The 122,450-nt window shown below is 40.8% G+C and overlaps 18 protein-coding genes across 23 annotated transcripts; 7 read left to right on the forward strand and 11 right to left on the reverse strand.

Annotated features, from left to right (window-relative positions):
* Positions 1-8,128: 8,128 nt before the first annotated feature.
* Positions 8,129-13,789, reverse strand: chek1 (checkpoint kinase 1). Its single transcript, XM_012821980.3, has 13 exons — positions 12,980-13,789; positions 11,962-12,029; positions 11,638-11,861; positions 11,285-11,349; positions 11,079-11,148; positions 10,799-10,987; positions 10,594-10,698; positions 10,003-10,098; positions 9,584-9,644; positions 9,279-9,447; positions 8,953-9,084; positions 8,690-8,791; positions 8,129-8,587 (listed from the first exon to the last, which is right to left on the reverse strand). The coding sequence occupies exons 2-13, from the start codon at positions 12,024-12,026 to the stop codon at positions 8,501-8,503; spliced, it is 1,365 nt and encodes a 454-aa protein (XP_012677434.1). The 5' UTR covers positions 12,027-12,029; positions 12,980-13,789; the 3' UTR covers positions 8,129-8,500.
* Positions 13,790-14,842: 1,053 nt separating this feature from the next.
* Positions 14,843-22,492, reverse strand: LOC105895356 (dihydrolipoyllysine-residue acetyltransferase component of pyruvate dehydrogenase complex, mitochondrial-like). Its single transcript, XM_012821978.3, has 14 exons — positions 21,899-22,492; positions 21,256-21,357; positions 20,962-21,086; positions 20,569-20,719; positions 19,955-20,081; positions 19,680-19,852; positions 19,237-19,393; positions 19,002-19,069; positions 18,790-18,909; positions 18,573-18,680; positions 18,278-18,396; positions 16,302-16,464; positions 16,061-16,197; positions 14,843-15,759 (listed from the first exon to the last, which is right to left on the reverse strand). Exons 1-14 carry the CDS (start codon positions 22,166-22,168, stop codon positions 15,630-15,632), a joined length of 1,950 nt encoding a protein of 649 aa, XP_012677432.2. The 5' UTR covers positions 22,169-22,492; the 3' UTR covers positions 14,843-15,629.
* Positions 22,493-23,648: 1,156 nt separating this feature from the next.
* Positions 23,649-42,843, reverse strand: LOC105895293 (dixin-like). Of its 2 annotated transcripts, none has more exons than XM_031571492.1 (17): positions 42,756-42,843; positions 37,772-37,901; positions 37,545-37,670; positions 37,186-37,438; positions 36,233-36,352; positions 29,300-29,391; positions 29,030-29,184; positions 28,535-28,624; positions 27,899-27,952; positions 27,504-27,554; positions 27,293-27,397; positions 27,132-27,185; positions 26,874-26,966; positions 26,709-26,783; positions 26,517-26,576; positions 26,067-26,228; positions 23,649-25,862 (listed from the first exon to the last, which is right to left on the reverse strand). In XM_031571492.1, exons 1-17 carry the CDS (start codon positions 42,795-42,797, stop codon positions 25,749-25,751), a joined length of 1,776 nt encoding a protein of 591 aa, XP_031427352.1. In that variant the 5' UTR covers positions 42,798-42,843; the 3' UTR covers positions 23,649-25,748. The 2 variants fall into 2 exon arrangements, with proteins under 2 accessions (XP_031427352.1, XP_031427351.1); XM_031571491.2 differs by lacking the exon at positions 42,756-42,843 and adding an exon at positions 40,325-41,037.
* Positions 42,593-45,526, reverse strand: zgc:193711 (uncharacterized protein LOC569781 homolog). The gene is made up of 4 exons (XM_042708417.1): positions 45,383-45,526; positions 44,671-44,720; positions 44,214-44,236; positions 42,593-44,108 (listed from the first exon to the last, which is right to left on the reverse strand). Exons 1-4 carry the CDS (start codon positions 45,412-45,414, stop codon positions 43,779-43,781), a joined length of 435 nt encoding a protein of 144 aa, XP_042564351.1. The 5' UTR covers positions 45,415-45,526; the 3' UTR covers positions 42,593-43,778.
* A 513-nt stretch (positions 45,527-46,039) lies between these two features.
* On the reverse strand, positions 46,040-47,869 carry hspb2 (heat shock protein, alpha-crystallin-related, b2). Its single transcript, XM_012821982.2, has 2 exons — positions 47,653-47,869; positions 46,040-46,825 (listed from the first exon to the last, which is right to left on the reverse strand). The coding sequence occupies exons 1-2, from the start codon at positions 47,744-47,746 to the stop codon at positions 46,410-46,412; spliced, it is 510 nt and encodes a 169-aa protein (XP_012677436.2). The 5' UTR covers positions 47,747-47,869; the 3' UTR covers positions 46,040-46,409.
* A 734-nt stretch (positions 47,870-48,603) lies between these two features.
* cryabb (crystallin, alpha B, b) lies at positions 48,604-51,723 on the forward strand. Its single transcript, XM_012821983.3, has 3 exons — positions 48,604-49,065; positions 49,850-49,972; positions 50,087-51,723. Exons 1-3 carry the CDS (start codon positions 48,877-48,879, stop codon positions 50,279-50,281), a joined length of 507 nt encoding a protein of 168 aa, XP_012677437.1. The 5' UTR covers positions 48,604-48,876; the 3' UTR covers positions 50,282-51,723.
* Positions 51,724-51,800: 77 nt separating this feature from the next.
* On the reverse strand, positions 51,801-53,711 carry c8h11orf1 (chromosome 8 C11orf1 homolog). Its single transcript, XM_031571501.2, has 4 exons — positions 53,466-53,711; positions 53,071-53,314; positions 52,852-52,921; positions 51,801-52,695 (listed from the first exon to the last, which is right to left on the reverse strand). Exons 2-4 carry the CDS (start codon positions 53,302-53,304, stop codon positions 52,532-52,534), a joined length of 468 nt encoding a protein of 155 aa, XP_031427361.1. The 5' UTR covers positions 53,305-53,314; positions 53,466-53,711; the 3' UTR covers positions 51,801-52,531.
* A 145-nt stretch (positions 53,712-53,856) lies between these two features.
* mia (MIA SH3 domain containing) lies at positions 53,857-55,593 on the reverse strand. The gene is made up of 5 exons (XM_012821985.3): positions 55,486-55,593; positions 54,977-55,188; positions 54,551-54,684; positions 54,265-54,375; positions 53,857-54,172 (listed from the first exon to the last, which is right to left on the reverse strand). Exons 2-5 carry the CDS (start codon positions 55,104-55,106, stop codon positions 54,149-54,151), a joined length of 399 nt encoding a protein of 132 aa, XP_012677439.1. The 5' UTR covers positions 55,107-55,188; positions 55,486-55,593; the 3' UTR covers positions 53,857-54,148.
* Positions 55,594-56,785: 1,192 nt separating this feature from the next.
* Positions 56,786-61,693, forward strand: bicdl2 (BICD family like cargo adaptor 2). The gene is made up of 10 exons (XM_031571494.2): positions 56,786-57,146; positions 57,977-58,634; positions 58,865-59,080; positions 59,335-59,451; positions 59,919-60,065; positions 60,375-60,521; positions 60,814-60,888; positions 60,991-61,073; positions 61,197-61,311; positions 61,418-61,693. The coding sequence occupies exons 2-10, from the start codon at positions 58,371-58,373 to the stop codon at positions 61,586-61,588; spliced, it is 1,335 nt and encodes a 444-aa protein (XP_031427354.1). The 5' UTR covers positions 56,786-57,146; positions 57,977-58,370; the 3' UTR covers positions 61,589-61,693.
* Positions 61,694-65,808: 4,115 nt separating this feature from the next.
* Positions 65,809-69,780, reverse strand: si:dkey-71l1.1 (uncharacterized protein LOC569883 homolog). The gene is made up of 10 exons (XM_031571496.1): positions 69,616-69,780; positions 69,044-69,235; positions 68,848-68,915; positions 68,549-68,641; positions 68,353-68,454; positions 68,136-68,241; positions 67,693-67,815; positions 67,516-67,592; positions 67,332-67,434; positions 65,809-67,044 (listed from the first exon to the last, which is right to left on the reverse strand). Exons 2-10 carry the CDS (start codon positions 69,186-69,188, stop codon positions 66,905-66,907), a joined length of 957 nt encoding a protein of 318 aa, XP_031427356.1. The 5' UTR covers positions 69,189-69,235; positions 69,616-69,780; the 3' UTR covers positions 65,809-66,904.
* Positions 69,781-69,877: 97 nt separating this feature from the next.
* On the forward strand, positions 69,878-72,323 carry ufc1 (ubiquitin-fold modifier conjugating enzyme 1). The gene is made up of 6 exons (XM_012821984.3): positions 69,878-70,169; positions 70,572-70,639; positions 70,744-70,807; positions 70,893-70,969; positions 71,305-71,395; positions 71,565-72,323. Exons 1-6 carry the CDS (start codon positions 70,047-70,049, stop codon positions 71,643-71,645), a joined length of 504 nt encoding a protein of 167 aa, XP_012677438.1. The 5' UTR covers positions 69,878-70,046; the 3' UTR covers positions 71,646-72,323.
* Positions 72,324-73,279: 956 nt separating this feature from the next.
* Positions 73,280-74,956, reverse strand: LOC105895295 (grass carp reovirus (GCRV)-induced gene 2p). Its single transcript, XM_012821916.3, has 3 exons — positions 74,870-74,956; positions 74,656-74,717; positions 73,280-74,164 (listed from the first exon to the last, which is right to left on the reverse strand). The coding sequence occupies exon 3, from the start codon at positions 74,139-74,141 to the stop codon at positions 73,491-73,493; it is 651 nt and encodes a 216-aa protein (XP_012677370.1). The 5' UTR covers positions 74,142-74,164; positions 74,656-74,717; positions 74,870-74,956; the 3' UTR covers positions 73,280-73,490.
* A 2,320-nt stretch (positions 74,957-77,276) lies between these two features.
* On the forward strand, positions 77,277-82,483 carry fdxacb1 (ferredoxin-fold anticodon binding domain containing 1). 2 transcript variants are annotated; one of them, XM_012821956.3, is made up of 6 exons: positions 77,277-78,887; positions 79,101-79,277; positions 79,354-79,510; positions 79,708-79,911; positions 80,110-80,268; positions 80,535-82,483. In XM_012821956.3, exons 1-6 carry the CDS (start codon positions 78,749-78,751, stop codon positions 81,565-81,567), a joined length of 1,869 nt encoding a protein of 622 aa, XP_012677410.2. In that variant the 5' UTR covers positions 77,277-78,748; the 3' UTR covers positions 81,568-82,483. The 2 variants fall into 2 exon arrangements, with proteins under 2 accessions (XP_012677410.2, XP_031427363.1); XM_031571503.2 differs by having other exon boundaries at positions 77,277-78,331.
* On the forward strand, positions 82,483-90,114 carry alg9 (ALG9 alpha-1,2-mannosyltransferase). 2 transcript variants are annotated; one of them, XM_031571502.2, is made up of 15 exons: positions 82,483-82,730; positions 83,471-83,657; positions 83,973-84,107; positions 84,221-84,291; positions 84,489-84,577; positions 84,874-85,009; positions 85,222-85,309; positions 85,434-85,539; positions 85,780-85,902; positions 86,264-86,418; positions 86,780-86,909; positions 87,391-87,538; positions 87,904-88,033; positions 88,155-88,285; positions 88,605-90,114. In XM_031571502.2, the coding sequence occupies exons 1-15, from the start codon at positions 82,570-82,572 to the stop codon at positions 88,726-88,728; spliced, it is 1,914 nt and encodes a 637-aa protein (XP_031427362.1). In that variant the 5' UTR covers positions 82,483-82,569; the 3' UTR covers positions 88,729-90,114. The 2 variants fall into 2 exon arrangements, with proteins under 2 accessions (XP_031427362.1, XP_012677447.2); XM_012821993.3 differs by having other exon boundaries at positions 83,522-83,657.
* Positions 90,115-91,159: 1,045 nt separating this feature from the next.
* On the forward strand, positions 91,160-98,464 carry ppp2r1ba (protein phosphatase 2, regulatory subunit A, beta a). Its single transcript, XM_012821990.3, has 15 exons — positions 91,160-91,314; positions 92,454-92,544; positions 93,069-93,169; positions 93,270-93,502; positions 93,685-93,832; positions 94,613-94,768; positions 94,932-95,046; positions 95,179-95,249; positions 95,420-95,554; positions 95,952-96,125; positions 96,277-96,337; positions 96,442-96,596; positions 96,759-96,901; positions 97,045-97,136; positions 97,350-98,464. Exons 1-15 carry the CDS (start codon positions 91,237-91,239, stop codon positions 97,364-97,366), a joined length of 1,770 nt encoding a protein of 589 aa, XP_012677444.1. The 5' UTR covers positions 91,160-91,236; the 3' UTR covers positions 97,367-98,464.
* Positions 98,465-100,645: 2,181 nt separating this feature from the next.
* layna (layilin a) lies at positions 100,646-104,882 on the reverse strand. Of its 2 annotated transcripts, none has more exons than XM_012821917.3 (8): positions 104,616-104,882; positions 104,321-104,338; positions 103,761-104,058; positions 103,323-103,480; positions 103,087-103,128; positions 102,597-102,683; positions 102,145-102,247; positions 100,646-102,037 (listed from the first exon to the last, which is right to left on the reverse strand). In XM_012821917.3, the coding sequence occupies exons 1-8, from the start codon at positions 104,698-104,700 to the stop codon at positions 101,686-101,688; spliced, it is 1,143 nt and encodes a 380-aa protein (XP_012677371.2). In that variant the 5' UTR covers positions 104,701-104,882; the 3' UTR covers positions 100,646-101,685. The 2 variants fall into 2 exon arrangements, with proteins under 2 accessions (XP_012677371.2, XP_031428651.1); XM_031572791.2 differs by having other exon boundaries at positions 102,597-102,686.
* A 133-nt stretch (positions 104,883-105,015) lies between these two features.
* On the reverse strand, positions 105,016-112,160 carry hoatz (HOATZ cilia and flagella associated protein). Of its 2 annotated transcripts, none has more exons than XM_031572793.2 (6): positions 111,900-112,160; positions 110,635-110,667; positions 110,457-110,524; positions 107,716-107,775; positions 106,922-106,977; positions 105,016-105,403 (listed from the first exon to the last, which is right to left on the reverse strand). In XM_031572793.2, the coding sequence occupies exons 1-6, from the start codon at positions 111,916-111,918 to the stop codon at positions 105,337-105,339; spliced, it is 303 nt and encodes a 100-aa protein (XP_031428653.1). In that variant the 5' UTR covers positions 111,919-112,160; the 3' UTR covers positions 105,016-105,336. The 2 variants fall into 2 exon arrangements, with proteins under 2 accessions (XP_031428653.1, XP_031428652.1); XM_031572792.1 differs by lacking the exon at positions 111,900-112,160 and adding an exon at positions 110,781-111,038.
* Positions 112,161-116,641: 4,481 nt separating this feature from the next.
* LOC105895298 (zona pellucida-like domain-containing protein 1) lies at positions 116,642-119,940 on the forward strand. Its single transcript, XM_031571279.1, has 8 exons — positions 116,642-116,991; positions 117,416-117,607; positions 117,703-117,775; positions 117,896-117,993; positions 118,439-118,610; positions 119,413-119,521; positions 119,655-119,687; positions 119,786-119,940. The coding sequence occupies exons 1-8, from the start codon at positions 116,642-116,644 to the stop codon at positions 119,938-119,940; spliced, it is 1,182 nt and encodes a 393-aa protein (XP_031427139.1).
* Positions 119,941-122,450: the final 2,510 nt, after the last annotated feature.

Consider the following 122,450-nt stretch of genomic DNA (forward strand, 5'->3'; position numbering starts at 1 on the left):
CCAGAATTTACTAGAATCATGCCTTTCTGCTAGCCAGGGTGACAGCTGACACAGACCAGTCTATGCAAGCAAGCAAGTTAGCTTAAATAAATTGGTGCTAATGATAGTCAACAAGTAACGATTTAGTTAACTTAAGCTCTACGTTATAAGTTACACTTTAAGTCTGATCAGTGAAATATTTCAGACATTATTATTATTAATAATCCGTTTCCCTCACTCTCAAATGCTTGCTATGATCATGCTTACAAGTTGCTAACATGCTGTCTCTCGTGCTTCTCGCCAACAACTTTCCACAGGCAGAATGAAATAGGTTTATGTAGGACAGGACAGGCTAATTGTCAATGTGTCAATATTCCAACTATACCTCGCATTACAAAGGTTGTCCTATTAAGAGATATCACATTTAGGCCCCTAAACCCGAAAACAATTATTCATAAAAATCACATAGAGGTGTTGAATTCCCACAGATCCACCTGATGGAACTCCATCATGTACCATCCTTCCTACCAACAACTACACGGATCTGACTCTCTGGTGTTCATGGGAAGGGGGATACCCTCATGCCTCTCTGCACTGGACCCCATTCCTTTCAGGGGCAAATGGGCAGGGTTACGCCAACGCCACCCTCATACAGCGAGGGCCTGGCACCGCAAACAACTCTGTGTTTGTGTGTCATGGGTCGCATGTTGTCCTGAATGCATCAACAAGATGCAGCACCAGGACATGTAAGTTATCACTTTACTTTTTAGACAATACTCCTAAATGACTTCTAAACATCAAGTGATGTCACTGAACATGAGATGTTGATCTTAAAATATCATGAGTACATTGAAAATATAATAGTAATACTTGACTTCCCATTTGTTCTTAGGGCGTCCTCCAGGAGAACCCCACTGTTATGCAAATGCTACTCTCAACAATGAGCACCTGATCTTGTCTTGTTCCTGGGAAGGGGGCTTTCCCAGAGCGTTGCTATGGTGGTCCTCCAGTGCTGGAGAGAAACTGGGAAAACCAGAGGAGAGCACCAATACTCTGGGGCTTCCTTCCAATGTCACTTACAGCAGCAACTCATTTGTGTGTCTTGCTCAACACCCATTATTTGCAGAGAGAAGCGAGTGTGTTTTGAAGATAGGTAAGAATTGCAGTCCAGACAAACCTATTGAAAAGAACAAAGTGTACCTAAATAGTGATGACACTTACTGTAGGTAGTAGATAAAGGGCTACAAATGCTGAGGATATATTTCATAGTTGGTCTAGAACCGTTTTTACTGATTTACTGATAAAGAAAATGAAAAGTCTGATGCTGGCTTTGACATGTTCTGACTACACAATGAAACAGATCCTCTTAATCCTGAAAATCCCTTACAAATCATCGTAATTATGTGTCATATGAATTTTAAGGTAGCACAATCACAGCATTATTAAAGTGACATTTAAAAGCATTATGTAAAGTACTTCGGTGTCACAACAACTACAATGTAAGAATGCAATGTCACCTGGTCTACAAAAGTAAATCAAGAGAAAGCAAAAGGTTATAAGGTAATTCCACCACCATGTGAATTACTCAATATGTTAAATCTCCTATTCAGTACTGTGGGATTTTGCATTTTCTTTAAAGACCCCCCTACCAAAGTTGTACCACTTATATCATTGGTGAATTACTCTATTAACACTCGGGAAAACATACCACATTGACTGGCTCAGTATTACGGTAATCTATTAGATGTTCCATTCCTACAGATCCACCTGATGGAACTCCATCATGTACCATTCGTCCTACCAACAACTACACAGATCTGACTCTCTGGTGTTCATGGGAAGGGGGATACCCTCACGCCTCTCTGCACTGGAGCCCATTCCTGCCAGGGGCAAATGGGCAGGGTTACGCCAACGCCACCCTCATCCAGCGAGGGCCTGGCACCGCAAACAACTCTGTGTTTGTGTGTCATGGGTCCCATGTTGCCCTGAAAGTATCAACAAGCTGCAGCACCAGGACATGTGAGTTATCCCTTTACTTTTTAGACAATAGTCCTAAATGACTTCTAAACATCAAGTGATGTCACTAATGTTGACCATAAAATATCAAGAGTATAGGAAGTATCCAGAAAACTCAGGTCACTGAAAGAATATTTGACTGTGATATTATACTTATGATTCTTAGGGTATCCACCAGGAGAACCCCAGTGTAATGCAAATGCTACTCTCAACAATGAGCACCTGATGTTGTCATGTTCCTGGGAAGGGGGCTTTCCCAGAGCGTTGCTATGGTGGTCCTCCACCACGGCAGACACACTGGGGAAATATGAAGAGAGCACCAACACTCTAGTGCTGCCCTCCAATATTACCTACAACAACAAGTCTTTTGTGTGTCATGCTCAGCACCCATTATTTGCAGAGCAGAAAAGGTGTGTTCTAAACCTAGGTAAGAACGGCCGCAATGAGGTGCTGTAACAATAACCAGGATATATGTGTGTGTACATACACATTATGGGACACATGTATAAAATATCTGGAACAAAAGTATTGATGATATTTGACATTTGTCTTTGTACATTATCAGTAGATAATGCTTGACATTTTAATTAAGTGTTTCCTCTCATCGAGCCTATTGTCATTTTCAATTAAGAAAAGTGTCAGAAGTTAATTTCTTGTGGTTGAACTTGATAGATCAACAAGAGTGGTAAAATAAGCTAAATTGCTGAAGTCTGACCATATTATTGTATATAGCTTTATCTCAGCTGTGTGAAAATCTGCAGTCATGAAAAAAATAATGAATGAATGAGTTATTTAATAAACAGGAAATTAATTTGAAAGAGCACTGTCCATCATATTGCTTATATGACCTCTTTGGACACAATATGTTGCCATTTCTAAAATCTCCTCCTCTTCCCTAGAGGCTCCAGTTCTTGAGACACAGAGTGGCATAGTCTCTGTCTATGAGGGAGGTGACGTAGAGATCACTTGCACAGCGAGGGATAACTATTTCACCTCAAAAATCACCTGGTACAACCATTTGAAACAACATGCAACAGAATTGCCTTTAAAGTATGTTCTAAAACATGCAGGAACCTGGAGCAGTCTTACCGTGAAGGCAACAGGTCTCACTGACAGCGGCCAGTACTGGTGCTCAGGCACCAATGCAGTGGGGAGAACAGAGATTCCTATACTACTGCTGGTCAACAGTAAGGATGTTAAGACTTACATACACATCATTACTTGCAGTAAAATGCTTTTAGTGTGAAGGTTTTACTGTATTAAAACTGTCAAAAACTATTATTTGATTAGCCTCTGTCACAAAGAAAACACTTCTCTCATGTCAATCAATCAGGATACTACGTAACATATATTTTAAAAAGAGCTGTTACCAGCAGGCTAGCATGGATTCCTCAGTCTGGATTGACACTGAGTCGATTCAGTCGATGATCAGGAAGATCCAAAACCAACACCTCCTGTTTTTTGTATTTTAGGACATCCAGCGCCACCCAATGTGACCATTAGCAAGATCATCTTCAGTGGCCATCTGCGGACAGAAGCTGATCTGAAGTGGGATGCATTGACTCATGGTGAAATCACTGAGTTTATCATTGAGCGCCGCCAGCTCCCTTCATCCAATGGGAAGACAAAGACTGAGCCTCCCTGGCAAGAAGTGGCATCAAAACTGGCACCTGGCACTCGAAGCTACAAGATGAGAGGTCTTGATCCAACAAGGCTCTATGCAGTCCGAATCATAGCTGTCAATCATCGAACCCCAGGAAATCCTTCTGACGAAAAAGTTCCTGAAGCAGTGCCAGTGACGAGGCCAGCCCTCGCCCTGAGTGATTCCTCTCCAGTAGAAGGCTCATCCATATGGATGCGCTGTGACCTTGAAAATGGCACTGAACCCATTAACTACAGGTGGGAGCAGGAAAATAAGGAAGGCACCACAAGTATCCTGGCACAGGGGAACAACAACCTGGTCAATGTTACCTGGGTGACGCGTAGCCATGCTGGTTGGCACAGGTGCATCGTGAGTAATGAGGTCAACCAAGAACAAAGTAAACGCATTTCGCTCAATGTCATCTGTAAGTGGGCTCTGTATACTCCAACCAACTATGGCATTCCTTTACCATTTGCAGGTTTTGTGCATTTGTCGATGAACTTGTGCTTTTTGTACCTTCTAATGGGCACAGTTGTATATATTTGTGTTTTTGTCTGTGTGAAAATCAGAGAGTTTAAGTGTTTTATTCTCTGCAGTTGGGCCAGATGTGCCTACCATTGAGGTCACCCCATACTCTGTCATGGAACGAGGCTACTCTGCCTTGGAGAGGGAAATGGTCTCCCTCATGTGTCAAGCGTCCTCCAATCCTCCTAGTCAGTATGTCTGGTTCTACAACAATTCCCAGGTTCACGTGGGACAAACACTGACCATCACCAAGATCCCGAGGACCCGCTCAGGTCACTACACCTGCATGGCTCAGAATACAAACCTCAACACTCGCTCTACGACAAGCATCAGCCTCTCAGTTTACTGTGAGTCAATCAAACTCTATGTCTCACCAGTCTCTCTGTTCTTCATTTGTCTCGTGGTTATGTACATCTGTTCAATTATGTATTCTTCCTTAAAACTATATATTCTTAACGCCAGAAACCAGGGCTGACCATAGTGGAAAGGGGCCAGGGTATGTTGTCAGGGTCTACGATGATTTCACACCCCATAGGGCCAGTGTGCAGGTTGCGACTAACTTGTTCTTTATAAAATGGTAACAAAAACACCCCAAACACCCATTTGCCTAACCGGTACAAAATGATACCACTCCTACAGATCCACCAGATGGATCTCCATCATGTACAATCCTTCCTACCAACAACTACACGGACCTGATGCTCTGGTGTTCATGGGAAGGAGGATACCCCCAAGCCCTTCTGCGCTGGAGTCCATTCCTGCAAGGCGTAAATGGGCAGGGTTACGCCAATGTCAGCTTCATCCAGCGAGGGCCTGGCACCGCAAACAACTCTGTGTTTGTGTGTCATGGGTCCCATGTTGCCCTCAACGTATCAACAAGCTGCAGCGCCAGGACATGTGAGTGAAGAATCGGATGCATTTTATTTACAGATTAGAGATTGGATTAGGTTACAGACTAATTGTGACTAGTAGATGATATGCTGCTTTTCATTGGACAGGCACTTCTTTATGAAACATAATAATGCGAATATAGGCCTTTTCTGACATTACCAGATACTTTGTTTCTCAGTGGACACCTGAATAAAGTAAGATTATAACACCCAGGGCTCTGCATTTTAAATGAGAAACATAGTTAAGCAAACCCCAAGTCTTCTGTTAAGGTTAGCTCTGAAAAGTATCTAGAAAAATAAACTTACCAACAAAAGTATTTCACATTTACACAGCAATTCATCAATCAATCAATAATCATCAAGGATGAAAGGTTCTTGAGAAAAAGCATCGAAACTGTTTATTTACTATAACATCTCACAACCCATGTGGTTCTTAGGGCATCCTCCAGGAGAGCCCCAATGTTACGCCTACACCACTCGCAACAATGAGTACCTGATGTTGTCATGTTCCTGGGAAGGGGGTTTTCCCAGAGCGTTGCTATGGTGGTCCTCCACCACTGGAGACACACATGGAAAGTCTGAGGAGAACTCTAACATTCTGATACTGCGCTCTAGTGCTACCTACAGTGGCAAGTCCTTTGTGTGTCACGCTCAGCATCCACTGTTTTCAGAGGGGAAGCAGTGTGTTCTCAAACTTGGTGAGACTCAAAGCACCAAAATATCTTTATCAATACATAATATATGGCATACTACTAAGCAGCAGCACTTACATGGCATTTATTCAATATACGACACATGCTGTGTGTAGATTAGAGCATTATGACAGTGTTAAAAGCTTATATCCATTCACTTCATCAGGAGTAGATCATTCTGTTAAATATAATGTATTAAACTAACTTCTAAAATGTTTCAAATAATATTTTCAGAGGCTCCAGTCCTAGTGACACAGCGCAGCATGGTCTCTGTTTATGAAGGAAGTGATGTGCAGCTTACCTGCATACTGAAGGCTAATTATCCTGCCACAGAGATCACGTGGTACAACAACTTGAAGCAGCACGTCATAGAATCCCCCACAAAGTATGTCCTGCAGCACGCAGCAGCCTGGTCCAACCTCACAGTGAAGGAGACAGACGGCCTGACTGACAGCGGCCAGTACTGGTGCTCAGCAACCAATGCAGTGGGGGGAACAGAGATTCCCATTCATCTGCTGGTGAAGAGTAAGGATGCTAAGCTTGATTTCCCTACACTTAGCATTAGACTAAAATGAAAGTTAAATGAAGGACAATAATGTGTTTATTTTGTCTTCCTCATACTCATATAAATACTGTGTGTTGCACTGTCTATCCCGTGTTTCACTTAGGATATCCTATGCCACCCAACGTGACCATCAGTAAGATTGTTTATAGTAGCCGTGAGCGCACAGAGGTTGACATGGAGTGGTTTATAAAGACTGAAGAAGACATCACCGGGTTAATTATTGAGCGCCGCCGGGTACCACAGCCCGAGGGAAAGAGGGATGTTGATCCCCAATGGCAAAAGGTGGCAGTAAACCTGGATCCTAGCACCCGCAGCTACAGGATGAGTGGTTTTGATCCAACTGGCCTCTATGCAGTCCGAATCATGGCTGTCAATCATCGCACCATAGGACATCCATCACAAGTAAAGAGCCCAGGTGAGCCTTGCTATGCTAGGAAAATAAAATGTTGTCTAAAAAAAGAAGAGTAATTATTTTGTGAAGTAATCCGCCCGACAGGGAGACTGAGGATTTTACAAAAATGTCGATATGTGATTGTTTGCAGCTGACCCACCCTTCACTTCTTACTCTGCTGTGATTGGTGCAGCCATCGGGGGCATGATCATAGCAGTAGTAGCCACAGTGCTGCTCTTCATGTACTTCGTGAGGCATTGTAACAACAGCCCACGTGAGTGTGTGTTCCTCATAATAGAAAGAAGCTGAAAGCCCATGAGCTACCTGCATGGGGAGAAGCCATTTTACTGTCCTTTCTAGTAGACACATTGATGCTTGCCGTGTTTAGTTTATGTTGATTAAATAAGGAAGGTTAGGCATAGTTCTGACCAAATCCATTTCTGTCTAATTCTCTAGGACTGCATGAGTTGATATTCGGCAGGTAAGTACAGTTAAAAGTCCAATATTGTACCTTACAGTTCATGCATATTATGTATTATAAAGTATACCACTTCCTGAATCAAGGTAAAGAAAGGTCCTTATTTAGTTTCAGATTTGATTATGGTTACGTCTTGTACACACAATGTGTATGTGTGCTTTAAACCAAAGTAGGAACAGCCTGTCCAGGGAGAACATAAACTTCCCTGAGGATGAGGTCACTGGTGGGGCAGAAGATGTGGACAGAAGAGAACACAGCCCAGGTACAGTCATCCCCAAGACACTGTACAGTCCCACATTCTTAAGCCTTCTTCATGACCTTTTAGTGCCACTCTAACGAGCATGGAGACTTGCTAAACATTGAGTGGACATTTTCTTTCAGGACCAATAGTGGCAACCACAAGACCGACACTACAAGGCCCTCCGACCGCATCATAACAGTTATGGCTACAAGTTCCAGATCTGTCAAATTGTGTGTTTAACGGTTTTAATCTAATGAAGAGCCAACTCATTTCACAATTTATAAATTAAAATAATTAGATCAACAGTTATTGGTTTGACTAATAATTCACAACACATTTTTTTTACTGTAACTCACCAAAAAGCATTTATGAGGTCACTCTATTGTACTTTAACATATCCATTTTGGATAGCCTACATTTGAACTGAGTTTGAGAGAATACATTTTCTACCACAATTTTTGTTTATGTATTTGTGTATTGTGTGACTAAGTGATAAGAATAACATTTTCATTAAAAACAAACATGCCCCCAACTAGATAATCTATTGTGGTCCAGGTCATGCTAACAGGTCAGTCAATTAACTCCAATCAATAGGATCCCCTCATTAGTGTGGCAGCAGCTACTAGGATTACTGTGACAGTGATAGAGCATCTCACATTACACAGTTGCTAACATGGAAATTCTTACATAATCCTGACTCATCATGCTATTTTGTTTGGATTAAGTTTATTAGCCTGCAACTCAACAACCAGAGGAACATCTAGAGACATACTTCTAGAGCCAGACAATAAGAGGACAGAAAAAACATAGAAAACAGAGAAAAGGTTTACACATTAAATACATTACCAAATGTCTTGATACAGTATAGGCAAAAACAGAGCTACACTTGAACACTTTCAACTCACCAATATTGTCTTCATTTTTTATTTTTCATGGTTTTATGGGTGCAACTAATAAACCTATTAACACAGAAATCTTGTTTGACATAATTGACAGAATGTGTGCTGGGTTTTGGTCAAGACATGATGCAATATGTTACAGTGTGGCACAAGTCTGAGGGCACCAACAGCCTGGTCCTTCATCAGGAAACGGAGACCTTCTGCTTCTGAATATGAGAAAACTTCTCTTTGATCTTCACAAAGTATCTCTTGAACTCCAATCCATCACCCTACAAAAAGGAATCAGTAGTTTAGGTAACATCTGGAAGAGGAAAACACACCTTTACAACAGATTATCTTAATAGTCATTTTGTTTATGCTTTCAACGTTACCCTTGAAAGTCTGAAATCCACCAGGGTTCCTTCATCCACATCCAGGAAATAAACTTTGTAGATTAGCTTGTTATTACGGCGATCATTTGTGGTGACTGTCACCTACAAAGCAAGTGACAAAAAGGGTAATCAGAGTATGATACATTACACACACCCCTATAGCACTAGTGCCCTTAGCACTGCCCACATTACATAAACTGCTAGCACAAATGTCTACCCTTTTATATCACAATGTGTACTGGTAGTTTGAAAAGCCTTTGTACCTGATTGGTGCATGTCTGTTTCCATGTGTGGCCCAGCGATATACAGACAGTTTTGAGATCCTTGCTTGCCTCCTCAGCAGATAGTGCAGTAGTAATCCTGGTCATTCTCCTTATCAGCCGCTGCCAGGGACTCTGAAACAGGCACAGCAGTGTCTTATTATCATTTCACATCTTATTATGATGATATAAAATAACAAGTACAGATTTATTTCTTATTATCTGAACATTTCTTTTTGAAGTGTTATATTTAGATAAGATAAGATAATAAGGCCTAAAAAGGACATTACACATTGTGTAATGATGGTGGTGTAAACTGTATGGTTTACCTGGCTGGCTCCTGGTGTGCCAAGCAGTTGGCTTCCAAGCAACATGTGGTCTGGGCAGACTGGCTGGGAAAAGCTGACCATGGTCCCATCAGTGTAGCTGACAGGACCGGTCAGCTCCCAGAGATCCTGCGGCTCTGGCTGAGAGCTAGAGATCTGTGTTCGGTCATCACTGAGGCAGGAAAAAGTGAAGGAGACCGCACATACACCATGGAGAGAGAGAGAGAGAGAGAGAGATGGATTTATGCAATCATATTATGTTTTCAATAATGTATAATACTTTTTGGAGACAAGGTTGGCAGTCTGACCTGTTGGTCCGTCCGAGACGGCAGCCAGAATTCAGTATTTTGTTGGGTGACTGATTGATTCCTAAAAAGAAATTAAAATATAATAAAACATAACAAAAAAGAACGGCTTTATTTGGGCCTTGGAGGTGGGACTGACATCTTAAGACAAACAAATTAAGGTACAATATGTTGTTTTTTTACTGTCGAAAAATAAAACTGCTTCTAATCTAATAATAAATAAAGCAAAATAATTTTAAAATGGATAGAAAGCAGAAACAAGACATTGGGAAATGTTGACATAGTTCTTTCTGAGTAACATTATTATGGTGGGTCTTAAAAACTTTTATTCACATAACAAAATATACATATTGCAACTTTGAAGCCTGATAGAAAAACAAAGTGGGAAAATATGAAAGTAACATGATGTTGTAATCTAGCACCTGCTCGGAACTTCTTACAGATCCAGGGGTGTTTATTAACTTCAGGGACGGCGATTCTCTTCTTAGGGTCGTGTAACAGGATTTTAGTGAGGAGGCCTAACCAAGGAGTCCGTGGGATAAAAAGAGTACACTCAATAAACAATGTATAGAGCAATCTCAGTGATAAGACACCCATCTGTAATAGCAATTCTTAATTAAAGATTCAAAGAGTAATTGTAGTTATGCTGAGAAATATTCAATTCTGTTTGACGTTTGACTGTATGGTGGTGTTTGTTTTTTTAATAGCAATAGCAGTGCTAGCTATGGAGTTATAAGGAACAACAGCAAAAGCTAGTGAGGTGATCCATTATAATATCCGTTCCATTCACTTGTGAGTGAAATAGTTCATTAATTTGTTAGGAATCCACATCGTAAGTGCAATAACAAACAGCCAGACAGTTATTACTACTAAATAACCTCCCCCCAGGACGATGCAACCAGTATTATTTATCTAGGCAATGCAAGAACGTCAAATACTATTTTGCAATACTATCCTACTGCCTGCATGTCATCACACACACTACACAGATTAATACTTAAAAGCCACATTACAAAGAGGCATTGCATCTATCTTCTTCCACGGGTTCAGATAGGTCTTCGTCTGAAGCCAGTCTGCGTACTCCTGACAGTTATCACTTGGCTGATCCCATGGCAACTCTGAAACAAGATGGCCAGTGGTACAGAGTTGGTACAGAGTTTAATTAACTGCAATTCTGAAAGTGCAAGATCCCTTCACTGATAAAGTCAGTCACCTCACCTCCTGTTAACATAGTAGTGAGTACGATGCCACAAGACCAGATGTCGGCAGGCTGGGCTCTAAACTGTGACCTTGACATGACCTCTGGGGCTATGTAGGGCAGACTGCCACAGGCCCGTCCGAGCGCCCTCTCTCGTCCTCGATGACGAAAAACTGTAGCCAGCCCAAAATCTGCAATCTTTAAAGTATCTGAAAAGCAAAAAGGCATTTAAAAATTGCTTTTTATGTTGTCTTGAGTAACTTTAACCAAAACATAGACATATACATTAGCGTGGTTCACCTTTGTCGTCCAGCAATAGGTTTTCTGGTTTTATATCACGATGTGTGATTCCCAGTCCATGGAGGTATTCCTTCAACAGATAAATAAACAATGAATGATATATGTCGATAAACTGAAAGCAAACGCTTTCCTAATGCAAGTAACCATGTTTTAACACTGGAACACCGAGTGGCTGTAAAATTACACTACTCTGTAATTGCACTCACCACTCCTGCAATCAACTCGGTGAAAAATCGGTGGGCATCTCTCTCTGGCATACCAATGTCTGGCTCTATCAGTAACAGGCAATAAGATCAGACAGATGAGATACATGTCTGGCTCTATCAGTAACAGGCAATAAGATCACACAGGTGAGATACATGTCTGGCTCTATCAGTAACAGGCAATAAGATTACACAGATGAGATACATGTCTGGCTCTATCAGTAACAGGCAATAAGATCACACAGATGAGATACATGTTTGGGTGATTAAAAAAAATAAAAATAATAATAATAATATATATATATATATATTATAGAGGATTTGCATTTACAAGCAGTACAACAATATGTACTTACCAATGCGATCAAAGAGTGCTCCTCCACTGCAATACTCTAGGAATATATACTGTAAATTAGACTCATTTCGGTGTCCAAAAAAACGCACTATGTTGGTATGCGTCAACATCTTGTGGATGCAAACTTCCTTTTTCACAACCTCAAGGCAATCTGTGTTAGTTTGAGTGTCAAGGACCTTCACGGCCACTGCCTCGTCAGTTTTTCTGTTCATCAGTAAACGCACCCTGAAGACATTTGATGAGATGAGATCAACTGGTTATACTGTCTATAAACTGGTTATATGTAGACGTGAAAATGGAAGAAAACAGGTTTAATGATACATACACTCCATATGCTCCCTCTCCAAGATCCTGCACCACATCCCAGTCTTGGACGAAGGGCACTGCCATGATCTACAAGTAGTAACATAAGAGACATGTTGCTCTCAAACTGAAATGGACATTTTTTTAACAAAGAACTGACACTGATTGGACAGACGCGTTGAATCGACAGATGTGTGCAACTTCACCTCTGTGATCAATGCAGTGAGCACCTTTTATGGGGTCTACATTCAATGGTGTTTCATATAGTATTTCATAGCATAACACAGGACACTTTCCTCAAGGAAGAGTATTTGAATTATGGACATATACTGGAATGGTACACAAGGACTTTTTTGTCATAATAATTTACCAGGACTGATAAAGTATCAACAACTTATTAACCTTGTCGGGCAAGGGTAAAGGAACATTAATCTCAAAAATGACATTTTGGCAGATTAGGTTACAAAATAATCATTAATAGGTAACGTTAGCTTTACGATTGAAACATCAATCCCAAGAAATGCAAATCTTTGCTGGATTTACAAATTGAGGCCAAAGGAGCACCCCATGATTTATCTGAAAACGATGCAATAGTTGACTAACTTCACTAATGCATAACTGTCATTTGAGTAGCTATAACTCAAATAGCAAAATGGTAAAACAATGAGAGGTAAAAAAGTAAATCAATTTATCTAAAAAGGCTGAAATAAGTTAATCTTAGCTTGCTACTTGAAGGCTTATCGTTAATGTCATAAATCGTTGAGGAGAACAGAAAATCATATACACATATAAACTGGGTAAATAGTTCCATGAGTTAAAGAAAGATGTGACTACGCTGAAATGAGTTTGAAAAGTCCCTTCCCTGAGGCTACTCCTGCTGTCATTGTTTAAAACAGTAACTAGTTAGCTGTGATGAATAACAGACCAGCAACTACTTAGCTAGACAGCCAGCTTAGCTAGTGTTATCGAAAAGTTACCGAAAACTGTCTGCCACCAAAATGCACAGTTTAAGCTTCGTAACAGTATTTTGAGGTTCTTACCTCCTTGAATTTGTTCCTGAAATCGTGTATTAAAAAAGGGACAATCCACCTTCCCTTCCGTTACCAAAATATGTGACAACAACCCACTTCACTCTTATAATATTTAAATAGCCAGGAGTTTTGCCGCGTTGTTTGTGTCGCACTTTCCGTTCTTCGTCACTTCCGGCGGAAAATGCGCCTTCAGACTTCTTTGTACTGTCCAGGCGTGACAGCGTGTATGAAAAGTATCACCTCCGCGACTGCATTTTGTTTCCATTTTGACCATGGTTTAATATAACTGGTGGCTTAGAGGTCTATTGTGCAATTGTAATACGTGTATGCGTCTTCTACTATTCTTAATATGACTAGATTGAATATGGATTTGAACAGAATTGCGAGGAAATGGTTAAATAAATTCTAGCGCATTCATTTTCACCAGTCTTCCACCATTTCTGAGTAGGTAACTCTGATATAAAAAAATATTGACATTAGCTATTCAGAACACACTAGACTAGATAGGGAAGAACGGACTAGGTTGATGTTGATATGCCTCTGCTTCTCATATAAATACACTCTAATGTAGACATAAGGTTACTCAACCATCTTTTCCCAAATGTCTTAAAGAATGGTTTGCAAGACACATATTAAAAGCATAGATACAGACAATAAAATATTTACTTGTACATGAAAACATCACATCAGTAAAAATCAAGTTACTGCAGTTGACCATTCACACTTTTATTATTACTCACATCCCTTTTGAGGTACAGACGTGGACAAATTTGTTGGTACCCTTCCGTTAAAGAAAGAAAACCCCACAATGGTCACTGAAATAACTTGAAACTGACAAGCTCCAGTATTGTCTCATCTTTCCAAAGGACATTCTCCCAGAAGCCCTGTGGCTTGTCAATATGCATTTTGGCAAATTCCAGTCTCGCTTTTATATGATTTGCTTTCAACCAACAGTGGTGTCCTCCTCGGTCGACTTTGGCTCAAACAGCAACGTATGGTGCGATCTGACACTGATGTACCTTGACCTTGGAGTTCACCTCTAATCTCGTTGGAAGTTGTTCTGGGCTCTTTGGTTACCATTCGTATTATCCGTCTCTTCAATTTGTCATCAATTTTCCTCTTGCGGCCACATCCAGGGAGGTTGGCTACAGTCCCCTGGACCTTAAACTTCTGAATAATATGTGCAACTGTAGTCACAGTAATATCAAGCTGCTTGGAGATGGTCTTATAGCCTTTACCTTTAACATGCTTGTCTATAATTTTCTTTCTAATCTCCTGAAACAACTCTGTCCTTAGCTTTCTGTGGTCTATGTTCAGTGTGGTACACATCCTTATACCAAACACCACAGTGACTACTTTTCACCCTTTAAAAAGGCAGACTGACTGATTACAAGTTTGAAGACACCTGTAATGCTAATTAAAGGACACACCTTAGTTTAACATGTCCCTATGGTCAAATTATTTTTAATCTTTTCTAGGGGTACCATCATTTTTGTCCAGGCCAGTTAGATTCATTTTTTTTTTTAATTATTCTGTTGAACCACAATTCAAAAGCAAAGTCTGATTTTCATTAGTTAATTTTCAGTACATTTGTATTTATTATTACTTTTGTCAGTTTCAAGTTATTTCAGTGACCATTGTGGCTTTTTCTTCCTTTAGCGGAAGGGTACCAACAATTTTGTCCACGTCTGTATGTTTTGGAACCATTATACATTTTCTCCCCCACACAATTTCTCCCCCACATCAGTTCCTCCTGAAAGACTCTCAGCTGGAATATTACAGTTTTTCCCTTAAGTAAATCTTGCAACCTTTTGTGTTTAATAAACCAACTTTTACCCTATATTTCATATTCAAAAATATGTACACTATACGTTTTCACCATACTGTATCTTGTAACTATCAAGTTTATTCGACAGCACTTCACCCTATGTTGCTTGTTGTGCGTTTCAACATTAAGATCAAATATAATAACATAAAAAGCACCAAATTTGACAGAGAAAGGAGCAAGGCACCCAGTGCTCTGACTGGAGCAGAACATGTTCTATGAAATGAATGAACTGACACTTCACATTTACAATGTGAAGTCTGGGTGTGGTTGCCCTACCAAGCCAAGAGCTTAGAGCTGCAGTAAATTCAAACTGTACTCAATTCCCCTAAATGTGTATTGATGTAACTGGACCATGATATCCATGAGGGGACTGCAGGACAAATTCTTGCTATGCATCATCTTGTTAAAAAGTTAAATATTAATTTGTGTCAAAATGTTGTGTCTATGGTACGTGCAAAGTAACATAAACTTGATAAATATTTCCTATAGTAAATATTACAATAGTAGCTGTTGAGCAAATGTACAGACTGGAGGTGCTTGTAACAATTATCCTTTTAAAAAAGACAAAAAAGTATCTATACCAGTTTTATATGCTGAACCTTATCATCCATTAAACAGAACTCCACTGTAACATGTCGTTCTGATGTTGATGTTTCTGGCTCTTGAGAAATAAATGTTAAATAAACACATAATATATGAATGTATGAATGTTTGTTTGAGGGAATAAACAGAGGTGAAGAGAGGTCATTATAGTAATTCTCTAAAAAAATAAGTGAGAACCAATGTGTAAGGTCCCTTCAAGTCTCAACGTTCTTGTTGCTTTTCTACTGTTCACAGGAGCATGGTGACTGGCTTCTCAAGGAACTTGCGGAACTCTGCCAGCCACTGGGCACCCACTGCTCCGTCCACCACCCGGTGGTCACAGCTCAGCGTCACAGACATCATGTTGGCCACATCAAACCTGCGTAAACAACCAAGTGTGAGTCCACATGGCATAAAGACAGGAGCAATGACAAAGCGTTTCAGACCGAGGGTGAATAGAGAGGTTCAGTGTGAGAAAAATAATGTGTTTTTGGATCACAGAAGCATGTAAATCTATTTTAGCCTAACCCCAAATAAAATTATTAACACTAAAAATGAGCATAAGAGGTCTCCTTCAAGATACTATCACAGAGTCAGGAGAGAAGTGAGGGGAAGACATTTGGTAAACTGCAGGTTTACACACTTAGATTTACAGTGCTTGTTTAGATACTCCAATTTACCCTTTCTCGTTGTCTGCTGGCAAAAGTCTCTTCTCCGACCCGCCCACAGCAAGAATACAGGCCTGGGGAGGGTTGATGATGGCTGAGAAGTTCTTGACTCCAAACATGCCCAGATTTGAGATGGTAAAGGTGCCACCCTGAAAAAGAAAGAATCTCATTTAGCTGAAAACATTGAACAAATGCCTTTGCTAATAAAACAGACACCCATCTATCCAAAAATCATAAAGAAATCTTTACTCACCTGAAATTCATGAGGTTGCAGTTTACCTTCACGCGCTTTAGCTGCCAATGAGGATACATCTTTGCAGATGGATGCCAGGCCTTTAGTATGGGCGTTGAAAACAATGGGAGTGATCAGGCCATTAGGAGTGCTTACTGCAACACTGACATCCACAACATGGTTTCTGTGAAGGACACATGGAAACCCAAAGATCAGTGATCAACAGTAGGGTTTCAATTACCACTGCTAAAATGTTCACATACGGTTGTGTACCAAAGCAATGGCTATCTTATAATGAAGTTATGACAGTAAAGCCACAAATAGATTTTGTAACAATATGACCTTCCAATCGGTCACATCGCTCTAAAAATGCGCCAAAAAACTACTGTTGTCTTCTCACACCATACAGTATACAACAGAAGTCAGTTTACTTAAATGTGAAATGATTCAAAATAGTATCACCTCTCAATAGCTGCATTATTGCATGAACTTGGTTATAAAATGACATGTGAACATCAGCACTTTCTCAGTTGTGGACCTATGGGCTGTGTCCATCCACATGTCTGCCTCATGGCTTCACATGAAAAAGAACTAGAGGAATTTAAAAAATCTGATTGTGAAACTTCACAAGGATGGAGAAGGATATAAGAAAGGGAGTGACCAACTGAAATCAGTCGAAACAAAGTTGCAGCAGTAAACCGGAGGTATAGAACTAGCCATAGTACCACTAATCAGTGCCATAGCACCACTAATCAGTGCCATAGTACCACAGTGGCAGTCAGTGGCCGTCCTCCAAAAAGGACGCTACAGACAATGAGCTACTTGCACAATCTAGCTCTGACAAACAGACAGGCAAGTGCTTCACTTGTCACAGGGCTTGGAAATCTGAGTTTCTGTGACCGCTCAAACAGTGCAAAGGACCTTGCATAATGTCAACCTCTATGGATGGCATCCAAGAAAAAAAAACTGCAAGATTAAACTGCTAAAGAACATGAAAAGAAGCCTGATGAATTGGAAGCACATTCTTTGGTCAGATGAGACCTAGATAAATCTGTTCGGCTCAGATGGGGTCTAGCATGTTTGGCATGAAGCTGGCCACGAGTACCACAGTGAATGCATCATCCCGATAGTAAAAAATAACACAAACGTTTCTAAAGATGAAAACTATGACCTGGCCACAATTCAACCAGTTTTTTTTATAATTGTTTTTCTTGGTGGAAGGTTACTGTACAGTTTCAAGGCCAGAGGTGATTTAATCTGGCAGAAACTGGCCTGTAAAGATGGCTCAAGAATACAAAATAAAATATAAAATGTGGGACACACATGTAAAAGACCATAACTTCATAAATAATTCCCCCATGGTTCTAATATTTGGGATTTCCCCATCACATTGATTCATCTTTCACCAGAAGAAAGAAAACCCTTTGAGGTGTGAACCCATGTGATTTGACATGGAATGTCCCTCCTGACTTGAATCCATTAGAACACCATTGGGGTATTTTACAGAGAAAGGTAGAGCAACACTACCCCTCCAGCAAAAGGCAGTATAAAAATAAATTGTCTTTGAAGAATGGCAGAATATCTCTCCAGAAATGTGTGCAATATTAATCCGAGGAGGATTGAGTCTGTCATCAAAAATATAGGTGGACATACGAAATAAAAATAGATTTGAATCTCAGTAAAAAAAGGAGTACTGACTTTTGTTGCATTGAGTTACTACTGTGGGGCCTGCCTTTTTAATCTAAACTGTTAGTTTAACATTTTTACATAAGAATAAATACCCTACAGTTCAACTTAAAAGTAGTGCAATTAGTGTAAATGGATCTAATTTTGATTTATTAAGCGTTGTCCTCATTCTGTTGTGTGTTCAAGGTAGATTTTCTTAAAATACATGAATGTTCCGCATTTCCTGAACAAGCCTGATGATTTCTTGTGAATGTGAAACATCAAAACTCATCTGGGTTAACACACAATCAGCACTGATGACAGGAACTCACTGGCGAATGACTGTGTCCATCCATGAGGAGTTTGCCTCAGGTACCTTCAGGCAGGCCAGAGCCGAAGCCTTGATTATAAAATCATTCACCGACAGCTTGATGTTCTCAGGTTTAAGCTCCTGAAAAAGGATGGATTGAAATAAGTACACACACACACACACACACACACACACACACACACACACACACACACACACACACACACACACACACACTTTAAGTATAATCACATACTCCCCCCCCCCATTCTCTTGACAAGTGACTTGTGCTCCACTTGCCTAGACCATAGCCTCACCGTATTGAGCTCTTGCCTTAGTTCCAAAATGTGGTCCATATTAACATCCACTGACAGGTAGTAGTGTGGGATAGTCTGCTTAGACTGCATTAACCTCTGGGCAATAACCTTTACAACGACATCAGCACAGACAGAAATGCGTTAGAATAACAGGCTTAATAAAGGTATCCGGAAATATACAGATGGTGAAGACACAACCAGCAGTGGTCACACCGACCTTGCGTATGTTGCTGATGGGGATGTCGGTGAAGGTGCCGGCGGGTACGGCAGCCACGGCCCGGGCAGGAGGGGCCGCAGGGGCCGCAGGAGCCGCCATAGGGGTGGCAGCAGGTGGAGGCTGTTGGCAGGAAAACATATTCAGTGACGTGTTCCTGTCTTTTCCACTTTGTAAGGCGTCATATTTACAATGATGACAGTTGAGTGACTCACAGGGGCGGCTTTGGCTGGAACAAAGCTGTCGATGTCTTTCCTGGTTACTCTGCCGTCTGGGCCTGAACCTGTGGTGAAAGAGCTGTTCAAAGACCCAAACCCAACAAAAATGCTTTCACACGGTTCAAACCTATTGAACCTTGTGAGTGACACTCAATGCCAAGTTGTAGGCCATTAGAAGAGGTTCAAAACGTGCTTGTTTCACAGTTTCACAACTTTACAGCTGACGACTCACCAGAAACCTGGGCCAGGTCAATGCCCTTCTCTGCAGCCAACTTCTTGGCCAGTGGACTGGCAAAGGTCCTGCCTTTTCTGGGTGTCGCTGGTGTAGGAGCTGCGACAGCCACGGGTGCTACCACTGGAGCAGGTGGGGTGGCCTGTGGAGTGGGGGTCTGGTGGTATATTCAAGCAAAGCATCAAATCAGCCGTGTAGCCACAGTTTGGTTTAATGTAAAAACCTATTTTAGGTTGAAAACTGCATGTACAGTGACTCTTCACAGTCTAATCCACTACCTATCACAACAATACCCAAGGGGCATGTTAGAATCATCTAGAAGAACGAACTGCCCAGCAAATTATGCTCATCACCCTCTTTAATTTTAGTTGATGGTACTACTACATGAGGGAATGAATTGATTCAATCATAAAGACACATGATTAGCATTTTAAACACAGTACCGGTGGTGCAGGAGGGACAGCTGAAGTCATTCCTGTCTCTACGTAGTCAGCAAATGCCTGGATGTCACTCTCTTTCTCCACAATGATGCAAAGAGGAGTTCCCAGGGGAACGTCCCTGGAGCCTTCTGGGATCATAATCTTAGCCAAGTAGCCCTCCTCTTGTACTTCAAAGCCTAATCACAAGGAAAGAAACGTGCACTGGATACTGAGTACATTACATTACATTACATGAAAGAAACAGGAAATAGGATAAACACAAAGTTGATCAAACGTACCAATAGTTGCCTTGTCTGTCTCAATCTCTGCTAGCAAATCCCCCTCGCTCAGTTTTTCCCCAACCTTCTTCTCCCAGCGCTGGACTGTACCCATGGTCATGGTGGGAGACAGGGCTGGAAGTGTCACCTGCAGCAAGGAGGGAGTAAGGCTGAATGTAAGACCTTCTCCAGTCCCAAAAATACTTATTAACATATAAGTTGATTTGATTTTTTTTCACATTCATGTTTCCCTGAGAGTGAAATGTGTGCGTCAATCTCTAATGGGATTATTTCTAATCAGATTAATTCATCAATTGAGATCTCAAGGGTTACTTTATCATTAGATACCACCCACTGCAAACCTGGGTGTATTTTCTTCCTTCATTCTGTCACTAAACTGCTCCACACATCTGTGCTGCTGACCCAATGCAAATGCCTCCCAAACTTTCTCTGAAACAAAAATGCAGCAGTGCATTTCCAATTCCATTCACAGACCTCTCATGTCTGGACCAGAACACCACATTACTGCGTGCTTAAAGATATAAACACTTGAAAAATCTTCAGGGGGTTACTTTCTAAATCCAACAGGTTAGTTCAGGCAATCTGACATAGCCAAACAGTTCATCACCACACACCTTCATGTGGGTCGGGTAGGAGCTCCCGGGGGCCTGTGGAGGAGCCGCAGACGGAGGAGGTGGGGGAGGAGGTGCAGCTGCTGCTGAGGATGGAGCTGCGGCAGATGCCTTGTCCAGGGTGAAGTCTTTGAAGGCAGGGATGAGATCAGCACTGACGATGTAGCGAATGAAAAAACATCACAGATTAATGAACAATTTTCTGTACGGGTGTTGCTCGGCTTCGTGACCTTTGCCACTGCTGCAGCAATTTCTTCTGATTACAAAGATCCGTTATGGCAACTAACAAATAAAGTATTTCCTGACAATAAAAATATGTCTTCAGATAGAGATTAAAAGGGATTTATCATGTGTAATGGTGTGGGTGAGTGAGCCTGGGAGCTTTAATGGGCATACCTCTCCACAGTGATGCAGATGACAGCCCCGATGGGCACATCCCTTGTACCCTCTGGCACCAAGACTTTGGCCAAATAACACTCCTCCATTATATCTAACCCTACGGTGGCCTTGTCTGTTTCCACCTGTAGACAATTACATTTGTAAGGAAAAAGACGTCAGTGTGTTAATCACCTTAGGTCAAGCATAAAACCCATCTGAATAAATGTAATTCTTGGCTGATGGTGATGCTTAGATATTTATTTATGTTTTCTGAGACTTGTGATAGTAAAGGAGCGAGAAACAGGTCCTTACCTCAGCGATCAGGTCACCTTCATTGATTTTGTCACCCTCCTTTTTTTCCCATTTGGCAATAGTGCCCGTCTGCATAGTTGGGGACAAAGCTGGCAGCTCCACCTGTGCAAGAGCAAAATATGTTGATGCTCCTCAAGGTAACCAATATGATGCTACAAAGACATGATGATTGTGTCAAGTTGGACACAAGTCTTGTTTGGAAATACAAAGCAATATTTAGATCAAAGCAAATATGGACCACCCAAAGATACTTCTAAAGAGCAACAAATAATTATATCTAATTATAGCTGTAACCATTGCAGATTATCTTCATTTGACAATGGAGTACCACCTAAACCTTCAAAGAGGTAATTTTCATGAACAAACCAATAGCTGACGTTTTTAACTCCACAAGCACAAACCTTCTAATTGTCTGAGCAGCCTATGGAGGCATAGGATTCACTGCATGGTTTCAACAGTTTGGGAAAGCAGCTGTTCTTGTTTCACGTTAGTCTCTGATGCTTGTTACTAAATCTCACAGCGATAGCGTAAACAGGCTTTTTTTTGTTTTACTGTTGCATGATGTTGACCAGGGTAACATTACTGAAACCCCCCTATAATGTCGCCAGTTGACATTAGCCACCACGACTAACGTTAACGTTACCTTCTGATGTGGAGGTAAGCTGTAGAATCGTGGATTGAGTCGGAAACCTTTACTTTGATTCCACTGAGGCAGCAGTGATGGTTTGCTGGTGACCCCATAATAAAAACGATTACTATGACATAAAGTCCGAGCTCGAAACGATGCACTGGAGTGGAGCCCCTTCGGATGGCACGTCACCGGTGTAGTAGTCCGAGGGCGACCGGAGGCTGAGAGGACACTGGGCCGAGAGAGGCCAACAGATGGTCTTAACCGTACTACCAAACGCAACATTGTTGTTTCAGTCGCGCATGTATCACGCTGTCAGGATGGAATAATAACTACCCGGTATCAGAAATCCTGACACCCTCAGTAGTTGCCCCTCACGACGGACCGTGCAATCTCACTTTCCAATGACCTCCTCGTTCAAAACACACAGCACTTTACGACTGTCAATGGGTTGGTCTCTGGAACGGAATTAGAGGGTTGCCATGTCCGCGTAAAACCGCGTTTTCTTATCAAGAAATTACGTGTATTTCAGAAAAACGTAAAATAGTTTAAGTCAATAGATCAAAATGTTGTTTCTGTAAATATTAAAAAACACAGCGAGTTCATGGTTGTACATAGCGTAAGCGAAAAACGTCTGCAACTGCACGGCTGACAAATTGATGCAGTCTTGTAATGGCAACCAGTGAATACAACCAGAAGGTGGCTCTAAACTACTGTAGTAAAAACGTCGTAAAGCGGGTTGAGATTGCATCTTACTTTTTTATCTGTGTGAGGCTGTAGAGCTTCTTAAAAGATGTTAGGATTTCGTGAAATTTAGTCTTATTGGTGAGGTGGACCTGTTCAATGTACACTGTGACAGAATAATTACATTAGAGGAAAATGCCCTGCTGGATTTATTAATAGTTGATGGGGGGATCTTGTGTTTTGGATCTTGGGTAAGCTTTGCCTTTTTAGTGACGAGTCATGGTGCCTGTTCTGTGAGGGAAGTTATATTATGCAGAAAGCACAAACTCTTCTCCTTCTGTTCTCTATTCTACACCATATCTACTGAAACATCAGACACTGACTGGTGTTCGCTGGATTACTTGGTATCTCTATTTTGCTGGGTAATGTCAGTTTGGTCTGTTTTTAGAACCAATTATTGTAAATTACGTGTCATGTACATGTCAAAAGCAGCACAGATCAGAACATTCTGGTGCTTTCAATGTCTATGCTGACTAGAATCTCAAATATCCATGTGGCTCTTGGGACTGTCAACTTGCCTCAACAACGACAGTCTACCGAGATGAAAGATAAAGCAAGACATTATCCTGTGTGGGAGCTAGTTGATGGATACTTCAGGCCCTAATGTTCCACACACAACCAAGCCACCAGCAGGTGTCGCCAAACTGCAGTGTTACCACCAGGGAGAGGGACATCCCACCACCTGTAGCCTACTTTACATGTTATTAACTATGTTACATCTCGTAACTTAATATAATTGATTAGATGATATCACCAAAAGAGACCAGTTGGCATGTTAGCAAGGTGCAAGGTTTTAGCCTTTTGGATAGTAAGTGTCGCTAGTTTTACACCAGAATTTTGTAATGCTGCTTTAAATAAAAAATATTATTCTGGCATTAGGTTATAAATTAATTCGACTTCTGGCTTTCCACTTACACACAATCTATTGCTTGAAAGTATGTATAGATATAAGAACAAAGTACTATGTTTTAAAGAATAGAATGCAAAAAACAAACAACACACAAACACAATAAACAGAAAATCTGGGAAAGATGTAACTTTATTATATACAAATGTATTAAATGTCAATCAAGAGAATATACACACAAAAAAACACAAATTTAACAACCTCCATGAAAATCCTTATTTGCCCTGGAAAACATCCAACTGCAGTGTGATAAAGTGGAACTGCTAACAAAAGTCAGCTAATGTACAAAAGCTCAAGTAATCCTTTCCAAGTGTGTGCCTATAAACAAAACATAGGTCTCTGTGCAATAATATCAATATATTTACAAACAAACAAAAACGTCATCACAAACATTTTTATGAGTACATTCCTCAATAGTTGCTTTTCCAAAATCCCATATGCAGACAGAGAACTCTCTGTGTCTACGTATGGGCCATAACAGTGCATTACAAAAGTATCATACCAGACTCAGACAAGGTTCTTTCTTGGTTGGTGAAAGGCAGAGGGTTGTTTACAAAACCCATTAAACACAGAGAACAAAAAGATTCTTCATACTCCTAACAGTTGAAAACCACTAGAGAACCTGAGGACCTTTAATGCCCAATTCAGACCAATAGGAGCCAACAGCTGTCTGTATTTCCTGCTCTGATGAGTTGCAGTAGCAAGTGACTCTTTGGTCTGAACTGGGCCTGGGAAAACAGTACTTGGTACTTGGAACCATTCAAGGAACTGAAAAAAAACCGATTCTGAATTAGGACTACATTAAACTGGTTTGAGCAGTGGACATTACACTTGGATAAACATCATGCATCACTATAAGCACTAAATCATAATTCAATATGCAGTCTTTCTGATATTTTCCACAACATAACTTAGTTAATAATGTTAATTACTCCCTTTCCTCTACCAACAGAATCAGGAAAATAATATCATGATGTAATGTAGCAAGGGCATCACATGGGTTAGTGACAGTAATTACATGAAATGCCTGATGCAAATTGTAGGAACATAATAATACAAAAGTAAAATGAAATGTTAAAATATTGATTTTTTTTTAACAGAATGAAGGTAAAAGTTCCTTAAATAGTTCCAGAGTTCCCTAAACAATTCCTGCAGTGTACATAATGACAGAACCCTTTTGCTTCTGGTAGTACAAAGTGAACAGTAGACATGTACTTGAAATGACATCAGGACCCAAGAGCCCAACGTTTCAATATGCATTTTCAGACCTACACTTTTTATCCCGGTGTGACCCTAGCACTGCAGTGAGCATTAATATTATAACAGACGAGAAGTTATTTCATACTGCTCATTTTCAGTCCTGGGTGAGAGAGAGAGAGCGAGAGAGAGAGAGAGGAAGATTTGGATTCCTTTTAGTGATTTTCAAGTTCAATATCAAATGTCATGTGAATGATGTCTATAGAAACCCAGTTAGCGTAGCAGTGACTGCAAGATGACACACTTCGGTTAGCAACAGCGTATACGTACAAAATGAACACTGTGTTTCTCTTCTATGCATTTTATCTACCCTTACACAGTGAACACAAAACCATGTAAACATTACTTAAAGCGGCAATATGTAATATACTTTTAAAGTTTTTAGGCATGTGTTTGTAGGTAGCTAGTTGTTATAATTTTGTTATGGTACATGGTCATGTGAAGGGGAGCTAAAGACATCTGTTGATCTCACTAACCACACAGAATATTCACCATGTGGCTCTATGGTCTGGGCATGAAGCGGCGCCCATGTTCGTCCTCCCCTAAGACCGCCCTGGGATGAGGAGGTACTTGGCACTCAAAACGTAACCCATGAATGTGGTCAATACTTCAAGGGATGATAATTCAACAAGATGAAAATGATGCCGTTATGTACTCATCAACCTCATGCAAGGAGTCACAAGGTTGGCTTATCAGTGCAGCCTGAAGTGAGTCAGTCAGGAGAATGTCGTTGGCATGGAGACAAGTAAATTATGTCATAATTTAGATTTCTTGGAAGTTACTTCTTCCTCCATGTCCAGATTGCAGACGCTGATACACCATTGGCCAGCAGGGGCAAGGAAAAAAGAAATCCTGGACTCCCAGACGAACTTCTTCTTCACTGGTTTGTCACTGGCCGCCTGTTCAGCGCTGAGCCCCCTGAATCGGCTCCATCTCCACGTATCCTGTTGCTCTCTGTCAGCCTGTGTTTGTATGATGGAGCCCAAAGGCCAAGGAGTTCTTACTAGAGCCAGATGGCCAGGACTCAGGGTCTGTGGGGGTAGCTTTGCGTCCTGGTGATTTACCCCTGACCTGTGACAGAAAAAAACACTGGACTGAGATTTTTTATAAACATGATGTCTCCATGTTATAAGTGTGATTAGGTCTCTATTGCACACAGTAATTGATGGGTATTTTCTGTACTGGCACACGATTATTCACATTATCAATACAGATTGATATCAACTCTTTAACACATCCTTATACACAAGTATGTATCTATTCCACATGATGTACCTTGCGTTCCGGTCTGCGGCACGTCTCCATGGCGTGAAGGCGGTCCGCGAGGCTTGCCACGCCCTGCTCCAGCGTGTCCAGTGTGTGCTGCTGGGGGTCGTGGCCACTGAAGCTGTTCCTCAGGCTGCGTAGCGCATCATGTACCAACTGCAGCTCCTCTGCCTGGTGACATGAACACGTTTGGACATATGATCGAGAACAGGAATTAAAATACATAATATTTAGTGCTGTCAAAATTAACACAATTGAGGCAGCTGTCTGGGTTTTGTTCTTATTTCTGTTTGTGCATATGTGATAGTTAAAATATCTAAGGGAATCCAACGTACATGTGAAACGGAGCTTAGCTGAATTGAATTCTCAATCTGGCAAAGGTAAAGATTAAATCAAGGGAGCCCCATGAAAGAGCTTTACTAAGCACCTATATATGAAATAAGAATTTTTTTCCCCTACCCCTCTGTATGTCTGGGGCATGGATGACCCGGAGTAGCCATTGTTGTGAGCAACAGGGACCTGGACCCAGGAAGAAAATAATGTTAGACATTCGATCCCAATATCAGGAGAATATGTACATTCACTGGGGGGGGGGGGGGTTGCATTGAGAAGTGTGCACTGGATCAGCTAAGATAGCCCTGCACGCAGTACCTCCTCTGGAGTGTGATTGTTCATCAGCTCCTGCAGCATACGCTCCTTTCGCTCTAGCTCTCTCTGTAGGCTTGTCTGTGAATTGCACACAGTCATGAGCTGAATGTCTGAATGAGTGTGCATTGAAGCATCTGAATGTGGGTTAAAACGGGGCAGGGGCAGTACCTTCTGGTGACAGCTCTCAGCAAGCTTCCGCAGGGCCTCGTCCAGTTTGGTCTGCTGCTGCTGAAGCAGCCGATCCTTCTGACTCAGTTCTTTCTGTGTGGACAGGACACGTCAGCAGATTGTTAACTACAATAAACACGTCTCGCCAAAATGCATCAACTCATTGACGCATGTCAGAGGCCAAACCCTGGAGTTGATTTGTCAAGCATTACAATAGAGTAGTTTTGGCAGTGTAGTTTTAGACATCGCTGAACTAACCTTGTAATCACTGAGTAGTCTGTTGCGTTCCTCCACTTTTCGTTGCATCTCCACCTAGGAAAACAGTAACTATTAGATTCTGTGCCATGTCTATAAGGAACCCAGAAGTCAAAGTTATAAACAGATAACTGAATCAATGAAAAACACATCGTTAAACTCACATTCTGTCCAGTCAGTTCATCTCTGGCCATGTTGGCTCTTAAAAGTTCTTGTTTCAGTTGTAAAACAGACGTCTCTTGTACTGCCATTCTCTGCTGCAGGGCATCCTACCAAGAACAAAAAAACACCTGTTTACACAATTTAATCTAGTTACAAGTATTATTTGCTTGAGCTACAACCGAAAATGACCAACTGGTAATCTTAAAGGTTTACCTTGACGCCGAGCAGGTTTCGTGCCTCTTGTCTGAACTTCGAGAGCTCCCTCTGCAGGGCAGACAACAACAGAAGAACTTCATCGGTTTGGGAAATAGCTACCCACCAAATAACCACGGTGTTAAACAGGCATAGAACTCTGCAATCATTTATTGCAATCATAGCTTTTGTAAGTGTAATCAACGTCTTTCAGTTAAATGCATGTAGTTAGGTAACATTTGCAACCTGATCCATCACAAACGCAAATTCCTGGCAAGAGAAAGACAATGTTTTATTTGACTGAACATGACACTACGTACACATTTACACAAATATGAGTGAGTCTTGCTCAGGACCACATTTGCAGAGGAACTAAATGCCTTTAATCCTTTCAACAATGTAGAAGGGAAACTTACCTTCAGATCCTGAGTCTCTTCCATACTCTGATCCAGGCGACTGCGTATTACGACCTATACAGCACAACCGAACAGGAGAGAAGTTCTCTTAGCTGCTAAACAAACAACAGAAACAATGTGTGCAAAAAAGCCTCAAAGATCCATGTACGCGGACGAAGGGAAGTCTGTGTCCACACAGAGGTCTCTCACACAGGTGTTTCAGCTAGGGGGGAAAGAGGAGGGAGAGGAGACGGAGTGAAACCATGCCCCTGAAGTAGGGGCGAGCCAGTCAATGGTTAGGAGGGTAAATGGATATCTGGGGCCCCATGGAGACAAAGCAAAGTTCACCAGGGAGGGAAACTGATCTCCTGACATAATAGGTACTAGGGAGGGAGGGTGGAGACAAGATAAGGAACAGAAAGGGAGACCATGGCAGCTTGTATAAAGAGGGTACACTCATCTTTACTCCTTTCTTTTCTAACACACTTTTATCAACATTTTCAACAACAAAATATACAAAAAACAAACAACAACAAAAATGTGAATTGCATTGTAGATAAAAAAAAAAAGAATAGATGAAGGCAGTAAGAGACGAAGGGATTAAAGGAGTCCCACAGAGAATGAAGACAGAAAAAAAGCTGACGGACAGATCATTACCAGCTGCTGCTCTGCATTATCCACTCCCTCAGCAAAACCAAGTGACACGTCCTGCTCATCCTCTGGCAGCGAGCCATGGAGAAGCAAAGCCTATAAAACCACAGGTTCACAAATAACACACCAATCCCAAAACACTACACTTCACTCACTCCCAAAACGCCACACACTTTTTGACCACGGTCTCCAGCATTAAAAGGACATGCATGTATGCACTTGGTGATGGGGGATCATGATAAGGGATTATGTGACCTGCCGTCAGGCTAATCACATTCTCCTTGCTATTGCGTTGGCATTCATATTAAGCTGCCTGACAACTCCTTGAGGTGAGTTTAGTTCAGTTTAATTTAGTTATTTTTGCTTTACTCTAATTCAGTTGATATATCATTTAAGCAATACAAATTTTCTCATGGATAGTAATTGTTCACAACATTTTATTCAAATTCCAATTGGAAAAACAAGCCCATGAACTTGTAAATGTATAGTGCTTTTCCACACCTGTAGACTGGACACCATCCTTCTTGCGTCCTGCATCTCCTTCTCCAGTAGTTCCTGCTGCTCACACAGCTGGTCCTCCCATATGGAGACTCCCAATGATCCGTCAGGCCTAGAGCCAGCCCCCTCAACACACGGCGTCAACTTCACCATGTCATCTGGAAGAGTCAGTCAGAGGCAGGCCATGTATGAAGAGCATCCTTCCGACAACCGTCCAGACACAATGTTATAATACACAGTACTACAACAGCTGTCCTATGTGCATATAATTACCTGATTTAACTGCTTCCACAGCCTGGCTTTTAACACCCTCTTTCTTGTCCTCTGTGACACCAGGACTCTGTGTAGGGCTGGATGACCTGAGACTAGTGAACAGGCAGAAACAGAAAATACCGCAATAATAAGTCAAGGGGACTTGTTTATTTTGTGTAATCTTTATTTATGTACAGTGGAGAAAATGCATGGGAAATCTCTTTGCTGTTTAAAACTACGCTTATTATATAAACCTTAACTCAACCAATTACATTAAAAAGCATTATGACAGACCACATAGACATCACAGTCTGCATAAAATACAACTGGGAGTACAGATCATCAATAAAACAAAACCGCAAAACCAAAACAAACCACCCAAAAACAACACTCGCCAGAGTTGCCAGAGAGGGTTGCCACAGTAACGAGAGGGTTGCCACAGTAACATCAAGTCCTGACAGAAAAAAGGTGTTGGGTACAGTAATGCTGTTTGATCTGAGAACTCATCAATAATGCAAAACTGACCCAATTCAAAGTGTCTTGCTTGCAGGTCAGCTGTTATGAATTATTGAGGTTCTTCCAAAAGCATAAGGAGAGCATGCAAGTGTACTGCATGCATGTGAAGTGTCTGCTTACAATCTGGTCATTAATATCAGTATGCATTCTCTTTGAGCCCTAGGAATCACTGTCCTGATCTGACACAAGGACATTTGTGTAAAGGGGGTCTGGAAACAGTCTGGAAACAATAACTGTCCATTTATAGAGTCATTACCTCTGGTAAATGATGTCTGTTTGATCCACAAGTGGAGTGGACCACTATCAATGTTGATGCAGACTGGTTACCATGTGCATTCATTCAGCACACACACACACACACACACACACACACACACACACACACACACACACACACACACACACACACACACACACACACACACACACACACACACACACACACACACACACACACACACACACAAACACACACACACGTGTTGCGTATGCAGATTCTAATTAGGCTGTTGGATATGTCCAATGTAAGAAGTGTGAAGTTTTAATGAAATATGATTGATGCCATCCTCTTTCTCGAAAACAACATGGATTAAACCTCCATGGTTGGACTATGTAGATCAGGGGTACTCAATTAGAAACCCAAAAGGTCCACTCGCCAAATTTCCATTCAGTCCAGGGTCCGGAACAGTGACGGTCAAAACATAACTCCAACAAAAACGTTCGAACTACCGTACGCACAAAAGGTTATGTGGTCTGGCCTTATTTGTGTGAAAGGTGACACTTTTTTGTGGTTTAAACTTGGGCATAAAAGGTGTGAAGGCCAGGCGGAGGCACTGATGTAAGTGTTCATTGGGTGTGCTCCTGTATTTGTTTTTCACCATATTCATGGTTGAAAAGGCAGACTCACAACAGTATCTCTATCCTAAACTGTTGTGTTATACTGCATATTTTCAGTTTAAGTACATTGAGAGCAACTAAACCCAGAAAAAATTCCTTGTATATGAAAATGTACTTGGCCAATAAACATGATTCTGATTCTGATTCTGATGTATGTTGAGGTATGCACGCTCTTGTTGTGTGGCTGATCTAACTATTACACTGCATGTTGCTTGGTATGATTGCAGATGGTTTATTTTTCTGCCCCTTACCTCAGAGTTCTGCGGGTATTTTTGTTCTAAGTGTGCATGCTTTGTTTCATAGTGACGTTTCACGTTACAACTTTTGACAAGGGCAACCGTCTCGTTACAGATTAAACACATCGTTTTTGTGCTCCCCACAGGCAGCACAAATGCATACTTGTCAGTCCACTCTGTCTTAAATTGGCGATTTTTGGAATCAACTTTTCTCTTTTTGTCGGGTTTAAAGCACGATTTTCGTTTGCTGAGAAAAAAATACCTTTCACAAATCTATCTGCCGGCATTGTTGCCATTGACACACACAACCTGCGTGACCCACAGAGCTCGCGGCCAACATTGAGTGAGTGAGTGAGTTGTCATAGTGATGTTGTTATTACAGCTCCTGATTGGACCTCTGGATTGGACACGGAAGATAGAAACCACATCGAGTAGGAAAAAAATATATAGCGCGAAATCACGCACCAATGAAACCTTGCTTGATCATGATTAAATTAGAATGTTGATTTTGGCTTCGGTCCAAATTTGATTGCGTCTGGGTCCGGATCCGGACCGCGGTCCGCCTATTGAGTACCCCTGATGTAGATAGTTTCATAACAAATGTTGGCGTGCACTTAAAGTTTTCAAGAAAAAAAAAAGATCTTCAATGGTAAGACTTGTTTGTTGCCTCCTTTGGTGTAGCATATAACATGAGTTTTATTTAGGCATAGCGTGTGTAATGTGTAGGCTATTTCATTCCGTTTTTGGAATGTGAATCATTCTTGTGCGCGCTTGTGCATTTAACAGCGCTTGTTTGTGTGAGCGAGTGCATTTATCTGTTGATGCCCGAGTTTAATAAAGGCAGGCTATTCATAAAAAACGTATGGAAATGTGTCATTAGTATGAACAGTTGAGACATTGATTCCGTCGGGCTCGGGTCGGGCTCGGACAAAATATTTGAATGGTTGTCGGGCTCGGGCCGGGCTCGGGCACTACTCTGTCGGACGCGGGTTGGGCTCGGACCGAAAATTCGGCCCGATCCACACTCTAACGCATTAGCTAAGGGATTTGCTTTGTAGTCCGTTATTTTTCGCTGTTAGGAGATGGATAGCAACAGGCTTATTTTAGAGCTATAATGGGTCTAAGGTCTATACGGAGACAACATACACATGAATTTTATTGTACAAAATCGAATGCGGGGACTCTCACAAGTTTATTTTACGATCGTGGGTGTTATTTTGACGATTTTCAAAACCCCCTCAATTCTCTCAAGAGGGTCACCTGGCTGAAGTAGATTTGGTAAATGTCTTTTGTCACTGATCGCTGATTGGTCCGTCCTTCAGAATGGCTCAGCGATTCATCTGGCAAAAAGGGTTTCCAGACGAACGCCAGCGAAAACTGAGCTGGGAGCAATAGGCGGGCAGTGCCAGGCTAGCAAGAAATGACAACTGAACCTACGCACATAGATCCAAGGAAAAAGATGACGGTTCCCTAAGGTTTGTCATAGAGGGAAACAGGATTAAGTCTTCGTCGTGGCGTATTGTAAGGCTGACAGAGACGGTGAAAACACTTATGGTAACTGACTAACCAGGCTATAACATAAAAGATTGCAGGGTGCTCTGTATCTGGCAGGACTCATTATTCAACACAATCCAGCCTAAGGGAACACTGCATTATATAACGGTTTCAGCACTGCATTAGCTTGTGAAGCCTAAGGGGAGTGTGGCATAGAAAAGCGCTCCATGCTGTAATGCAGAGGACAGATATGGGCCTACACAAACCACTCAATACAAGATTTCTCTACAAATAATTGCAGGTGGTGCCTGAATTTTTTTGCACAGCATGGGACATTTGCTGAGCGACTGATCCCTGTTCATGATGACCTCAGTTTGACAGGACAAAACAACACTGAACTACTAACACAAGTTATGCTGCTGTGTTAAGCACAACCAGGATAACACAAGCCAATTAAACTGAAGGCAGTCTCCCATGACACTAGTGAGAACTCTGAAGAGAAAAACTTCCAGTGACCAAGTAATGTCTAAGATCAGTGATTGTTTTTTTGCTCCCCCCATAACTTATCAACACATCCCATGCCATGAGAGTACCTCAGTCCTGTTTCAGTAACTTTGAACAGCTCTGTTACAAGCAACTACAAAAAGACCCAACATGAAGACTGCTTATCTATGTGCTATTGCTAAATTACAGGAAACTCACTGGAACCCCTATTTACTCTCTTGACCCAAACTATAAACGATTCTCATGAGCAAACAAACTGCACAAGCAGATAAGCGCTCAAGAAGATTTCAAAATAAGAGAAATATTATAATATTTCGATGTCAACATACATTTTGTGACTTCACAATCATTCTCCTTGCAGACAGACAGATCACAGTATAATTTTTAAACAGCATATTCTCACAAGAATAAAACAGCTTGATGCAGAGCTAGTGTAATTATCATACATTCTGTGAAAACCATTAAGGGTTTGTATAACCAAATACTTAATGAAAAACAATAGATCTCATGACCTCATGTTTGAACAGTCTGCTAACTGCAGCCCATCACGTGTTGCATTCAACAGACACTTCCTGGTCTGCTATGCTGATCAGCAGATACTGCCTTGTCTCCTGTGCAATGAGTCATACCTAGCAAGGTAAAGTGTTCTACTTCTAACAGAGAGTTGCTGTAAATCAGCAGTTGATCCTTGCCGCTGAGGTTTGATATGAGATCTTAAAATAATAATAAAAACATAATTAGCAAGGCAAAAACGATTAGCGCAGATTTACATAACCTTACCATTTTATTTGTTTGGCTCCCATGTTGCTGTTGATGATCTATGCAGTTACCCTCTGCTGCCTCTGCTGCTCTTGTTAAGCCTAAGGGGAAGCAGCAGCGTGCCCAGCCACCATCATCTGTCTCCTGCACACCCACCTCCTGCGCAACCCTGCCAAGAGGCACCAGCCTGGGAGCAGGTGGGAGCACACCACAGGAGGAAGGAAGGGCTAAGTGGAAGTTCAGAGGGAGCTGCAAGAGCCCCCTTCCCCAGTCTATCCGGTCTGTATTTCCCTTCCTAACAAGTTGTCCAGAGGCTACACAACAGCCACAACTGGCTCTCAACAACCAGCGCTCGCTGAGCAGCTCTGAGCAGACAACACCACTCCACAGAGTCCACAGAAATGGTCCTTTCTTTCAGCCTGAAATAAGTCACATGTGCTAATGGTGTTTTCATCCTGTTCTGCCTCTAACCTGAGGAACATCAAAGCGGAGCACCACTCTGTCCTCAATGCAGCTGCATCCTCTCTTCCCCCCGCCCTTCTCCTCTCTCCGAGGTCCCTCCTGGCTGCATTAGTTATCTTCCATTCATAAGCAGAGTTATTCATCCACCGGCTCTTTCTGTCTATAAAGACATCACCGTCTTTGAGGGACAAAACACAGTGAGGTTGTGCTTGTCAGGCTCCTTTGCCTCTCTGGCTCTTTCACTTTTCTCCACGCGAAGATGGCTCAACCCTCCTGTATACCCTCCCCCGTCTCCTCCTACCCACCCCCTCGCTCCTTCCTTCCTTCCATCTCTCTCTCTCTCTCTCTCTCTCTCTCTCTCGCTTGCCATCTATTTACCCAGTACTCTTGGACTGCTGTTGCATTGTATGTATTTACCAGTATTTCAACAGTTAACCTAAGATGCAACAAATGCATCATTTTGGTTTTTTAACACGCTAGCTGACACTAAACATGGGCTTTATTCAACTAATTACCTAAAGATGTGCTAATACCTCAAAGTGAGATTGTGTTTTTCTATTCTTATAATTTCGATTTTCCAAAACACAGCTCTACCAAAAACAGCTGGCCACAAATATGTGAGGGGGCGGAAAGACATTGCTTTGCTCCTAGTCATCCAGGCCATTTCAACATCTCATGGGCATTGCTTAGCTGGTGACAGAGAGGTCTCTGTTGTTATGCAGCATAACTAAAACACTGATTTTAAAACAGATTGTTTGTCACACTTGCACCAAAAACATATGTGTATATGCCATAAAGCCAGCTGTGACGAAGAAATAAAGAAACTGCTCCACTGCAGGATATGACCTACGTACAGTACCAGGAAGTTAAATACTTTAAATACACTGCTTAGTGAGTGATGAGCAGCATGATCAGCTGTAGGATAAATACTTCTGTACAGCCTCAACCCTTCTGTATGAGTGATGACGTACATGCTGTGATGTTGACGGTACTTGAGCTGAACGGTTTTGTTCTGCACTGTTGAGTTTGCATTCTCTGAACATCTCTATGGAGGAACAGAAAGCTGCCTTGTTTTTAGTATCGGGGAAAAACATCGCATTCGGTCAGTTCTTATCTTTGTACATAGCATGTGATAAGATCACACTGCAAAAACAGGCATCTTTGAACTCTTGTCTTATTCCAGTTGATATGACAACAGGAAAGCTGTGGAATGGCCTGACATTGAAATATTACGCAACATGCCTTCTTTCCCTGGGGAGCCATGGACCCTCCGTGCTATGTGTTATCAATCTTCACATTAAATGAGGACCATTTCTGCACACAACTCCAAAACTCGGCCTCCCCAGAGCCTTGGAACACATAAGCAGTGTTACAAAAATAATGATCCCAGAAGTGTTTTCTGTCATCATGGAAAAAAAACATGGTAAAAAATATACCCATGCTAAGCTGTCTGACTCACGAGGGCACAGTGTAGTACATCTCATCCAACCCATCAAAGCCAATTACACAGTCCTCATGACAGCAGCCTTACCCACAATCACAACACAATTTGAATGCTCCTCTCACAAGACTAAATCAAAGAATAAAATGTTTGTAGTGAGGCGCTTTAGGGTTTGCCCACCAATGTTAGCCCAAACAAGGCAGCCTATGAGAGAGGGCACACAGTGCCGCGGAGCAGGCCGCTGGGTCCCACCGGCTTTCAGTATGCCACCATTGTTCCGGTTTGGACTGGCTGTGCCGTATAATGCCCGTAAGGACGCTGGCAAACCCAGCAGCGTCACAGAACTCCTAGTCTTGTGCTTCATGACAGTGTCCTGAGGAGCCGGACATTAAAAAGAAATGGATACAACCCAAATCTCTGTGTCCCATGGCAATCACACACACACACACACCAACCAACCAAAACAGCCTGACCCTTTTTGTTCCCCCAGTAAACAAATCAATTGTATCTCTGAATTGTATGTCTTTTTACCGAGACAAGAAATACTATGGGACTACACAGATACACTTACACTACATGTGCAAGACAAACGTGTGTGTGAATGATCAGAACTGTGATGCAGATGCACGTAAGACTTCTTCATACCTGGGTGACTTTGTGTCGGAATCTTCGTCTGGTTCATCCTTCTGTCCTTCGTACTGCTGCACCAGAGCCCTCACACTCCAGCATGGGTTATCAATCTCCTTGGCAACAAGGTTGCCTTGGCTGCAAAAGGTAGGTTTTCAGCATTCAATGCTTTACACTAACAGGTCAATAAGCTGGAAATATACACTCTGGACAACTAAGAGCTTACAATCACACTCTTTACACTTTTTATTTACTAACTGCAATGTAAACATATATGTGATACACTTACAGATTACTTTCATAGTATTATGTCAATGTTCTGAGGAGTTTGCAATCATTTTGTTTAAGTACTGAAGAAAACTATGTTTGAACTATGCAGAGAAGGTGGTTGAGCTCGTGTAGTTCATGCCTGATTAATTCATAAAGGTGCAGTAAAGTCTGATGTGCAATCAATATATGCATGATGTGCAATCCTTCTGTGTTATGAAATGTTCCACTCTTCTGACATCACACATACATTAGAAGTCCATTCATGGCTTTGGATCTGTGCAGTATACCCATATGACAACCAGATGGCACTAGCTTAACTGAAACCCAAACTAATAGATCCTCTTAAAACGAGAGTGAGCACATACCCCTCTTGCTATATAATCCTATTAAACACAGAGTTACCAAGGAAGAAACTGAGGGATAAATGTATGTTCTGTTTGAAATTGATTGGAACTACGAATGCATTTGTGACTTGTATCACCTTTCGCCTTTCTCTTTCTCTCCACACTCCACACTCACTAAAGACATACTTTTTCACTCCCATACTAAAAGGTATGTGAAGGTTTCATTGAATAATTTTCCCCAAGCGTTGTTGTCAGAATGCAAATATGACTTTTGGGAAATAGAGCATTGCTTGTCTGGTGTTGATCTGTGATCCAGGTATGGTAAAGGGAGAGACAGTGGAATGCCCCAAAGCTCACCTGTTCCATTCCTGCCTCAGGTGGAGCAAACAGCGGCCGGAGCGGGAGGCATCTTGCCGGGCTACCGCAAGTGCGGCCACAGCATTCTGTGCCATTGCCATGGTAGAGTGAGGCCTATGATTGGGTGAGGACCCAACTGCGCCCCGACCCATGGAAGCACCCGCTCTGTGACTGGCTGAAGCAGAAGGCTTGAAGTGGGCTGCCAAGGCCAGGATCAGCCTCATGGCAGACTTGAGATTCCCGTCCACAATATCTAGACAGATGAGACGGTATCAGCACCAATGACAATGGCTATGAGTTACTGTGTGAATCTAGAGAAACAGTCAGCGTGACAAACAATCACTCAGTGGGGCACGCACCTCGAGCGGAGGTCTGTGGCATGCGTATCCGCTTGGAAGACATGAACTGGAGAACCCTTTCCACATTCTGCCTCTTTTCTTGGTTGTCAAGGGGGGCGTAATGAATGCCATCGAGGAGCTCACCAGCTGACAAGATGTTCAACGATGAAACAAGACAAATACTAATGACTGAGACTGAAAACAATGTGACTACATAAGCACAACAATCTGTTGATGTCTAAACTCACCAACGATCTCAATGAGGTGTGCCAGGACCACGCCATCTCGGAGATCCTGCCGGAGGTCATGGACAGGGTTCACTCCAGGTTTCTTTCGCAGCTGCGCATTCACCCAGGACACATACGTTGCCACTTGTGGCTGAAACAAATGTCAAGTTGGGAGGGCATTGATTATAGAGATCAGCAGTACAATAATTACTTATTACAGATTAATAAACGTAAATAATCTTTTAAGAGTGTTGCAGGCTAAATTTAGCATGATTCACATCATTAAATCACAGTTGAGATAAAAATGCACATAATGCGCAAAGAAACATTAAACCGATTATGAGAGAAATGCTATTACAACCTACATACACCGCAAACTTTAACAACAAAACATTTCTACACTTCCCTCTAGGTTCTCACCACCCATCATCCATTGCAATGAATTTTTAAATCAATGTATGTTTATCTGCCTTTCAAACACTGTGCACAATGCAAATTTTTGGGTCATGTGTCACATTTGTGCATATGCCTTTTCTAAAAGCAACCAAGCAGGCATATCTTCCTAAATCTTGAGCTAATTCGGAACTCACATTGCACTGTCTGCTTGCAATAGGGTGTCCTGTCCTAGTGCCTGCTTGGATAGCAACTTTCAAAGAAGCTTTACTGATCAGCGCTTCAGGCTCACCCCTTCTGACAGGCTAAATCCACCCCCTTTTTACCCACACTAGTGCGTGCATCCTGGTTTTGGCAACAAGGATTAGACTGACTGGCACTTTCAATGCCTCGTCACAACAGCAGAGCTTAGTGTCCAGCACCCAAACTTCCTCCTGCACAACTACTGATCGTGTGGGCTCCACCCCATCACCTATGCGCTTGCCAAACAGAGAGCACGGCAGAGTTTTGTCCTTTGGAAAATCTTTAAACCGTGAGAGATGAATGAAGAATGTGATGTTGTTCATGAGCATCACTGTACTGACCATCACAAACAAAATGACAAGCTAGAGTTGATATATGCAGGTTGGGAATAGTAGGCCTCATCCAATCACAATTCTGAGAGGAAATTAGAATATATGATTGAAAAATGATGTAGAATAAGCATAATCAGGTCATCGCCAAAGCAGACCCATTGGTTATGTTTTTCAGAGCTACCATGCAAACTGACACTTCCCTTAACAATGCAAGAGAGCTTTGACAGACACTAAATAAATCCAATCAAGCTCTAAAAATGGTTCAAAGATCTTGACTGTTTATTTAGCTGTGGATAACAGTGGCTGGATATCAAACTGCCATACAATCAGTCTGAAACAAAGCCCATTCTGTCCGAGGTATTTCTGTCACACTTGAACTCACAGCAGCTCGGAATGGTTCACTTCCCCGGAGGATGGCTTAACACAGGGTCTATTCAGTCTGTAGGCTTTGGCGGCTGCTGGCCTAGTTGCCCTGTGGGAATGACAAGCTGGTCCTGTGCACAAGGTGGAATGAATGGGCAAACTGTCTGTTCCCACGGCGACCCATCAGCTGAGCACCCACTGTGCAGCACCCATGAGCCCATGAGGGCTCTTTAGCAGTATGTCACAGCAAATTATTTCACTAAATAGTCTAACCACCACATCCAGTGTGCTGTTCAGATACAAGGCTAAAGGTTAACAAATATTCTTTTGCACAGGCTGCTGAAAACCTTTAGCACAGCACATCCAGACAGTTTACATCCTAGTTACTGTCATTTACAGCAATAATAATCAAATCTATGAATGGGTGCTCGTGATTGCCAAGATAAAATACTGTAGGATTTGGGGGGCATGAAAATCAAGGACATTGTACTAAATATACTGCTTCTACTGTTCTATTGTATGAACTATTTCATTTGTTTGTGTTTTGAGAATAATGAACTTAACCTGTGCTCTTACTGACAACTTCCAGTTCACTACAACAGCGCCCCATTGTACAACCTAATTAGGTTCCAGTATAACTGTATAATTAGGTTACAGCGTAAGTCTATATGACAATACCTAAGAATTCGTTCAATATAATCACAAAAGACAATATGACAAAACGTTTCTTTGGGGCCTTTCCACTACAAAGTTTTTTTTTGTTGTTTTTTTACATTCGCTTGAACTGAATACCACCTAAACCAGATTGACTTCAAATGAGTTATGGAAAATGTCTAACAAAAGCAGATTATCACCCGTCAAAAACCTGCGTGCGAAAAGTGCGAACTTCCCATGTTCAAATGCTGCTAATAAACTGTCAATATTTGTGTATAACGACTATAAAAAAAAAAAAAAAAAATGTCAACACACTTCCCTAACTACTGTACATTGGGAAGTCACCGTTACACACCGTTTCCTGTCCTGAGAGCAGCCAATACAACAAATGCTTGGTAGGTTACTTGCTTCAGCACTGAAAAATAACAATAACCTCATCGCTATGAGATGGAGAACATACAAGAACAGTAAAATGACAGCGGCTAAGTTAACATTGGCTAGCTATAAACTTACAAACGATGGTCGATTTTAAGACATCTCATGCGAGTAAAAGAGGCTTAAGTTTTGTATGATAACCCGTGCACTGTACCTCACTGAAACCTTCCTGTAGCACGTCTAGTAGATTTCCTTTTGATAAGGATGCAATCATTCTTCTGCCTTAACATACATAGACGGTGGGAGATCACAAAACAATACAACCTGGTCAGTCATATAGATGTATTGGGCACACAAAGAGAGGTGCAAGGAACACCTCAGCCAACGGGATGGCCATATGGGCAACCCCCGTTAGCTTGCTATGCGTGTAACAGGATACGAGGTGGACTAGGCTCAGATGGAAATGACGCGCATGCGTCAGCTGTAGTTACTTCTGTGTTGTTATGGCTACAACCCAGCATTTAGTAGACGGAAAGCTTAAATGATGTGTATACCTTACGTGAATTCAGTTCAAGTCACCCCGCAAACTATCCCGATGGTGATCTACGATAAGTTTCATTTTAAAGCTGTTGTTCTGACTAACACCAACCTGCAGCATTAAATCAATACCATTTATATTCAAAATATTTGGCAATAGGCTACTCAGTAGTCTAGTCAGTCAAATGATATTGCCTGCGAAAAAGTCTTTTGATTAACAAGATGATTACACGACTGAGCCATAGGATGTGACTTACTATATAAATAGCCTACAACCATGTCAGTTTTAAGCAAAAATGATTTACAAACCACTGAAAATGTGTATTTATTACTCTGCAGTTCTACAGGCCATGCCTGGAGAGGAATGAATAGTTGAACTTTGTGAGATTATAAAGAAAAGGAGGAAGTAGCAAGAATGTATTTGCCACTAGCAGTTCTCTCAAAGCACATACAACACTCAGAAAAAAATACCACATCCTTCCACTCTGTTTCAGCTTCCTGCCTCTACCTCATGCATTGGCGTGTGCCTCACACACACCTCTGCTACTCAAAACCACACCTTAAAATGAGTGGTTGAGTGGGCTAAGGCATGTACAGTAACTCATGAGAAAATTAGGAAAACATTTTGAGCTTCATTGTGAGAATGCTCGACATTAGTTAAAAAAAATTGGGCCACTCTCACTTCGATGACAGGCATCCTATATATTTGGGTGGGTTAACTGTTTTGAATGAGACTTGGTAAAATACATGTCAGTGGGAATAAATGTATGCCCAAGGTACAGTGAATAGCAGTGTTACCTAACAAACAGTCATTCCAAGTTCGATTTCCATTCAATGTACATTGCAGTACGTAAGCTGAATACTTTACTTTTACCTTAAATCAATTTATGTTGTCACAAAGTTACTGACTAAACATATGGCCTACCCTGACTAAGGCCGGTGTTAATGCTTCATTATACTTTGCATGTCAATGAGTACGCGAGCATCTACATCATTTCATAATCAGAGGGCACACACACGGCTCTGTGCAGACATCGCCTACCCTCCAATTTTTTGTGACCTTGCGGATCTGTCCACGTGACCACTAGGATACAAGAGCACCAAGTGCAAAACGGTGGACTCAAAGTGGACAAGTATAACAAGAACTATGTGTCCGTGGTGTCCGCAACCTGGAATTGATCAAGTCTGAATGCTCATCCGAAAGCGGGTATAATCAAGGCCTTATATTCAGTGCATCCGTGAGGGTCCGCTAGGGCCTGAGTGACGTACATTTCGTCATCAGAGGGTGTACGCTCGGCTCTGTGGGAACATGCCACTTCTGGTCCACTCTCAGACCACCATCTTCTTCAGTGTAACTGGGCGTGGATATTAAGAAAATAACATAAAATCTAGGCAATTCCTAGAATTTATAAATCATATCCTTGACATAGTCTATTTAAAATATCAGCCACTAAACAGTAGTAGTTCGTAGCCTACTAGGCGGCTCTAAAGGTGTACAAACAGCGGCCCCACTGGCCATACCTGCTTATCTCACTTGTTTAATTGTAAATATCCAAATTGAATTTGAAGCTTGTATTGTGAGTTTGGGAAACATTTCTTTGTACTACTTTTGCCCTCCTGTTTTGACTTTTGCTTTGTGGTGGGTCAGACTTATTCCACTGGAAACAGGTATTTTCTGTTACTTTGAACTTTCCATGTTTTTTTTTTAATTGAATAACCTCAATTGGTAAATAATTTGATTAAATCTTTGGTATGTGTACTGCTGAGGCATGGGAAAACAGTTTACCGTATGTTCCACAAACCCCAAACAGGGACATAACCACTGTCAACACATTTGGCCTAGGTGAAAATTCCAGTATTTTTTGCAGCCATTTCACAATTATCAATAGGACCATGAAAATGCTAATGTTTAAATCTGCTGAAAGTTTCAACCACCAGGCGCCAATGTTATTATAACACATTTATTCACAACATTTAACAGCACATTCAACAACATTTCTACATTAACAAGTTTCATTGCCCATGACAGATACACCTCGTACAACGACATTTAGGACTCAGCTACAGTATTGCAGGCCATATAAAAGTGCTCGCGTTAGGGTACTTACTGATCCCTTCAATGATGAAGTCTTGAGTCCAGTCGAGGCCATCTGTACACAACCTCATCGGCGGCCTTTAGGTGGACAATGTCATCGTCTGATAATCAAACGAATTTGTAGGTTTATGAAACCCACTATGGAATACAATTCAGTCTTTGTTCAGGAGGTGTCCGGGAAGTCACGTTAGCTAACATTATCTGATATTAGTTACCGTAACATGATAATTAAATGTATATCACAAATAATCTAATTGTATGCAAGACTGGTACCCATTTCAATGAGCTAGCTAGCTAACCAGCTAACCTTACAACTGCAACGACTGTGAGCAACAAAAAGGAAAGTTTCCAGGAGGTTAACACCGTTTGCAACCCTGGCTAAGAACTGCTAACGACTACTGCATGTATTACATTCTAGGAACAGATTGATTACGAGCAGTTATAGGCTAACAGACATTAATGGGAAGTAGCTCGCTACAAATTTGCTTACCTAATCCAAAATACTTTCTCTGACGAAATCTTTTGTGCGCTCGAGGAGAACACAATGGGTTTTCCCTTTCAATCTCAGTCACACAGAGTCAGAGCACATGGTATTGTTACTCTGTAACCATAGTAACTGCATTGAATTTGCACTGCTGTGATTGAGTGAAGTAGGTGTTCCGGCTGAGCCCTCAAAAGCAAAAGGGTAAATTATGAGAAAAAAAGCGCAAATAAGTCTACCCACGTGAACGTACAATATACTTGGATGTAGAAAACAAAGAAAGGGAAATATACATTTTGCAAAGAGAATAGTCACAGTGGCAATCCAAAGCATGCATATAGCCTATTATGTGGCAGGGTACTACTGTATGTATATCTGTTTTACCTTTTAAGAAAAAAAAAATTATGCCTTTTCATTTGTATTTGTATAAAAATAGTAAAATATCACTGAAGTATCACTGAGGCCGGCCTTTTCACTTTGACATTTGATTGAGAAGGCTGTTGCCTCTCTTCTAGTCTGCTTTTTAAATTTCCATAGACTTTTATTTAAAAATACTCAAACCAACACAGCTCCTCCAGGAGAGGGAGTCCTCTTTCTGTATGATTTAGGTTTTGGCCTCTGTAGGGCTCCTGGAGGGATGAGAATATCAGCAGGCTCAGACTTTGTGGGAATCGGAGCCATTGTGTGTGCTGTTGTGTTGAAGTCTACAGTGGCATATTCAGTCTCTCTGACTGGAGGTGGCCTCTGTCTCCCTCTGCTGGCCATTTGTCTTGGCTGCACCACTTGAATTTCAGCATAGTGAAGCTCATCTTCTGGGCGTCGTTTCTTGTTCACCCTCGCATAAACAGGCTCATCTACCGCAGAGTCGTGATGGACATCTGCTGTCTGAAAAAGGTTGGGAGCATAAATGTGACACTGAGGTTCAATAGCCCTACACTAACTATAGGCTTATATGACTGGCAGTTTTGACAATGTAAAGGCATAGTTTACCTGCTGAGGAATTGGTTGTGCACCTGATCAAAAACAGAAGTAGATATGATTATTAATGGTGCTTTTGAGGAATTTATCAAGTTTTTCAGTGAGGTTTTTCATACTGAGGGTTTAGAGGCATCCATCAGTATCAGTAAAACTTCTTTATGAATAAACATAGAAACCAAGTTTGACAGTGGAAGGGCAGCTTTCCATGTCCAAGTGCTATGTAGATGATTAGCATGTACGCACATGCATTTTAACCCCCTAGCACACTGTAATAATAATACTAGTAGGTTCCAGATCACACAAATCATTTAACTACATTTTCTTCCTCTTAGTAGTAAAGGTTATTGACTAGAGTGCAAATGCAGAAGAGCATTGTAGAGGGTTTTAAACAACTTCTCGATCAGTGTTAGTTGCTAGTGGTTCATAGTTCATCATTTGCTCTGAACAGGATGTACATTTCTTGCAATACCTTTCCTCTTTTTACTTCGTAACGTTATCTTCCTCGGATTAACTCCCCACCTGATTAAAAGAAACCAAACAAATTACAACCAGAAAAACCTCCAGTTCCTTTTTGTAAATTGGACATATCTAAACTGCTAGGTAAAAAATAAGACATCTTGTATGACTGCTATGTTTTCTGTATTTACATTTTATTATTCAGTGGTATGATGACTTGCAATATAACCACCTATAATAACAGTGGTACAGACATGTCCAGGGACAAAGGCTCTGATAAAGAGGGGGGGTTGTTCCTGTATGGCCATTCAGTCAATGAGGACGATCCCCACTCCACCACACCTCCATAAATAGACTAGGCTTTGTCACTATAGGCCTACAGCTCACAGATAGCATATATATATAAAAGCAATGCAGTAGCCTAATAGCGCTGTTAACTATACAGGCAGTGAGAACGTTATGATGTTCTTAGTGTATTCCAATGAGTGACTAGGAGACACATTGAGCACCACTTGTGTGATTAATATAGGAATTAATTAGGCCTAGGCCTACGAATTGGTAACATTTTGAGGCCCTCCGTAAAAAAATACCGCCGGAGGCTACCATTCTCTCGAGGAATTGTAAAGCCAAGCCTCATAACTTTAAAACACACCAAGTCGGCCATTTGCAAGTAAACTCGGAATCTTCAAAACTAGAACAAACATTTCTGGTGTTGGGATACTTACTTGTCGATGGTTCTCGTTATATTATTTCCCATTGTACTTCATGACATCGCAAATCTCACACATTTTGCTGTTTTACTCGCTATTTCCTTGTTTCGAGATTACTGGGGACGCACAGGTGGATAGCGGGCTGTTACCTTTGTACCCTCACGAAAAAGGTAGACCACGCCCCCTAAAGGTGACAGTTTCAATGACTGTTGGTTCACCAATCTAAATCATAATCATGGACTACTCACCCACCTAAATCTAAATCATAGGCTAAACACCAAGTCCTGTCTGACAACTGGAGTGTTTCACCTAAAAATGTTCATAGTTGTGACCTGATAAACTGATTTTATCACTGGTTCACTGGTTTAGTCTTAATAGACAAACTACTTACTAACCTTGTTGACTATTTTGTTTTTCATATCCTTATTGGATGCCTAAACGTGCTTTAGGTAGGCTACTGATAGTCCACAGTTCCCGCTGCCATAAAATTAAGATAATGATGATCTAATAAACTTCCTGCCTTTTGTAAAGGTTTCAGGGTCTCTGCATGTAGTCCTGTGTATAAAAAATATATATATTATGATTTCACATTGGTTTGAGAATAGGTTGATGAATGAAACAGTTGAAGTAGGCTGCAGCCCATCATATATCATACAATAAGATACAAATAAATAGGGAAAAAAGGTTTTAATCAAACATCTCATACACACACAAAAAGATAATCAAGTGTAAAAAAAAAAAAAGAGAGAGAGAGAGTAGCCTATGTTTGACATGGGAAAACATAGGATGCCCTTGCTAATTTGCAATTAAATCACAGGATTCAGTTCAGTTAATGAACTGAGCCCATGAGATTGTACTTCTCTATATTTGCTTTCACTTTGTGTTAAAATACAATAAACATTAGTTTCTCCAAAACATTTAATTTAATTTGAATTGAACTGAACTGAAAACTATTACCTTTAGCCCCCTGCTATGGGATTTTATTCATTGTCCTAGCCATTATAATTCAAGTTTAATGACAAAAGTCCCAGTGCTATCCACTTTAGGAACTCTTGGCTGCTTTCTTGTCCATTTTAATCTGGAGCTGGTTGACCACAGGTTCGATATCAGCTGTTTTTCGTGGCGCTTCAATGCAAAGAACGGCATCATGCGAAAGTGACACTTGTACTAGAAGTGGGTCCACTCCCATGGGAAGTATATATGTTCGTGTGAACTCCCTGCTGACGAACCCATGCTGGTCAACCCGCTGCGAGTGGCGACCGCTAACTTCCAGCAGGTTGTCCACTGTGCGCACATTCAGCTCGTCTGGTGTGAATTGGCAAACATCCAGCAACACGCGATACCAGTTGTCTTCACTTTCCACATCCGAGAAGCCTCGCTCGAGCTGTTTGTTGATGCGTGGGCGGATGTAGTATCCATGATAAAGCACTGGTGTAAGAAGATCCTGAGGAGTCAGGGCTGTGTGGGGAAAAGACTCAGGATGAAACATTAAACATGATGACCACTCAGGTTAGGAGTCAGGCCGGTGAACTGAATGACTGCTTGGAGATTTACTCCTCTGGGATAACCATACGCTTAGTGGATTTACATTAACATGAATTCAACTATTAGCATGTTGCAGTAGTCACATCACTGAACTAATGTTTACACATCACAAGTCTGCCCACTCACCCCAATAAACCTTTAAATAGAAACCAGTATCTGCCAAAAGATGAATGTGGAAGTTCATGTTGCAAGTAATATTGGAAGGGTGTCAAACTTCCTTTATAATGTTTTGGTTGGTTAATATCTCTTGGCAACAGTTTATTTTTAAGTGGTTGCAATGGGCTCTGTCATGTGTGGCATTCTAAATATAAGCCAGCCAGAGGACTTGCGTTTCACAAATATGAAATGACGTCAGAGTAATTGCAAAGCAAGTTGTTACCCTGAGTTCCATATCATAACATTGGGTATGGTTGCATTTTGGCAATGACATCATTATAATTCCACAGGAAGACAGCTTTGAAAATACAGCAAACTCGTAAAAATGACCTTTAGCGACCAGGAGCGGGAGCAGGACCATCCAGTGGGAGACCATTTGCATTAACCTTTGGATTGGTTTCTCTGGCATTTTTTAAACCATAAAACATGTGCTGCAAACAGCTGATTAGTGTTTTGATAATGTAGTGTAAAGGTTTAAGAACATATTCAATCATATTAACAACACATTAAGATCACAGCAATGACTGTAGGCTGTAGTTGTATTTTGAAAACCAGAAGCGGTGCCACTATGGAAGACTTCTTACCTTCAGCAAAGTTCTGATCATAGAAACGCCTCGGGTTACTCATCTCATACTCCAAGCTCATTGGGTAAGCATGTGGTATAGTGCGTTCGGCCATGGCTATCCTGAACCTGAAGCTTGTGAGCAAAAGTTTCCAGTTGTACCCCAATATCACAAGAGAACACAGTGGAAGGAGGTTGACAGGTAATGAAGGATGGGGAAAGCGAGTCTGCACAGTTATGCCTGAACAAGGAGGGTGATAAACCTGGCTAGAAATAGCTTGTGGCAGACTCTTCAGAGTGGTCGACGGGGAGGGGGTTCATTGTCGGGTGACACAATGCAGTATGGCCTATTGAAGATTTTGAGAACTTGAGAAGTGGGTGGTGTTTTTTTTCCCCCCTTGAACTAATATGTATTATCATCTGAATCACCATAATCCAAAATGTGTAATTATTTAGGATATCAGATTAGCCGTAGATGCACTGTACAGTGGGTAAGAATTAGGATTTGTATCATTAGAGGTTTTGGGAAGAATTACCTTTCACGCATTTTTTCTATTTTTCACTTATTACAATGAACACGCCACAGGAGAGTGAGGAGGACATGACATGCTTTTGAAGACTGCATTCAGGTCTGCCTGACGCTGAATTACTCTGCATTCCACAAGATCCACACATAATCCAGAGCTTGCCCATCAGGCATAGGTTGCCAATCTGCCTAAGGCCTTGTGGAGACCAAATCCCGAGAAGGGCCCATGCCCAAATTTGCACTGGCACATTAGAGTCTAGGCATTCTAATCCACCTTGGCACACCGGCCCCCCGAGTGAGTCAGGGGGATATGGGCAAAAGCCAAGATCAGAGGTTACTGGTCAATTCTCCCCACCAACCCAGACAGAAAGTTTCCAGTGGTATGAACACAGGGCATCAGCACCATTAAAAGCTTGAGGGATAATCCAGGTAGTATCTGTGTGAATGAAATCAGACTACCGGTTTAAATAAATGCTCTTTAGAGAAGGGTGAAGGGAGAGGAAAAGCCTGAGCAAGGGGGGACAGTAGGAGGGATTGAGTGAGAGTGAGAGAGAAAGAGAAAGAGAGAGAGGCGACAAAACAGTTTACATCATTGTTCCAGAAACATCGTCAGCTGGCTGGCAGGGACTGGCAGTGGCAGAGTATATAAGCGGGCTGTCGGGGACAAAAAAACACGTTCCGAGTGGATTGTGGGCAGTAGCTTCGCACCTCTGGAGCACAATGGATGTGGCTATCCAGCAGCCCTGGTTCCGTAGATTTTTGCCATCTTTCTTCCCCAGCCGTCTCTTTGACCAACACTTTGGAGAGCACATCAGTGAGAGCGACATGTTGCCACCCATCCCCTCCCTGTACTACCCACGGTCCTCTTTCCCGCGTTGGCCAGGCTGGCTGGAGAGCGGGCACTCTGAGGTGAGCAGAAAGCCCAGGCATTCAGACTGGCTGCTGATACTGAGTCTTCCAGGCAGACTGATACTTCTGTAAATTCTGAGGTGACTGTAAAAATGTGTTGATATATAGATAGAAATATAGAAAAGCCTTTGTTGTCATTGTATTTGCATACAATGAAATGTAGAGTGCTACTCCTGTTGTATATAACAGTATATAATATTATTAATGCTGACTTCTGCTGTCAACTCTGATCACATTTATGGTAAGATATAGGAGTCACTAAAGTCACAGAAGTGTATTTTCTTCGGTTAGTTATTGCTGCGTTCCCTAAAGCAGTTTCACAACATACGCACCTCTGTGTACGCAGAGATTGGAGTGGCTATCTTTATATCATTTTTAAGCCATTGAACACATGGACATTGTTTAGCTGCAAACTCAATACTATGATGACACCCAAGAGCTATTTAAAGCATCTCACTAACCCCATGTGTCAAGTGTGATTTGGACATATCTTTATGGCTTTTGAAACGTTTGCAGCCCGTAGGCTGTTCAATACAAACATCAAAGGTCTTGTGCATTCGTCACAAGTCCCTGGCCCATAGATTTATTTCCCACCTAGTCATTTATTTGCAGCCTTATCACAGGCTTTGGTCCTCGCTACTGACCTTCAGAGGTGTGGCATTTCATCCACAAAAGTACAACACCACCAGGAGGTGCTTAGTTTTTATATGCCATTACACTATTTGTTGGGCTCCAACGGGACCAATCTGAATAGGTTATGCAGTCTAATATTTCATGTTTCCAGATGCGGATGGAGAAAGATCGTTTCACAATTAGCCTTGATGTGAAGCATTTTGCCCCCGAGGAGCTGTCTGTGAAGATTAATGGAGATTATATTGAGGTCTTTGCCAAACATGAAGAACGTCAGGTGGCAAATTTATACCCATTCCCAATGCAGCTTATTCCTGTATAACCTAACAAACAATTGTACCAAACTTTTACAGCATTCTCAAAAGTAACGAATGATGTCTCTTGTGTTTAGGATGACCATGGTTTTGTGTCACGGGAGTTCCAAAGGAGATACAAATTCCCAGCCGGAGTAGACCCAGCCAGTGTTACCTCCTCCCTGTCCTCGGACGGTGTCCTCACTGTAATCGGCCCTCGGAAGGCTTCTGATGTCCCCGAGCGGAACATCCCCATCACATGTGACGACAAGCCTTCTGTGCAACAGAAGTAGAGCCTCCAGTCCTCTGCCTCGCCATCCACTGTGCTCTGCCCATCTTCGTGCTTCACACGCCCCTCACCCTCATGTTCTCATGTGTATGTATGTATATGTCAATCAAGTCTGAAACTAAGACCCATAGGGCCACAAAACCAAAAATACTCTCAGTATTATTTCCAAGACAAACTCTTACAACCTTACAGATGGTAAACATGACTGCAAAACAGTGCCAATCTCATACATTATTTTGATTTTGGTGACATATTTCATTAGCTTGGCTCAAATAAGTGGTGAGTGTATAAATGGCATCAGGGTACATTAAAACGAGGTGGAGAGACATGATTTGTCATGCTGAAGGATGTATAAGAGAAGAAAAGGCAAGCTGAAATGTGAGATATGGGGAAATGTATGGCTCAAGACAAGATAAAAACAACTTTAACAGGGCCTACATTTTGAATATGACTAAGTATGTTTGCTTTGCTAGTTTATACATGATTTAACATGCAGCAGCTCAATATCATAAATAAATTATTATTAAATCATTAATAATACTCTATCACTAGTCTCACTGCATCCATAAAATGTCTGTGTCCTGTTTCAGGTAACACAGTTGTTTCAGGCTGGGATGTCAGGATGGGAAGTACAATACTTCTTTGTTTATAAGTTACTGCGATGACCAGAAACTACAGTTCCTATAATTACAGTTCCTGTAGATTTTGAAAAGGTGATTTATAGTGGGAAAGTGGCTATCACTGTGTCTAAACTTTTAAGTGCTAACAATGGGTTAAATTTCAGAGCAATATTTGGCATTTAAGACAGCAGTGTAGTAATCTCATTGGGATGATCTATCACCTTTGTGGCAGAGAAAAATGACTGAGTCCACTAAAAGGATGTTTAAGTAAGTTAATGGATGGGAAATCGACTTCAGTGTTGACTCAAAGAATGCAAGTGTTGGATGTGTGTGTGTGTGTGTGTGTGTGTGTGTGTGTGTGTGTGTGTGTGTGTGTGTGTGTGTGTGTGTGTGTGTGTGTGTGTGTTTGTTTGTTTGTGTTGACACGTGTCTGCATTTATGCCACAGTCTATGCAGGCTCTGTATAGGTAAAAGAAAACTAAAAATCCTTACACTCTATACCTTCCTATATACTATAATTTTAAGTATTCCCAATCAAGGATTTAAATAATATTAATATACATTTACATCATAATTATATAGTTTCAGAATACTAATATTGGTTTATGGAAGAAACAAACAAGCCAAAACACATACACTAAAAAGGTAATTTTCCAACCCCTCGGATCTGCATCTTTTTTCTTTTTACATGTACCTGAGGGGTTGTTCTAAACTCTTGTATTTCATTTTGCTTGCTTAGACATTTAATATTAACAATTAACATTGATTCTATGAGTGTATAATCATTATTTACATGCATAATAAAAAGTTCACAATTTAAAGAAAATGGAGAGGTGACTATGTGTGATGTATGAATCCCTCAAACTCTGTCTCTAAATCTGATCATTGAAACTATTGCAGTGTTTACACAGTTAAATTGATTATTTAATTAAACCAACTAATTTCATTCAAAACAGGAAGTATCTCTCTCTCTCTCTCTCTCTCTCTCTCTCTCTCTCTTTCTCTCTCTCTGTGTGTGTGTGTGTGTGTGTGTGTGAGTGTTTATTGACAGTATAGATTATGCCCAGTCCCAAAGCCTCTTCTCGCAGCTAAGGCATGAACAATGAATACACTGATTAGATAATAACCTATAACTCACTGTGGTAAAGAAACCAGACTGCAGCTGATAAGGCACCCTAAAAACAAATTATGTTAACTTTCTTTCTCTCAGTCAGCTGTAAAAAGAACAAATTGTGACTATCAATAGGAATTCTCAGAGGATTATGTGAGGGTCAAACAATGTGTCATAAACAGATACTCTGCATTTGATGCCACAGTGGGCCTACTTCCCAAAACAAGCCGTAAATCCATAACCACACCCTTGTTTGCTGCAGCTATCCGATAACCAGTCACTGTTTCCACTCACCTAAGGGAGGAGGTGTAGAAAGTAACTGGGATTCTGTTCTATCAGAGATGTGGAGAGTTAGGTTAAAAATCAGACAGACTCATCCGTTTCATTCTGACAATCTAAAAACTGAGCACGTCAGTACATTTAATCTTCATGAAAAAAAAAAAAAAAAGTGAGGGAGAGAGTCAAATAAAATTGTATCTGTTTGCTGTATTTAAGACCAGGGAGATATCCTGCTAATCTTGGGTCATCGTGATGTCCTGTGGGGTCGTGAGGCTCCATCACCTTCTCTGCTTTCTCCTCCATGTGCTTTGAAATCCTGTCGGTAGCAGGAGTCTGCTACACACTTTGTGTGGGGGGGGTCCAACTCTGGTTGGTGTCCAGGGAAACTTCTGGGCTCTTTCGTGTGGACTTCAAAATACAATAAACAAAGAAACAATTAATCTCCCTACAACTTTCAGATGTTTCGGATGAACCCCTTTCTTGAGATCAAAGTATACCGAAGCAAATTTGATTTCAGTTTTTATTTCGCGTGAAACAATTAAGAGCAAAGATGATCACACTTACTGTTTTGAGTGGGTTTTTTCTCATCTTTGTTGTAGGTGGAGCTATACGTTGTTTCAAAGTAGTCAGAAAACTGTGTAGTGGAAATAATGAGATAATATCTCAATAAAGTATAAAGGACAGGCCACATTGTAAATAGAGAAATCCTGATAAAATCTCTAATATCTGGTGTCTGATGTCCCATTTAAAATCATGAAAATTATGACAAGAATCAGGGCTCACCTGAGATGGCAGTGGGCGCCTTAATTTTGTAGAGTAACGAGCATCAAATCGCCGCTCAGACCAGTTGCCAATCAAGGTGGCAGTGGTATAAGCATCTTCACTGGTGGAGCAACGCCATCCATATTGACGCAATTTGGCATCTTTAAATGCGTCATGCCAAACCTCACACTGGCCTGATGCACGGAGCATGTAGTGAAAAGACGGTACTTTGGTCTTCGTCCATGGATTTTCCATCCTCAAGAAGCTTGAAAAAAGTCCACCATGTGTAAAAGGTACTACATTAGTGTAAGCTTATTTTGAATAAGATGATGTGAAAAGCACTACATTAGTGTAAGCTTATTTTGAATATAATTTGAAGATAATGTTACCGCAAAGAAAACTCCACACTGACCTACCTGCTGATCTTTTACCTGCCACTCGTTACAAGGACTGTCTAGCTGGTAGACTGTTTTCTTTACTGTGCAAAACCTTGTCCATAGAACGCTAAAAGAGCTTCTGCCACTGTGTTCTATCTATGATGACGTCTGAATGACATGCTACTTTGTTGTCACGTAACCATGGTTACATGGGGGGGGGGGTCTGTCTGGAAGAGAAGGCTACGGCGATATTACATTTGAACTTAAAATGTATAAGATTATATGAAGAACCTTTGAAGAAAATGTAAAAACTATTGAGCAAAACAGTACAAATAAAATGCATCTGAAGCTAGTATGGAATCTTCGCGAGCACAAAAGCATCGCGCGCAATATCATATAACGTGCTCTGTGATGCAACAAGAAAAAAAGACACATTTCAAAGCAGCTTTATTTATTTTTATTGAACATCAGAAATGGTCTGCTCAAGCCTGACTCTATCCAGTGACTAAAGCACGATAAATAAGAACCGAATCTGCTATTTTGAGTGTTTGTTTTGTTCATAGCACATTTAATAGGCAGCTCACAGCCATGAAGGGTCCTTCGCAAAAAAAAGAAAGAAAGAAAAATAACCCCGAGGTCATTGACCCAAGATAGTAGCAGTGCTTACACAAAAGAATCGCGTGTCATCCAGGCGTCGTTTTTTGGTGAAACCAGAAAAGTAGTCAGTAACAGTAAAAATCCCATTTCTGAAAAGAAAAGAACATTTCTTTAGATATTTGATATTGTACACGTGCATTAATATGCTATTTAAAAACGAAGGCATAAGTTGTCTACTCACGGTAGTTTTCACCTCGACATCCGCTGGCATTAAGGCATGAGTTTCTTCTACAACGCTGCTCGGGAAATGACCAAGACGCGCTTCCTGCTCTCCATAGTAAGAACCTTGAACCTGAAGAATTGTAGTAGTTGAGTATCATGATATAGGCTAATGCTCTCTTGAAATTCATTCAGGTCTCTGCAAGCAACATAATTTCAATAAAACCTAAAATGAGTACATTCCAGACTTATTGGAGACAGCACATAAAGTTAACTCCATCCATCATCCAGTTTATTTTGCTACTTACACTGCCTGCCCAGAAGAGGTTACCATGGTCCTTCAGCATGGCAAACACATAAACAAGTTGACCCTGGCGTAGAGGGATGAAGCGGCAATCTTGAGGATAATAATCCTGGAGGGCGCGAGCAATGAGGATGGGATCTAGAGACAGACACCTTTGTAATTTACTTGAAAACTTCATGGATTTATTTGGTAGTTTTCTCAAAAGTGGCTTCCTGGTTCTGATAATGTGACAAACTATACTTGGTAGTTCTTGTTTCAGAAATACACGTCACTCCATTAGTTGCAGCCTGTCAATGTATTATTTAAAACTTGTTATTTTATGTGTTGCATTGTATTTACTTGTACAGATACAGCACTGCATTATGGCTGGTAGGCTACACTGTAACTACCTAATCTCATTGCAACAGCCAAGTGAAAAAAGGATACTCACGACTGCACTCATCATCAGCACACAACTTCTTGTTAGAGAGCTTGGGCATCTCTTTTCCGGCCTGGGCAATCAGAGGCAGCAGACCACATAGCACCAGAACTGACGACCAGCTCATGCCGTGCTTCTCCATCTTCCTCTCTGCTGTTCTGTCTGTCTGCAGAGGATTGAAGCCAGAGGTGGGACTTCATTTGGGGGCTTCACCCCACCTCCTGCTAAAAACACAGAGCAGATAGATCCCACCTCACATTTAAAACTTGCCCTTTTATGTCTTTGCTTTGTTTTTTGTTTAGCACCTAATTTATTGGACACTGCAAAAAATAACACTGACAGTAAAGTGATTGGAACCATATTTTTCAACTGTTCTGCTGACTTAGATGAGGTGAAGTAATCCCACTCATGTTTTGATCAAGTACCAAACTCAAAATATAACATTTTTATATATATATACACACATTTTAAATGATTTACTGCACTCTGCTGATCCACTATACTTCTCTATCCCTTGTTACCTGTATGTTGACAAAGTAGGCCCCACAAGCTCAAAGAGTCCCTTTCAAGCAAAGGAAAATTTGTTTTGCAGAAATCAGGAGGCACGGTGAGCAGTTTCACAGGCTCCTGCTTGTGTTGATTTGTGTCTGACCCTGGCAGCCAGCGTCCCCACCCCCCCTCCCGGCTTGCACACTCAGCCCACTGTCTGTATGGTTTTGGGAGAAAGTAATTCCACAAGCCTCATTGCACCCACAGACAGGGCTGAGAAAAACAAAGTGGTCTTTGTAACAGCCATTTTGCCTCAAAACATTTTTTATGAATGTTTCAAATTCACTTTTGTCCCATGTTTTTTTCCATCTCTTTGGCCTTAAATCATTTTTTTTATTATTATTATTTTGCAGATTAGATCAGATTAGTACATCCTCTCGTGGTGACAGGAAGGGCAGTGCTGAGGCCCATTAGAGATCTGAGTGACACAGCTGGTGAGAGTTCCATTGTTCTGATTCTGGTTATGTGTAGGTAGCCTACAAGTACACAAAATGTCCATCAGGACAGCGGTGTCCCTCAGGAGGTCACTAACTATTCCTTAAAGGCACCAAACTCTTGATGTTTATGATCTCGGTCTTCAGACCACATAGATGAGTGTGTATCTCAGAATTTAGGCACTGACTTTTTAAACACTGATTTTTTTAAACTAATTATACTTATACAAATTTACTGGAGATTATCTGTTACCATATAATTTAGTACTGGTATCCATTTATGACAGCTTTATAATATATGGATCCGCCTTCTTCTGTCACTAAACATAAGTTTCTTTATTTATTTGGCTGCCTGTACTATCCCATGTATCTTGCAACCAAAATCATAGCAGTGATTTGTGTGTTACCATAAGCAATTATGCTGGACAAACAGACTGCTTTACATTTGTGTGAATGTATCATTCATGACAGTGTTTTTTAAATAAATATTGAGTCAATCATGCATGTCACAAATGCTGAAATTTGATATTCATTTGTCCAGCACTTTTTTGTAAGTGTTTGTTCAGTCATCTATGGCTTCACACTGAGACCTGACTGTAGCTGATGCCATTGGCCATCCTCTCCTGCCACCATGTGACAGTAATAGATAATACAGCAGGACAAAATATCAAAATATCACAAATGCATAAACCTTCCACAACCTTTCTTTTGAAAGCTAGTTTCACTGATCAACATTGAAATAGTTTGTACTATTTCTAAGATTTATTTTCTATAAAGATACTTTTATAGGGAAAACATTATCTGTGAACGTTATTTAGATATTTTTTTTGGGGGGGGGGGGGATTCTTTTATGTTTTATATTATGTTTAGGTTGTATTTTAGGTTTCATGATTCGCTTTTGATTCTGAGAATGAACTTAACCAAGGCCTACGTTCAGCTATTTCAATTTATGAAAATGAAAAAAAAAATACACAGAGAGGCAAGTCCACACATCCTTCACGATTGTTCTTTAGTGTTGCCATCATGATCAACCGGTTTCTGTCTCCATGTCTATACTTTGAGTCCCTCTGCCCCTCCCAACTGTTCCCAAGTGATGTCATCAAACATGGGTGTGGTCAGCGTACTGGGAAACAGCTGCTCCACGGCAACCACCATTGCCTGCCACTACACACGCCAGGAGTGCACCAGGAAGCTACCAGGTAAGAAAAACACACGCAGGTGTAAAGATGTTTACAAGACGATGGTTGGTTGGCACTAAATGCTGTCTCACTGATACTGATTGCCTTTATCTGAGATCAGGTAATAAGTTATCTTAATTGTTATATTTTCTGAAAACATCTAATTAGAAAGCTTTAATGGAAGAACAGTCATTGGCATTGACATCACAGTTAGAACCAATAGCATGATCAAGAATATTTTCATTCACTGTAGTCTGTAAGTAAGAGGATATACAAATGTTTATAAAGTACGTAAAGTTCTATATGTGTTACCTGACCTGTGAGAAGTGAAAGACTGAATTGTATTTCCTGAATGACACTTAGTAGAGGAAATCTTTGTGACAACATCTCTCAGTATGAAAGATCAATTGATTTCCTCTTGGTCATTTTTAAATCAGCCTTGTAATAAATACACTCTGCATAGTTTAGGTTTGCCCCCCAGTTGAAGTTCTAAGCATGATGTATCATCCCAGGGAAACAAAACCTGTCTGGCAGACACTGCAGGGTGGAGCAGCAGGTCCATAAGAAGTCTTGAATAACTTGTGGAATGTGTTGAAACACTACTAGACTTCTATTTCGGTCATCTTCACAATAGTTGAGAACAGACAACAAAAGACGTGGTTCCAAGGCAACCGAAGATTAAATGTACTCTAATGTTTTTCATCTGCTTTGCTTACCATGATAACCCACCTGTCTCACAGCTCTTAAAAGGATTATTTTTTTGCATGCTATTGATGCTATTGCAGGCTTGTTTTTTTGTGGGTCAAAACCAAGCCTGTTGTTTCATTAATGTCTTGTTTCAAAACCTACAGGATTATCCACAGGATTGCCTTCAGAGGACACAGCTTTCTGATTTTGCCATACTAAAGGAGAGCTCATCACTCAAAACAACCACGAGAGACTGGGACTATTGGCAGTGCTTACGTCATATTTGGTTACGAAATACACCAACACAACATGGGCGTTTGGTGACTGTATACTACTGTGTGGAAATCTTTAGCCTGTACCTTGGCTTGGCACATGCTCAGTCTTGATAACCAACCTACCATACAATTATTTTACCCATTGCCATTGTATGTGTTTTCTATGCATTATATTAGCAATTGCAAGGTAAAAATGGCATCTAAAAAAGTGTGACAATCAGCCCGTTCTGTCTATGAAACGTCTGTGAGCCACAGTCCAGAATCAGCGAGTGCACCCAACCGAATGTTTTCCTCGAAGAAGGAGAACCTGCCTTCTCCGAGTCTGGAGGATTCCTTTTTCCCCTTTTCCTCCTCATCTTCCGCCTCCACCAAACGGACAATGGGCCCTGGGGTGGTCCCAGAGGCACTTTCAGACCTGTCCCAGGATGATGGCTGCACCGCTCTGCAGGAGAGTGACCTGGTCCTGGCAGCTGAGCTCGGACAGGCACTGCTGGAGAGGAATGAGGAGCTGAACGCTCAGCTTGAGCAGAAGGAGAAGGAGGTGGAGGTACAGTACACCATCAGTGAGGCAGTAACTGTTTTTTTAATTTATTCTTTTTATCTGAGACTGAGAGCTTTTGGCTGTTTATATGTGGCATTAGCATGCTGCTGTTCCACAGAAATGCCCTTGCATGCTGTGTTTATTCAACCTTCTTTATATTTGATGGTAAAAGATTGATGAATGAGCACACATTCATATGAGTGTGTGTGTGTGTGTGTGTGTGTGTGGCTGTGCAGGCTGTGCAACAGGAGAAGCACACGCTACAACGCAAGCTGGATGTGTGCGAGATGGAGGCCGCACAGCGGGAGCACGAGCTGCAGGCCGACCTCGCGACCCAACGGAAGCAGCTGGAGCAGCAGCACGCCCAGGGCAAAGGCCGCCGCCGCGAGGAGAGCGAACAGCTCACACAGCTGTCCAATCACAACCAGAAACTAGTAGAGCAGTTGGCAGAGGTCAGACATCCCCAGGAGGCTCACATTTATTTTCTGTTTACAAAAATAAGGTGTAAAACATGTATGAACAGCCATCACAGGAAAACGTAAAAGAGTGTGGGGGCAGTAGGGTAACATTATCTGTTTAACTCATCCATACCCCACGTCTCACGAAAGAATGTGGAGAAACAGGTTAAAATTGCTGTGGCCTATTTCACAGTGAGACAAACAGGACTAAGCCACACACCCTCAGGAGAACCCCCTCTCTGTTGCAGGCCGTGTCACTGGAGCATGCCCTGCGCTCGGAGTTGCGCCTTCTGAGGGACGAGATGGAGGAAGACAGCTTCAGCCGCTCGATTAGATCCGCAAGGGTGGACAGTCTTCATGCAGAGGTGATGTTGCAATCTCAACAAGCACAATGTATATTCATTCACTCAGAACGTCAGCCTGATGTCACTGGAAACATGTTTAACATTCATTTCAGCTCTGGAATGTCTTTTCACCATTGTTAGCTTGTCTATTCTATATGTAAACTCACTGATGTGAAAAGGTTAATTAGACCAAGTACCCTTGGCCACATAATTACATGACTGGTTTGTAAAAGTCTGTTGTCTGCCATTTCTGGGTGATTTCTCAGTCTGTCTAATGAGTATTACCCTTGTGGTGTTCTATGTATATCATTCTATGTCAGTTTAAAGCATATGTGGGGATAGTGGGGAGAGCACACACAAAATACTACAAACTATACATCCACTGCCCAAACACTGATGCCATTTGCTTAATCAAACACTACATATGCAAGTCACCTCATAGTGTGACACACATCTGAAAATAAGAATACTTTCATTTCATCATACAGAACAGAGTGCTGCAGGAACGCTACACAAATCTAGACAAGCGGCTGAGTTCAACACAGGATGACAATGACAGGTTACGGTCGGAGAGAGACATGCTGAGAGAGAGGGTGATGGAACTACAGACCAGTCTGCGGGATAGGGAGTCAGAGGTAAGGAAAGCTTTGGATGTGAGATTACCAGGGTTGAAGGAATGAGGGGAAAGAAAACAAACAACACATAAATGGCCCCAGAAAAACATAAAGACTGATTGAGAGAAAGAGTGAGAAAGAGAAAGATGTTGATTTTTCCATGAGATGTTATGTGATAAAGGATAATTCACTGTAGAGTCACTGCCCTGAGGTGGCCTTATCATGGGTCATATAAGGTCATGGGTCATGGGTCATATTGTCATGGGCTATGTGGGCTATACAGCACACGAGCCTGAGCAGTGCACCTGTCCTTCTGGCTGTTTGTGGCAGCTGGAGCAGGAGCACAGCACGGTGTTCCAGCTGCACACCCTCAACCGCACCTTGCAGCACAGAGTGCAGGCCCTGGGGGAGGAGGTGAGCCTGGGAGAGACCACCAGCTTCCCATTGTCACTGCAGAGTGAGATCCAGCAGTCCCAGGTACTCTGGCTGCCCCAGCTGAAGCTTTCCCTGACTACAACACAAATTACATGCGGTCTTACTGGAGTAGGGTAGAGTAGAGTAGAGTATAGCTGGAGACACCAAAGAGGAAAACATGTTCAAGATGTGAGAGTTGTCATTTTTAGTGTAAGTCATATTGTTGGTGAAAACAACCTTCTGAGCTCAGCCACTGCCCATAACAGTATTAAATATTAATAAAAAGAGATTGTGCTCAGATTATGTTCGCATTTCAGTATAAATCATTACATTCATAAAGTGTTCTCCTGGCTAGGCAAAAGAAGCTCTCTTGGCTCACTCAGAAATCCTGCAAGTGACACATGCAGAACTCCAGAAACTGAAGCAAGAGGTATGCCTGGCAGGAGCTCACATGCATTTGTCTTTTACAACACATTAAAATGACACTAGCCTGACCACACACACATGGGACTAAATTTTATTTTCACAACAGTTGCAGACAAAAGAGGAGGAACTGCTGTTGTTGAGGAAAGAGCTAAAACCTTTTCGAAGCAGTCCTGGAAAATGCAGCTACAGGTAAAAAGCTTACCACTGGCATTTAAATTACTGGCTGGAGACAAATGATGGAGTCCTTAAATGCTGACGATAATCACAACTAAATTCACTAATAACAGCGTCATGAACACCTTTTGCTTTTAGTTCTTTGGAGGAAGAGTTGCTGAAAACACGACAAGACCGAGACTCTCTCAACCTGCAGCTGCTGAGTACTATCAAACACAAGGTGGCACTGTCCCAGGAGGTGGATGCCTGGCAGGTCTGCATGTTACTACGTTTATAGAAATACCAGAGGGCTTTGTGTTACAAAAAATACAAGAAATCTCTCTCTCTTACTCTCTCTCTCTGTCTCTCTCTATCCCTAGGAGGACATGCGACTAGTAATTTGTCAACAAGTCCAAATTCAAGAGGAGGAGAAACAAAAGAAAGTAACGCCCCTCCAAAGAGGTTCACGCACCAGCAAGTCCTTGCGTTTGCGGGGAGAAGATGGGAAACGAGACAAGAATTTTTTCTCCTCACTTTTTGGTGGGAAATAATTGCGACAATGATGGGATACATTTTCCCCTCTGTACATTTGTGCATAGCGGTTTAAATATAAATTGTAAATATAAAGAAAAACAATTAAATATTTCAGATTTGTACAAATGCTTTTTATGTCACTTCATTCAAATCTTAAATCACAATGATGCTGGCTCAAAAACTCCAACATTATAGCATCATATCCCAAAATACAAAAATCTAAACAATACATATATTTAGTAAATATTAATTTAATTTAACATAAAATACCAAGCAGATACACGATTTAAGAGGGAAAAAAAACATTGTAGGAAAACATTAGTCTTGTGGAATCCATAAGATATATAAAAACTAGCACCATTTAATATTTGATCTTCCGGAGCATCAAATGTGTATTTATAACACTAACTGAATATGCAATGCCAGAGGTGTCACATTTGAACAAGTAACTCACTGGCTAACTTCATCACGGTTGTACCAGGCGATCAGATGACGAGGCTCATAGTTAAATGAACGGTCCAAAGGCGTCTCTGTTGCGTCCTCTGTGGACTCTATGCTCTCTGAACTCCTGGTTGACTGGCTGTTTAAAGAGTTTAATGAGACATTGTCCTGCAACTGTACATCAACCATCAATCTCGCCATCTCTCTTGAGAGTCCATTTTCGAAACATTCATGCGTCTCGTATAGACAGGCAGCTGCATATAATGGTGTTTCCGTCACTGGAGTATCCTCATCACTGCTGTCCAGTTCCAGCCCGTAATCAGCAGAGTGATGAATGCCACCAGTACACACGTCATCATCTTCCTCAGGGGCCAGACAGATCGCCCCTTTACTGCAAACTAAGCTCATGTCCCTGACTGAAGTAAAACCTCTCCTGACTTCATAGTCCACTGATCTGTTGTTCTCTTCATATTTCAACACACAGACCATCATAGCGCTGGTCTTTTCAGAGACAATCTCCAGCACCTTTGGCTTCATAACTCTGATTATCTGTGGAACACAGTGCATGAAAATATTACATTTAATTATAAATGTGTGTATTTTCTTGGCAAATGTGCAATACGTAATTACATAGCTTTTCAGTATCAATGATAGAAAGTTTTTCTGAATGGATAAATAAAGAATCAGCATACCAGAGTTTCTGGAGTTCTGAGGTAGTTTGATCTGGGCCACAAGTAACACAACACAATGATTAGGATCAGTCCAACAGGAATAGCAAGAAGGAAAGACACACCCGTTGCCACGATCACCCAGGGCCACCCATCTGCTATACAGCAACAGATATACAAATAACACGATCACGTCACGATCACGATCACGTCACAATCTGCCAGAAATACACTCTGCGGTGCACAATGCTTTTGTTCTTGAATAGGAAATAATTTTGATGTGAGTCACAACGTTACCTTTCCCGTGGAGGACAACGCATTCCACTGCAAACTGTTTTTTCAGGTAGTTAACAACCGAAACGTTTACACAGTAGCGATCTACAGGAAGCTTGTGAAAGAAGTGAAATCCATCAGCTGATATTTTCTGTGCCACCTGTTCCAAAACAAAAAGTGTATCGTGTGTTCTTCTGGAGTAAAGTGTTGATTTTTAACCCTAAGATCATGCTTTTCCAGTGCAGATTCCACAGCAACAGATAAGGTTAAATAAGATGTCTAAGCACTATAAGTAAATTCGGGGTCTTACATACCTTATCTTCCTGACCAGAGAAGTTCCGAAGGAGGTCTATAGCGAACACCAGTCCCTCCACCTTTTTTTTGCTAGGGTGATGAATGTCAACGAAGATGGATTGCCCTTGAACACCCACTTTCAACAAAGGAGGGGTAAACAGAGCTGACGTGCAAAGAACCATGTGTTAAAAAAAAAATACTTTCAATATTGCGTTATACATTTTGTAAAGTGTATGTTTATATATACAACAAAAGTGGGTTTTGTTAAATGTTAAATACATACAAAGAGTATATATCTATAGACATAACAAATCATCAAGAGATTTATCAGTAAAGGTTTACATGCATACATTCAATGAAATGTTGGCAAATGAGAATGACAGTGTTGTATGCATGGTCTTGATGAGTTTAAACTACTCAAAGCTGGAAGGGAAACTAACATGCTGCATGTGCACAGCATTACATTAACCTACACAAACTATATGGCTGAAAAGAGGAGGCATTTGTCCAATCGGAGCTTTCATCTTTCCATATTGCCTTCACCCTGACAAAGTATTCCTTCAGCAGGTCATCAAAGGATCCAAAGTCATCCAAATGACATGTCAAGACGGATGTGCATTTTTCTATTTTGGTCCAGCTCCCTCTTAAAAGACATAGTTTACAGGAAACACAAGCATGTTAGTGCAAAACACTACAATTTGCAAAGCAACATCATAGGATGAATACTGTAATGTCTTTGGTTCAAAACTAACTCATTCAATGGAATTATGATATATTAAATACAAACCCAGACTCCTGCTGTTCCAGCACATACGTGCTGTTGCTTGGATTTCCTAGACCAGACTCCCAGAGTACCGTGGCATTAAAGTCCAGTATTTCCACTCTCAGGTTTTGTGGTTTAGAGAGAGCACCTGCAAGGCATGATGTTTTAACCCATTCAAGTGTGCAGCCCTGTGCTTTACAGCTTAATGAGCGTGGCTCACACACACGTACGTTTATGAACTACATCACCAAAAGATCATCACCAATATTAGGCAGAAAATGAACTTCCTTGATGAAACTATCCATAAATTTCAATCAATTTCAGAGCATCTTCAGATTTAGAATTTCAGTACAAAGCATGCAAGACTACGTATTTATGGCTTTAAATGACTTGCAAGTGAGACACCCCTCCATTCTAAACTGCATGATGATTGACAGGTCAGCCAATACAGGGCAAAGTAAGTAACATGGATGCATGTACTCTGACTGCCATACAAACAGACATACTGCTAACTGCTACGGCTACAAACATACTGACACAGTATATGTAACATGGCTTCATTAAGTTTCAGTGATTACCTGCTGTGGGGAAACAACACCTCAAGAACCACAGAAAACCAGAGAGTGCCGTGAGCCCAGAGAGACCACTGAGTGGGACCATCTTGATAGGCTCTAGGCATGGTGGGTGTTAAGTCTCCATTTGACTCCAATATGTGACCTGTCCCATTAACATGGAATGTTAGATGTTGGTGAGTTCCTTCCCAATAATATCCTAAATGAATGCACACTACGAGTATGATACTTCTTAGTTGAACATGACATGGCATAGTAACCATCTTCAAGAAACAAGTTTTTATGAGAGGTGATAAATATTCTTACACACATGTGCAAGACACTCCAATGTGTAATAATCAGCAAATCTAACAATGATATCAGTCATCAAGTGGGACCAATATCCTGAAGAAAAAGGTGTGGAGAGCCATTTTAACTGTACATTATAATTCACACACCAATAACATTACTTACTAAACGGCAAAAAGTTACATTGATTTGCCGCTGTGCGGCGGGGTCCTGTTCGTCAGGATTTATTTCCCTATACAGACCGGCAGACTATACATTATCCCTTGCATATCAACCAAGCTGCAAAAGAGTATTTTTTAACTAACTGAATATAGAAATAGCCTTACCACATGTCTTCTTTTAGTCCAAAAGTTAACTGATAAGACAAATAATCTTAAATTATGCTACTGTAGTCAACTACAGCAACAACCCAACCGGCAAGAAGAATGATGTGCTGTCACACAGCTGTAAAAAACATCTCAAGCTAATTTGCTCTTGAGATTCCGATAGTGGTAGGTACAGTACAATCCACACACACACACAGACACACAATTAGCTGTCCGTCCTGCAAGATCTGTTAAACATACTTACTGAATATGCTGTCAAATGTGCTGTGACGGTCAATATAATAAAGGACTTTGAAACAAGTTGCAGTATAGACTTGCTGTCTATGTCCTGACTTGAAAGCATACCCAGCCCGCCCCTTTGCAACACAAACAGGAAGAACTGGTTATTCCTGCAACGTATCAGCCACCTGGTACATGATACATAACATATCAGAGGGCGTGGGGAGAGAACTGTCAATTATTATGACAGTCTTCAACAGAAAATAACGATTTCTATTCATTAAGAATATTCTAGGCTTAATCAATCTATCACATCAAAGCAATAAATCTGCCTATGTATCGTGTACCTGCTATATACTGTAAGATCTCATAATAGGACAGAGTGAAGTCATATGATTGAATAAGTTATATTGTTTATTTAAAATAAATTAGTTCAACATATCTTTTATGTCAGATTCAAGTAATCCAAATATAGCCAAATGTATTAGTAATTATGCTAATACATTACTTACACTGTAAAAACAAATAAATAAATCAATTTAAAAAGCATGTACATGTTACACAATAATTAGTGCATGTTCCATTTAGTATGCATATATCTCAAAATATTTCTATTTCTGTGGCAACAAGGATATACATTTAGGCTTTGTTCAGAGACATACTGTTTCCTGTGAAAATGGGCCCTAAACATAGCGATATAGCTTTCAACTTCAAAAACAAACATTACCAACTCACGTAGTGCAACATTATGTTTAAATTCCAAATGAGAATCCCACTCACCATACATAGCTTACTCCATAAAGAACAATAAAGTTGCTTCAGACTGACTGACAGACCGATCAAATATGTATTATACTTTGTCATACATATGGGATGTGCACTCTTAGTATGGCTTAGTATTGTGTTCCTTTATAATTATTTCTATATTTCTAAACTGTACAACATTTTGCTTACACATACCATCTTAAAAAAATGCAAATTATCTTTAAGGAGAGAACCTTGAATCATTTTGTATTGAAGTATTCAGTAATGTCAGGAATATTTATGTATGTACTCTCGGAAGGGGATTGAGAAACCACAGAATCTTTCTGTAGCTCTTAACCAAGTGTACTTAAAAAGGGGGAAAACATACTCTGACGCTCAGAACTGTCTGTGTGACAACACCAATGCGTGGTAATTCTTTATGAGTGTGTGTCTATTAGTGACCACAGCACAGCAAACCTCTCTGCAGACACAGCACCCTGAGTTTGACCAACAGTCCACGTTCTGGACACCCATATGCTTTGGGGTACATATGCATATAGCCAATATGGCTCCAGTAGTCCAGATAGTTTCCCAGTGTTGAATGCTCTGAATTGCAGCCCTGGCCAAATGCCTTCAGGTATCCAGGCATCCGGTAGAGTTGTTTGTATACAAGAGGTTCATTGGTCAAATCTGCCAATTCAGTGTGCAATGGAGCTGAAGAGTTGTCAAGCCTGAGGGTCCATGTTTAGCCAACATTTACACCAAGGCCGACCTGAAGCTTATCGCCGCGATGGTTGAAAAAGGCCCCCATGATTAGAGTGGCAGGCAGAGGGTACAAGCGCTTCTCTAGAACTCCACCCATGATACACCGGCTGTCTACCATACCTAAAAGACATATTTGGGATTATATATATTATGCATATATGTACAAGGGTTTATATGAACATCATCCAAATCATTTTACACTTTGCATGTACTCTATGTATAAAGACTTCCATTAGACACTGTACTTTTATAATTTTTAGGGATCAAAGTATACCACATCCTGCCAGTAACCACACTGGCAAATATGTTAGGGATGACTCAAATAGCAAAATTAACATAGACTGAAACAAGCATGGATCATCTCATCTAGGAGAAGAACAATAGGAATGTGTAATTCAATAGCATACCTCTGAAGATCATATTAGCTTCTGGAAGTTCCATTTGGTAGCCAAATGAGAAAGTTGTTTCCTGTGTCCTGGTGCTAGCCTCGAACTCCACTCCAACTTGAATCTGGAATAGCCATTGAGGACACGCTGTGGTTTTCCACTGCATTGCATAACACTAAACAATAACGAAAGGCTTTCATTGTACCTGTTTATTTGCTCTGTGGTAGTAGCTTGCATGTGCGCCCCCCTTCCCAGCATTCAGTGTGGCCACCCAGTTGGGTCCTGGAAAAATGGCATAGATATTACTACAAGGCCTGACACCACAAAATACCTCCTGTATGCATCAAAATAACATTGTCTTCATATTTCTTTCCACTATCACCTGAATACTGCCCAGCTAGTGTGAGGATGCCACCTTCTTCGGCCCTTCCACGGTGGTATACCAGTTCACCCCCCAGAACGAGCTGAGAAGAGACACTCTGGAGGAAGTGTGCCACCATGATGACTGTTCTCCATGAAACACATAAATACTGTAATCACACGGGGCACTGGCCTGACCCTTTCCAAATTGAATACAATGTTCTGATACTACAGAGTGTAAGTGCAAGGGTTAAGCACAAACTGAAAATGAGAATGCATAGAAAACAACATTGCAAATGTCAAAGCCATTTCTGTATGATAAATATGTCACTGGATGATAATCAGGACACACAGGGAAAACTTGTTGGGCAACATGTTGTGGATTAGTCCTCATACAGAAGGAGCCACATCCACAATGTCTTCATTCCTCAAGGGTTACACATTTCATAACCTTTGGTACCTCACCTGACTCTCTTAGAATATCTGGGTTAGCCATGGTGACAGCAGCTGTAAAGTCACTTCCCCTGTATTCAGTCTCAAACTGCCATGTAACAAACTGGGACTGTTGGGTCTAACAACATAAAAGTCACCATGAGCATAATGATTTAAATAAAAAATAAAAATGTAAAAGATTTTCATGAAATTGTTGAGTTTAGTAAATTCAGTAGGTAGATTTTCAAACCTGAAACACAGCTTTGGCCCTTATTCGGTCACTCAGATGAAGTAGCGAATGAGCATTTAAGCTATTTGATGAATCCATTTCACCAATCAGCATAGGGCTGTCCTGAGGGGAAATATTTTGAAAGCATGTCAAGACAGCATCGTTCAGGAAAATAAGAAGAAGAAAAATAAAACTGTTCTATTAAGACATCTCTTACCTTTTCTTTACTGTCACCGTCTGTCTGTAGATATTCTACGTGAAAGCGATAACATGATGGCGCAATAGCACTAAGGTGGAATGTATGATTAACCTACATTTTGGAGAAGAAAATGATCTTGTTGAATTAATGCTAACATGTGAAGAGCACAGATTTGACCAACACATTTAGTTGATTATGTGACTTAATTCATACTTTAGATATGAAGATGTAAACACAGACAATATGTTGGTACGATCTGTGAATGCGAATACCTTGAGAATCAACACACTCAAATACACTGGAACATCAAAACATACCTTAAAAAAGCTGCTTAGAGTCTTGTTAACAATCATTTTAACACCTTCAATTTGCTGTGGAAATACATCTAGATGTAAAAAAGAAAAAAGTAAGAAAAAGCAATCAGTCAAAACTCTCGATTTGAATCAATATGAGTCAATCTGAGTGAAACAGCAGCAAGCAAATGGCAAATCCCTGTACATAACTGAACTTTACCTTTACAGCTGCGATGCAAGCCATCAAAGCTTCCTGGGTTGGGAAGCCGTCCATCTCTTCTGTCCCAGCGGGCGAGGGGTCTGTCCAGGGGAAATGGGGAGTTCTGACGCCCTGGGCGAGATGACAAGGCCAGAACACTGCCCATGGGAACCAGCAAACTAAATATATGAGCCACACACCGTCAGCCCGTCTCTGTAAGAGAAACACACCAGTAGTCGTCTGACTCCCATGTTTTGATGCAGGTCAGTCTCAATCACTTCTCAAACACAATCACAATGTTGTGATGATCTGGTTCTTTAATTTAAGATATTAACCTTTATGTCCCCAAAACATTTGTTAATCATGTACTGTAGGAAGTAAGTCTCTGCCTTGGGTTTTAATTTTAACTTACATTGTAAACAACAATAAACAGTCCTATAGCCAGAGCCATACACGAACTCAATCAACCGTTTTATTTCAAAACAGGATGCACAAAATGCAGAAACGCTAATACAAGTGCAGAGACTACTCAGAGGTCGATGGGCTACTGAGATGTGAAAATATAAACGCATATTGTCAACATATGTACTTACTGTCTTTCCGGTTTACATAAATTGCATAACGCTCTGATGAATCCGTTAAACTAATGTAAATTAATGGAATGGATGAAACATGTAACCCTGCAGACGCTATGACATTAGAAGGATGCTGGAAATAACAGTAATGATAGCGGTGCAACCAGATGTGGGATCCGTGTTATCTTCGCAAGGCGTCAGAGGAAATACTTCCCTCAGGAAACATTGACAAATGTGCTTACAGTACCACTTAGTTTATTACCTGCAGACTGTGCTCGCCGTGCGTTTTAGTCGCTTTACACATTCTTAAATATCGCAGTTTGGGGTCTAGTCAATAAAGTCTGCTCAAAAACGAATTTCAGTACACTGTGCTTCAGTATTTACATCAGATTAACCACGCTGAATGCTGACGTCACATTACCAAGTTCCCCATCTCCTGCAGCACCACCATGGCAGATGAGGCAACTCGGAAAGCTGTGTCAGAGATACCTCTCCTAAAAACTAACTCTGGTCCCAGAGACAAAGAGTTGTGGGTTCAGAGACTGCGAGAGGAGTACCTGGCCTTGATTAAGGTAAGGTTAGGTAGGATCAATCTCAATTCGTACAGGCCAGCCTTTTAGCGTATTTTCTGTATATGGTTGCTAGCTAGCTAGTTTGGCTTGTCAGCTGGGCAACAAATTCAGCCACCTAGCAGTATCCCATTACGTCTTACTGACTTTGCCTTGGTCCAATATAATTCATTGTGTAACTCGATGTGATTTATTTAACGTCACACGGTATTTAGTGATCTAGTAAGACAACCCAATGATTAGCTTAGCTTATAAATCTAGGTAGCAAATTTGAACTCTGATCAGATGACAGGTAGCAGTTGTATAGAATACTACAGTTTGAGATTGTTCTGAAAAACTGCAATCTCAACATAGAATATTACTGCCTGATTAACTCACACAGAGGAACCTTTCCATACCCCGCAGTATGTAGAAAATAACAAGGCAGCTGACAATGACTGGTTTCGTCTGGAGTCCAATAAAGAAGGCACAAGGTATGTATCGTTGAGTTCGTGTCTGTCTCAAAACTGTTATTCAAATCGGGTTCTGGAAACTGGAGAATTTACCTTAAACCTAACCCTTTCTTTGTGTATTTTAGATGGTTTGGGAAATGCTGGTTCATCCATGATCTGCTAAAGTATGAATTTGAGGTGGAATTCGATGTAAGTTAAAATAAAATAAAACTTTTAAACATAAGAGTATCATTCACATGTTTAGGATGATTTCAAAAGATTTGCTTACACCCAGATTCCTGTCACATATCCTGCTACTGCCCCTGAGGTGGCGATACCTGAATTGGATGGGAAGACGGCCAAAATGTACAGGTCAGTGAGTACAACCTACGGTCACATTTGACTTGGTTTACAGGAATAGAAGGATTCTCAGTAATCTTTAGGGAACTGATCTGTGCCCCTGCTATAGCAAAAAACAAAGCCATCAAAGAACTTTGAAATAATTCAGCACAGTATAATTCAGTACAGTTTAGCCTCCTGTAACTCTCAGGTATTTTTACTGCACACATGTCCTTTTGTCGTTAGGATTGCATTTTAAAAGGAATACTGTGTCTGGGGTGCATATGGATGAAATGATAAAAATAATTTAGCTACAGTGTTGTAAATTGCATCTCTGTCATTCATAACTCTTTCGGTCTCTCCTAAAGGGGTGGCAAGATCTGCCTGACAGACCACTTCAAGCCACTGTGGGCAAGAAATGTTCCTAAATTTGGATTAGCTCACCTGATGGCTCTTGGGGTTTGTCTATTATGCATCTGTACTGTTATTAGTTCACAGCAATTGTGTTTAATCATGCCAGACTGCATTGTAGGCTACTGTGTTTTTGTTTGTACTTCATCACAATATTTCACAACTTTAAAATATATAATATTTAGAAATAACTTTTGTTTTTCTTCATTATTTTTAGCTTGGTCCTTGGCTGGCTGTTGAGATACCAGACCTTATTTCTAAAGGCATCATCGAACACAAAGAGCAGCAGAATAGTTGAAAAGACCTCTGTGTGACTCATTTCTGAAGATGGAATACCAAACTAGACATGTTGTGTTTGTTTGTAAGCCCTTCCTAATTGAGTGGCAGTATTGACCATTTCTCAGCATGTGTTTTTTTTATTATGTACCTGAAATTCCCTTTGTTCTTCTGTCACTAACAGAAATCGTTAACAGGCTAGGCTAATAAATACGATTTTTGGTGAGTTAATGTATTACTTACATGGTGTATGCTGTATATGTAATGGGCAGTGTTTAAAATTTAGCGCTGCCAGCCAGCTGTTGCATCTAATTTTTTGGGGATGCATTTAGCAATTATATAAGACTGAGATACAGTCAGTCACACCCACAAAATCCTGGAATTTGAAATTAGATGTTGAAATATTTACCAGCCACTGTCAAGGCACAAATGTCTATTGTCTAACAGTCATAATGGTTACGTGTGTAAAGATAGATGGTTTTACAGGGGACCAGCTTAATTTAGGCTACAGGCACTTGTAAATCTTAAGAAAAAAATGTCTCTCTCGGAAATGACCATATGTTCACATGATTATTCACGCAACTTTTTTTTTAGCATTTCAATTTGGGTCATTTAACTGTAAAAATGTAAAATATGGTGTCAGAATAGTTTTCCCAATGGTCATACCTGACTTAATAAATTACCTATATTGTAATGAAAATAAGTGTTATTGTGTACCCTTACTACTAAATTACTCTCATGCATCAGAAATGTTCGCATTGCCAACTTGATATTTCATACATTTCAATGTATTAGGAGCTGTATTAGATCTATTAGAAATACACATTATGAATTTTGTATGGATAAGATATTGTACCAACTTGTCAGCTAATGCACTTTTAAAATATGTTATACGCATAAAGACTTCATAGATGGCAACTTGTTCTAGTCTTGTAAATAATTACAGTGTAAATCTAAAGAATCTAATGTAGATTGACAACTTTGATTTTAAGCTTCAAGCTTTAAGCTCCTTGGTCACATCTTCAGTTGAAATGCAATTTCGTGGTTTTTAGGTTGTTGGAAAGAAGTTACAATATTTGGCTGCATAGAAGGCTGGGGAGAGTCTTAAGATTATTTTATATTTTCCACCAGAAACGGCACTGCAAGCTGCATGTGTGATCTCACTAACTTTGCCTTTCTTGAGTTTAGCTGAGTTTTTTTGGCAGGTCTAAATTATCCCGGACAAAACAGCTGCATTGCAGCACGAAAATCCATCAACCTTATTTTGACTTTTTACTACTTTTGTAGTAGCCTCATGATTTCACAACCATTCAGGATCAATGCAGACACAAACCAACACTAGCATTGTAACACTAGCAGGAGAACAATAGTCTCGGTCAGCAGAGGGAACAGTGTATTCCAGCCAGAGAACAGAGTGTATAGTAAATTATTACATATGTATGACATGAAGCCTGGAAAAGAACCCCTTAAATACTTAAATACTCTCCCCACTCCGCTACGCAGCCAAATACCAAACAACTATCCGCTACTGGTAATTTCAAAAAGAGACAAATGTAGGTTTAGCCATCACATTGTTGTGCAATAATATTCTCCATTCTATGCGCTAATTCCACAAAGACATAAGGTGAGGTGAATGGGGAAATATGACAAGGAAAACATATTTGAATGATTTTTTCAGAGATATGGTTGATATGGTATATTACACAAGAAATGTCAAAAAAGAGCAAAATACAGAGCCCCATTCCATAGACAGGAAAAGAAAAAATAAGGAAACCATTTTTATAAACAACATACAAAAAATGTTTCTTCCTTTACACAGAATGTTGACTGTCGCATAAAACCTTAAGCAAAAATGACAATTTTCACATTATGGCCTGACACGGCAGGTATGTTTGGCCATGAAGGTACAAATATTCTCTCCACATCCCCAACATGGCTGCGCAACATGGGTGGGATCATTTGTCCTCTTGCATAAATTACAGGCTCCTTGGACGGAGGGCTTCGTAGACTGACTCTTTCTCTGAGATATCAGCTGCCGAAGCTCAGCCACAAGAGTGGTGTTGGGTGCAAGAGCAATATCCGCCACCTCAACCCGCTTTGGGTCCCAAATGCAATCTTCCTCAAGGCCGCTTGGTACAGCTCTCATTCCACAATTGGGGGGCACCCATGCAGTGTCATAGCCCTGCGTGTGCCAGGTCTTTTGCATGGGGTGATTGTCGGTGTCGATGCGTTTCACCTTCCCAATATCAACTTGCAATTTCAACACCACCTTGTCAGTGACAGGGGACTTTAAAGGGTAGCGCTCTGCTTTTTTCTGATCGCGGCTCACATAAACACCAGGGCCCAACATTCCGTCTGGAGACTGCTTGAAGCCATTATTAATAATGGTACGGGCAGTTTGTACAGTGGTGCCATGGTACATGGTGTAGAGTCTGCCAGATTTAGCTTCTTGCTCAGCCTTTAGATGGTGGTCCCCATCATAATCCACTTCCCAACCATAGAAAGTGACAGTGGACATTATTTCACTTCACTGATTAAACACTAAATATGGAGAGAAAGAAAATAGCATAGTTTAAACTAAATGGTACATTCGTAGGGTTATATGTGTTTTTCAAATGCAATTTAAGAAATACTTATCCAACGTGTAGGCTCTTGACAACGTGTGCATGAGAGAGACATATTTCAAAGATAATGAACATGTGCTTTCAGTGTACAAAAATAATCACAAACACTATAAAGTACATCTTTCAGCGCACTTCCAAATTTCTACTTTCTTCGCGCTCCATCGATCTAACTTTGAAGGCCCATATGAAAATATGTAGCTAAGCTAATTTGCATTGTATAGTTGAGCTCGGGAAATTCCACATTTTTGTTTTGCTCAACCAATCGATTCGATTCGATCACACAATTTTCCAGACTTTTCATTACCTCAAAAGGCATACCACGTATGCGGCAATGTGATTTTTGGGTTAATAAGGGTAAGTTACGATTCAAATATGTCGTAGACTTTTATAAATCAAAATTACACTTACGCGAATGATGTGAGGAGTTGGTGCTTCTGCGTTCAGGTTTCGCTTTCACTATAGACAGCTGACTGGAGGGAAGGAGTAGACATCGTCATGTTCCAGGTTACACCCCAAAGTAAATCAAAATCAAAAGCAAAAACGAATGAAAATGAATTGTAAGTAGGCCAACATATGCTATAGCCACCACGCTCCAGACTCGCAATGAGGACGACTCGCCTACCTGAATGTTGTGTCTGGTCAATTTATGTCCCCATTGTCATCAATGACGATATGTAAAATTCCCCCTAGCTAGTTAAGTATGATCATGTTCATTAGGGCAATTCGTTGTATAATGGGACATGACACATTTTTTTTAAATGAGTGGGGTCGCCTGTTTCTGGAATTCAAACAAGCCTGAATATAAGAAAAAAAACGTATGCATGCATACTCAGACATAACAATATAAAGCAGCCCATATTTGAGTTATTTCTTAGAGTTATAGCAGACATGTGTAATGATTTAAAGCTTAGCACAAGTTGCCTAAACCCAATGCTGTTTTAACCCGGCCACTGGGTAACTTTTGGATAAAACCAATGCCGGGTTAACCGAATCAAGCCAGATGGGTTACTATTTCACCCAGCAAACTTCAACCCATATGCTGGTACATATAAAAAACGAATACTTTGTCTGCACAAACTGTACATTTTTACTAACTTGAAAGTTACATCTTCTCCAATCTTCAATTTATATTCTAATGTAGCCTAATATCGATCATCTAGGTTGATAGTAGCCAGGTACAGGTAGCCTATACAGTCAAATTAAACAAATTAGAAAGACTTAAAACAATTGACATCTCAGTTCAGTTCCCTTGACCTGCACAGCATCTACTGGAAGGTGGAGCTGACGCCAGAAGCATCCCCGATACCGCCTTGTCCATTAACCAAGGGCTCTGTCAGTTCAAAGCGTTTGGCCTCTGTAATGGGCCAGCCACCTTCAAGCGCCGTAAGCGGAGCGTCCTGGCTGATGTTCCCTGGGGCCATGCAGCATACTTCAAAAGCAGACGGATCAATTTACGTGAAGTTTTCTGAGCCAGCCGCCAAGCTGGCCTGCTTCTGTTCCCAGCGCCAGACAACTGCCCCAACACTTAGCCTAATAGACTTTGTGTTAAATGCCTGGGTAGTTAGGGACATGAGACCAGCCAGGTGGGGGCTATATATAGCGGCTAAAGGGGGGTTGTGCGCTTCTGTAAATATGTGTTATAGTTCAGTTCCATAATGCTGTGCTAATGTTTATGCCGATGATACAATTTTGTATGCCTCAGCGCCCTCTATAGATCAAGTAGTTTCAAACATTCAACATGCTTTTGATTGTGTACAGCAGGGGTTTTCAACCAGGGGTCCGTGGCCCCCTGGTGGTCCGCGACGGCATTGCAGGGGGTCCGCAACATGAGCCTTGATCAGTTCACCATTGACTTTTTTTTATTTTTATAAATATACCTGGGCCCGTCGACATATTCATGTCTGAATAGCCAAGTCGCATTGCCCAAAATACTGATGTAGACCCATATTCAGCGAAGAAAATACACGTAGTATTATAGGCAGAATATGTGTGCGGGGGGGAGGGGGCGTGACGGCGGCGGTTACAAACATGAAAAATAAGGGTACGGGACTGTAAACTGTTTTGGGAATCACTGGCACATCAGTGGGCCGCGGATTACTTTCTGGTCAGAATGGTGGTCCCTGGGACAGAACCAGTTGAAAACCCCTGGTGTACAGGAATCCCTAAAGTCCCTCAAATTGATGCTGAATGAGTCTAAGACTAAATTCATGATTTTCTCCAATGGTAGAAATAATGTCCCCTCCACCCATAGGATCTGCACCTGTTCTGGGACTAATATTGAGCAAGCTCCTTGCTATAAATACATAGGTATCTGGCTAGATGATAGGCTGTCATTTAAATCACATGTTCTTGACCTAGCTAAGAAGGTTACAATTAAACTGGCCTCTCTTTATAGAATTAGATCCTGTTTTACTTTTGAAAACCGAATGGAAATAGTGCAATCAATAATTTAGTCAGTTCTTGACTATGGTGACATGTATGCTGCACCCTCTACCTTAAAACTCCTGGACTCTGTATACCATAGTGCTATTCACTTTGCTATTCGCTTTGAGACGCTTTCAGGACCCACCATTGTAATTTATATAAGAAGGTTGGTTGGTCCCCTCTAGCAGACAGGAGGGAAAAACACTGTCTTTTATTTGTTTATAAAGCCTTAGTGGGAAAACTGCCTAATTATCTTATGTCACTTTTAAAATTAAAATCCATCTGTCATAACACATGGTCACAGAGCCTCATCTCCCTTGAAATCCCCCTTACCAAAACTAATATAGGTAAAATAGCTTTTAAGTTCTTTGCTTCCCATAAATGGAACACTGTTCAAGATGACTTGAAACTAACCAAGTATTTGTCTGTCATCCAATTTAAGAGCCTTTTAGATGCTAAGGATGTGCCTCAGTGCTGTTGTTTTAAATGATTCTTTGATTTAATTTCTTATTTTTTTTTTTACTTTATGTTATTTTTTTATACTTCATATAATTTATACTTGTATAATGTGTTTTTTTAATTTATTTTGTCTGTTTTGTTTTGTTATGGTTTGTTTATGCATTGTTCATTTGTATTATGTACCCTCAATCAGGGCATTGTTGCAAAAGAGCCCTCTGCTCAGTCAATTCTCCCTGAATAAATAATGATGATGATGTGTCTGTGAGAATGTTAACGTTTAATTCGGTGTTTAAGTTCCATTTTAGAATGTATCCGTGTTGTTAGAATGTTAGACGTTAGAATGTATCCTGCATGTGTTAGCCTCCGTTTGCGTTTTTGTCCATTCTTACCCACTGTGTTATGTAAAGATTTGACCCTGCTGGTGTTCCTTCTATTCTCTTTCAGTTTACCTGAATGTTGCATTGCAAGACGCCAAAGAAAGCCTGACTCATGCTCTATTCGCAAACAATATGTTTTCCAAAGATTCAGTTTATGCTTCTGTCACGCAGGCTTGACTCAGAGCTTGAGCAACGTGAGGGGGAGGCCACTCGTAGTTATAACTGATAAAGTGCACTTTTTTTACGTAGAGAAAACATCGGTATTGTGGAGTGTAATGCAGGTGTATGTCTAGGGGGTTGTATGCAATCCACCTGTTAGGAAGGGACAGAAGATAGGGATAAAGTGGGCGGGAGCAGTGTAGACCCAGAAGATTCCTATTCATTTTGAGCAGACATGTCTGAATTTGAGCAGCTGCTCAGTTTCTGTTATGCTCTGTAGATATTAGTGCAAACAGCACATCATGAATTTGCCAACGTGTAGGCCAACATATCGACACTTTTTGTGAGAGCCTTCATTTTACTGGATGTAGCCTATTACAAAATAGTAAAATTTCAATATTAACCACACCTGTAAGTGTTAAGATCACAAAGGTTTTTTTTTTTTTTTTTCATAAAGCATGCAAAACACATGTTTACTTGTGCTATACTCAAATAACCCGCCATTTTCTTTTCGTCGTTTCATTGGTGAATGCAGGCTCCTTGTATTTTGTTACCGCATAGGCACTGCATAGGAGCTGACAAGGTGAAAGACTTGCGGCGTTCGACACGAGCAGTATGAAGAAATGGCTTCTTTGGATATGTAAACATAAGTTTACACATGCTTGGTAACCAACACATTTGCATCTTCGTAAACGTCCATGTGATAGTTTGAAAATTGCTTTTATGCATCTCTGTTGTTTCCCTCAGGGTCATTTAAACCGGTGCTCCAGCCGTAGGAACAGGATTTTCAATTTAAAACGAATAAGCTTACATGAATCTACTGTTTAGAAATGTGCGGAGTATTACTTGAGGCTTTGTAAATCCAACAAGGTAAAAAAAAAAAAAAAAATGCATTTCAATTCATTATGTCTTTGTAACGCCACCTTTTCATGACCTAACTGATTCAGTTAACCAACCGTAGAGGTGCAAATCTCTGGGGAAGAGGCCATAGACATGTATACTATGTCTATGGGAAGAGGCTACGTTAGCTATTAGCTAGCCAACAGTTTAGTGGTGGTAGATTACTCCTAGCGTCAGCTGACATGGTCAGCCAAGGTAGAATATTATGCTGTCTTGCTAGCCACTGGCATCTGTCAGTGACTCCGGCGCGAATTTGTATCTCGTTCCAAATCACAGGTGCAAGAACAGCAGCGTTGTCGATGTTTGTTTCAAATTTAAAACGTAAGTTAAGTTAGTTTTTAGAATTATCAGCTGTCAAATTTGTCTAATTTAGCTACTCGTGAAACAGTAAGTTAACGTGTCGTTAACGTTACCTGTAAGCGTCGTAGCTATTTGACCTGTTGCTTTGGTGCATGTCTGTCAACTGAAACCATAAACGTTGCAAGGATGCTGCATGTTTTTCATGTTTTCATTGTTTTGCTGTCACTTAATTAGCGATGTGCGCCGCACGTGAGGTCCTGCTTGTTGGCGAAGGCAACTTTTCCTTCTCAGTTGCTCTGATCGAATCGTCCATGGATGAGCTGAATGTAACAGCCACTTGCTTACAGTCAGAAGATGTGTCAATTCGGATGGATGGTACCCGAGAGAACATACAGCGCCTACGCGATTGTGGTGAGCAGCTATACTTTCTCAGATTTTATAATGACGGAGGAAAGTTCATTACATTTGATTTTGCCATCTTTGTCAGGCTCATCTGTGCTTTTTCAAGTGGACTGCACGTGTCTGAGTGAACATGAAGCTCTCCAAAGTCACCTTTTTGACTGCATTATCTTCAACTTTCCCCACTTCGGTCGGAAAAGCGGAGTGAAAAAGAACCGTAGTCTCCTGGCTAAATTTTTTCTCAGGTAGGCAAATCAAGGAAGGGACATCTTGTTCCTGTCATGAACGATTTAGTTGCAACTAACCAACGCGACAGTCATTTGAAATGCATTGCATACGCATCTCTGTGTTAATCCATCATGTGATGCAACAGTACTTTTTAGTTTAAGGTCACGTGAATATGAATATTTCTAAAAATGAATTTGTGATATATTTGCCCCAGTTGTGTGCAGGTCTTAAAAGGTGGAGGAGAGATTCACTTGACCTTGTGCAATGGCCAGGGTGGTACTCCAGCTGATAGTCCAATGAGAGAGTGGCATAACAGTTGGCAAGCTGTTGCCATGGCAGCGGAGGCTGGCCTGATCTTGAGTGAGGTCCATCCTTTTGATCAGACCAAGTACCAGGGCTATAAATGCACAGGTTACAGGTGTGTAGAATTAGGCAAACTCAGTAATTGTATCATTAATTCAAACTAAAAGTGTATCTGAACAGCTATCAGTGTTTGTGTTACCTTCAAACTGAAGTGATTACTTTGGCACTGATGTAGAGAAACACATTTCTTACTGATGTAAATGTATGAACGCTTTCATGATTGTTCTCGTAATTTTGTGGTCTTGTTTGTTAGGAGCCAAGATAAAGGTTTCCATGTGGAAAGTGCTCTTAACCATATCTTCAAACGGAGTTATCCATATACTACACCGGTAAATTTAAAAATGGAGGCAGCGTTGGCCAAAGATAGAATATTAATTGAACTTCCAGAAGAGCTAAGTGATTATGTAAACAGGTACTGACATAATCATTTCTACATAATAATAACATGTTTGGAATAGACTTCTGATTCTGAGATTATGAGGATGTAGGGTTACATTTAGGGTTAAAGTGTGCACCACTGTTGGACCTAAATTTTGAAACCTTACAGTACACTGCAGTGCTTTAAAATGTGTTGGTATGACTCCTCTGTAGAAGCTTTTATTTCATGTTTCTGTAGTGAGCTAGTTGATTAGTGATGTACATTGTCTCACTAATCAATTCATCGGTTATCATTCACAGGTCTTTTCTTGACTCACAATCCTGCCACCCCGTGAAATTGGTGCAGGAGCAGCTTCTTAGGGAGCTGAAGTCATCATGGCCAGTGTACAGACTGACACAAAACTTTCCTGAACTGGTTTGTTGCACCCCAGATCAACTGCACGCTTTTGGTTCAGATTTTGCTACTGCCAACATGTATTGGGTGAGGCCCATTGAAACCCATGGTCAAGGTCCACACGAGGTAGACGAAGGTGATGACCACCCAAGCTCCAATACTAAGTATGCGCTACAACCATCTATGCTAATGCATCTCTCAGAGATCATCCAACATGAAGATTTCTGCCCCGGGACTCTACATGCCCTAAGTGGCTTGGTTTTCTGTCGGGCCCCTGTGTCCACCAGCACGTCTCCTGTCCATCACCAGCTTCTTCTAGTTGGAGCTTTCCCCTCAGACTCTGAACCTTTAAAGGGTCTCCATGGGTGTTTAGATACACTGCTGTCTCCATATGGGGTCTTATTTGTAGAGGACCAAGAGGACACCAAGAAAGTGTGGATGAACTCAGAAAAACGTCCTAAATTTGGAAGATTAGCATACGTGTCTGCACCAGAGTATGAATTTCAGGGTGTCAGACTGTCTGTGGTCACCATAAACCTTGATCACTTGGCTACTCTTGTCTTCAATCTCTTCGATTGGCGATTGCTTTGGAGTCCTGATCCCCGCTTCCTTCAGCACTTCTCTTCTAAACCCCTTGAACCTTTCTGCTGTTTCTCGCTGTACCCGCCAAGCTATTCACATGATATCAGCTTCTGGATGGAACCAGACAGCTTTGACGAGCTTGACTTCCATGCTGCGGTCCGTCAAGCGTCAGCAGGCACGGTGAGAGAAGTGGTCCTGGTAGACCGTTTCCGACATCCACACATGGGTCATGCCAGCCTGTGTTACCGGTTGACCTATCAGTCACCTGATCGTGCTCTTTCGCACAGTCAAATAAAGAACATGCAAACTCAGTTGCGCAAGCTGATTTCCCAAAAACTGCAGCTCACACTCAGGTAGAGAAAAAGCAGTCTAAGCTTACTTGAAGGTCAATTGTCAACAAAGCACTATAATTGCAAACCAAATCTGCCCTAAATATGTACTATAAATATGTCTACAGGTATTTCATGTACAATAATGTGTGCACTGTCGACTGTTTGGTTTGTACTTTAAGTACCCTCAGAGTATCATATATTGCACGACTACTAATATCAAACAAAGCAGGACCACATAGCCCAAATGTGTTTTGGTGTATGGATATTTACATACAAAATACATGGCAGACTACTATTTTAATGACTGAATGTTACAAGTTAGAATATACCATATTGTGTATACCACAAATGTTTTTTTTTTTTTTTTTGAGATGTGTAAATCTAACAGATTATAAATTCCAAACTTGGACAAGCCATATTAGAGGTTCAGTTAATGTGCTTATCATTTCAGTTTATTGTGAATATGACTGACCTTTAAACATGTTTACTGTGACAATGTTGGTAAATTAATAATGGTGCATGCTACACACTCACCAAGAGGTGATGTGTGTTTGTTTTGTTGAACTTTTTTTTAAGAATGTGGCTAAACATCAAATTTGTTTTTAATACGTTTGTTCAATGAAAGACATATTTTCTATTACTTCACGTAAGCCTTGTACCAGGCTGTCAGTAATGGATGTATCGAATGTAAATGAAGGAGGTGGAAAAGAAGATGTAATTATTTTTTGCTCATCCCGTTACCTCATGTGATGTAATAACAGACCAATACAGAGCATTGAGATGGTCTAGGCTGCTAATATACATGTGTATTTATTTTTTATTTAAGGTGAACTATTTTAAATGTGGAATGTATTATGAAGTTTTGGAAATGTTATTTAAATTGATTTTGAAGACTGATTTAGTGTACAATGATAGAATAAACTATTTATGAATTATTTTGAGCGGCGCTTCTGCATAGGTCTTATGTGTATGGTGAGGACTTGGGTATCACATGTGACTTCTGACTTATTCCAAACGAAGCATTTGTATGCCAGTAGAAGACATGGCGACGAAGGGACTCCGTCAGCGAAACAGACGAGGGAGTAAACAAGATGCTAATAATGTGAACACAAGTCTTGTCAACGAAAACCGAACGTCAAAAGAAGAGAAGAATGTTGACGACAGTAAAAACAGTGACATGCGAAATGAGTGAGTGACTCAGAAATCCCATTATAATAGCGGTATGCTGTTGACGAGTGGCTGGCTACTTCAATGTAAATAGCCTAACGCAATAGCTTGACTTCATGTCTGACACGTCTAGCTAGCCACCACAGTTTGCAGAGCCATAGTCAAACAAAGCACGTAATATACGACTGTTTTTGTTACAGCTACAAATTTACGACATGCTAGTCACTATTATGGCGTTTAGGCCATCTGCAATTATGCTCAAGCATGCTTGGAGCCTTGATCCAAACAACGTAACGTTAGCTAGGAAGATGCCAGCTTTGAATGAACGCTAGCTAACGTTAAACGTCTTTCATTCATTCAGTCACCCGTTTTGGCGAGGAATTATTCAAACCCAGTTCCATCCGAGTATAGGGTTCTGCCTGCTTTATGAACTCCACATTTATTTTTTAGAAACTCTTTCTTTACAACGACGTTTCATTGCTGATTATATTGAGGAGCTAATGTTAGCTAGCAGACTGTCAGCGTCTTTAGAGCCACGTATCATTAGCCGCTTGTAATATGATGAGCTCAATGAGCTGTTCAAGCATCTTACTTAACAGTTAACGTTAAGTTAGTGTGAAGTTGATTTAGATTACACACATGTAAATTGAGGCAGTTTAATTTGGTCCTTCAGCCTTTTTACAGTTTTGTATTCTCATGCATTATCTGGGAACTTGTTTTAATGTTTTCCAAACTGTCGCACTTTCCCCCTGGCTGGTTAGTTTGAACCCAGATGAGCACTTTACCCCCTTTCATCCCTCATATTACTATAGGACATCAAGTAAAGCTGGCCAGGTGTGGGCCCCAGAGGGTTCGACAGCATTTAAGTGCCTGGTTTCAGCACGCTTCTGTGCGGCATTGCTCAGCAACATCTCAGACTGTGACGAGACCTACAACTACTGGGAACCAGTGAGTGACTGACCGGGTCAGATTGTCACATACAACATAGGCCTATGTTCACAAGTGGCCAAATAATAAGTGTTTATAGTGTTTAAGTGTTGCTGTCGATGTGGATTGCTGAAATGCATTAAATCATTAAGGCAACATAATCAGAGCCAAGTTATATTTAGGTGGCACATTACAGGTAAATTAATGTTACATTACAGGCACATGCATTTGCAGTTACTACGAAAAGGTTGAGTAAACTTTAAGTGAATAACCTAATAGTATGCACAATGTGTATTTCCATTTGTCTTATTAAGGCAATTTTTCTTTTAATTTCAGACTCACTATCTACTCTATGGCAAAGGAATGCAGACATGGGAGTACTCTCCAACTTACGCAATACGCTCTTATGCCTACCTATGGCTCCACGCCCTCCCTGCCTGCTTTCATGCCAAGATACTTCAAACTAACAAGGTCAGTGATCCTTTCCCAGTATGGTGTTCTTTATCTCCATTTCTCTATCAAAGTAGTGTGTTAATTGTGTTAGAGAGGGAGCATCCATTGAAACGTCCTTATTTCTTTTACAGGTTCTTGTTTTTTATTTTTTGCGCTGTGTTTTGGCTTTTACCTGCTGTGTGTGTGAGCTCTACTTCTACAAGTGAGTTTGAATCTGTGAATATTACACCTTTATTTCATTGGATTTTAGCTTTTTTCAAACGACATACAACATGACCTGTAATCTTTTGTGTATTTTGCTGTTCCATAAGATTTATATAGATATATAATGTGTTTGCCAGTCTTGTCTCAAGTGTAACTTGTTTTTATAGTTCTTAACTAGCTTTTCTTAACTTTCAGGGCAGTATGTAAGAAGTTTGGCCTACACGTTGGACGCCTCATGTTGGCCTTTTTGGTATTGAGTGCAGGAATGTTCTGCTCCTCTGCAGGTTTGCCTGAGATGATCAAATTTCATAAAATCTATTATTTTCATTTCACAACAGCAGAGTAGATTGTAGATTGGTAGATTGTTATGAGCCCCAGCGAAGGATTACTCTGACCAACAGCACAGTGTCCTACAAGCTGTTCCTGTATCGGTAGATTATATCTCAAATCTTCACATATTGCAGGCAATCCTAGGAGAAAGAAACAGCTTTATAGCACAGTTTGGGAATAATTGTGAAATCTCTTGCCATATTTGTGTTCTAAATAACTGGGTAGGATACTGTGTTTGGGTGATCCACAGCGTTCCTCCCAAGCACCTTCTGCATGTACAGCACAGTGGTGGCCATGACAGGCTGGTTCCAGGGCCGCACCAGTTTAGCAGTGCTTGGGGTGGCAGCAGGAGCGATTGTTGGCTGGCCATTCAGTGCTCTGCTGGGGTGAGTGAGGCATGGAAGATCAAGTGGGTTTAATCTTATCAACTGATAATTAGAGGTATTGATTACGGTGTACTTGATCATTTAAAACATTAAATTACAATCATAACAACAAGCATTGTTAGTGGTAACGTTCAGCGTTTTTTTATTTATTTTAGATGTAGTATTGTGGTAAGGAAGTGTGAAGTGATTTTAGTGGTTCTTGTTTGTGGCAGAATCCCCATCGCCTTTGACCTGCTGGTGCTTAAGAGGAAATGGAAGAGCTTTATCCTGTGGGGTTTGGCGGCACTTCTGATTTTCCTGGTGAGAATTTAGTCTTTTAAAAGCCTAAAGCATTTTCATGATCGTTATGGTTACATCCCAGATGTTTTATACCATAACTTCAACTATTTTAATAATAATTCGTTTGTTCTTGTGTTTCTAATAGGTTCCTGTGGTGTTGGTAGACAGTTACTATTATGGAAAGCTGGTGATCGCACCTCTGAACATCATCCTTTACAACGTGTTCACTCCGCATGGCCCAGATCTCTATGGTACTATTCGTGATTTTTTTGTACCAACTAAAAGTGATGTGTGAAATCCTTTAACTTGTGTAGGAGTGTAGGCATCATGTTTGAGCTGCATACCATATTGTCATACTTAATCAAAGATAGAGAATCTGTAGACTTTAAATTTGACATCGAAGTGGTTTTGTACAATATATTCAGGATGACCATATATTTAAACTCAAAATGTGTCTGATGTATAACTATGTGTTTTCGGCCTTTGTTTAGGCACAGAGCCATGGCACTATTACTTTGTGAATGGTTTCCTGAACTTTAATATCGTTTTTGCATTGGCCCTGCTCTCTCTACCCCTCACCTCTTTAATGGAGGCACTATTAAAGAGGTTTAATGGTGAGTTCTGCGATAACATGCTTCAGCTCTTACGATTTGATTTGATTGGTATCTGTACATTGTTGTTGAGCTGTTAGATCTGCAGGTGTTATTGAATTAGCAAACTGCTTAAATATTATCATGATTTGGCATGACACCAGCAGATCACGTCCCAACTCTTTTTGCTTTTTTGTCCCCCCTGCCTGCTTGTGTGTGTGTGTGTGTGTGTGTGTGTGTGTGTGTGTGTGTGTGTGTGTGTTTGTGTGTTTGTGTGTGTGTGTGTGTGTGTGTGTGTGTGTGTGTGTGTGTGTGTGTGTGTGTGTGTGTGTGTGTGTGTGTGTGTGTGTGTGTGTGCGCGTGCGTGCGCGTGTGTGCGCTGCAGTACAAAACCTGGGACGCCCTTACTGGTTAACACTGTCACCCATGTACCTTTGGATGCTGGTTTTCTTTACTCAACCCCACAAGGAGGAACGGTTTCTGTTTCCCATTTACCCTCTCATCTGTCTCTGCGGAGCTGTGGCACTATCCTCTCTCCAGGTACAATGAGGAACTACGACCAGTTATTTATTTGATCTATACATTTACCTCTCTTGGGTATTTTGACTTTCCTGACTAGTAGTTGTCTTATTAGAAATAATATCTCAGTAGTTCTTATAATGTCTCTTCCAGCCAGTGCCATAACAAATGCACACTTGCGCTTAGAGACTGCTCTTGCTGCATAGCAACTGCTTGGAAGATGCACAGGATTTGTCTTTGTTTGGGAAGACACAGCAATTGACATTAACTGCATAACACAATTAGCTTATTTATAAGGCCAATCCTTTTAGTTGTAGTCGCATCCATCATTTTGACTTGTTTGGTCCTTAAGTGTGGTGTGTTTCTTCTCTGGTCGTTGCAGAAGTGTTACCACTTCCTGTTCCAGCGGTATCGCTTGGAGCACTACACAGTCTCCTCCAACTGGCTGGCCCTGGGCTCTGTGCTACTCTTTGCAGTGTTGTCGCTGTCCCGATCTGTGGCTCTCTTCAGAGGTCAGGAGAAGCCAAATGCAAACGAATCAAATACATTTATCTATCTATATATCTTTGCATATCTGTACTTGCAACAAGAACCCTGCCCACTCCAACCTTTCTCTTACAGATTTCTAAAATATGTATGACTAATATTGCTTTGTTTGGATATTTTTTACTCATGAAAAGGCTGATTATTCACAGGGCAAGTTTGTGAGCAATTCTGTTTGGCAACAGTACTGGCCGTTACCACCCAAAAACCATTAGTCACACCGGTTATGCGGTCCTTTTTTTGTCCTTGCATGGTAATGGTCATCATCAAAATTGCCCCAAATTATGTTTACTGTATTATTAGCACACGGCTGTGTTTGCCTAAACATTTATATTTATCTGGAAACCTCTGTGGGCTCTTGCATCAGTAATTGTTTTCGCTTTCTCTCAGGTGTTCCTCTTTCACTTTATAAAACATTTAGTCATTCTCCTTTGACGTGTTTGTTCCCAGGCTATCATGCCCCATTAGACTTGTATCCCGAGTTTCATCGCATTGCAAAAGACCCCAGCGTCCACACTGTTCCAGAGGGCAGACCAGTCAATGTGTGTGTGGGCAAGGAGTGGTATCGTTTCCCAAGCAGCTTCCTCCTACCCAACAAGTGAGTCTGCTTTTCTTTAAAGGTGCCAGATTAACCAAATTCCCAGTGCTCCTGTTCGTTATATGCATCTTGAGTCTTTGTTTCAGCTCTTCTAGACATTTGTTCACCTCTTCAGGGCAAGAGAGATGCAAATAATTGCAGTCTGAAACAGTCTTGAAACATTTGATCTATGTATGTGGTGTCATAATTCAAAAATTAGCGAAAGTTAAATGTTTTGTATTTATGTAATGATAATGTAACTCTGAAGATCTGATAAATTGTTCCCCAATATTACTGTATACAGTGTCTATAAATGTAATCTTGGTAATGATTATTGGCCCCGCCCCTGTCTAAACTGACACAACATTCTGTTTATTATTTCTTAGTTGGCAACTGCAGTTTATCCAATCAGAATTCCGAGGTCAACTTCCCAAGCCGTTTTCCAATGAACCATTAGCCACCCACATGATTCCCACCGATATGAACGATCAGAACCTTGAGGAGACATCACGATATGTAAGTGCAACAGTAGCTCCATGATATCATGAGAAAAGAATCCTTTATTTATAAGTAGGCTATTACATCAAAGCACTTGTTCAGCAGAAACGGTAACTAATAAAGAAAGATGTCCTGTCAGGTGGACCTAAAACAGTGCCACTACCTGGTGGATTTAGCCTTGGATAAAGAGGCACCGCGTGAACCACGTTACGCTGCTAACAAAGAAGAGTGGAGCATCATTGTTGTGAAGCCTTTCCTGGATGCAAGCAGGTCAGTTCTGTTTTTTTTCCCCCTGTGCATTGTTTATCTTTTCTGTTAACTTTAATGTTAGCCCCAGTGGTGAGTAAACGCTCTCTGGGAGAGCTCACACGGGGCCGTCTAAACCAGCAATATAGGTCAGTTAGGATTTTGCCTGTTAAGTTAATCTCAGTTCTTGAGATTAGCATCAACGTGCAGCTTCTTGTCCAATGAGCGAGTCTCTTTGAAATAATGCTTATTGGTCTCTATGCTGTACACTGCTTACTCACACATACCATGTCAATGTACAAATCCAATTATGACTAACTATCAAGCTCTGTCTCTTACACAGGTCTTCAAAGTTCTTCAGGGCCTTCTATGTTCCATTTTTCTCAGAGCAGCACACAACATACAGCAGCTATGTAATCCTTAAGCCACGGCGGCCGAAGCACTCCAGGAGACGGACACAACCCTGACACCCCCACCCCCTTCCTTTTCCTCTTGGGTTTCTCTGAACACCAGTTTACCCTTCTGATGGCCCATAGTTTTCTCTCTCGTCTTAAACTCTGGGTCATAGCATTGCATCAAATACTGTGTGTATGTGTGTGTGTATTTAAGTATTTTGAGAGTTGGGATGTGTATTTATGTACATATGTATAATGAACATTTGTATTGGAGAATGGTGAAGTAGAATGACCATGTTTGCCTGTTGTCCAAAACTGGGGGTTATAGCCCCTGCTTTACTCTCGGCATTCCATCCATCCAGTCCATGGGTTAACATGGATACAGCTTACACACAACCTCAACGGTTAAACCGTCTGCTCCATTCCAGAGAATGACTTCACTGTTGTCACCTTCTGTGCCGCATCCATTGGTGTGATTGCCTGCGCTGGGTGGTCCGTGCCCCAGAGGCTGGAAATGTGCGTGAAGCTGACCCTTTAAGGACCACAGTCCCCTGTTTGTTGCATCCTCTGTAGTTTTAATGTTCTCTGAGCCTGACCTGGACAGTGAAAAATGACCAAAATTGAAATGGTCAAACGTGGACCAATATCATGTCAAGTCTCTGCTGAGGTACTTCAGTGTTTCTCATTGTAGTCTGTCAAGTAAGTGGAACCCATCGGACCTCTGTTCATGTATTGTTCTGATCCACATGTACTTCACGCTCCCCGTGCCAAAAGTTGTGTTAGACAACTTTAGCTTAGAGGGCATAATTAAATGTCTCTCTTCTCTTTTTTTTGTATTTTTCAATATGAAGGAGATTGGTTCGATCAATCAGTGTTGTGCGAATTGGCGTCATTTTGGTTTGAAAAGTGCTGGGGACATAAAATGAAGTAAATGCAGGTGCAGTTTATAAATGCTATACAACCATTTTAATAAACATCCACATATTGCAGAGATGCAAGAGAGTTTGTTTTGACTTCCCCGTTTGACGTAATGGTCTACAGTACCACCAGAGCAAGAAGAATGTAAGTGTATTAATCAAGGGCAATGAATTTAATGAATTTGGGTGTGGTTATACTAGGCTAACAGACATGAGCCTAGAAATAAAATAACCCAACCACCCAAGATTACAAAATCCTGGAGAGACTGCTTAGACTAACGTCAAAACTTCCCTTTTTGTGTAGCAGTTCGATTTTCTTCTATCATATGTTGATTAGGCACTTTGATTGAGAAACCGTCTATTCATTGTGGTGAGATTGTATTCTTAGCTGTCAAAAGTGGTAAGGAAATTGGTGATTGCAAAAAGAGGTGAGGTGTCCCCAGCGTAAATGACTCCTGGTTGAACATATCGGGGGAAGCGACGAACACGATGATGTGAACAGATCATTTAAAATAAAATGGTTGTGTGTTGATAAAATGAAGTGGGCCTAAATGCAAGTGTGGTCATTTGTGCACAAGTGTCAATGAAATCAATTTTCATTTATGAAATAATGCAGTTAAGATGTGACTGTATTTTTTTAAAAGTTGAAAATGCAATTCTGTAATGATTAGATCAGAGGATGGTACCCTGTTGAAGTAAACAACTTGATTAAAATATGGAAGTACAGGTTATGGTGTAGCCTAATGTATATTCAATCGTGATATGCTGACAAATAACAGTGTCTTTCAGTGAAGGCTAACCCTGAGCAAGTTATCTCCTTGTGAGAACAAACAGGCTACTGATCAGCTCTAAATAAAACCATACGTAGATCAAAGTTTAAATGTAATCATAATACTGCCAAAATTGCTAATTCAACCATTCCGGCTGTATATGTGACTTGTTGCACTCAGCATGGCTTTTCCTTTGTGTCAACAGGTTGCTGGTCCACAATAAATGAAGAATTACAACATGTTAGGCGTAGGTCTTGAGACAAACCTTGTAGGCTATACCTGAGGTGACTAAAGACTTAGATGGATACTGTCTGTGGTCTCGAGCCTTTCCCCATCTTGTATGCCAGGATGTGTTTCATGCACTTGTTTTATGTTACTGCTGGCTTTCCAGGTATGCTAATGTGCTGTAACATTAGCCTACCTGGAAAGCCAGCAGTAACATAAAACAAGTGCATGAAACACATCCTGGCATACAAGATGGGGGAAAGGATCTGTTACAAAGTATGCGTTTAACTTGAATGTTTGTTCACCTGCATTCAAGAAATAAAGGTTTAAATCTTATATAGGTTTCTTTAAAATTCACATACATGGTATGACAATAATAGAAGTTGAGGAATGACCACTATCTTTGTAAAATGTTCTACAGTGATAGGGTGTAGGGGTATTTTAATATGGTGTACCGGTAAGCCTGGTGGCTTTGTAACACCATTTCGGGAAATGTTAATTAATGATTAACAAAATGTCATGCTTTAAAGAGCATGACGTCACTCTGCAGCAGTCTGCAGTCAATATAGGTAAATTACCATGCGTCTCCCACTGGTGCCCCCCAGTGGAACAAGTTTAGTAGGAGTTGAAAAAACCCGTAGGAAGTGGGTTACCATACATTATCCAAGATGGCGGCCGCAGATGGAGACGATTCCCTCTACCCTATTGCTGTACTCATTGACGAACTGCGAAATGAGGATGTCCAGGTAGATATTGTTATCATTAGCTGTTTAACTTGTGAATATGTGAAATATTGATCAGAAAAATTCTCGCTGGGGCCAGGGCCCGGTAAAACCGCGATCTCACTAACATTGTTCGGCTAGCTTGCTGGCTAGCTATCCTAGGGAGGTTAACGTTACCGGGTTCTGGCCTATGTTTTGCAGTGGTAACTTCAGCTCGATAACGTTAGCTAACGTTGCTATGTTATCGGCGTCACATTGTTAATTTAGACAAACGCTGAGTGTGTTCTGGCAACGCATGGTCACATTTAAATTATTTCTCGGATAATATATTTCTGTGTTGGTATGTTTGGCATCCTTTATGATAATAAGAACCGGTTGGATGAGTTTTGAGATCAGGCAACTCAGTCCAAGAGCTGGCTACCTACCGTAGCATATCGAAGGACAGTAGCAAGAGTATATCTCCGCTAGATGGCTAGCTAATGTTAGGTAGTGGGCTACATGTCGCTGCCTTGCTTTTTCTTCCGAGAATAATTGGTTGGTGGTGAATTGGATAGTCGTTTAAGTTAGCAAGCTAGAATTCATAGATAAGTCTTAATTCGGGGATGAACAAGAAAACGCGCGTGATGACACTCCTAACGTTACTTAGCACAATTATGCTAACTGCCTACCGTGATTGACAATCAGTTTGCATCATATGTAGTTCGGCTAAGGGTTGAAGCTAAGTTTAGCCATCTGCTAAACTAATAGTTTTCGATCTGGTTAAATATTTAAATTATAATTGTAAGGCTGAGTATTACCTAGTTTTGGTCAGGTAGAGTCCAAGATTCCTATGACCAACTACTATTCATCAGTCTTATCAGTTGTTGTTGCATACTCAACTTGCCAACGGGTGTGCTAAGATGGCACTTGGGGATTGTTGGTTAAAGACATTACGTTATCAAAGTCTTTATAAGCTGTACGGACTAACTTAGATGCAGTGTTGTGTCTGAGGTTCTCTATCGCTTGTTAAAGTCCAATATAAACGTAGTATAGGCACTTCCCTAGGAGCACGTAGGATAAGTAACCTTAAGGTATTTTTTCCCCCTCTAAATGATTTTCAAACAATATGGGCAACACATTAATTTATCCACATATCTTCATTCTCCAATGTATTTATTTTACAGCTACGTCTGAATAGCATCAAGAAGTTGTCAACAATTGCTTTAGCGTTAGGGGTGGAGAGGACTCGCACTGAGCTGCTTCCCTTCCTTACAGGTAGGTGTGAACTTTGAAACACGATACCATATTAATCAAATCCTCTTTGTCATACTAAACTACGGGTAAGCAACACGTGCTTAAAGAACGCATAATCTTTACCATTATTATGTTCAGCAAATTCGTTTCTATTAGACATTAGAAATTGAATTGAACATGTCAGACTGTCGTGTTTCAAGTGAGCAGAACTGTCCTAAACAAAATGCACTAGTATGCATCCATTGTAGCATCGCTACATTTTGTGTGTGTTCCTTTCAAGTTCAAATGCCCTGCTTTGAATCTGCTTAAATAAATGGATACAATCACAAACCTAAGCAGAGTTTATTTTTTTGCATGTGTGAGACCGTATTACCGTACAGTACGACTATTCTGTTTTTTCTGTGTCCACATGGCTGGTTGCTCAAAATACATTCTATTCTTGTAGTCCAGAAGGCTTACAAACACAAAGCTAATGATTGCAAATAAATTTCAGGATACTCAGTGCAAAACTCAGACCACCTCTGATTTATCTTTGCCCTTCCCAGATACTATCTACGATGAGGATGAGGTGCTTCTTGCGCTTGCCGAGCAGCTCGGTAACTTCACCATGCTGGTTGGAGGCCCGGAGTACGTGCACTGCCTCCTGGTCAGTATCACAATGCAAGGGGATGATCTCATCATCTCAGGTGATCAATACTTCATCTTTCCAAATGTCCTTTCCTTACCCCTTTTTGTCTTTGCCCCAGCCCCCACTGGAGAGCCTGGCCACCGTAGAGGAGACGGTGGTGCGTGACAAGGCTGTGGAGTCCCTGCGTAAGATCTCCCATGAGCACTCCCCTGTGGACCTGGAGGTGCACTTTGAGCCCCTGGTGAAGAGGCTGGCCAGTGGCGACTGGTTCACCTCCCGCACCTCTGCCTGTGGGCTCTTCAGTGTGTGCTATCCCCGTGTCTCCAGCACCGTCAAAGCAGAGATTCGCCAGTAAGATGCTTTTGAAGTATCACTAACAATGACATTTCTACAACATAGGAATATGCAAATACATTAAAACAATTTGGGAAACCATAGCACTATGTGTTGCATTTGGTCAGTCATTTTGTATATCAAGAATGTATCTATATGTGTAAGTTTGTATATAACACGAGTCATTTTTTTTTCCACAGGCATTTCCGCAACTTGTGTTCCGATGACACTCCCATGGTGCGCCGTGCTGCAGCCTCTAAACTGGGAGAGTTTGCCAAAGTCCTGGAGCTGGAGTACGTCAAGAGTGACATCATATCCCTCTTTACAGCTCTGGCGTCTGATGAGCAGGTGACTTTTTCTCTCTCCCCTGCATTGTTGATGTATTTGTGTGTAATTCTCTTTCAAATATTTACTTTTATTTTTATTGAGCCTGAACTTTGGAATGCTGATCGATATGCAATAGTGTTGTCACGATACCAACATTTTGGTTTCAATACGATACTTAGTCATGAGTTTCGGTACTTCTGATACTTTTTGATCCCATACCCAGAAAACATTTTGATGCGGCTAATTAGACTAACCTATTCCTAGATTATGATATATCTGTCATATTGTAGGGTAATGTTGTACAAAAAAGTCCTTTTTACAGTATGTATAAAACATTTAAATTGGCACTGGTCAACTGTCTATAAAATTACGTTTGTGACTTTGCTATAAAGAGATGCATGTGTGAATTAATGAATTAGCAGTTAAGTTAAATTCGTTTCTCTGGACAAAACGAAAAAGTGATCTGCCCTCGTCTGTTGCTCTCGACTTCACGCTCATATTACAAACTCAGTCAGGGTTGTTTCCTTCCACGTCACACACCCTACTACTGCAACATAACCACTGTCAGTGTTGTGCTTAGAGACCAATCCCTATTTGTCAGATCAAGTATTCATTTGCATTATATTATTAAAATTTTCTTTTTCAAAATGCTGGTATCAAACTGTTTCCAAAACTCCAGTACCACAGTACTTTTACAGTATCGGTATACCGTGCAACACTGATCTGAAACAAATACAATTTGACATTTTCTGCCTGTACTCGCTCCGTTCTAATGTTGCTGTGATGTTCTTGTGATGGCAGGACTCTGTGCGACTGTTAGCTGTGGAGGCCTGCGTCAGCATTGCCACGCTGCTACCGCAAGAGGACCTGGAGTCTCTGGTCATGCCCACTCTCCGCCAGGCAGCAGAAGACAAGTCATGGAGAGTGCGCTACATGGTGGCCGACAAGTTCTCTGAGGTAAGTGGGTGGTGTTCTTTGTATGCCGTTTGTCAGTCTGGTTCCAGCTGGTTTCTAGCTTATTGGAATTAAAGGGTCAGGTATTTAAAAAGCTTTATTTCAAGTCTTTAAGATGTGATTGGAGCAAATTAACTGTATTAACAGTATGTCTTTGGTTGTACAGCTTCAGAAGGCAGTGGGACCAGAGATCACCAAAAACGACCTGGTTCCAGCTTTCCAGAACCTTCTGAAGGATTGTGAGGCAGAGGTTCGGGCCGCTGCAGCAAATAAGGTTAAAGGTGAGTGGACCACCCCCCCCCCCCCCCCCCACCAAACTCACGCAGACACATTATTTACCTTCCATAGCTTTTTTTTTTTTCTTTGCTTTTTTTTTTAACATTTCATCTTTCTGTTCTTGTTCTTCTCTTAAGAGTTCTGTGAAAATTTGACCGAGGACAGCAGAGAGACCATCATCATGACCCACATACTACCTTGTGTTAAGGTAAAATGAACCTGTTAGCCACCCTTTGTTTTCATTCTTAGTAATAACTTGACAATTTAGCAGCATGTGTGCTGGCCAACAACATACATATTTGTCTCTTTGTTCTTTTAATTTGCCCTCATCTGCACCTGGTATATTGAGTAAATGACTAATGTTTGTTTTGTTTGTAGGAACTAGTTTCAGATACCAACCAGCACGTCAAGTCCGCTCTAGCATCAGTCATCATGGGTTTGTCCACCATCCTTGGTAAAGACAACACCGTTGAACATCTTCTTCCACTGTTCCTGGCACAGCTGAAAGATGAGGTAAGCAGGTCTTGGCCTGCCTTGCTTAATATTCACAGATATGAATTCTTCTGAAATGGGGCTCACAGGAAGTTTTGAAATGGCTGATGAATTGATTAGGCCACTGCTCATAAGCTATCCACATGTATAACTATAGTAGTGCTGGATTCTCTGGCATCTGAGTTTGTTTAAAAAAACCTTTTCATAAATCGGGCACTGCTATTCAAATAAAATTGTTCTCCAAGATGCTCATGTTTAGAGCAACAGACTAAACGTTGCTTTCATTCAGCTGTAGAATTCATGACATTTACTTTTTCAATTCTGAAGTCATCATATTGAGCCAGGGATAAGCTTATTGAAGTGACTTTATTTCCCTCGCCATTTATTTTTTTCTCTCTGCCTTATGTTTATTATTCAGTGCCCCGAGGTTCGTCTGAACATCATCTCCAACCTGGATTGTGTCAACGAGGTGATTGGGATCCGCCAGCTGTCGCAGTCTCTGTTGCCGGCCATTGTGGAGCTGGCAGAGGACGCCAAGTGGAGGGTGCGTCTGGCCATCATTGAGTACATGCCCCTGTTGGCAGGGCAGCTGGTGAGTCTAATTCAATCAAAGATATATAATATATACCTGTGTCTGTCTAGTCAAAGATATATAATATACCCGTGTCTAGTCAAAGATATATAATATACCTGTGTCTAGGCATTTCACCTGAGGTTTAACTGTGGTTTCTGCTTCTTGTCAGGGTGTGGAGTTCTTTGATGAGAAGCTGAATTCTCTGTGCATGGCATGGCTTGTTGACCATGGTGAGTACAGCCTCATCTTAAGACTGGAGTGAAAATAGGACCTCTAATCAGAATATGCCTACCGTTTGTTTTGATGGATAACCAACTGCTCCTCTTGTCTCCAGTTTATGCCATTAGGGAAGCAGCAACATGTAACCTGATGAAGCTGGTGGAGAAGTTTGGAGCAGAGTGGGCACAGAACACCATCGTCCCCAAAGTCCTGGGCATGGCCAACGACCCCAACTACCTCCACAGGATGACCACCCTGTTCTGTATCAATGTGAGTATGATGATGAAGTCACAAACAGGAAGTAGAAACACTAGTAGGCTTCTTTCCATGATTGAATAGCCTTCTGAGTGGTTGGATAAATAATTTGCGTACGGTGTCTGGTAACTATGTACATTCTACTGGTCTCTGACTCTGTAAATGTCATTCTCTCAGGCCTTATCTGAGGCTTGTGGCCAGGACATCACCACAAAACACATGCTCCCCGTGGCCCTGAAGATGTCCAACGACCAGGTGGCCAACGTCCGCTTCAATGTGGCCAAGACTCTGCAGAAGATTGGGACGGTGCTGGACAGCAAGTATGTGAATTATGTCCAATGTTTGATGAGAAAATGTTCACAAAGCACACCTTAAAGGCCATAGCTGGCTATATGCATTTGAAAATATGGTTCTGCGGGAGAAAGAGACTGATGCTAAGGAGTGAGCCCTGTGTGTCTTGTAGCTCTCTGCAGGCTGAAGTGAAGCCGGTGCTGGAGAGGTTGGCTACAGATCCAGACATGGATGTCAAGTTCTTCGCTCTGGAGGCCATAAGTGGTAGGAGGGAAATTTGACTTGTTCTTCTGATACTGCGTTCATTTTGATACTTAAATTTGCAGTTCTGTGATCTTGGTTACATAATGGTACAAGGATAGTACTTAAAAATAGGCTTTGTTTTGTACTGACTTATTGTTACATTATGATGAGGTGGTGGTGATTTTATTTTAAACAGTGAGTGAGTGAATGAAATCCCTCAATCTTCCTTTGCAGTTCTTGCCCTGAACTAGAGGATCCACACACAAGATGAACTTTCAGCGTCTCTCGCACCTCAGCACTGATGTCTGTGATCATTTGTTGAACATTTAACCCAATTCAATGGTGCAGAGGGAGTATCTTCTGGGGAAACTCTGTTTTCACTCTAGATGTCTTACTCACTGAGCCCTCCGCACTCCTGCTAAACACACTATTCTGGTTCCTTCTTCACCAGAGCAGAAGACACTCAGAAGTCTGATGCTTCGGAGCCACTAAAATGTCCCTGTCCTGTACCCTCACTGACCTTTGAGCTTTCCAGTAGCACTTTGTAGGTTGCCCACTGTACTTGCAACGCCACAAGCGCATCTGCACCCGTTAGAAAAAATTTAGAAGCAAAGCAGCTGACTCGCTGTTTAGCATAATTTGTGTGTACTGTGAGTCTGCGCTTGCGTTTCTAGTGGTTTGCCAGGCCTTGTTCTAGCACCATGCTGTGCATGCGTAGAGCATGGCTCAGGACTACACCCACCGCTTGTAGACTGTGGAGCCACAGATGTGCTGCCACAGAAGACCGTCATCCTTCACAGACAAAAGCATTATCAACATGGCTGCTTTCCTAAAGGGACCACAACAAAACTCCCTCCACCTACTTAGCGTTACGTGCTGCACAAGCTGACATCCTATCTTTTCTGCTGTCCATTTTAAGCTGCCCCCCCCCCCCCCCATGCTCTTTGTGCCATTAACCATGCTCCACACATCTCCCTCACTTTCCCCTATTTTAATTCTTAAGGGTCTTTGTTCATAACGAAGTGTTCTGTATGCTGACTTGTAACTTATATCATTTGTACAGAAAACAGTTGCATGATTTCACATACACTGTAAAATTGGGTCTCGATGCATCAGGAGGTGTTTTAATTGATTTGTTGTGATGCTGTAGATGCTACATGCAGTACATGACGGTGAAACAGGCGTTTCAAATGTGAACTGACATCAGCTGTAGGGGTGTAACTATAGCGTATCTGTTGTGTCATAAGAACATGTCTTGTTTGTATATGAACATGTTGCACCTCTTCCCTACTGACGCACGGAAGGGGAAATGTTTTGGGAATAATCAATAAATAACCCGAGGTAACTCACCTGTGCCTGTGTGTTTCACTATGACGTTTCTGTCAGGGAAAAGACCCTAAACAGTTAGTTAGCAGATTAAAGACACCACCCAGCATGTAAGTGAACTGGACTTGTTTACGCCGCGTCCGGCGGAGAGCAGACACCTTGACCAGGGTCTCTCTGACGTGCCAATGCTAAAACAATACAATTATTGAAAATCCAATGTTTACACAGGATGGCAGACAGGATTCTGGGATACACTTAAGATAACTGCACTTTAGCTGAATTTTACTTCTGCCCAGCAACAAGACATTTCACAATACCCCCAATTCCTTCTTATCTTGCACCTGTTCTCCAACAGCCATTCTACAACCCCCAATTCCTTCTTGCCTTAGGTAAACCTATACGTGAGGTATCTGGGTTAACATTCTTGACTCTGCTAATTGTCTTCCAAAGTCCAATCTACATGGAGAACGCAGGGCACACAGCATTTTGGAACAAACCTTAAAACAAAAAGACATTCATGATAAAAATATCTTTAACAGTTTCAAACTAGGTCCCAGCTGTCCTACCAAGACATTAGCACACGTGTTTTATGTTTCATACTCGTGTGCACTGAGTCAGGATCCTAGTGGGCACATGTCATTTAGTGGGACCTAGATGGGTATTAACTATGTTAGGTGAAGCATAGACTGTTACACAGTCATTGGTTAATATAAAACCATTATTTTGTGTTGGGAAGCAAACACAATCTACTCTATAATCTCAGTTTTCACACTTTAACTTCTTTTTGAAGTTGAAGCCAGTTTTAATACCCAAAAATCATGTGTCTGGCATATCTAATTGTGGCCAGACTGATTATGAAGTGTCACGTTTCTTTTCAGGTATGTATGTGATTGTGTGCTCATCATTATGATTATCATAGGAATTACATTTAAGCAATTAAAGAAAAATCTATGTTCTCTCTCTATACCATAGTAACTCTGCATTGTTTTTCAGAGAGCACCTCCCTTCCTATCTTGCACTTCTAGTAGTTAACTTGCAGTTACATTCCTGCACTTTTTTTCTATTTCTTATGTAAAACAGTATTTATTGTTACACTAGGTCTCTATTAATCATAGCTTGACTGTTCTCTCCCTTGTACGTCACTTTGAACAAAAGCATCTGCTAAATGACTAAATGTAAATGTTTTTACTAGTTTTCATCCCACAGGAAATATAAATCTTTTTCTGTTGTGAGTCATGGTAGCTCAGTACCTTTACTCTCTGATGGTGCAGATAAGATGAAGTGGAGAAGAGGCCAGTTCTGTACATATTACCCCTGAGAAACCCTGAAGTCTGGATGCAGTCACAGACCCCACAATCTTACCGCAGAGACCTGTCCGTGTGTATACACTAAACCAGACCATTATTGTTTCAAACACTCAGAACTATCATTATGTTATACACTGATGTCACATTCAGTGCTTTCTTGTGTACGTTATTCCGTGCAGATTAATCTGTTTTGACTAATTGCAGTTTAAGGGATAGTTGTGTCCACCATCACAAAGGCCCTCTTCTGATCATCTGAAAAACTTGAGTGACAGCTCCTGACACCTCTACAGGTCAGTGAAGGATGTCACACTCCCAACTGGTAATTGGGGGATGCTCTGCTCATATTAGACATGCCTCTTATTTGTATTGTGCTGTAAGCCAATGATGAAGATATGTAATGGCATGTGCATTGATAGATGTATGAATTTAATGCGTTTACAGATATTTTTGATATAATACAGTTCCATATATTTGGAACACATCCCCACTAACATAATAAAGTTATTTTACTTCCTGCTGCAGGTACTGAATTGGGAGTGCTGTTTATGATGTCAATGAAACTATGGCTATACAGTTCTAGTGGATCATGTGGTATAAATCAGTATAAAAACTACGGCCTACGGTAAGCTCACAAAATGGTAAATGTAACTTCAATTCAATATAAAGCCATTTCCTCTCGAAGACATGTCACGTTGAGAGACATTTATATGCGTTACTTCTCAGCCATTAGCTGTAGGTGGATGGTTTAAAGCAATTTATACAAAATAAGTCATGTTAATAATCTGCCCTGCAACCTGCAATCTGTTTAAATTTGTTATTGAATTTGTTGGCAAAATATTTATGTCACTATGCGGTAGTAATAGAATAATTCAGATACAGTTCAGACACACAAGTGTGAAATAACATAATCTTGTGTTTGCTTTTTAATTACCAAATTCCAAATATGTGAATCTACGTGAGTATACAGTCTCAGATCAAACTAGAGCACCCTACCTATCTCATGCTTTTCAGTTAATTCTCTACATCAATCTTGTAATATACAAAACCTTACAAAACATTGTTTACTTGCTGTATACACCACCAGTTTACAGTTGCTTTTAGACATCTTTACCTTCATGTTCACTGTCATTCATTAGCTTGTATTTATTAGTTTCCTTGACATGACAAACACATTCCAGTGTAGGCAAAGCAGCAAGTATGTCGGCATCAATAACACAGGCAAGTTCAATCTGCAGAGGACGGAGTTCTCCACCATATACCCTGCAACAGTTCCAAGAAAAGCAGCAACAGGGCCATGCAAATCCACCTACAGAAGTCTACAGTCACTGTTCAGTTTGGTTCTGGCTTATCCATATGTAAAACTGTTGCTTACAGTCACAGACCGTCCTTGACACAGTCCTCGATCAATAATTTCCATCTGACGCAATATTAAAGGTTTGCTTTTAATAATTGTGAACTCAAGATTAGGTTAGTGTCTCTTTAGACCACCTCTATAGGACATCACACAAACACCAGTTTACACTCAGATCCTCTTGAAGTCATTGCTTCAGAGAGCATTTCATATCACTTGGCTGGTGGACTACTTCTGCCATGATGCAAACTGATAGATGCTCTTCGGAGGCTTCATGCAACCGAGGAGTGAGTTCCATGCTTCTGTCCACCCCTTTAACTGTGCAGTCGGTATGTGAGGATATCTCTTCATTGGAGAACAGGACAGTAGGTAATTGAAATGCATGCAGGTAACACCAGAATGATGCCGTGATGTAACCTGGATGTGATCAGAGGATAAGATGCATACCAAAACCAATCCATTTCGCAAAATATAACAGCAGGCTGCGGGGGGGGGGGGGGGGGGGGGGTGGTGGGAGTCAAGAAGAACGAGCCCTTACTACTTGGCACAAAGTGGTAGTTAGTTGTTCACAGAATGCAGCACCTTCTCAATAGCCATACACACTGTCCATCCATTCCGTGTCACGGTGGTATCGTCCACTACCACGCATCTGGCACATGTCGTAAATGTCATTGGTCACGAAACCGCTCTCAGTGCTCGCCAGTGTTACAAAGCCACTTTCTGTGTCGCGACCAGCCAGGTTGTCATAGTCCTCAGGTGGCGTGTCTGGAGAGGAGCCCAGGAAGGAGGTGTTCTTGATGTCTGGCCGTGCCCCTTCCAGGTCTGCATCGTGCTGCTTCCTTATGACGTTGTAAACGTCTTGATTGGGGCTGTTGCAGCGTTCAGGAGAGACCCAGTAGCCTGGCTCTTTTGGGCAGGTCTCATTTTGGTCCGTCCCCCTACATTCATACAGAAGGTTAGGATTAGGATTAGGAGATAGGAGATTGTAACCTGAAAGACGGAGGTTCGAATTGGGAATATCATATATGAGATCAGTGAATCATACCTCTTTGTGAGAAGCTTGAAGCAAAAAACTCCAGATGCTACTATCAACAGCAGGATCAGGGGAATAGTAGGAAGAATGATGTAGGCAATATTTAAGGCATTATCTGAAACAAAAATAATGGTTGTCACTTTTAAAAGCTTGGAATATTTTATTTTATTTTTCATTTTTTAACAATATTCTGTGAATTAGTTTTTAAACAGTTTTATCCCTTATTATTTATATTAAAACTATTTTATATGGATGATACATAATACATAAGTTTATATTTTAGACAAGTAACCCCTTAATTTCCACTCCAGTGTTGACAATTGGTTCAAGGGCTGGGGAGTTATGGGTGTCACTTCTTTCTGCTTCAGGTGCATTGATTGTAGGTTGATTGTTCTCTCCTTTATACGTCACTTTGGATAAAAGCGTCTGCTAAATGTAGTGTGATGATTGTAATTGGTGAGTACCTGGGTTTGGAGATACAACAACTCTCATCCCGTCATCATTTAATGTTACTGAAGGATATGTTGACTGCAAGGATGGTAGTGGAGCACCTGCTAAAAATACTTCAAATTAGACTTTCGATCATTGAAAGTAATCTTGACAGGAAAAAAGACCAATTAGAGTGTCCCTGACTCGTTGTGTGTCAATGAAATCAATGGACCCCAACAGTGAGCTAGGACTATTGTTTCAAGATCTGGATTTTACTTCATATAAAGGACCTCAAGTTCTGAAATGGTAAATATCCATAAAGTATCCTTAGTTAGTCTTTGCACAAAAAACTAATCCTAAAAATGAATATCGGTGTATAAGTCAATCATATTGTATATGTATACTGTAAAATTAAGTTCTTCAAATATAAAATATCAAATGTCTTACGGTCAACAAACAGCAACCAATGCATTTTCAATCTCTATTCTCAAAAGGACAATATGGTGTCCTTTCTTAAGCGTTTACCTGGAGCAGTTCCATTTCCTGGAGTTGGCTCGGGGGAGATCTCTGAAATCATAACATTGGTGAAGCGAGGATTACAAACTATTGTCCTTCAGAACACAGCCCAGTTTCACAGGTCTTTATCGTGATAACAGACAAAAGGGAAGTGATCAAAATGGCTAAAATAATCGTCTTGTAAGCATAGGGCTTTGTTTCACTGTTCCACATATTAAAAAGAGGCCACTGCCATATATGACTACCTTTGGTGTACTTGCAGATGAAGTTATTCTTTGTCTCACAGTTGTCATCATTCCACTGGAACATATAGAGGCCTCCGAGCCCAGGTGGAGCAGACGGCTGGTGGTACATCACCACACACACCTCATAGCCACACGACGGCTCATCCCAGTGCCAGTTTCTGGAAGGTTCAGTAGTAACAGATACATTATAGGTTGATTGGTAGGAATTCCTAGATGTAGGATGTTATGTAGGATGTAATGAACAGATGGCCAAACTGGGCAATGGTTATTGACCAACAATCTAATTTCTAGACCATTTGGAATGGCATGGTCAAATGACTAGATGTTCAAAAGTAAGACTAATGTCACATAGCAGCAGTTAACGTATAAATGGCAATTATATAAAATATCATCATTAATGTTGATCTTCACTAAACTCAACCAGTCTCAATTTCGGACCTAAATGTTGACTGGCTTCCATCCAGCCAGTAGTACTGTGAAGGGCAGTCCGCACTCGTCTCCTCGTAACCCTCATCTCGGCGTAATCCAATCCAGAAGTCTCCATCTGCAGCTCTCAGCTCCTGGATGAAGTTCTGTATCAGTCGCTGCTCAGTCTCGGACTCGATACTGAGCAGCTCACCGCCATCACTTCTGCAAGCACGGCTTGCCTCCTCAAAGTTCACTTTGCGTCTGGTGTCCTGAAAGTAGGCAATTTTATAGCAGGGGCGCTCTGTGCCGCGCTTGCATATTCTTTGCCCTTTAGAAAGAAGATAAGAGAAATTCTGCATCAGAAAAGCCTCATGTGTAATTGGCAATGTCTATCTATAGGCTACATGTTGACTAATATAGGAATCTACTGAAATAAACTCGGATGAATTATCTCCATAATTTAATAATGAAACGGAAACATTCCTAAGAAACTGAAGCCTGCGCACATACAATATTATCAACTAGTCTAAAGGATGTGTATCTAGATGGGAAACATTCAGCAATCCATAGGAATATAGATTACCACATACCTCTCGGCTCGTAAAAGTCTGCGTAAGAGATTTACAAGAAGAATGGTCATGTCAGACAATTAGAAAAATTATAATTTTAGTAAAACACGGGCATTGTAACACTCGATAAGGACGAGGGTTGGAAATCAACACTTTAGTTACTTGTTGATTTCAAAACTAGTAAACCACTTAAGAATACAGCCTATTCACAACAGTATCTATATCTCTTTTTGTGGGATTCCAACCCTTAGTACAACGCACAATAATTTACTTATTCACGAAGGACAAATGCGCAGAATATCACAATATTTCTTACCGCTGAATAGCTTCGATGCGGAGGCTGGTGGGTAGCAGATAACAAGTGCGTAACCAAAAATGACAAGAAAATCCATTTCTTTCATTTTCTTCTGTTCATATTTTGTTAACAATATTTATTCCTCAATGTTAATATGTTCGTATATCCACAATCCACTTGTTCGAAAATGTTCCAAATGTAGACACCACGATGTAGGCAGTCCAGAGTCCTGCTGTTGGTTGGCATTTTGTCAGCAGTCCATACCAGACTGGAATGAGGCGCGGGAGAAGGCAGGAGTCGGCGTTCATGACGTTAAAACCACCAAGCCATTATCAGTAGTTCAGATGACGGACAGGCTGGTGTAGGCTAGACAATAGCCTATTTGTCATGTACAGCATTGCGCTATTGCAAGAAGCGCACTCATTAAAACAGAAGCAAAGCTTGTGCAGGAAGCAAGTTTATTTTATTTGAACGAGTAAGACCAGGATTTAATCTCAAGTAAATTGCTTCTTTTGTTTGGACACACTCAAGTATTTTCAGCAGTATAACTGCGGCCCTTACAGACATAAATACATAATTGTATTGTCTACATAGATGGGCCAGGAATAAAACAGATTACACCATTTCAATTTGCAAAATTATGTGCACTGATTTGAAAATGCACAATTCAGTACACTTCCTTTCCCACAGGGATCTCTGGGTAAAGTGATTCACTGATGGGTATTGGATCTGAACTCGGAGTCTACTGTAGGCTCCTAACATGCTGTATGTCCTCTTGTAGATCCTGTGAAGAGGTATCTGGATCATGTCTGCAGAGACAAAGTTTGAAATTAGTAATTAAGTCTGGACAGAAGGTGTTGGAAGGACCCTGTGGGGTCATATGCATGTTTTGTCAATTTGCGTGTATTCATAGACCCATCTCTCCCAGTATCATGTACTCATGTAAAGAGCAAACAAACATACCACTGTTCTTATTTATCTGTGCCTTTCCAGAGTGCTTAATGCCTTCTGCTCTTGTGACTTACCAGTAGGTAAGGAGTGTTGGTCTTCAACTAGAGAACTATACCTAAAAGGCATGCAAAAACCGTGCAAACACCACCAACCGCCCAATTGGCACTGACAAAAGCTTACTAATATTCTAACTCATGCGTTTTGGCAATGTCGTGCTGTAGAAGCTTTTCTTATACGGATGTTCCAGCCCAGAAAAACAGAACTACATTGGGCCACTCCTGGATGGTTAGTGGGAACGACAGGCATGTTTATCTGTCATTGCCTACAAAAACATATTTCAATTAGTGGCAGATTGTTGCACAGTGTTGCTTTAATAGGCAAAAGGGTTTAGAACATCCAGCCATAACTGACTGTCAGCTCATGGTTTACTCCTGGTGTTTTGGCAATTTAAGTGAACACCAACATGTAATTTGAACATGTCCATTAGCTCTCTTTAGAAATGTAAGTGCCCAGTTCCAGGGTTGGCGGAAACGCTGGGCAAACTGGGCACCAGACCACTAGTGGGCTGCGCACCATGACAAAGTTTGCAAAAACGAAGAGCACGATCACTGAATAATCGATGGCTTTGCCAAGAGCAGGGAATTTTATTAACATTTTCATACTCTGAGCAGTAGTCATGGTCAACACAATGAGACGTTCAAAGCCTGGTGGTGCTGAATATAGAAGGCGTGCACAGGCTAAGTGGAAAAGCTTGGAAAGCTGTATAAAATTATACTTTTTCCCGAAAGGTTCCGATACTGCTCAAGAAGCTAACCTTAGTCGAGCTGCTAGTTCTAGTGCAGCAGTGACCAGCCTAGCTTCAGAAAATAAAGAGCAGAGGGATGGAAAGATGAAGGCCGACAACATGGAGGGTATGGATCTGCCATTTGCAATCACAATTTTACCCAGAACGCTGGATTGTCTTCCCCTGGCCCTGCCTTCTTGCATAGTAAAAGTACATGTCTAATATGAATCAGAGTGCAAGTCAATAGGTCACAACACTGTATCGCCTGGAAGTAAAGAGAAACATTTTTCAGTTCCTATCCTTAATTTGTAGTGATTGATGCAAGCTACATCAGCAAAATAGTATACTCCTCCCGGTTTCTCTGGCTGTAAATTATCGGTTAAGATCAGGGTCCACTACAGTTGCTGCTTCCAAGATCAATACCTTACCCTGGCACCCGCCATCACTTCCTCCATTTGTAAACATTCCAGGATCATACTATTTGTGCCATGTATCAAAAGCAGTGCCTACATGTACATTATGTCTTCCCTTAAAATAAATAAGACTAGTGCTGAATGAGTAGACTAGAATTTAAACTTAAAAAGTGGCATACCTGTTACTTTGATGACACTTGGGTTTGGGCTTAAAGGGGCGAGAAAGCATCTCTCTCTGTTGAGAAAACAAGTCTTTTAAGTAAAACCACAATAGTGCACTCCTAAAAGGACTTACAATGGCTAGCCTTCAGTATTTACAGTAAATCTGCAGGGTGAATACTACAAATGTGGCATCTATTTTAACCTTCTGTATTGCTCAACCCCACAGAAAACACAATTTAATTCAAAGAAGAGCTGGAATACACCTCTTACTTTTATGTTGCCCTGGTTAATAAGATCCCAGTAAGAAAAAAAATCATTTCACATTTTCATTGTAACGCTTGTTCCACAAGCATTTATTTTATGGTTGACCAGATGACAAGCCTTTCCTTGACCCCCATCATCACCCCCCCTCTCCCCAGAGATGTATGAATGGTCACTAAAGGGAGAGCCTTAGGGTGCTCCTCCCCCACTACAGCTACCACTCCCAGAACTGCTGAGGCTCTGGGGAAAAAGTGCTGAGGAGCAAAGACAGAGCACTCTAATGGATAGAAGTGAAATAAAGCACTTGGCTGTCCAAGGCACACTATTCTTCCCGTCCAAGTTTAAAATGGCTGTATTAGCCTGTGCAAGAGATAATTCAGCCTCATCAAGACACAAAGACATCACTGTGCATCTCCCTGTGCTTTCCCCATTTTTTGTGTGCTGGCAACACTGATTTTGAAACGGGGGAAAAACGATACAATGCACATTACTATTGGACATCTTTCCGTTTCAACTTTTCTCTAACCACATCTAAGCAGAAAAATCTTACCTTTATTCTTTCCTCTCTCTGTTTTTTTAGAAGCACCATGATTTCGTCTCTCCTTTTAGCCTTTAAAAAATAAATCAGAATTCCATATTGTGTACAATATATACTGTAATAAACCATATCTGCCCATTCCCGTCTGTTTGCATAGCTGGGAACAGATTATTCTGTGTATAATGTTATCACCGCTGAGTAGAGCACAGCTGTTTTTTTCCCTTCAAACCAACAGCAGCAATTACCAAACAAGCCTCATAACTTTGATTTAACACTTCAGGAAAGGGGGGACAAGGCCTCCTGCACTTACTGCCATTTGATGAAATCCATTACACGTGGCAAGAGGATGTCATTTAACTGTGGGTTAATCAATAACCGTTATGTTGTCATTTCAAATTCAGATCATTAATAAATATCAACACTTTGATGTGAACTACAAAATACCACAATTTACAGCATTTAGACTACTAAGTTCTCCATATGCTATTTTAACCATTTGGCCCATAGTAAATGTATGGCTAGTAACAAACAGTATTTGCACTAGAATATATGACCACTGAGAAGACGACGAATTAAAGTAAAGCTTTAGTGAAAACGTAAATGCAACTTTTCTGAAATGCACAATTTCCCTTAAACGCCCTGATTCAGAGGGCTTCGGGAGAGGGTCAATTACTTAAGAGGAATCTCATCAAATGGATCTTTTCTCTAGAGGCCAATCTATTGCGAGGCTTCCAGGTTGATTACCCTCAGCAGAAAAGCTGAGAAATGGGAGTGGCATGAATCTAGCTACACACCAAGCTCTGATGCCGCAACTACACATGCCACATGCCAGTGAGAAGTGAGTACTGGGGGGGCATCATCTCCCCAAGGGTTTGAAATTATTAATAAGCATCATTCTAGTCTAGTTACAATAAGTGTTAAGATATAATGTAGCATGTGATTTAACAATTCAAAAGATAAGCTATATCTGATACTACTAAGAGGCTGCATTGCAGAGCCATTAGCGGTTCAAATACCTAACAACTGAGAGAGGTCAGGAGACCAGTGCTACATCTCCATATCAGGCATCTTTCAAAAGCGAATTAAACTGTGGAGTTACTCATAAAGGCAGCCCTGCAAAAACAGAGGCCAGCAGCTGTGGTCAGCATTCTGTCGTGTGGGCTCTAGCGAGTTTAAAACAAGATGATGAGCTGTTTCTTGGTCTGACAGTAACCTTAGGTGGGATAAATCAATGGTCCCCTTAATTCTCATAACCCCTCTTAGATGAATTGATCTGAGGATACCCAGCCCTCCTCGCTAATCCGATTAGTCGGTGTGGCTTGTTGAATGTGGCTATAGAGAGACACTGCAGACACATTCATCACGGCGAAGAGAGCAGTCTAAATGGGGCTAAGCTGAGTGTATGGGATGCCCACCCCGTGTATAGCATTACTGGATTGGCTGCTTCTCTGTGGGCAGTGGGAGGATTTATGTCAGCTGGACATGGATGAACCCCCTAAATCAATGCTAGATGCTCCTTTGATTTAATTTGCAGGACCTTTAAAGCATCAGGTGATCCAAGATGTGGGCAATCACTCAGGATTATTGTATAGTGTAAAGTAAACCTCAGCCCAGATCAGGTGTTGTAAACACTGTGGTAATCATATTTTGTCGTTTTAGTCGGAGACAAGACTTTTCCAGACAGCACATGATGCTGCACATGATGATAGAAAAATACATCACCAAATTCCATCTAACCAAATAATAGTTAACTGCCTATTATTTTTTTCAGTAATGACATAACAATGCCTTCATTGTATCCAGAGGTTTGGTATTAGATTGTTTTTTTAAGATTAATTGATGGTGATACTACCCACATTTCCGTCATATGTGTCGGTTTTATGATAGAGCATTATTTATACAACAGTCATGCAAAGTACTTGTTTGAGAGTTGTTGGCAGGTGTTCATTCTTTTAATATATTTCACACCCTAAAAACAAATGAGCTCAAAGGGTAATCACCCTTATGTCAATACTTTGAGTGATGTTAACCATGACAAAATTGAAGGGCATTAAAATAGTGTGTGTGCATGAGAAAACCATTTCTTTGACAATCTCATATTGTTATTATTTATTTTTCTACGATAGCTACAGCGTGAGATGATGCTAATAATAATAATGTATCTATTTAGGATGCAAAGGCATGCAGCAGGGCTAACCTTGTCTGTCGGTTTTAATGCTGTGATTTTAAACCTGTAGTGATGCTAGGAGATTCATTTTCTTAATGCAGCATGTGGACCAGTTTTATCAAGGCTGCCTCTATCTTGCCTGCCAGATCCACACCCTGAACCCTATGATCTTTAATCATATTTCATCGAACATCTATAACGCCATGGCAGTCTGTTTCCTATTTGCCTGCCAAGGGAGTGCAGCAAGTACAACTGCATAGAAGTGAGCATACACTGAGGGAACATTTTGCTCCTGTCCTAATTGTCTAAAATGAAGTGAATGTTGGAACAGGAAATCTATATTTAAACCCAATGAAGTGCAATTTTTGATACATGGACCTCATTTATTGATTGATACTGAAAATGGCTGAATACACCAAAAGCTGGCATCCACAGTAGGCAACCAAATAACATAGACCTACATTTGTGACAGTCTTTTCCCTTAGATATCTCCATAAATAGGCCACTGGAAAAGTTCCTGCTAAGTCTTAGATATCACATGTTGCCTGTGCTTATCATACGAATTGAATGCACATTTTGTTCTCACCATGTCTTTGTACTTTTGCCTGTCTTCGACCCTCTGTTCTGAGACTGTCTCGAAGATGGAACCATTGTCTGTAATACAGAGTACATTAGCATTTTAAGACCTTCAAGACCAAGCCTAATCCTTAAAAAGAGATGTAACAAAATACTGAGAAAACGTTAGCTGAGGTATTGATACTCACGGTGTACACTGGGCCTTGGAGCTGTTTTAATGGCTGAACATAAATATCAGATTTATTAATTAAATTTCACCATTGTTTATGAACAAACGAGTTAAATTAACTGAATTATGTGGCCTATGTTACTTAGTTAAGAGCAGAATACCCACATGGATCTTTAGCTACTTTTAGTCGCTGACTGATATCTGCAGATACCAGTCGCGACTCTATTGGCGGTTGCAGAGCGAGGGAATTCCAGAAAGTCTTCGCATATGAAACATCTTCATGTGAAGATCCAACAAAAATAGTATACTGCGCTTCCAACTCGGCAAGCTTTTGCATGTTTATATCGTCCACTGGATCAGTTGCCATTACGATATCGACAACAAAACGAGCTAACTGAGGTTACAATGTCTCACGGTCACAACACATGAAGTGGTTTGAGTTGTCTGTTACCAAGGAGACGTCGTATGAGCCCCTTCTCAACGAGAACGTGGTCAGAAGCAAAGACTGAGCGCTGTGGGCTTTGTTTTGTTGACAAAAAACTATTTGAGAGACAGTTTATGATTTCCATCGATTTTTTATTTACTCATCAGTACAATCACATTGTCAAGTAGGCAATCATGATACTGCCCGATGAGACGAGTTGCACAATCTGTCTAGTTCACCTGGCTGTGAGGCTAGTGATTACTCTTATTTTTGTAATCAGCTAACTACACTGCCAGGTGACCATAGAAGAAATGCACCAATGTGTTTCATTAGATTTAGAAGGAACTGGGACAACTGCCAGGCAATTGTTTAGTCTACTATCATATGCTACAGTAGCATAGGCTATTACACATTTTATATAAAAGCAGCTGTGTAGCCTACAACACTATGGAAATACATAATTTTATAGCTTTTTTCTCATTAGTAGTATTCATCAATTAGACACAGCAGTTTCCACCATATGAAAAGATAGGCTTTAAGCCTGGGTTTGTGTCTGATGCAGGCTGTTGTGTTGGCAGTACTGTTAGTGATTGCAGCGGAAATGAAACAATCAGCTAACTACACTGCCTACAAACCAGCCCCAAATTAGGCCCCCAAGGAGGGAAGAACAGGCTACTGGAGCACATTTCAGGAAAAGAATGAAGCACTGTAGGATAGACAGACTAAGCATTCATAAAGACTTGCATGTGGCCCTTCTGATGAAAACAAAACAAACAAACAAACAAACAAAGGAATCAAGAATTCATCCATATAATATCATACAGTGGCATATATAGACGTGGTGGCATGCAAGCCTATACCTGTGAAATGGTAGCCCATCCAGGAGTGCAGAGCTCAATTCATTCCAGGATTCTGTTCATCTGAGTTTTTGTGCCTCAACGAAATATGTTGTTGTTACGGTTTCTGAGGACACATCTCCAGGTGGGGTTAGGGTTGAAACTGCTAAACAAAGACCCAACAGCCCATGACGCATTTAGTAGATTGATACATAGGCCTATGCCACGTAGCCTACCGGCCATAAAATACAATACAAAAGTTATACAAAATATAATAATAAGGTTATATGCCATTTGAAATATAGGTTAGCATATATATTGGTTATATAGCCTAGTCCCTCAGTCAGCACAGCCTAGGGACAGACGTCTACAAGATAAAAAGTAGCGAAGATAGACTATTAAAAGGACGCTGAAAGTTAAAAGCCTAGGCCTACCTCTAATCTAAAGAGGTAGGCTATGTAAAGCCGCCCAAACAATAATGAATACAATTGCCCACATTGGTCTGCAGGCTAGGCCATTAAAAAGCTGCCAAAGCTGTGGAGCTTAAGAAGATCTTACCTGAAAACCCAGACTCGTGTTCAGCTGTCTCTAAACACCTGTGAGTCGACTGTGCTGGAATGCATTCGTACATTGCCACTCTTTATAGCAGAGCAAATGACAGTTCGAATTCAGCGCCAGCAGAGGCGCGAGCCACTAGTAGCGCGAACATTTAGGCGCTTGTTCGGGCGGTAGAGGTAGCCTGCTATTTAGATATCAACCCGAGGAGGGAGAAACTGACAACTGTCAACTAACCTCAATATAAAGTTACTGTTGCTATTCTTTCCCTTTTCAATCAAATATTATAAACTGCATTAAGTTAATATAGTTTGAATGCGTGTGTTATTTGCTCACAAATAAGAAAACAAATTCGAACCCCATTTGCTACAGTCGTGTGATGGACCATACATTTCGCAGGGTGGCCCTATCTTGCAGCAGAAAAGCCAGAAACACTTGACGTGTAAATTTTAAATATTTAAAATATGTAACATTTTCTCAAATAAAGATTTCACATCGGCTTACTGTAAGACACAGTTAGAAAGATGGCGTTAAAATGAACGCCTGATGCAATTGATTAGGCTACTGTTGTAAATGCATAAAATCCATCACATTCATGTCTCAACTGTACAATTTATATCAATTTGTCTGGAGTTGTCTAGTCAGCGTTTCCTTTTTGTATTCATCATATTATAACGTTTGTAATAGAAGCCATTTTATTTACCCACTTGTTTCCCAGCCCACCCACAGACAAGTTTACACAGGATGTAACCCTATCCGTTTTATAGATTATCACCACCTTACCTATATCATTGTGACTGAAGTAGGACAATAGCAACAATCAGTTGTAGCCTGTATACCTCACCAACAAGCACCACAAAAGGCATGATGAAACATCCAACATGTCAAATTAAACAAAAATGTTGTAGAACTCAGACTCTTGCCATTATTATTGAAAATCTCTATGTGGGGCAGTGTTGATGTTGGATAGGTTACCATAGAAGCTTTTTAGTCAAACACTTGCTGCCCTTGTGTGGGCAAGTTTAGGCTTGCCTGGAGGTTGAAATATGGACAGCCTTGTTTCAACAGGTGCAGGGTGCTCAGTAACTCCCTTTTCCTAACAGGTCAGTTGAGTGAACAGAAAGTACATTTCCTACAAGGTGTACATTTCTGTACATTTCTTCATTTTGGTTTTGGTTAAATATTTTTTCACCTCAGATTTCCTTGGACATTTATTAAACATTAAACTTAAATAGGGCCCTGCAGGAAGGTCCCAACTAAGAAGCACATAAAGGATGTTGGTATCACTGTATCACTGTTGGTATAACTGATATTGGTATCACATACAGGCCACCAGGAAATCTGACCTCGCTAAAATAAATTTGATTACCTGAACTGACTGTGTCTCTTTATCTGGTCATCCAGCCTTTCTTGCTCAGGTTATGATGATGTATGGAATGCTCAACTATTCACAAATACGAAAACAGTTTACATCAAATGCTATACGTTCACCACATCACTGCATTCAGTTGTTCTTGTTTGCACTGTAAAACACTAACCAGAGATAAAGCTCATTTGAGTGTAAACTAGTTTCTTGAGATGTGCAATTTATTCAAGCCAGTGCTCCAGCTAAGGCTGTTATAAATGCCTTTTGTTACTTTAAGAGTTATAAAATATGAATGGTGTAACCTGTCTGGTCTTAGCACAGTTTGATTTAAGTAGTTGACATCCATATAAGTTGGCTTTTGTGGCAAGTCTATATGATTTCTAACAGCTTCTTTCTTGCAAAATGAAGTTCTTGTTCCTGACAGTGATTTGTCCTTGCAGTAGCTACAAATAGCATACACCAGTCTAAGGGTGGTTCTTGACAAAGTGTTTGAAAAACAATATCTTAAATTGCTAGAACAATGTCTCACTCTTTTTAAGGTACAATAAGTATAAGTTAATTGAGTCATTGACAGTTTTTGACAATGTGTACATATGCCTTTACAGTGATTCTGCACTGCAGTAACAGGTCTTTTCTCCAAGTGCTGCATGTGGCAAGTATCTCCTAACCTCGCCCAAGGTTAAGAGAACATCGAATACCAAGTTGTGGACAAGGTCTGATGCAAGATTTATGACTTTCAGGTCCCGATATATGAAGTACTGGTATTTGAAGGAGCATGTTTCTGCATAAAGGTGTTATATGAAGCACTGGTATATAAAGGAGCATGTTACTGCATAAGGGTGGTATATGAAGCATGTTACTGCATAAAGGTGGTATATGAGGTACTGTCGGAAATGTCGTACTAAGCTGTACGACTAAAGTCCTGTCTTGCCTTGTCCCTTGTCTACAAGATTCTGATAGTTTGATGCTATGGTGCTTCTTATTTAGTTTTTTTGTTTTAGGCATTTAGGCACACATCAAGGAAAATCTCACAATTCAACAGTTAAGTTACCATGACTAAAGAAACCTTGCAAACCAGTCCATGCTGAACTGCTGCTGTATTATTTTGAATTAAATTACATTCACTAAATCTTTTTTCCCCATGTCAAGCCACACAAACAACATTCTGCCAAACAAAATAACTGTAATTTCCATCATGTCCCCTTGATGGCAGCAAAGTCCAAAGTATTCCAGAGTGATGGATTTCTGTCGTGATGCATTGCAATTTGCACACAGAAAAAAAACACAAGCTCTCCTTAATGAAAACAATCAAGTTTGGTTATTTCAACTTTTGTGGAATTAAAAATGACCATGCAGTGGGAATGAATCCATACTACAAACTGTCGGAGTGCCAGTCCTTTAAAGTATACACATATCAGAACATTTGCATGACAGCAACAGGTCATACAATAGTTCTGAAGCACACTGTGAAGAGCAACATTTATAGAGAGAACCAAACAGGATATTTCTTTTGATTGTTTTTTGATTTATGTTGTGTGTCACACATCAGGGTGGTGCATGTAATATATGTCCCGGGAAATTATCATTGCACTGCTATGTCAAGTACCAGCCCTCAGACCTTTATCTAGGTATATATACAGAGAGAAATATTATGCTTATCAGGCTCAGTGATAGCAAGTTTGTTTTCGAGGTGGCTCACAAAAGACATTTCGTGTTTCTTCTCTTTCTATCATATTTCACCTGTCCCAGACACTCCCCTCCCAAGAGAAGATCATGCCCTTTACACGCCTGTGATTTACAGGACAATTGTTTCAAAGACATGGCTTCATACTTTTGTTACATTCAGACATCAATACCTCATCCAATACATTAGCACACCCTCTCAATTAAGTAGACACTATAAATGTATTAAGTTAAATCTAAGTTACAACACAACTCAGATAACTGATTGAAATAAACAATGGAAAAACAAATAAACAAAAACATGTTATTGACAGTAAGGCAATACACAGTCTAAGTTATGGACAGTGTGTCTGCTGGAGAAGAAAGAACTATCCTAGCATTCTGTAAAAAACAAGAGATGAAAGTCATGACTGACATCTGTAGAGGAAATGGAAGGAGAGTTTACTTCTATGATATGGAGCCCTCTTATCATTCAAAGTCGAAATAAATGTTGACTGTCCTGTTTCATAACTACCTCACGGTAGTCATTTACTTCTATCTAAAGAACGATTACAGCACAGAAATATTAATAGCACCACTTACAAAAACAATAAAATAAATGACCCAGTTTGTTGAGTTCTTGAGTTTGAGTTTGAGTTACAGGCATATAATGATTAAATATTAAGTTACGCTTTGTCAGGTAAATTAGTAATGACAGTATTGTCACAACTTTGTGTCATCCTGTAATTTGATGTCGCAAAAAAAAGTTCTGTAATATGATTTATCCTGGTCATTATTTTAAAGGCCATGTATCTCGAGGCGAAGCTTATGTCTTGTCACAGGACATCCTATTCTTCACCTAGCACAATGGAATATAACACTGCAATGTGTACCCTCTGCACCAGGTATATAAACCACCCCACAGACAGAGTGACAGACATTCAGCACCAGCGAAGGTGGGTTTGTATCAGTATTTCCTTACCTTGTTAGCATCTTTTGTAGATGACTCCTACAAATGTAAGTCAATGTTAACCTTTACAGTGCTTTTTGAATGTCAAACTGATATGATTTTCATTTTGTAAGGGAACATTTTAGTCTAGACAGTGTTGTATAACACCTCACTTTATTTCTCTCTATCTTTTTCTTTCACGCACTCACTCTGTCAGGTTTTCAGACTGTAAGGATGCTCATTTGGAAACATCTAGCCTTTTTGGCTTTAGTCTTACATCCTGGATCAGCCACTGAGAATAACTGCTCATCAGTCTATAACAGAATTCCTGGTGAGTTCTTCAGTATTCCAATATTCAAAGCTATCTTCATCCCTGTCCACCCGTCCACTAACCCTGTCCCTCTACCTGCAGTCAACAGTGACTTGACCGTGGACTGTGGGCCCGATATCATCACGCTGGAGGTGAATCAGTGCACAGCTCAGTGGGCTGGCTTCAATTACACAGGTCTGGCTATGAATGGACAGTACAATAACAGCTTGTGCCTCGGAATCATGGACTCCAGCGTGGATCCACCTGTTGTCCGGTTTCAGTTGCCAGTCAATCACAGTCAGGAGAACCCCTGCCGAAAATCCCTGCAGGTCCTCGTTGTTTTGTTCTGTTGGTTTTGTCAAATTGAATGCTTTAAAAAAAATAATCATAACATTTGTCTAATGAATTTCATTAATTTGAGTAAATATTTGAGTTGTGGCAAAGTTGACGGATAGGTTCACATAATGCTGATTATGTGAAGTGTTTTACTAATAATTATAAGATGTTTGTTTGTTTGGGGTATGTAATTTATGTTTGTATGTTTGTGTGTGTTTGTGTGTGTGTGTTTGTTTGTGTGTGTGTGTGTGTGTGTGTGTGTGTTTGTTTGTGTGTGTGTGTGTGTGTGTGTGTGTGTGTGTGTGTGTGTGTGTGTGTTCACATTTTTTTGTATTCGCATCTTTCTCTGTGTGTCTCTGAAGACAGATTGTGGATGAAAGCCCGGGGTCTGGCGTGTTCAGCTCATTCTCCAGTATCCAGTCAGTGATCATAACAGGCTTTATTGACACACCCCGCACCTCCGAGGGCGTCATCAGTTACTCCACTGACCTGTACTACCACTTCTCCTGCCGCTATCCTCTGGAGTACTTCATCAACAACACACAGATAGTGGCGTGAGTCGCACAGTCAAACTTCATTGGTGTCTATTTTTGCCGTCTTTCATACAGATCTTAATGGAAGTGTTTTGTTCGTGTTAAATTGTCTTCAGGTCCTCTGTTTCTGTGGCAACCAAGGGGAATAATGGAACCTTCATTAACACCCTCAGCATGAGTGTCTATAATGTAATTTGAAGATTTGATTTGTCAGCAGCATAATATAATCATGAATATATCTATTTATACATAAATATATATATTTACTTTAAAAACCTTATTTTCAGAGTTATGATATTGTTTTCTCAGGATTCTGATTATAATAATCCTCTGGTAGTTCCAGAGGCAGGACTGGCTTTGCGCACTAAGATCTTTGTTGAAGTCAAGGCCACAAACCTCAGCGGGAGGTTTGTACTTTCTTGTCAGATATCTTCAACAATCTCTATGTTATGTTCTTGTTATTTAACTTAGGTATGCATAAGAGTATAACATTATAAACTCTATAGAATGAAATCTATATACTGTATAATCAAAATGATACCTTCATTTTTATCAGCTTTCATGTGTTGCTTGACCACTGCTTCGCAACGCCCTCACCTTACAACGTGTCTATAAGTGAGCAGCATAACTTTTTCATTGGGTAAGACTAGTTTTAGTATAAATCTATTTCAATTATCAATTGTTTCAAAGACATTGAAAGATATTTTTATGACCAAATAATGCATTAATGTAATAATCAGAATGAAAATCAGTTACTTAATGAACAGTGGATGTCTTTTTATCTTTTTCAACTTTTTTTACATTACTGATTGTGATGCTCTTTTGCATGATTGCTTTGTGTTGGTCACGCAGTTGCAACATAAACTCAAGAACCACAGTCGAGCTGAATGGGAGGGATCTTCTCTCGCGGTTCTATTTCGATGCATTCCGTTTTGTGGAACACCACAGTCAGCAGAAGTCCAGCCTGTACCTTCACTGTATTGTGCGACTCTGTGAGCCAACCAAGTGCCAAGAGCTTCTGAACGTAAGTTCCTTACACTCTTTATACCCCTAGCTCATGAAGAACATTGTGGCTGCCATGGTTTTGCCTCATAACTGTGGCATATGTAACCGAGTTACATAATTCAAATACAAAATAAAGGTAATTGTAATCTGCCACAGTTTAAACAAATTGGTAAATAAAAAGCTTATATGTAGAATAGAACATTCATTCTATTGCTTTGCCTCTTTTTGCCATCTGGACTGGGTCCATTCATTTGGCAGTATGTGCTTATATTTTGTTGTTGTTTTTAGTGTTACATGAGTTACATTACGTTGATGAAGTAATCAAAATGGTTACATTACTCATTACATTTTAACAGGGTAACTAGTAATCTGTAATCTATTACATTTCAAAAGTAACCTTCCCAACCCTGGCTGTTACTACGATTTCAGACACAAACAAGAATCGCAAAGTTGTGTGTAAATTGCATCGCTGATGAAATTATAGCAGTCTGACATAAAGTAGAATAGTATTGATATTACAAAGCAGCTGATGTAATGGGTGGATTACGAGTCTTCAGTGAGTATGAGGTTATGTGTGAAAGCCATTTTTGTTCCTAGTTAAATGATCATGATTTCCTTGGTGAACACAGTTTTGTGTGCCCCCTGTGTCACAATTCATGTCTGTGTATGTGTGTTGGCACCCGTCACCACCACTGCAGTCACCACTGTGTTACCACTGTTCAATGTTAGACGAACAGATGAACCTACAGTGAACCACACTGAGTTACAGTGATTTCATAGAAAGAGTAGAATAACTGTGTGTGGGTATATTTGTTTTGCAGGCGTGCAATGGGAACATGAGAAAAAGGAGGGAAGTTGTGGAGCCTTTTGGTTCTGAGGCGTCCGAGTCTAGCACCGTCTCTGTGGGGCCAATCTTCACCAGGGACAATGGTACAATTGTCTTAGTCCACAGAAATGTTCCACATATGGTCTAGAAGGACTCTTTTTGTGATGAAACTGCTGTTGCCATGATGCAGTTCAATGACCTTTGATATTAATGTGAAACCCCTCCTTGTTCAAGCAGATGCAGTTGATCAGGCCTCCTCCCCAGAATCTGGTGAGTGTGTTTCCTTGTTAACAGATCATTTTGGAAATCAACATCCATCTTACGAGGCTGCTGGCTGACTTGTGGTTCTAAAACTATGTTCTCTTTAGGTATTGGTGCTCAGCAGGGTGAGAGAAGTGAGAGCAACACAGGCTTAGCTGTTGGGCTGGTTTTTGGTTGTGGAGCGACTGTGCTGCTTGTCTTAGGAAGCTGGTTTGTGGTGAAGAAGTTTTGGATGGGTGGCAGGATTGGTTCCTTTCGCTAATTCACATTTGTTTGACAATAGTTTACATAAATTAGGGCAATTTTGTGATGTAAGTGCATGGAAGAGTGACTTCCTGTTCAAGTTTTAGCACGTTTTTCACATAAGCCTAATCAGAATTGGTCTACTAGACAGTACATTGTCAATGAAATGGTTTTTGAGTTTGGGAACATTGTACAATTTCACAGTTATCCCATAGCCTGCATTAATGTGCTTTGTGATGCAAAATGTGAGTCTTACAAAAAAAAATATCAAGTCATGAAGTCAACATTAAAGGACCATAGATATCTACAGCATCTGAAACAATAGCATGTTATTTGACCTAACCCAAATCTTACACCTTTTATACAGTGAAATGGAGTATGAAATTGAAAATAATTACCTACATCTTGCATGGTCATGTACTCATGAATTTCCACATAACTCAGCTGAGGATGTTACAGCTAACTGGATGTTAGAACATCAAACATCAAACATTTGTACCACCAGCTGCAGCTAGCTAGTTTGTAAAAAAAAATCTCTAGACCCATTAACTTTATTGTGTTAGTGGCTTTGGAAATGGGTGTGGTCTGGGATTCATTTTGAAGTGAATAGAGCAGCTTTTTAACCAATCAGCGTTTATACTACACTCTTCCAGTGCAGCTTTGAAAACACGGCATTACTTTTTTGTGATTTTGCATACATCATCCACCTGAACACACTGATTGGTGCAGGGGAATATCTGGGACCATACACTCTTCTCAACTGAGGCCTTCCAGACTATGTTCCAGTGAAATCCGATCTGATGTTTTCCAGCCATGTGAAGTTAATTAATTAGGCCCAACCTCTTTTACCAAACGTGTATCATTATACCACACACACACAATCAAGGACAACAACTTAGACAAAATCAGAGAATGTATCTTTTATTTTACATAGTTATATGGTTAAGGTAACGTATTGTTGAAGTACAAAAAACAGCTTTTGGTTTAATTGGCTAAAAGTAGAATCGTACTTGTGCCCTCATAATTGCTTGCAGGTCTTGTTTACATTCCAGAGATGGAGGCCTGAGCAGCTGGTTCTTATTTGCTTATAAAGTTTTGTAGGAAGCAAGAAAGTAAGACGAAGGTTTACATTTGAAGCAGGGGCACATAGAGCAGAGGCAAGTGAAACATCACACAGTCTGTAGGTCCTCAGTTAAGCCGTAAAGCGATAAACAATCACAATAATCAGCAAAATGATTCCAATGACAACTCCAGCGATGTTCAGGTTCTTGGCTGTCCTTGCAGATTCTAGAGCTCTGGCCCCATCTCCCATGGCATTTGCATTATCAACCTACAGTTCAGTTGTGGTTAAGAGAGTTGGAAAACAGGAATTTCAGGAGTTCAGGAATCACAAAATCTACATGAAAACATACTGGACTTCATGCAGAACAATTAATAGCATTAACTTACTCTACATGAGAAGATGATGGCAGCAATTCCAAGAGGAAGGCAACAGCAAAGTGTGTTGAAGATGGAAATGCCAAGATACGACGGCACATTGGTACGACTTTGAGCCCCATCCATTTCTCTTGTTTTCTTTTACTTCTCCAAAGCAACCCTTGTCCAGGAATTTGTGAATGTGAGGAATGCTGGAAGGCTACAGCGTAAATGTACTGGGCACCAAAATTTGGGGTGGGAGGAGGGGTAGGCAGTGACCGGGTACAGGGGACCCGCCCAGCACTAGGAGAATGGAAATTTCCACACTTTCATCACTTGTCTGTTTTCAGTTGCCAGAGTGGTCATTTGAAAAGGGATAAAACAATGATGAACTCTATACCAAATCCTACTCTAGATTGTGACCTCTAACATACACTAAACTGACCCTGCATAAAGTAAACAGACTACACAGAAATTCTCAAACTTGAAATATTGTTGACAAATAATGGAATGTGGAGGAAAATACATGTAAACCTCAGTTTCCATGGTAACCTTTTGTTCATACAAACATTGGCCATGCTCTTGATTAAATCACATCTATTAGTGTAAATGTTTATCAACATATAACATACTGAAAACGTGTTGCATGACGCGCTGTAAAAAAGAGTCAAAGCCTGCATTTGAACACTGAGCCGAACCTCAGTGAAGTCCGCTCCCTAACACAGATATGTTTGGAACTATATTTACATATATGTCAGAAAACGTGAACTATTAATTGATTTATTGTGGATTCCACAGTCCACTGTGTCTTCCCACAAAATTGCTTGTAACCAGGTAATCTCGTTTCATACAAAATTTCAGATTTAGATCTGGTATCTTTTGCATTATGTTAAAATGTCAATGTAATCACTTGTTGATCACATAATCACAAATGTTGACAAACATAAAAAGTTTGGCTATAACAACGTTTACACGAATGGCTAACTATGGGAGACAAGGTTTCTTTATCCCATGGAGGTGCATTCATTCCCTTGCGGGCTAGATTCTCCCAAAAGAGTTTTGGTTTTCATGACAAAAAAAGTCAACTAAACTGAGGGTGTTCTAAAGTCTCCC

This window comes from Clupea harengus, chromosome 8 (assembly GCF_900700415.2).
Source record: "Clupea harengus chromosome 8, Ch_v2.0.2, whole genome shotgun sequence".
Lineage (NCBI taxonomy): Eukaryota > Metazoa > Chordata > Actinopteri > Clupeiformes > Clupeidae > Clupea > Clupea harengus.

What these genes read in the sequence shown, in the direction of transcription:
- chek1 (XM_012821980.3), bottom strand. Translation starts at nt 12,026, where the DNA reads ATGGCAGTGCCCTTCGTCCAAGACTGGGATGTGGTGCAGGATCTTGGA. An exon ending in CCGAGTTGATTGCAGGAGTG is followed by an intron (nt 11,149 to 11,284) that starts GTGAGTGCAATT and finishes TATCTGTTGAAG; the next exon opens with GAATACCTCCATGGACTGGG. An exon ending in GCACACCAGGAGCCAGCCAG is followed by an intron (nt 9,085 to 9,278) that starts GTAAACCATACA and finishes TGCCTGTTTCAG; the next exon opens with AGTCCCTGGCAGCGGCTGAT.
- LOC105895356 (XM_012821978.3), bottom strand. Translation starts at nt 22,168, where the DNA reads ATGTTGCGTTTGGTAGTACGGTTAAGACCATCTGTTGGCCTCTCTCGG. An exon ending in GACAGACAAGGCAACTATTG is followed by an intron (nt 19,853 to 19,954) that starts GTACGTTTGATC and finishes CCTTGTGATTAG; the next exon opens with GCTTTGAAGTACAAGAGGAG. An exon ending in CCAGCAGACAACGAGAAAGG is followed by an intron (nt 15,760 to 16,060) that starts GTAAATTGGAGT and finishes TTGTTTACGCAG; the next exon opens with GTTTGATGTGGCCAACATGA.
- LOC105895293 (XM_031571491.2), bottom strand. Translation starts at nt 40,384, where the DNA reads ATGATTGCATCCTTATCAAAAGGAAATCTACTAGACGTGCTACAGGAA. An exon ending in CTGAGGCAGGAATGGAACAG is followed by an intron (nt 36,353 to 37,185) that starts GTGAGCTTTGGG and finishes TACCTTTTGCAG; the next exon opens with CCAAGGCAACCTTGTTGCCA. An exon ending in TGTGGAAGCAGTTAAATCAG is followed by an intron (nt 29,185 to 29,299) that starts GTAATTATATGC and finishes TGACTCTTCCAG; the next exon opens with ATGACATGGTGAAGTTGACG.
- zgc:193711 (XM_042708417.1), bottom strand. Translation starts at nt 45,414, where the DNA reads ATGGGAAATAATATAACGAGAACCATCGACAA. An exon ending in ACGAAGTAAAAAGAGGAAAG is followed by an intron (nt 44,237 to 44,670) that starts GTATTGCAAGAA and finishes GTTTTTGATCAG; the next exon opens with GTGCACAACCAATTCCTCAG. An exon ending in CACAACCAATTCCTCAGCAG is followed by an intron (nt 44,109 to 44,213) that starts GTAAACTATGCC and finishes AACCTTTTTCAG; the next exon opens with ACAGCAGATGTCCATCACGA.
- hspb2 (XM_012821982.2), bottom strand. Translation starts at nt 47,746, where the DNA reads ATGGCCGAACGCACTATACCACATGCTTACCCAATGAGCTTGGAGTAT. An exon ending in TGATCAGAACTTTGCTGAAG is followed by an intron (nt 46,826 to 47,652) that starts GTAAGAAGTCTT and finishes TTCCCCACACAG; the next exon opens with CCCTGACTCCTCAGGATCTT.
- cryabb (XM_012821983.3), top strand. Translation starts at nt 48,877, where the DNA reads ATGGATGTGGCTATCCAGCAGCCCTGGTTCCGTAGATTTTTGCCATCT. An exon ending in TGGAGAGCGGGCACTCTGAG is followed by an intron (nt 49,066 to 49,849) that starts GTGAGCAGAAAG and finishes TCATGTTTCCAG; the next exon opens with ATGCGGATGGAGAAAGATCG. An exon ending in CCAAACATGAAGAACGTCAG is followed by an intron (nt 49,973 to 50,086) that starts GTGGCAAATTTA and finishes TCTTGTGTTTAG; the next exon opens with GATGACCATGGTTTTGTGTC.
- c8h11orf1 (XM_031571501.2), bottom strand. Translation starts at nt 53,304, where the DNA reads ATGGAAAATCCATGGACGAAGACCAAAGTACCGTCTTTTCACTACATG. An exon ending in GGCGCCCACTGCCATCTCAG is followed by an intron (nt 52,922 to 53,070) that starts GTGAGCCCTGAT and finishes TCCACTACACAG; the next exon opens with TTTTCTGACTACTTTGAAAC. An exon ending in GAAAAAACCCACTCAAAACA is followed by an intron (nt 52,696 to 52,851) that starts GTAAGTGTGATC and finishes TGTATTTTGAAG; the next exon opens with TCCACACGAAAGAGCCCAGA.
- mia (XM_012821985.3), bottom strand. Translation starts at nt 55,106, where the DNA reads ATGGAGAAGCACGGCATGAGCTGGTCGTCAGTTCTGGTGCTATGTGGT. An exon ending in TGCTGATGATGAGTGCAGTC is followed by an intron (nt 54,685 to 54,976) that starts GTGAGTATCCTT and finishes GTCTGTCTCTAG; the next exon opens with ATCCCATCCTCATTGCTCGC. An exon ending in ATGTCGAGGTGAAAACTACC is followed by an intron (nt 54,173 to 54,264) that starts GTGAGTAGACAA and finishes TTTTCTTTTCAG; the next exon opens with AAATGGGATTTTTACTGTTA.
- bicdl2 (XM_031571494.2), top strand. Translation starts at nt 58,371, where the DNA reads ATGTTTTCCTCGAAGAAGGAGAACCTGCCTTCTCCGAGTCTGGAGGAT. An exon ending in GTGAGATCCAGCAGTCCCAG is followed by an intron (nt 60,522 to 60,813) that starts GTACTCTGGCTG and finishes TCTCCTGGCTAG; the next exon opens with GCAAAAGAAGCTCTCTTGGC. An exon ending in TCCAGAAACTGAAGCAAGAG is followed by an intron (nt 60,889 to 60,990) that starts GTATGCCTGGCA and finishes TTTTCACAACAG; the next exon opens with TTGCAGACAAAAGAGGAGGA.
- si:dkey-71l1.1 (XM_031571496.1), bottom strand. Translation starts at nt 69,188, where the DNA reads ATGGGCAGTGTTCTGGCCTTGTCATCTCGCCCAGGGCGTCAGAACTCC. An exon ending in ACTAGCTGGGCAGTATTCAG is followed by an intron (nt 67,593 to 67,692) that starts GTGATAGTGGAA and finishes CCATTTTTCCAG; the next exon opens with GACCCAACTGGGTGGCCACA. An exon ending in ACCACAGAGCAAATAAACAG is followed by an intron (nt 67,435 to 67,515) that starts GTACAATGAAAG and finishes TGGCTATTCCAG; the next exon opens with ATTCAAGTTGGAGTGGAGTT.
- ufc1 (XM_012821984.3), top strand. Translation starts at nt 70,047, where the DNA reads ATGGCAGATGAGGCAACTCGGAAAGCTGTGTCAGAGATACCTCTCCTA. An exon ending in AATTTGAGGTGGAATTCGAT is followed by an intron (nt 70,808 to 70,892) that starts GTAAGTTAAAAT and finishes GCTTACACCCAG; the next exon opens with ATTCCTGTCACATATCCTGC. An exon ending in AAGACGGCCAAAATGTACAG is followed by an intron (nt 70,970 to 71,304) that starts GTCAGTGAGTAC and finishes TCTCTCCTAAAG; the next exon opens with GGGTGGCAAGATCTGCCTGA.
- LOC105895295 (XM_012821916.3), bottom strand. Translation starts at nt 74,141, where the DNA reads ATGTCCACTGTCACTTTCTATGGTTGGGAAGTGGATTATGATGGGGAC.
- fdxacb1 (XM_012821956.3), top strand. Translation starts at nt 78,749, where the DNA reads ATGGTCAGCCAAGGTAGAATATTATGCTGTCTTGCTAGCCACTGGCAT. An exon ending in CTGGCTAAATTTTTTCTCAG is followed by an intron (nt 79,511 to 79,707) that starts GTAGGCAAATCA and finishes TATTTGCCCCAG; the next exon opens with TTGTGTGCAGGTCTTAAAAG. An exon ending in TATAAATGCACAGGTTACAG is followed by an intron (nt 79,912 to 80,109) that starts GTGTGTAGAATT and finishes CTTGTTTGTTAG; the next exon opens with GAGCCAAGATAAAGGTTTCC.
- alg9 (XM_031571502.2), top strand. Translation starts at nt 82,570, where the DNA reads ATGCCAGTAGAAGACATGGCGACGAAGGGACTCCGTCAGCGAAACAGA. An exon ending in CCATTCAGTGCTCTGCTGGG is followed by an intron (nt 85,010 to 85,221) that starts GTGAGTGAGGCA and finishes TGTTTGTGGCAG; the next exon opens with AATCCCCATCGCCTTTGACC. An exon ending in AGCTTCCTCCTACCCAACAA is followed by an intron (nt 87,539 to 87,903) that starts GTGAGTCTGCTT and finishes ATTATTTCTTAG; the next exon opens with TTGGCAACTGCAGTTTATCC.
- ppp2r1ba (XM_012821990.3), top strand. Translation starts at nt 91,237, where the DNA reads ATGGCGGCCGCAGATGGAGACGATTCCCTCTACCCTATTGCTGTACTC. An exon ending in GTCAAAGCAGAGATTCGCCA is followed by an intron (nt 93,503 to 93,684) that starts GTAAGATGCTTT and finishes TTTTTTCCACAG; the next exon opens with GCATTTCCGCAACTTGTGTT. An exon ending in GGCATGGCTTGTTGACCATG is followed by an intron (nt 96,338 to 96,441) that starts GTGAGTACAGCC and finishes TCTTGTCTCCAG; the next exon opens with TTTATGCCATTAGGGAAGCA.
- layna (XM_031572791.2), bottom strand. Translation starts at nt 104,700, where the DNA reads ATGAAAGAAATGGATTTTCTTGTCATTTTTGGTTACGCACTTGTTATC. An exon ending in GGAAGCCAGTCAACATTTAG is followed by an intron (nt 103,481 to 103,760) that starts GTCCGAAATTGA and finishes TGAACCTTCCAG; the next exon opens with AAACTGGCACTGGGATGAGC. An exon ending in TGTTGTATCTCCAAACCCAG is followed by an intron (nt 102,248 to 102,596) that starts GTACTCACCAAT and finishes TTTTTGTTTCAG; the next exon opens with ATAATGCCTTAAATATTGCC.
- hoatz (XM_031572792.1), bottom strand. Translation starts at nt 110,982, where the DNA reads ATGGCAACTGATCCAGTGGACGATATAAACATGCAAAAGCTTGCCGAG. An exon ending in AAAAGTAGCTAAAGATCCAT is followed by an intron (nt 110,668 to 110,780) that starts GTGGGTATTCTG and finishes ATTTATGTTCAG; the next exon opens with CCATTAAAACAGCTCCAAGG. An exon ending in TCCAAGGCCCAGTGTACACC is followed by an intron (nt 110,525 to 110,634) that starts GTGAGTATCAAT and finishes TCTGTATTACAG; the next exon opens with ACAATGGTTCCATCTTCGAG.
- LOC105895298 (XM_031571279.1), top strand. Translation starts at nt 116,642, where the DNA reads ATGCTCATTTGGAAACATCTAGCCTTTTTGGCTTTAGTCTTACATCCT. An exon ending in AACAACACACAGATAGTGGC is followed by an intron (nt 117,608 to 117,702) that starts GTGAGTCGCACA and finishes AATTGTCTTCAG; the next exon opens with GTCCTCTGTTTCTGTGGCAA. An exon ending in GCCACAAACCTCAGCGGGAG is followed by an intron (nt 117,994 to 118,438) that starts GTTTGTACTTTC and finishes TTGGTCACGCAG; the next exon opens with TTGCAACATAAACTCAAGAA.